At 40.3% G+C, this 144179-nt stretch overlaps 1 long non-coding RNA gene across 5 annotated transcripts; it reads right to left on the bottom strand.

Moving 5' to 3' along the window:
• Nucleotides 1-5991: 5991 nt before the first annotated feature.
• Nucleotides 5992-76670, bottom strand: LOC116440241. 5 transcript variants are annotated; one of them, XR_004238463.1, is made up of 9 exons: nucleotides 76632-76670; nucleotides 75659-75766; nucleotides 70943-71015; nucleotides 33124-33228; nucleotides 25803-25882; nucleotides 16792-16881; nucleotides 10494-14419; nucleotides 8234-8389; nucleotides 5992-7292 (listed from the first exon to the last, which is right to left on the bottom strand). It is a non-coding gene; the product is annotated as an uncharacterized LOC116440241 (long non-coding RNA). The 5 variants fall into 5 exon arrangements; XR_004238462.1 differs by having other exon boundaries at nucleotides 16792-16909; XR_004238464.1 differs by lacking the exon at nucleotides 16792-16881 and having other exon boundaries at nucleotides 14264-14419.
• Between the last annotated feature and the right edge of the window lie 67509 nt (nucleotides 76671-144179).

A 144179-nucleotide genomic window follows, 5' to 3' on the forward strand; every position in this document is an offset into this window, starting at 1 on the left:
CATAAACAGGATCAGATGTACACTAAGAGATCTGCATCTTGTAAGGTTTCACACGACCTACAGGTACTTAATACTATCTTATATTTCCTTGAAAAGCAGTAATCATGGGAAGTTTCTTCCTTGCTGCTACTGATGACATCAGCATGGCTTCAGGTTCCTTCTGCCTTGCTGCCAATTCGTGGCATGCATATTTTTGTACATCTTCCTCGTCTTCTTGAGACCACTTTGACAGCTGAAATCCCATGCAAGGGACCCCACTAACATTTGCCAATAGCTCTGCTCCAGCTGGCATTGACACTGTCAAATGACTTTGGCAAGGTGCGTGAAATATTAACATAGAATCAAAGAATTGCTATGGTTCAAAAAGACCGTGAAGGGGATTGAGTCCAACCATTAAGATGTCCAACCGACATCCCTGAGGATTGGTTTTCAGATATTCCTCCTTGTCATGGGTGGAATAGTGATCTGGAGGAAATGCTTTCTTTCATGCAAATTCAGAGCTTGCTCTTCCTTAATTTTCTCTCAGTGAACTCATTGCAGGTGAAGCCAGAAATTTTTTAGTGTATCAGCCAGAGACCTGTGCTTAGAAAGTACTGGTTGGAATTGAGATAAAGACATTCTGACACTTCTTTAAGTCAATTTCTACTGTATTTCTTGTAGGAAATGATAATAAGTTCTCCAAGAATATGAGGTCAGTTTGCCCTGCTGCTCCTCCCCTGTACTCAGGGTCTCTTTTATTATTTGTGTTGCCACACTTTGTCTCTAGACCCCAGCTGAGATCGAGTTCTCATTGTGTGAGCGACCATAGAAATGGATTGTATGTCACAATGAAAGCACAGCTTAGCAGGGGAGGACAAAAAGGGGTAGCTAAGGTAACAGAGACATGCTGAGACTTGTGTAAAGTCACCCAGTGAGCAGCAGGAAGGAGCAGCCATAGGACTGTAATTTCCAAGTCCCAATTGCACTGCAAAACTACTGACAGATGTTTCTTTTTAAAGGAAAACTCTCATCATAAAAAGAAAATGTTATTTTTGAAAATTTTCTTGCTAAAGGATCTTTAGAAATGGCAGACAGAAAAGAAACTGAGAAATCCTAGATTGATCATTTGAAGAAGAATTAGGTCTAAATCTTGAAAAAGATTTTAAATAAGACTTGGACTGCTTTTAATGATGTTTTCCTAGTTACCAGCAGATTCAGTGGAAGTTTCCTGTTGTTGCCTTACATTACATAACTTAACAAACCCAGCTCTACACTGATAGTCAGTGCATAAAAATGGTACAGAAAAAAATTGAACTCACAGTGACTTCTTCTAAACAATATTCTATCAGTTTTTTCATTAGAAACAGTATTTTCAGTTGGGCTGGGAAATGGAATTACATCGAAGAGGTTCTCACCCCATATAGTAAATTTAATTCTGTTTAACTTTCATCAATATGAGAATTTATTAGCATATAGATAAATCAGAAGTAGAAAGAAACACAAGAAGCAGTCTTGGAAAAAACTTACAGGTATGTGCTGCAAGTCCACATAATATGTTTATAATGATGTTAAGTAGACAAGAAAGTAGAAAGAACAGACACAGGAATGAGAACAGTGAAGTGGTGAACAATGTGAACGATGCTCAAGTACGTCTTTGTTGACTTTATTGACGTTGGTATTCATACCAAAGTCTGTCAGGAATATATATCCAAATATCTATATACTTTCCCAGTCATATAATTTCTTTCCCTAACTAGTCTTCCAGAACAGCTGGGAAATCTGCCCCAAGAAACAGTTCAAGTCCTGCCTATAATCTTCAAAAAGGGTATTTGACTCATTTGCAGGCAGTGTCTTTTTGAGATATCCTGGTACAGGCAGAGAAGTTTGTTTTATAACACTAAATTCTAGAGAAATTCTGTGGGATTTGAGTAAATCCATTATTCCTTACACTTTAAGCATGAAATTTAACATTATCTAAGATACAACATGTAATAAATTGTACATAATTTCTGTTGAAAAGAAAAAGACTCTTGTAGACTCAGAGTGTTCACTGAAGTGTGTTGATTGCCTTGGAAATTTCAACTAAAATTAAAATGCCTTACCTGCTGCATTTTTTTGAATTATATTTGTATTTTTTATCAATACAAGTGCAAGAAAAGTTAATAGAAAATTGCCAGCCATGAATTATGAGTTCCAAACTTGTATTCCACTGGCTGCTGTTCCACCTGTTAATAAGTAAACCAAGCAGCAATTGCCACATCATTGAGAATGACTCATTTCTGTAATGAATACCAATTAGGATATCAACATATTCAATGTTCTTATTCAATATTCTTGTTCTCTTTCAATATTGCTATATTATTGCAAACTCATTAAAGGAGTTGTGTGGTGAAAACATTTATTTTACAGAATGGAGAGAATGAAATCACAAAAATATTTCTATATCTTGAAAAAATGGTTCAATTTCCTTCAAATTAAATGGGCTGATTACAAATTTGTATCTTTCTAGTGCAATGTTAACGCTTTGATTTAATTTTTCTTATTCAGAATGCAAAAAATCCCCAACAAAACAAAACAACCCCAAAAAAACCCAACATAATTTTCCACCATATGGCAGTACTGGCTTCTGAGCAGTTCTTGTGCTAGGCACTTTACTGTCTCTTCTATTCTGCCCTGAAGATGTAACAGTTCAGCAGAACCCTGCTTCCATTTGCTCCTCTAATTTTAGTTCAGACAAACACGACAGGCAGGTAGCACTGCTGAGGGACAACAGTCTTGCTATACAAAGGCAGGGGAATATTTGATGTGAGAATTTTTTTCACTTGCCCAATTAGAGTCCTCATTAACATGTAGAACTGTTGATGAGAATAAGCTAGGATAATACACCAGCTACAAGTCTCATTTATCAAGGTGCACATTTTATAGTTTATAGTGGTCCTCCTGACTGCTGCTGAGCCCGAAATGAAGTTCTCATGTTGACAATAAAATGCTCTATACCTGCTAGGCTTTGTCTGTGCCAGATGGGTTTCGCAAAAAGTGAGTCATGAGTCATCAGTCTCATCACAGCTCTGCTTGGGACAAGATCTGGTTATAGGATGCATGTAGTTACATACCTGGCTGCAATGTCTTTTTGTTTTGGGTGCTGGCTCAGACCTTTCCTTTGGCTTTTTTAAGTTTGGTAGTTTTGTCATTGGAGAGGAAGGGTATGGCTGTTCCAGGATTTGAATTGTGAATATTTTCCCCTTTTCTGACCAACGTCTCCTTTGAACATATTCTATGTTTGCGGTCATTTTGTTTGATTGCAAACTTAGAAAAAAAAGAGAGAAAGTAACATCATCTCAGTAGTGGAACTGTTCAAATCCTGTGTATGATGCCATGCATGGAGACAAGGAGCTCAAGGCTTCAATTAATGAGTAGAACAGGCTTATCTTTAGACAGCAGCAATACCCCCTAACTAACCACCTAGCTGTCTGCTCTCCTTTGCCCCCTTGTACCCAGAGGTCCCTGGTGAGATGACTGAGCTGCTTATTATTCATTTGCTAAATGGCTTGAGATACTAAGGTAAAAGGAGACATTTTGGTGTCCTGTAGCCTACTGGGCTGTAATTCTTGTGCATTCAATAACGTAGAAAGTGCCTGGGCTACTGGGCTCCTGAGAACAGCAATGCAACCAGGATCTGACTTGAAGAAAAGCTGTTTCCTAGAGTCAGACTCTTGAAGATGAAAAGAAATTAATACTTCTGTATAAAAGTATTTGCCCCCATGAAGACTTCTAGAAAATATAAAGAGCTGAGTTTTGTTGGGTCCCTTCCCCCCTGCCGTGTAGCCCTGGGAGAGGGGCCCGGAGGGCACAGACACGGGGCTTCCCTGCCCCTGCTCAGCCTCGTTCCCATGGGTTGGTTTGTGTTCCCTGCGCGGGCAGAAGGACCCTTGGTCCCGTGACTGGAACAGTTCCTCAGCAGAGCTCTGGCCATGCGGCTGGAGAAATAAACATCTCTGAAACATCTAGCAAGAATCCGTCCATGTATATTTCTTTTCCACGGCCCTCCTTGTTTGATACATCGTGTTACAGAATCCCCACTGTAACAGGGTTTTATACCCTACAAATGCTTTTGAGGGGAGTGAGCCATTGCAGGGTCACTTACTAAATAAGTGGTAGCAAACAGGAGATCTGTACTTCATGAAGATTTTCTGACATACTGTGTGTTATGACCTGCCCCCACAAAGGTGAGAGTAACCCAGGTTCTTGGCAATGGATCCTTTGGGGCAGATTAGAGTGAAACAACACCTAATGATTGGTGCTTGTAAATATATATATTTGTGTTGGGTTTATTTTAGAACAATTTGGTTGCAATGGAAAATGTAGCCATTTTGGTTATTATTATCTATAGTAATATATCAATATGAAATCATAGAAGTATTACTTGAGAAAATGTATAAGGAAAAAAAAAGAAAGAGAAAGAAAGGATAAGAGTAGAAAGATACATAGTCACCACCCATGGATCTGTGATGAGACTTGATTGTTGCTGCTAGTTGAAATGATGTTCTTGATCTGTCTTGATCCATCAGGGGTCAGGAAAGAAGCCCCCAAAACACAGTCTGATGGGTTAAAATACACTCAGGCTGGGTGGGAACACCCAGATACTTCCCCTGTGTGTGGGGGAAGTTTTACGCTGTCTCTTGCAACAGACCTGGGATCTGCTGCAACACCTTTGGATCACGTGCAGTCCTCTGATGGCAGGCTTCAGGAATGGGTCTGGGGGTGCTTCAGGGGTCCCCGATGGTTTATGGCACCTCCTCAGCTGCCTCTCACATCAGCGCAGTTGAGCCAGTAATGCCCCATCAGACCTTCCCTGCAGGGAGAGGGGACTTTCACAACTGAGTCCTATCTCTCACACCGTGGAACCCTTGGATCATTCCAAGAATTTTGCTAGTATCCTAGCCCATAAAAGTAAATACAATTCAACTTCACAGTGACTTCCTGAAGCTTCTACAGATCTCAAAATAAATATTATATTCACATTGCAGGCAATGCTGACATATTCATGCAATGAGCACTTACTGCAGATGAGAGTTATGTACAGTTAAAGTGTGTATAAACCTCTTAAAGTGATGAAGGGTACTCAAAGCTCTCTGATAGCAAACCTGTCATCCATGGTATTGCTTCAGGAGGAACCCCTACAGAGAACCAGAAGGAGTGGGGGGTTGTGTGTTGGATAAGATGTGCATACAGAGTATTCCCTGTGATACACAGGGAATGCAGAATTATTGTGGCACTGTGAACTGCATGAAGGCCATTTATAGTGAAGAATAATAGAATCATAGAATCCATTAGGGTGGGAAAAGACCTTCAAGATCATAATCTCTAACTGTTAACCCATCACCATCGTGTTCACTGTAGAGGAGAACTGCGAGCCCAAGACTCCTGAGTGTAAAGTCAGGAAAATTCCCCCAGCAAGGCCCTGCTTGCCACACAATGAGCCAAAGAGGGCTACAAATCCAAATAGAGATGGGGAAAATAAGGGCTCTGTATGCTCCCAAATGCAAGACTCTTGGGGGACAAAGAAACCGGATCCCCTCTGGTGAGGAGGTATATCTTCAAAACAGCTCACAGTTATGCATAGACCTAATGTTTGTCTCACACAAACGGAGAACTTACAGGCCAGGAATATTTATTTATACTTATAAAAAACTTCGCATAAATCCATAATGAAAGGAAGTTTTCTTCAGGGAAATTCAAATGATTTGTGAAAAATATTGCCTAAGGCTATACTGTAAACAAATATGGATTTCACATAGATAACAGGGGTGATATATTGATGAATTCAAAATGTGAAAATGTAAAGAAGGACATAAAAATGTCTGTCCTAAATTTAATCAAACATTAATTAAAGAATCCTGTGAGGTAAGTGGTATTCCATTACATTTTTTTCCCTAAAGGAAGGAGAAAGAACTGGCTTTATTGTCAGGTAAAGCAGATGCTCCCCCCCCCCCCCCCCCCCCGCCCCCGCCCTGCCATACAGAGGCTTGACGTGTCAAAAACCAAAAATGCTGAGGTTTCTTAGCAATTTTTGCCTAAGTTATACTTGTCTGTGCAAGTGTACAAGTAGTGCTCTGCTGGATCTAGCAGTAGAAATGGATCCAGGAAACCAAGTCAGGTTATGAAGACCCTAAGCTTCCTTGTGATGCAGAGCTGGAGTTTGAATTGATCAGCATTTCTACAGAGAAGTGCTCCAGGCACTTAAAGGGTGGAGAACTTCATTTATCCTTGAGTGAAGAGTCCCTAGAAGGGCCATCACAAAGAAGAAATCATTGAATTGCTGGTTGTTTCATTTGACAAGGATAAACTATTAGGAAATCTACACTTTTACTTGACATGTAATTGAATTTTATGTTCAATCTCTAATTCAATCTAATTTTCTGCATAATAAGGATACTGTGATTAATGAAATATAAATGGTCAAATGAAAAGGCAGTTATGTTCTTCCTTTGTTCAAGGTTGGTATACGACCCAAAATACTACCAATCTGGCTGGACAGCTACAGTACAAAAATCACAACACTGATTACTTCAGAAACGTAGTTTTGCATTTAGGCTATGATCTGACCTGTTTTGATTTAGCTGAACTACCCCAGCTTGGATCTGAAGTTGTCTGCAGCATAATTCAGCTATCTGATGGCACCCCAAGTGTGTGATTAAGCTATCTGACCTTCCTGTGCTATTCTTTCTTTTTCTACTCTTGGTTAGATTAGGTTCTGTCCTAAAATCCATTCTCTCATTCCTGCTTTTGATTTCCAGTTTAGAATAATAATAATGTTATTAATAATAATAAACAATTTATTTCATTTCTTCTCACTCTGTTACTGAAAATAATCCTTGAGATGTGTTACTTCAAATAAAATTAGTCAAAGCCACTGTTCCGCCTCCTTCACTCACAGGAGCACTAAATCTGGTGTGAACCTTTTGTTAACAACTCCTCCAGGACTTAATCCTTACACTTGAGTCTTGGTTCACGCTCCTCAGTTTTTCGTTTCATCTAGTTTAACAAGTGGGTTTTTATTTTTGTTTTTATTTTTGTTTTTAAATATTCCCATTTGCAAAGTGAATTTTATTTTGGTGAAATGTGGGATTTCATCCCTGTGTCCGTGGTCCATGTACACATGCTGCTGTTTCAGCTGCAGGCATTGCTTGGCCCAGGTCAGTGAGAGGTGGCCCTTCTGCTCAAAGCATCTGCTGATGTCAGCAGTCGATCAAACAGCTGGTGTTGCTTGAAGCAGAATTTAATTCACCTTCTAGGACGACAAGAATTCTTACCTGCCATGCAAACAGATAAGGATTTACTGTTAGTACATTCTAGATACCACAGCTCTTTAGCTTTCAATTTTTTAATCAAGTAGAATTTTTAATCAAAACTAGCTAGCTGTGAGCGTGCAGTAGCAAAACTTTATCTAAAATGCAGATGATCTTTCATGCTCCCTATGTATTTTACTAATGCTTGAAAAAAGAATTAATTCTGTGTGCAGTCTGAGTCATTTTGCAATGAACAAGCTGTTATTTATATTTTAACATTTCCTGAAGAGACAGTTTCTATAGAACATCAGGAAGCAGCCATAAAATGAATATGGAAAAAAACTGGGACACAAACAAGTAGATGTTTTTTGCAATTGGCTGTGCAGAACCATTCCATAGCAAAAGGTAGGATCACATGCAGTAGAAATCGCTGGCTTTTGTGAGTTGGCAGAAAATATAATTAAAATAAAGAAGTGACATCTTATGTGACAGAACCTGAGTAGGCAGCACAGCATTTATCACCTCCTGTTCACTAGCTTTTCTTTTTTAAAATTAGTGAGATTTATCTTATATGATGCCTACTCATGGTCTTGTTGGCATGAACGAAAACAAAAAAAGAAATATAGCAATGTAAAATAACACCAGGAGTTACTGCAGCCAACAAAAAGGGACAAATTCATCCCTTATGCTGTGTAATAGAACCGAACAAGAGCGGATACAGTCTCCAAAATGCTTTACTTCCCAGGGTTATTCATGTTTGGTTTTTAGTTTTGTGCTCATAAATTCTACTTTTATCTAGGGAAAACTCTAGATCAAGCTATCTTCTACAAAATGAGAGTTGGACTGACATCTTGATTTCAGCTGTGTAAATTTGACGTTATTCTGCCAGAGTCAATGAAGTCATTCTGGGTTTATACTTTAAAGACTTTAATCAGAATACGCCAGTGAGCAGGAAGATGTGGCACCTGAAAATCAGTGGTTGGTGCTGCTGTTTTTCTGTCAGGCTGAGAATTTTGACATCTTGCTTGCTTGGTTTTCTGTGCTGAGTTTTCTGATTCAGCCAGGCTGTGGACTGAGACCAGTAATATTCTCTATTAGGAGACATGGAATCTGGGAGGTTTCTGAAAACAAAAGCAAACCAAATCAAACCAAGACAAACCTAACTTAACACAGTTTAATTTTAGAAGACTCAAACAACCAATGATTTGGAATTCTGGATGACGTGACTTTAACAAAGAAATGAAGGAGTGCTGTCATGGAAATCTGCAGATAAGAGGAACAGAGCAGGGAAGAGGGTGAATAATTTTATGCATATATTTATTAAACAAGAGCTTGTAAAAGAGCTCAAGTATATCTACATGGAGTGGGTGGAAGGACTAAGCATGATCCTTAGAATAACTATATATACAAGGTTTTAAAAACCTACTTTTAGGAAGGCAGTGAGGTGAGAGAAAAGGGTGACCAGTATTCAGATTTTAATTTTTTATGTTGTTTCTGATGAGTCACTTTCCACTACCCACACTTGAAGAATGCTTCTAAATGTACCCCTCGGGTGCATGGAAGCACACACTTAATTACAAGCCAGTGTTCATACAGTGATGCCTCCTTAGTGAATGGGATGGAGGCCAACATCCCTTCCCCTCCCACTGCCCCTAAGATGCCAGTTAACACCAAAAGTTGAGGCAACCATTACTTGCAGTCCAGAGAGACCAAAACCAGCTGTTGTCCCTTTCTCCCCTCCTGCCTGGTGCACCTACAGCATCTGACCTGCAATCATTTGGAACAAACACACCAAATCTGTCCTTGAATTTCTGTGAATTTTGTAGGGCCCTTACATGGAAAGCAATGGCTTGGGCAGTATGTGGCTTGTCATTTCTCAAGCTCTTTTTATTCCAGCAACAAATATCTGTGATGAATGTACCCAGTTTGTCTGCACACAGAGCCATGTACTGCACATCATGGTCTTTGGTTTTTCAGTAAGGATTTAGCACCACACAGACCTAGAAGAAAGGTGCATGAATGCAGCACTGCACCTTGTACAACACCTTGGTGCACATTTCACTGTGAAAAAGGAAAGGTGACAGGCTCAGGTGACAGACTCAATGCTGAGGAGTTCACTGTGTGATTTCACTCTGCACTGAGTGCAATGGGAGTTTAGGATGAATGATGACTGTTCTACTGTACAATTCCATTTCCCTGTGCTCGTTATCTCACCTGTCCTTTTTACTTATTAAGTTAGCCATCCTCAGACCATCTGTGTTTTTGTAGTAGCACCTTGCAGCCTTGGAAGTAAACCTCACAAAAGCCTAGTAAAACATCTGTGACCATTTGCTAGCTATCAAGATATTTTAGGACATTAAACACCAAGCTGTGTGGATACCATGAGGCTGTGGAATGTGCTGGACACTTATCACAAAGTTTAAGGTGGATGAATGTCCAATAAGATCTGTTGTATAGCAGTGCACTCTTTTAAGAGGTATCTCTAGCAATGACAGGACTGTTTTACATAGAGATCTATGACAAACAGTGCTGCTGCCTTCCTGCAAGTTGCCAGTCTTAAAGTCATTCACATTCATTCATGTTTTCATGATCAGGGTATTGGCAACAACAATCAATTTGACAAAAGAAAAAAAAGAAAAAGCATTGCAACTGCAAGTTACAAACTGACATGTCTCATTTAAGCAGTGTCACTTACAGCCAAATATTTAGACTCCAAATCAGGATAATGAAAAAAACATTTTCAGGAGTGTGATGGAGCTTCTGTCTAATTGACACTTGTACTTCCCTGCAGCTGAAGAGGATAAAGTTTCACAGAAGTATGAGCAGGTCAACAGCCTGAGTTCTTGCAGGCTTGACACAGTTTGTGTGGACAGTGCTTAAATCAGTTACACCTTTTAATCTTCTTGCTAAATTCTTTTGCTAATAAGGAGATAGGTGAATACATAGTTTGTCACCTAGCAACCCCAGATGAGTTCTCTGAAAAGCTTTTGAATGAATAGCTGCTGATGGATCTTAAAAATAGCTGTTTTGTTTTATTTGGTTTGTGCAAGTGAAAGGTGTGGTCCCCCATATGTGCTTGTGTGAAATGATAAGCAGGAAACTGAAGGGAGAGTGACACAGAAGAGGAAATAAAAATGGAATCGTATGGTGTAATTGGCATGCATATATATAGAAAATCTGCTTCTATTCTTTTAAGTCAGCTCTGCATAAACTTGCATGACATACCTCAAGTTCCCTGCCTATTCCATGGCATGCTATTCAAATTCTTTCCTATGGAAGAAATGGGAACATAGATACTTTGGTATGTTAAACAACTCAACCAGCCCCACCCCCCCCCCCCGCATCCCACAAAGTAGAAAAATTGGTTCAGGGATTCATTATTTGCTTACAGTAGGTTGTAAGTTTGCCAATTCTTGCCTGCACTAGACTTCACCCTTGGATTTTAGACTTAAATAGCAACTGGTAGCAATAATTGAAATTGTGTTAATGGCAGCAGCTGGATGTACAGGACAAGGCCAGCTGCAGTGGGGAGGAAGAGTGGCAGCTATGGGCAATGACACCCTTTGTATCCTGCTCCCTAAACAGTGCTGTAAGGGAGGGGGCCAGAGCCCTCTCAGCTCATCTGGTGAAGTCACACCTGGCCAGGACAGGGTCACTGTTATCCCAGAGCAGGCTGATGGCCTGCAGCAATTAAAAACCCTGTTAGTCTTTGGGGGCTGGGTTTCCTTAATACTCCCTCTACAATGACCAGCCCAATGATGCAAAGCACCTTCATGGCCACTTCAACTGACTGCCATCAATTCCTCTTCCAAAGAATTGTCTCTTGGTGACAAAACTAATTCAGTAGTTTTACAAGGCCTGCTGCCATCTTACATGTCATGGGACATTCCTATGAGAAAAGGAGCATGGTCATACTATAACCAACTTCTCTTTGTTTGGGACATTGTATCCCAACTCAACAGCTTGGCATATGGTAGTAATAAATTACAGTGAGCTCTCATTGTAAATTGGCCCTGTACTGAGGGCATAAATTTGAATGATTGCGCCCAATAAGGAACAGAGAAGTTGATTTCTTTAGAAATCCAAAGCTTCTGATTTCCCCAACCTTAAAAGCCAAGAGTATTGCAGCTGCTATTTATTTTTGTAAGTGGAGACACTTCTTTCATTCATGCAGTAATTTAAAGCACATTATTTTTGTTCAGTGTAGGCACTCGAAGAATAAAGACAGCACTACAGAATGCTTCTGAATTCTTTAAAAGCTTTCTTGGGTTTTTCTTTCAGTTTCCAGTGTTTTGTTTGCAAAATAAGAAACAAGTTGTGATGAAGCCCATATTTTGAAGCCTAAACTAGAGGACAAAAGAAATTTTTACAGAAAGTGGGAGAGAGGTCAGGTGGGTTGGTTAAAAACAAGGTGTCATGAATGTTTTTTGGCTCACTCTCTCTGAGGTTATCCATATCACAATGTAGGCCAATTTAAATTCAGTTAATGTAATAGTTGAATAAACCGGTTGTCAGTTGTGTTCAGCTTATCCTGCTGTCTGCAAAGGCCGTTCCACACACTGTCCACGTATTTATTGCAAGCTGGGTGTGTGTTGATGTTGGCTCTTACACTGCCTGTGTGAGATGTGTGTGGCTGTGCATGCACACACCCCAGGGGTCCCTGAGCACAGCGCCAGGAGCATCCATTTGACACATGAGGAAGGGCACGAGGGAGGTCAGGCAAGGCTTACTCTGGTTCCACAGCCTGGTGGCAGCCTAAGAATGCTGGAGGTTTGGGAAAAGCCATGAGATGAAACCCAGGGTCCCCTTACGGCACGTTTGCTTACCTTCAGGGCCTTGATGAAAAATGTGAATGTGACTCTCCAACCTCATTTTCACCAGAGGGAAAAAAGATTTTGGCTAGCTTGTGGCAGCTAATGGGAAGTAAAAGCTCAGCAAGGTTCAGGCAGTTTGCAAAAGGCTCTTAGCAAAATTATCAAAATAAAAGGGAACTTCCTGTAGAGGCAGAAAATGCTTACATCTAAATGTAACTCTGAAGTTACTGACTGGGTCCTTTCATGCATTAGACACTGATAGTTTCCTCTGAAAATTAAGCTGGGCATTTCTAATGTACATTTTAAGGTCTAATTAGTATCCCATAGCATGGTGTGTGCCTGGCAGTACTGAGACACTACATTTCATCTCAGAAGCTGGTAATGGACCATCTGCAACTGATTGATGGCAACAGTGAAAAATGCTAATGGGAAGCAAGTTAGTGTGGTCATTTAACCATTTCATACTGAAATATACTTATATTTCCATGTAAATGTCAAAAAAGAGCAAAGATGTAACAGTGAGAATCTAAATATTTTAAGATAGAATAATTTTGTGCTGTCTTTTGGGTCAGGAAAGAGTGATGGATCATCTTCATTCTTCTCTTGTATTGAATATTTTTAATGCCCAATTTGCTCTTAATTTTAAATATTTTTCCATATTTATGCTGTTATTATTCAGTCTTTTAACTTTAGTAAGTGCTAGATTTCAGAGTGCTTTTCTCTAATTCTGCCCTGTTATTTAAGATTCTTCTAGTTAGTTTAAGTTTTTATCCTTTTTCCCCCCCTCTAATGCTTCCAGAAGAGAACTGGACTGTCATGAGCTAACAGGTCTCTGTGTAGGCTCAGAAGTTTTATTTGACATTATTTTCCCCCTTGGTTATTTGATCAGGCTGCAATCAAACTTTCCATCAGTCTCTTGGCAGTATCTTGCCAGAGACATTGTACTGATGAAACACTGTGCTTTTGTGCGTAAGGATGTGGCTCTACAAAACTACATTTTAGGCAGGGGCTTCATCCTCCAGTTTGAAAGGACCCTCAGTAGCAGCCAGTGAAAGCATTGCCAGTGTCTTATGAAGTATGACTGATGTATGACATTTTCCTACATGAAAACCATATGTACCATCACATTTTTTCCTCCAAGCCCATCTTTGGTCACCTACTGCTTGAATAGTGAGCTGCTCAGGGTGTTGCAAAACCACACAAATTACATGTTATCATACCCATGCAGTTGGCTTGCTGTTATGCAGTGTTTTTCTGTGACATTGCCATGTATCTGACTGGCCTTGCTCATTGAGCGAGGGATGTGAAGCCCTTTTTTGGATGCAGTTTCTTGCTGTGTGCTGGGGCAATGTGCTTATGGCCCCCAAAATCCTTGCCGTGGCTGTGGTAATGGTGTAGCATTTCTGACTCTTGGCTGCCTGTCCCTTATCTTAGCTGTAGTTGGTGCTTATCATCGTCTCTCTTTCCTGTACGCTAGATAATTAGTCCCTGAAGTTTGTCTCCATGTGAAAATCCTTCAGTTGCTAATCCACCAAAAAAGCTAAGTGTATTTTTAGAAATCCTGGGCTCTTACTTGCTCCCCCAGTGGATTTAAATTTTAAAAGCTAGCTATTGTGTCCTGCAACCAGGTCCTCCTTTTCATAAAACACAATACCAACTATGCATTTTTTATCAATATAATGTGGAAATGATGTTAATCCAGTATTTTGACAGCTATACAATGATAAAACTTGTAGAAAATAAGAGCTGAGAAAATAAGGTCTGAACAACAGGCAGGAAGTTAAGCATTTAGTTTTTTGAAGCATGAAGTGCATGAAGTAATTTCAGGGATTCAGACATGAGGTCCACCTAGCCAAGTGCTCTGTCTTTAACAGCAACCAATGAAAAATAGAGAAAAAAAAAACCCCTGGGTATGTCTGCTGAACTTCCAGACACCCACGGTTTAGGCATTTTTTGAGACAGTATCTTTTCATGCCTAGTAACCTTCTGTGCACTTTTTTTTTTAATCAGAAAATGTGTCTAAAATTTTCTTTAATTTATGTAAACTTTCCTGTAGACAATACCCACACACAATGAGTTCTGAAGTTAAACCACATATCATTCAAAAAGCTAATTCCTTTTTCTTGGATCTCTGAACATTTTATTTGATGCTCCTAGTTTCCAAATTATGATTTTGTAGACCTTTATTTCATCCTTCTTTGATTTTGTTCTTCCAGGTTGAAGACTTCTGGCCTATATACTGTTTTCTTGTCCAGATGCTGTTTCTGCCTTGAGTGGTGTTACTCTTCCCTGCATCATTCTCTGTACCTTGTTCTTCTGTATGTTCATGGAAACATCCTGAAAGCATACGGATGTTATGAGGGATTGCTCCTTGAACTAAGATTCCTCATTCATACATGAAGTGCTTCCTCTCCATTCTAAGGAGTGCTTTCCCTCTCTCTTTGTGGCTGTCTTGCATTTAACATGAGTAAGTTTGAATCTTGGGATTTTCTGCCATTCATAACCATTTTTATTTTCTGTTGTGTTCATTTGTACCTATAATAGCTCTTGGCAGATTACCATGCATTTTTGATGAAGGGAATTTCCTCCCTTTTCGGTGACTTTTTCAAGCTGTTTATATGTCTGAATTTACTAGTGCCGATCCAGAGCTTAGTATTACTTTGAGTGTGTGTGTGAGCCATAATGAACAATTTTAGGCTGCAGTTAAGAATGGTCCGTTGAATCCATTCACAAGGAACAAATGTGAAATGGAAGATAGAGATACTATAAAATCACTTTGCTTCACTATGCAGGCAAAGAAGCTTATTCTTGAATTAAAAAAGAAGCTAATGGATGTACATTAGCAAACATGTAAGTGCCTAGGAGATACTGGATAAAGAATTTTAGACTTTTCTTGGCAATGTGGATTTTCTTTGTAATGAGTTGTAGGGATCACTTATCAGTATGGAGAATAAGCTAACAACAATATTTGACTTGGTTTTGGTTTTGTGGTTTGTTGTTATAGAATAATCATAACTCAGACTGGATCAAAGATAAGTTTAATGAAGCAGGGACTTCATTAGTATTTTGAATTCCGTATCTCATGACTGGATTAAAAGGACTTTAATGTTCCTTGAGGAGAAAATGTGTCGGCCCTCTATAGGACAGCCTCAGAATCCCAGCTGGACTTGATAGCATACGGCCAAGATTGTACAAAGCAGAAACAATCTTCATCCCTTCCACTGTGCCTACATCTCTGCTTCAAAAAAGTTTAATGATTCACGTATTTGTGCTTAGGTGTGAAAACCAATTTATATTTTACCCTTTTCCCCCCTGTACTTTGTAACTTCTGGGTTTGAATGGGCTTTGAATTTTCTTTTTCTTACATTTGTACAACAATAATGTGAAAGTGTTATAGGTGTATGTGTGTGTGTATGCCTGCTTTTTCTTTTGGTCGAGAGCTTAAACAGTAGAAACCATTTTGTTCTCCTTCTGTCAGGAAAGAGCTGCTGTTTTTGCTTTGCAGTCCATCCTAATTTGCACCTGTGTGCAAAAGGGACTTGAGGGAAGAAGAGAATTCCTGTGAGATTGGGTTCATTTTGCCACAGCCAACAGAGGAATAGGAAGGGTCAGAATGGGGACTGCTATTTCTAAATGATGATGTCTTTGCAAAAAGTACCCCTTCAGGACTGGTATTGACCACTGAATCCTTAGTGGCAGAAGCAGCAGCCAGTCTGGCTTCCTGGAGATCTGCTGGAGGCAATGCAGGACCAATGATGAACAATTTTCACCTTTTACAACCTGTTATCTTGCCTGAGAGCTGAAGTTGCCTACAGCTCAACCCTGCAACACCGTATCAAAGTATTGTATTCTTCAGCCCTTCCCCAGCAAATCTGGATCACGTGGCAACATAAAGCGTGTTAGATCCCAGATTGTTAGTGCAAGAGAAGATTTGTGGAGTTTCCAATAAAAACTGTAGTGATCTTGTGGAAGCCCATACAATTTACTCTGATGGACTTTCAAAAAGAAACATTGAACTACTGCATTTCATACATTTGTTTGGGTGAAGACAAGTGAACTAGATAACTGGATCACTGCAGAGAAGCTGCTTTTGTGCCAATTGACAGTTGAAATTAGGTAGAAAATTGCTCAGAGGACTGGAATTTAGTTACACAAATTTAAAATTAGAAGAACATTTTGTACTTTATGAAGGAAACATATCTGTAACATTTGGTACAAGCTAATATTAGTCAGGGTAATTAAATTCAATGTTTTTAAAGATTAATAAATGTTTTACTTCAAATAGTTTAGCAGGCACAGAACTAGGAGGAAAAAAAGTATTGCTCTGCTATGTTTTCTTCTTTCATGTGTTCTAGTATATTAATTTGCCAGGGTCAGAGAAGTGGCTGGCTGGGTGGATTCTCTTGATTTCAGGTAGTTTTCATAAGCAAATTACTGCCCTAAGGAGATAAACCACATTTTTGAAAGTCATCTAAGAATTTAAAAATAGAACTGACTGAAAAACTATTTTCAGTTTCAAGAGAAGTATTGATTTATTATTTACCTTGGAAATAACCTGGAAGATTAAAAAAAAAAAAAAAAAAAGGAAAACCTAATCCCCTCCCCCATGCTATTTGCAGAAGTTTTCATTGCAAGGCAAATTCTTGACACCTTCACCTAGAAAGAATTAAAAGAGAAGTTGTATGAAACTGTTTTCCTGAATTTCTTACCTTCCAGACTCCTGGAGAGTAGGTACACATCAAAATGCTGAGGCCAGCAGGAGTGATACCAAGCCTGCTTGGTCAGCCAAGCTCTACAGCCTGCCACGGGGAGATGGAGCTGTGACCTCTGAGATAGGGGAGGCGATTCTTGCAGTCAGTTTGGGGAAACTGGGATTTAAGAACCTTTTGGAATCTTCAATATCTGTGTCCTCTGGGCATTCAAGCAGGATCCCACAGTTGCTTGATAAAACCCTTATGCGCCTGCCTGCTCACAGCAAATCCCCAGCACAACAGTCAGCACTGCTACAGTGGAAGAAATGAGGTAACCCCCACTGGTGAGCATGTGGCCCTTGCTGCATGTGAGGTAAAACAGTTTCTCTGCTGTTTTACTTTGTTATTTTAAATCTCAGCTCTATTTTTTATTCAGTTCTTATTTTTACAAAAGCATTGTATAAATATAATATCTCTGCTATCAATGACATTTTAAAAATGCTGATAAATAGTTTAGTCTTTGTGGGACTGAAAGAACTTACACTCACTCTGTAAGGTCTTGCAGTAGCATCACTTAGGCAAAACTATCTGATTACTTGAAGAAAGGTGATATCCCATTACATGGCATCGAGTATTCCCCTCAGCCTTATGGTAACCAGCCAGGTCTCTTCTTTTACCTGGGAGCTTGTACTATGTCAATAAAAACCCAAACCAAAACACTTCATGCAGCATTTGGAGATACATGATAGCAGAACAGGCTATCCCCATGTGTTGGGTTGACCCTGAGTTGATGGACAGTCCTTAAGACCAATTACGCTTCTCACAATTTACATATTTAAACCGCACAGAAAGGCGGGACTTCCCCTTTTGGTCGGAGCTCGCCTGCTGGAAGGTGGGGGGGCTCCGAGCCTCCCGGCCCCGCTGGGCCGGGCCGGGGCCACTGCCCCTTTCCCCCTTTCTCAGCACCACGGCACGGACCCTGGGTCGCTGGGGGGGACTGTCCCAGAGCCGCAAGCAGCTAAAACCAGCCATGGACTGCTCACAGCTAAACCCATCCAGCGCGGCTTCTGGGGACAGGCGGGTCCCTCTCCTCTCCATGCGGAGCCGGCGGAGCCAGCGGGAGCCGGCAGAGCCTCCTGTCTGCAGCCAGCACACTTCGTGCTGAACTGAAGAGGACACCGTGCAGCCAGCAGCACAGAGGGAGCGAGGCTTTCCCCACCGTAAAGCCCGAACAAGAACACCCTTCAACGTGGAGGCTTCAGAGTCAGAGAGAAAGAGAAGTGAGTCACGTGGGACGGAGCTGGAAATGGCGACGGGAGAGAAGAGGGCGGTGCCGCGATTCTGGCGCGCAGCTTAAAAGAAACCTTCTTGCATGCCGTGGTAAGAAACTGTAATACCACAAACTGTTTGTCTCTTTAATCCATTTGAAGAACATGGGGGGATGGAGTATCCTCGTGTGCCTATGAAGTTTGTGAAGAATGCCTATGCCAGGCTATATAGAAGTAGTGAGAGGCTGTTAGAGACTTGTGGCGAAGAAAAGCCTCTGTGTGCAGGCCAAAATAACTTATCCTTAAAAAGATGAATAACCCCATGTGATGGCCCATGTTTTGTAGTATGAAAGAACTGTGAAATTCTTCATGGGAGAGATGTTCTACACACAGCAGACTGTTTGTTTCCGGGCGGGTCTGCTATTGGCAGTTTGGGAACCATGTGCAACTGAAGGAAAACCTTTTCTTCCTTAAGCATAAGAGAAAGACTTTTCAAGAACTGCAACACTGACTAACATCCCATGTTCTGTTATCCCTTGTGTGAGCTGGATAAAAGGAGAGAAGTGCTGGAAAAGGGGGGGGGGGGGATTTACTTTAATTTTGTTTTGTTGTTTTCTCTTTACTTTTAATTCTGTTAGTAATAAAGCTCTTTCATTGTACTGCAACTGTTTAAGGTTTGTGCCTGCTTTGCTTTTCTCCTAATTCTTATCTCACAGAAGGAAAATAAGTAAATAATGGATATTTTGAATCAAAACCACTACATTTAATTGGTGTTTCCGCCCGGTTTCGAACTCAACCCGCTACACCCCATCTCTTAAGATATTTGTAGATGCCAAGCACAAACTAACCCTCATTATACCAGATGTATGTAATAAGAAGAAAAAATTCTGCTCCATAAAATTTACTATATAAATTAGACCAGAAACAGTATGAATCTGACAATAGGCCATGCTAGATAGGATGGGGTGATTGTGGTAAGTGATTTTGAAAGCAATTTTATTAAAAGTCATGGATCTTATAATTATTTTTTCTGTTAGGTGGCTCATTTGGTTGGGTTTCTTTTTTTGTATGTTTGTTTTGGTAAAAGGGCTTATTTTTTCCCTTTCTATTTTTCATGGACAGGCAAGAGAGTGGGAGTAGACTGTGCTACAGCAGAAGTGAGCAGAGGAAAGCTCATTTGCTGGAAGCAGTAGTTACAGGGGGATCAAGTCAAGCCACAGAACTCATCCTGGCAAGCGGAACTTGTTCGCACGCAACCCAGTCTCATGAGGAAAAAGTCTTTGCATTTGGAGTATTGCATGTTGATGCCTTCTGTATTTGGACCTCTAACAGTGATAACTTCAGAAAGGAGGCAGGGAGGAGTGTGCAGCAGTCTTGTTATAAGGGCAGCTTAAGAAAACAGATTTCCCAGCCCAGAGAATCAACAAAAGAAGGGACAACAAAAGATTTGATAGGATATAGGCAGCATTACTTGGAACCAGCTCTGTTAATCATCTAGGAAGTGAAAAAGAGACACTATTTGAGATCTAAACAGCAAAATCACAAAATAGAGTAGTCATTATTTTGAACACGGGGTATGGAGAGAAAAGGTACTTGGTTAGTAAGCACCAGTCTCTTAGAAAATGTAGGAATTGTAAGTAGCAGTTCCAAAGAGATGGAAGTGCTGGCCAATTAATACCTGCAGATATAATCTCTATCCTGTATTTAAAATCAATTCACCTTCGTAGAAAATGCGTGTGGATCTTAAAAATATTTTTATGTAGGCAGTTCTGAGAGTGAGATTGAAGCTGTGTGTTCCTCAGTATATAAGGCTAATCACTAGAAGAGGTCAAAATTGATGGCTCTCTCATAATTTTGAATATTAACATTTTTATTTTAAAAGGTTTTAGAAGGATTTTAGAAAGGAATTTTGATGTAAGGAAGTTCATGCAAATTAAAAAATGACAAATATTTGATGATGAAGAATAAAAGATGTCAGATGTGAGTTTTCACAAGAAAATAGGAAATAATGCTAACAGAACTCGCTAAAATAGAGATGTTTCAAAATCAACATGCATTTCCAAAATAAGAAATTTTAATGAAGGAGAAATAGTGAAGTGAGCATGAGGCTGAAGATTTTTCAGACCTCTGAATCAAAAACTTCTTCTGGACTTGATCATATTCCTGCTGGGTTCAGTAAATTTATTTTGACATTCAGAGTCAAGGGGTGGGGGAGAAACCTGTTTGTTAAAAATTATTATTATGGAGAATCAGAAATGAGTACTCATTACTGAACTCTGGGAGAAGATTAGTCAGCAAGCAGCTGGCTTTGACCTTGGAATGCAAAGATGCAGGAATGTGTGGGAGTCAGAGAGAACTCTGTCATCACTTGACTGACATCCACCTACTCCTATAGAAGCGTTTGGGATGCACATTCTGCCTTCCTCTGGAAATCAATCTTTTGGGAAACAGTTTTCTTAGAATGCAATTTCTTAAATTGCTCTGCAGGAAGGGGATATGCTATGAGGAGCAAATGGGAAGTTTATAAGATCATTCATGTTACACAGCAGCCAAGAGACAAAAAAATACCCATGTCAGCTATTATGAGTTCGGTAAACTCCTAACAATTGACTGTGACATTGATTTTAATATGCAAATTAAGGCAAATGTGTTTAGTGTCAGGAGAGAAGAAGGAAAATGAGAATCAGTTATGATTAAAAATCCCATACTGTGGCTGGGAAGGAAAGGTATTCCACTGTCAGTGAGAGGTATGGTTGACAGAAATATGTAAAGAATGCAAAGGAAGAAACCTGTATGCTGTGCTTTGTAAAGAGGAATGAGACATGGAATGAATGCAAAAAGGAAAATTTAAGAATTATTGTCTTTAGACTAACATACAATATTGGTCTGTGAAGTAAATAAGCTTAGCATATGTATCTGTAGCCTCCTTACATTCTACAGAAATCAGTATTCAAATAAAACATATTGAAAAAAATTGTCTTAATTTTCTGGTTTATGTACTGTAACTACTCACATAAATGTTATTGGTTCCTATTAGAATTTAGATATAATTCCTATGGTGATCTGAATTTGTTATGCTCCCCTGAATGGCTGCCAAATGTGAATTGCTGTAAAGTGAAATTAAATTGGGTTGCTTTCAAATATATAAGTATATATAATATAAAAGTAGAAATATTGGAAATAATGTTCTTTCTGTGCTACTCACAGGAATTATGTTGAGGAATTTTAAGCAAATATATATAAATGTCTTTCATGACATGATAAATGAATTACATAAAGCACCTTTATAGATTTTAATTCACCTTCATTAACTTGAGTCATCGTTAGGCTTCAGCCTTCTAGAGGCAGAGCAGAGCAGAGACTCCCACATTCTGTGATGGGACAGCCCTTAATTCATAGCTGCAAAGGCTGTGCTTCCTAGCAGAAAGGCACTGAGAAAGCAGTGCCCTGTTTGCACATGGCCACTTGTATAGGTCAGGTTTGATTCCCTTCTCCATTGAAAGTCAAGGACATGGACATCACCTCCAGGTGAGAGAGAGGAGCACTTCTGTTTCCTCCTGCAGGACACTGTGACTGTGAGGCTTATTAAGTGGCCAAATACCACAACCTATTCCTCAGAAAGAACTTTGCACATTGGCCAGGTAGATGATGACTGCTATGTTAGAGTGATGATTCCAGCTAGGATATTTCCACAGATGTTTGTGGGCAATGCAAAATATATTGTACTTTTAATGAGATTTTTCTATTACCCAAAAAAAATCACTTTAACTGGTTGTAGGGCGAGAACAGAAATATTCCTTTAAAACGTTTTAAAGGCTTGAGTGCTGTACTGCTCTAGAAAAACATCACAGAGAAATTTCATGTTGGAGCTAGGATGAGGAAAATCTTTATTTAGATCTGTACATTTTGAAATATTTCTATTATTTTTTATAAAGTATCCGTGTTAGTGAAGGGCTGTTATAGAATCATGGAATGGGTAAGGTTGGAAGGTCACCTGGTCCAACCTCCTTGCTCAAGCAGGGTCATTCCAGAGCACATGGCACAGGATTGTGTTCAGACAGTTCTTGAACATCTCCAGTGAGGGATTCCATAGCCTCTCTGGGCAATCCATTCCAGTGCTCCATTAACACATTGCTGCACATTTAACATCCAGGATTTATAGCTTCCTTTGCTACATTTTATGCCACCAGTGGGACTACACATATTCTGTGGCATGCCTTTAATTAATTAGTCTTTATCCATTTGGTTTGGGGACAGACAGAGGAACTTAATATATTATTACTAACTAATGAGCAAATTCTACTTTCTGATGATTAAATTTTCAAAAGTAATTTGAAATATATATTCTAAGCTCTTCACAGAGAGACATCATCAGATGGACTTCATTAATTAGTCAGCAACATTCACTGCATAGCAAGGCTATGCAGGTGCTAGAATAAAATAACTATTATTTGAAGTTTTTTTCACATTTTTCATTGTTCCATAGGAAAATGGCCCAGGGCTTATTTTTCTCTGAGATGTTAGTTCCATTTATAACTCAAATTCCATACAAAAGGAAAATGCCTTAACTCTAATGTGTGCTAGTACTTCTGGATTGAACTATTAATCTGAATCACCCAAACTGATCTTGTCTCAAGTTAGTGTAGCTGATTAGATTGTGTGGATGTGGACTGTATCTGTGTTGGTGCAGCAAGTCATGTGCTGGTTTGCTGTAATTCCCCCCTTCCCGATACAATAAGACAGACAGTCAATTTCTCCCACGATTCCTTCTTGGAAAAGAAAAAAATGCGGCTCAGCTTATTGGAGCAAATAAAGTTGTGTGCAATCCCCTTTAGAAATCTTTGTGCCAGTTGGAGCCAGTGGTGATGCCTTTCATGGGCTCAGCTCTCTGTGTGCTATCCTGCAGTGACAAAATTACAAGCTAACTCTTGCAGTGAAGACAGACTCTCCACTTTCTGCTTCCTTTAATGTCTAAAAAAGCAAAGACTTCCCTCCTCCCTTCCTCCCTTCCTCCCTTCCTCCCTTCCTCCCTTCCTCCCTTCCTCCCTTCCTCCCTTCCTGGAGTAGGCATCAGTGCTATCTGTGCTTGGAGGAGCCCAGTGGCTGACACAGCAGAGAGGGTGAGGCAGAAAAGCAGCACAGGGTGAGGTCAGACATTTCTTTGCTGTGCTGAGGAGTAAAAAAAAAAAGAAAGGACTAAGCTTTACACTGTAAAGCATCATGCCAGATGTCTGACCACAATGGTCTGTCACCCTGGAGGACTGAGACCTCAAACCAGCACTGAGACAATGACCGAGGTTCATGTTAAAGTTTGGCCTGCTTCATTCTTTTGCAAGGATTCTATCAACACAGAATGCTTCAGGGGCATTGCTGGGGGAGTAGCCACAAGACTGGTAAAGTTCTCTCCTGGAATCTCACTTGCTGGCAGAGAACCCCTTCAGCTTACTGAATTATGAAATTCTTACTGCTGATTATTCATCTGTGCACCGATGTTAAAAGTCAAATGGTTAGGGACAGAAATGAACATGAGCAGAAACATGCTGATTAAAGAAAAAAGGTTGGAAGATGCAGGTTTTAGTCCTGTCTTTAGACTACTTATAATCAAGTAAAGTAAACAAGTTATGTCCATTGAGAATGTAAAGTCTCTACAGTTTGAAATTATTCTCTAAATTTTGCCTGATTTTCTGAGAGCAACAAAGACATCTTCATGGAGATGGCAGAGATCACACTGACAGAAAAGATTTGCCTGTGTAGCTCCAGGAGGGAAGGGTGAATGTCAGGATGAGATGTGTTTTGCAAGAATAGCTTTTAGGCCCTGAAAATGGCTGCTTCTTAAAGCAGTCATTGGAGCAACGTCAGGAGAACCAAGTCTTGAGTTGTTCTGACCTGGGACTGAGTCAGAACATTACTGCTAAATAGCTAAACACAATAATTATCACAATAGTCTCAGATTTAGCCCTTTCCCTGCAATAATGCAGAACTACATCAAAATCAAGAAACTACTTCAAAGAAATTACAAGGAGCTGCCAAAAGAAAAAAAGTATTTGTGGCATTAACATGGAGATTGCTAAAACATAATATACTGGAATGTTAGAATATATTTATTCTATTAATGGAAAAAGAAAACTTGGAAAAGAACTCCAAACAAGTCCTCAAAGTTAAAGAGCAGAGGAAGGGGAGATTACTAGGAGTTTAGAGGCCTAAAATGAACATCACATTTGAATGGAAAAAGAATATAAGTTAAATGTAAAATTAATAAGGCAGAAAAAAAAAGACTTTGGGGAACAATTTTCTAAAGACATAAAAATTAAAAATATAGTTATTTGTCAAATATATTAGAAAGCCTTCCAGAAAGACTGTGGGGACAATAGATGATCATTGTTTAATAGCAGTTCTCACAGGGCAAAAATGCAGAAAAATTAAACCAATTCTTTTCAGTGAACATCACCACCAAGGAGACATTGGAACCAGAGGGCTTTGTATTACAGGGATCAGAGTTTGAAACAGAACTTTCTCAAATGAAAGTGTCAAAAGAATAAGATTTAGAAGACATAGATAGAGTAAATACAGGCAAATTACCAGAACCAGGTGCTATTTATTTGGGAGCCCTGAGGGAACATAAATATGAAAATGGAAGCCCTCGGCTATGCTATGGAGTCTATTGATTAAATCAGTTGTGGTACTAGATGAGAGTGAAATGGCAAATAAAAATTTAACTTTTAAAAAGGATTAAAGTAGGATAGGGAATTCAGACAATATAATTTGGTGTTGTGTGAACTGTTCGAAGACATCCTAGGACTAATAGACAAAAGGGTAAGAACAGTATAAGGAGGGAGAACTGACACAACTTTTGAAGGGGATTAGTATCTTTCAAATCTATTTGGACTGTTTGATCATCACTGAATACACTGAAAAAGTGATCCAGTTGATACTCTGCTAAAAATTTTATTACAAGGTCCTTTTCTGAATTCTCTTAAAGAAATTAAGTTGTGGCAGGATGGGGAGAAGGTCCTCTGCATATTAATAACTGTTTAAAAGGTAGGAAATGTAAAGTAGGGATAAAGAGTCTTATTTCACAAGGGAGGAAGGCAACGGAATTCCTTAGGCATCTGTGCTGAGGTATTCACTGTTAAATATACTAAAAAATAGTTATACATGGTATAATTCAAGTGTGTGTGTGCCTGTATAATATATATATATGTATATTTATATCTCTATTTGAATATTTAGATGACAACATAACATGAAATTCATATTCTGTATCTACAAATAAAAGTAAAGCACTGAGGAAAACCTATTGTGTCTATACGCCCACAGTGAGATCAGCACCACATTACCATGCAAGACAGAGAGTCCAGAGTCTCTGGGGATTGTTCTCTAAAAACATTGGTTCAGTGCTCAGCACTGCTCAAAAAAAGCAGACAGAACATTAAGAAAGACTATTAGGGGGAAAGAAATACGGTGTTTACAGTTTTTCTTTTTATCATAATGTGAATAACCATCATTCATCTATATTGAGAGTACATTTGTGGAGGTCTGAGCATAATTCCTTGCATTTCTAAAAAAGTAATACAATTATAAAAACATGATAGCTCTCTCTTTTGACATATATATACACTACCTGTTATTTATATAATGTGGTAAGGACTGTTGGTTTATAGAGCAGATCCTATGCAAGGAGAGATGCCTGATATGCTTCAGGTAGCAAGGGAGAAGCTTGAGAGGACAGATATCACTGGGCAGCAGATTTCAGACACGTACCTTTTCATTCGGGGCGGAATTAGTTTTGGACCTTGCTGCTATTAGTGGGGGCTAAAAATGTAGGTGGGTCCAAATGATGTCTGCAAAACAAGTATATAGAGATATGTCAGTTGAAAGTTGTGTGTGCAGTGCCACCGCAGTGTCACTCCATTGACTGGCACTGCTGTGCTCCTGCCCCATCCAAAGCCAGATGTCCATTTGCCCCTGCTCCACTACCCTCTTGTACTGGCATTGGCATACGCTTGAGGCTGTTTCAGGTCTCTGAGATATAAAACCATTAGTCTCTTAGTTGTAGGGTTACTTTTCTGTCATCTCCTTTTGCTGGTCCGTGCCAACACCTGGATGAAGGGGTGGGCAGGACTATATTGCTGGGGAGCACAGTGGTGTTTGGGTTTATATTGGCTCAATCTGCCTTATACCTTCACCCTGAGTTGGGAGAAAGATGGGGAAGAAATTTGTCTGTTCTTATCCTTGTTGCTGAATCATTTTGCACAGGCTGTTATCCGGAGCAGAGTGGAAGGGGTCTGGTTCAGCTTGCCCGTGTTCTTAAGGCTTGTACTGGCTTGTTGGTTTGTCTTTGTTAGGTTTAGCTTCCTTGCTGAAGAGGAGGAAAGTCAGACTTTTCTCTTTTTTTTTTGAGAGACAGCTGAAAGGCTCGGAAATTAATTCTAGGCCACTGTAAATAGAGAGCCTAGAAAATTTTTCACAGAGCTCTTTTTCCTCATCTTGGTTCTTTCATCTGTGGCTAGAAGAGACAAGAGCTTGCAAGGCGCTCTCGCACTCTTGTCTAAACATAAGGCTCTACACTTCCATGTTTCCTCCCATGGCCTTGGCACAGTTAAGCATAAGATAGCACATTTTGGGTCAGAATTGGTTGGTCTTAGGAGTCATGTCTCAAAACTCTGACTTCATATCTCAGACTTTCTCTGCCCTGAGAGATCCATTCCTGCTTCCCTCATGCCTGAAGGGGACAAAACAGATCTGCACAATCCTGCTTGGGAACAGGATGTATCTCACCTAAGCTGAGCTCCAGCCTATGAAGTCATGTACCACCACGTGCCACACACAGGGGATGGTGGACCCAACCTTACTTAATTTGTGGCCCAAAATAGAGTAATCTCACAGACAACACCCAGCAGGAAGATATGATTTGTAGAAGCATTGTTGACTAGTTGGTAGTTTATGTTAAATGCATATGTAGGAAGAAACCACACACTTCACACACAGGTATATCTGCAATTAAAAAAAGAAGTGGGAATGCATGGAAGAGCTCCCTGTTCAAAACTATTCTCTCAGCTCTTCTGAGAGCCTAGGTAATTCAGAAACCCTCTTCAATTTCTAGGTTGCAAAAATAAATAAATAAATAAATAAAAGTTAATTGAAAATGGATGTCACTTAAGTATTATGATCTTCTTAGAAAGGCTGACACCTTCAAGAGGAAATACTGATGCTTTGCATGAAATATAGTGGTTTAATATCAAGTTTAGCACTCTATCTGTATTAGAGCCAAACGATTAATTTCCCAGCCTTTAGAATACCATGATTTTACATCATTAGGTGCTATTCAATGCAATAATCATCTGTTTTTCAAAAGTAGAGAGGCTTTAAACAGAATGAGGGAAGAAATGAGTATTTGCACAGGCCAGTAGGTTTGTCTGAAACCATGTACACCTATTTCTGGTCTCTTGTTTCCATAAATAATAGATTGACAGCTTCGTGGTTAGCAGAGGAAACATGGCATATGTAAATGTCAGACGAATAAATTCAAACATTCCATTTTTTTCTGTGATGAATAGTTCAGTGTCAAGTTCTTATTATTCTAAATAATACTCATAATTTAATTTTCCTGGTTCTTTAAATGAGCTTAAGGCTATTGTGACAAAAAAAAAGGGGGGAAAAAAGGAAAAGGAAAAAAAGGTGAGTCTGTTCTTACCTCCTGAGCAATTACAGTTGCTACATTTTTAACAAAAGGCTTCCTAAGTAAGACAGGGTAATTTGATGGAAATGTTTAACTGACTTGTATTATTTGGTAGAAAAACATAACTGCTTTCTATTACTTACTGTATCTTATACCAACCCCAAGTGATGGTTTTAATACAGCAATGTATTTTTTGTAACTGCTCTGTGTGGTGAGATAAGGACACTGAGCTTGACTGTTGCTCACAGAAGAACAGAGCCAGGTTATATGGTACTCTATGATGAAGGAAACCATAATAACAACATCTTGTCATCAGGCATTAGTAATCTTTGGGAAGCAGTTTTCTCCTTTTGATTTGCTACCCCCAACTGTTTTCTGGTGGATCTGTGGACTCCAAATTGAGAGTGAATGTCTGACTGAAACCAGACATGTTTTCCTTACCTTTCCTGGATTCCTTTGACGGGTGAATATTGTCTGTGTGTGATTCTGCATGGAATATGGATTTTTTTTATACCCAGTGCACTTGATTTATTTCTTCGTACTTTTTCATGCTGATTTTTAACGATTAAAGATAATTAGCTTTCTACAGAACCACCTGGAAAGCAGTGAGAGGGGTGTGGGGGCTGGTCAGGGAAGGAAAGAACATGCCTGGCAGCCAAGGGGCCAGAGTCCAGAGCTGGGCTTCTGCAGGGAGACCAGTGCAGTGGAGAGATACAATGTGCAGTCAGATCTCAGAAAGAACAGAAATTAAATTTGCTGGGGACTGAGGGACTGGGCAGTGCTTGGGGCACTTCAGAGAGTCACTGGATTTGCTGGAACCAGTCCTATCAGCAGAAATACCACACAGAGGGAGAGACTGGATTGTAAACCTTCATTTGCACTCTGAGATAGTGGCTTTAGGTTGATAATGGTTAAAAATCTGTTTGAGGAGCTCACTTAAAGGAGATGATCTACACAGCTCCTGCTCAGAACTCTATCTGACTTGGTGGTCCTTTACATACTCTCTTTGCATGCACTCGTTGCTGTTGCCAAATCCATCTCACACTTAACACACAGGTCTGATAGCTGCACCTGTCTAGTGAACACTAGAAAGGAGACATGCAAACTTATGATCTAGTTGCAATCCATCATTTTGAGTGATGTAGCATTGCAGGATCTAGGACTGCATGGAAGAATTGGGCCTGTACAAAACAAAGGCACTGTTTCAAAACCTGTTTGACAGTCACAAACTTTTGTAGGAAACCATGAACTTAGGAGTCTCCTTTTTTTGGAAATATTTGCTCTCCTTAACATTGAGAACTCATGGCATGTTCTATGAATGTCTGCAGAGAAAAGGTCTCCTGCTTTCTTCTTTGCCTCTTCATGTACCAAAACCCAGAGTTGTGGGATAGAGTTAGGATAATGATGAGATATTGCTGTGCTTGTTGTAGACCAAGAAATCAGAAGTCTCTGTCTGTGAAATTCATAAAGATGTCTAGAAAATAAAGTAATCAACTGTGGCGATCCGTTAATCCATTGCTTTTCCTATTTCACATGCTCCCCCCGCCCCCTGCCCTAGCCCTGGCCACGCCCTTGGTTTCTCCCTATTGGTTCCTGTACCCCAGCCCCGCCTAGGGACCACCCCTGGGCCCCTGACAAAATGCCCCTGAGCCCAGACCACGAGGTCTCTGTACCTATGGAGATCGTGGGGACAAGATGTGATTAAAGCCATCTCAAACCCTCATGAGAGACTCTTCTCACTTCCTTCATCATCACTGGTTGTAACGCTGCTAGCTGCCAGAGCAAGATCACGAGGCCGTCCGACATGGACTGCGGGATGCGATGGGTCGCATTGCCCTAGGAAGCCCCTCTGAGCTCTTAGGGAGCTACAGCCTGCTAAGCAAAATCTAGCATTACAACTGTCAACTTTTTATGTATACACAGAAATGTTGTACACAACAAAACTGACTGCACACCATCTGCTTTTAATTTTTGGGTAAAGCTCTTGGTACTGCCAAGCATTCCTAAAATCAGGCCCTCTGAGAGTTCACTTATAAAAGCAAATAAACCAACTTTCACTGTACAAAATTCTCTCCTGTATAAGTCATTTGTAGGCTGAAATATCTCCATGGAGCCTAAGAATGGGTCTTCTCCCTATGCATCGAAATGACCTCCACTATTACTCACAACAGAGTTTGTGATCACATCACCTTTGGCATACTGGAAGATTGCTCAGGTATACAGGCATATCATATTTCTAGTCAACTTAGTCTAGAGATTATTTTACTACTGCAGGCAGCATTTTCATCTGAGTTATATCTGTGGAGAAACATCTACAGGTACCTCTTTTTTGATGAGACCTATGTAACATATTAGTGAGCCTGAAACAGATGCAACCAAACTCAGAAAATGTTGCTTAGTGTTAAAGTAAAATATTTCCTAAGAACTTTCTAAAGGCTGGCACTGATGACCTAGAGTGGTGTTTGTCATGCTGTTTTCTGCAGTATAGATTGATTCAGCAGCAGATACTAGTTCTGCAGGAGTTGTTCAGTGTAGATTAAACACCTAAGTTGGAGAAAATTTTGAGTCTGCGGCCTCTTACGATTATGTCAAGGTTGAGTTGGTGATGGCAATAGCTGAGTGGTTTTGGCATTTTCTGTCTCTTCTTTTAAACAATACCTTTATTAAAAATAAAGTATATAACATGTAACATAAAAATAGTGTATACCATTTTTTTCTGATAATTTAAATGATGATTCTCTGAGACTGAGGTGAATATTTGGCATCTTACTAGTGAGAAGAAGGCTGCTATCAGAACATGCCTTATACTTCCTATCTTCTCTCTTTTTCTTGTATTATTTTATTCATCAGATGCATGCTTTGCATGATTCCCAAAGTCACGACTGATTTGAAGTTTGTATTGCCTCTGTCTCTGGAGTTTAAGGTCCTTGGCCTAAAGTTTGATGTATTAAGAATTTTCAAGTATAAACAAAGGCAAAAGCAAAACTGACGTAACAGTAGCTGATTAACAGAAACACCATCCTGGAGATAACTCAGAACTTCAATGTATTAAAATCTGAGAGCTTTCCAAGTGAGAGTTTAAAAACCCCTGAACACAACTTCGGTGTACAAATTAATGTAAATTAGTACAGTATTTTAATGAGGTGATAGAAAGTTGCATTAAGAAAAAATATGGTAACTCTGGAAATAACTTAATGAGGGTTGTGTAGGATATGGATATAGATATATATGAGGGTGATAGATCACAATCTGAGCATAGGAAAAAAGCATATACAACCAACAAATACCAAAGTATTATGGAACTCACTATGAATGCTATCAGTATTTGGAAATTCCATTTAGTACTCTTAGTAAATACTAAAAACTAACTTTGCCTTAGGGGTTGAGACATGAAATGGGTGAAAAGTGTCCATTATCTTCTCTGGAGAAGCTTCTGAAATGAACTATTGAAAAATTCTTAAGCATTTGTGGGGGTTTTGCTATGGAACTATGAGTAAAATGAATTAGTCCCAAGGCTTGGAAAATTTATTCTGACCTATAAAACATATTCTGATCAGATTAAAAAGAAATATTAAATAGATTTCAATACTCTATTGAGGGATGAGGAAGAAAATGGGGTTTTACCTTTTTCTGGTCTTGTACTAGATTGAAAACTGTCTTCACAAGCTAAGGGCATTAGTGGGATTGTACCAAAATGTTTACAAAGCCAACTTCTCTCTACACCCTGAACTATAACCTACATACCACTAATGTTTTATTGGAAATTTAAGGAATTGTATGAAGGCATGGCACATACACTGTTCAGATGACATTGTCCTCAACTGGACAGAAACTAGGGCTTGTTTTCCAGTACTATGGCTGTAAGAAAGTGAGCAAAACCATCCGGAGATGCTCAGAGATCACCTGTACACAGGTATTCTCAGGGGTGTTTCAAGCCTAGGCCTCTGAAAGATACTTGACCCATAACATGAAGAAACAGGTCTAAAGCTGAGAAATGTTGAGAGCTGGACTAATTTTCACCTCCTTGTTGTAATTTCACAGAGATGATGTTTCAGTGTCATGTTTGAATGATCACCCAAACTCACAGGCTATTGGCCAACAAAAAGGAGTCCTTGCACTGTTGAGCTACCGAGTTTCAAAGGTGCTGCATGAATATTTTACAAGCTGCTAGATAACTATATGTTAATAAAGCCATCAAAATGCTATCATTATTATTATTTTTGTTGTTATTTGTAGAGATTAACATGCTAATTTGTGTCAGGTGGTGCTATTAAAGAGCAGTATAACTTGCAGAAAGGTTATGTATGCCCTGATGGTTCATTTAACAGAAATGAGGTTTATTATATCCCCTAAAAATAATTCAGGTAAGAACAACATGAAGGCAAATAGAGCAGGATATAATTGCTGTGTGGAAAGTGCTCTGCAGAACAAGGGCTCACACAATGTCAGCCCTTCCAAAGGCAAACTTTATTCCTGCTGGTGATGTCTCTCAGGGAGCAGGATGGCAGCAGAGGCTGGTGAGGGGGGAGTCTCGATTGTGCTGCTTAGGTTGGAGCCTCGGGCTGGCACTGGTGTGATAAACTGCAGTGTCTCAGATCACTGCTGGGCACTGCTGTCACGTTGCTGTACAGGGTGCGGCTGCTGGGAGGGTGGAGTGGATGAAATCCTTCCATTTAATAAGCTTGTTTGACATCAGCAATTATCAGCTCACTGCTGTGTGTGAAGCATTTTCCCTGTTCCAGCAGCTGGGGTGCTGTTTTACTGCTTGCTGCAGTGTAAAGATTAGATTGCTGTCTCTAGCACTGAGATGCTGCAGGCTGAATGATAACTATGGCAGGCTGTAAGGGTGATTCCTAAAGTGCTCCCAAGAGCCTCGTTGATTTATTTATATATTTTCCCCCTCACTGCTCACCCGCAGGAGTCTTATAGCTGGTGCAGCATCAACAATCACTCCAGGTCAAGCTGCATTAGCCCGAGTGCTAACCTTCTAACAGATTCAGATTTATGAATCCAATTATGGGGCTTTACAGCCTGTTTAGCTTTGTTGTTGCTGTTATTATGGTTATTTATTCCTGTCTGAGTTTAGCTGCACTGCAGCCCATTTCAGGGTAATTAAGGAGGTTCCTATTGATAAGATTTAGGCTCAACAATATAATGACAGGGATGCAGTATAAATTTTTCCTTTTGTCCTTCCTCCATCTGACAGCTGTTGGTGTGAGCCTATGGGCCTTGCAGGTCTCAGTATCCTTACTTCTTCACAACTCTGACTGCATTATATAACTTCTTAATTTTTTTCCCCCAAATCATTCTGACACAAAAGGGTAAAGAAAGCATTTATCTGTTAACCACATAGAACATTATAAAAGAGATCTTATCAGAAACAAGATAAGAATCTCTACTTACTCTTTAAAATGCTGCAGTTTCTTTCTTCCATCCAAACTCATCATTCAATGGCTTAGGGCTGACTCATGACTTCCATATGCTTAGGACTGGCAGGAGAGACTATGTCTGTACAAAGGGCAGAGAAAGAGATAATCAGATTTGTGATGCATGCAGAAAAAGTCTGTAGCATTTAAGATCTTTACCAAAATACTCCATGAGTCCAAGCAAGTTACAGTAAGCAAATTATCTTGGAAAAAATTATAGGATATCTAATTGAATTTTCTACCATGGCTTCCATCAATCTTGTAGAGTGTTCTGGGCTTGATAACAATTAAAGCTGGTGATTAATTGTCAGACATAAAGCAGCTGAGAAAATATATATAGAGACATATTGTAGAAAATATTGCTAAGTTTTTCTTGTTTCAGCTCTGAATGTTACCAGAGAGTTCTGTGAACAATTAGCATTCAAGTCAGAGAACATCTTAAATCTGCCAGGAAAGCCATATTAAGGGAATTTAAGTAATGATGGCCTACTATTAGGGAAAAAACCAGCTGGGTTTTTTTTCAGTTTTTCATACATTTATATGGTATAAACATCCTCCTCTTCTCGGTCACCTTTTGCAGTATAAATGTTTCTAAATTACCACTCTGATGTTTTCTAACTACCTGAGATCCCTTCTTTATGCCATCATCTGCCTCTAGACTAAAATACTCTATAGCTACATAATGAAATTTATGTGTTTACTCAGCCCAAATTCATGTGAACTAGTTCAGTGAAAACTAGGACTGGGCCCAAGTTTCTCTCTGAAATTAAAAAGAGGAGGTTGAACTTGAAAGGTTGGACTTTTGCATTTTTGTCATCCTTTTTAGGTTTTGAATAAGAAAATAACAATTCCGAAGAACAAACTGGCTAAACCTTTTCTGCATTTCCTTTGATATTCATACATGACCCTGTGAATTATGAAGCATGTGATGAGAGATTATTTTCTGCTGGGATCCCTGGTAGAATCATGCAGTTTGGATATGTCAGACCACTATGCTGACTAACACAAGAGACAAGACTCAGTAGCACAGACGATCGCATATTAATGTGCCTAAGCAACTCTGGGAGTGAAGGTGATTCACCTATTGCAGTCCTGGAGAGCTGGCAGCTAGAACATAACCATCTGCTTCTTTTTGCATAGAGATACATAGAAGTTTAGAGGATTTCTTGGACAAAGCTTTTCTTTAGTCTTGTGGAATTAATCACCTAATGGATAAAACACTTGATGGATAAAAAGGCAATTTAGGAAAGGCAAAATACCACATACCATTCATTCATTCTTTGAGGGGATGTAGGGCTCATAGAAGAATTGGACTAATTTTTAGCTGTTTTGATAAATGAAACATGAGGAAATGGAATAAAAGATGGTTTGGAGGGTTTCATTAAAAAGCAGAGAAAATATTATGGGACTAATCCTTAACCCAGGTTTGTCTGGTTCTCCATAGTAATGGAAACATGACAGTATTGTTGACATAGGTGTTTGGTACTTCTCAGCATCTGTAGATTCGAGATCTTCAAGCAAAATTAACACCACTGTTTTAGTTCATCTTCCTGGTGATATAAGCTCCATTTACATAAAAGAAAAGTTCTTTCTCTTTGGTGTGATCGTAATGCAGGCTCTGGCAAGGTTGGAAGGGTTGGCTCCATGATTTCACCCTATGGATTCTCTTGTTAATGTTTATTTAGCAATACTTTCAAATTAGTAATTTTCAGCAATAGTTCTCCAAAGCAGAATAGAAACAATCTTCTCACAGTTCTCTGGGAGAACTGTTTTTACAAATGACAATCAGCTTGCAGCAATTATTTGAAAGTGTCCCTCTTTTCAGAACTGATATAGTTGTAACTGTGAGTACCATGACAATCAGCACCAGTAACAAGAAGTAACTCTAGCATGCCAGTCCTTGCACTGCAAGTCAGTTGTAAACCAAGTTTACTTCAGGTTTTTCTGATACAGTATATTGTAAGTCCACAAGAGTTCACTTTCATGTGCAACCTTGTGTTTCATTTACAATCAGTTCCCAGACCTAAAGTTCTGTTTTGTTTTGTTTGTTTTAATTTTTAATCTTGAAGCAAAATGTAAGTGAAGCATCCTTGGTAAAACACCTTAAAAAGGAAAAATTTCCTGTGAGAGCAGCTGTGAGAAGCAAAGAATGCGTTTGGGAACTAGAACCAGTTGCGTAAGATGGTTCTTCAACAAAGAATAAGTCATTATCTTCCTACTAAATCCAAATTCATCATTACTCCTTGCAAGGCATCATTTCCTTAACATACCTCTTCATTTTTAAGGCTGACATATCTTGACACGATGGCAGCTGATGATAGGATTAGGAATGATTAGTCAAGACAGTGTAACATCTGAATAAAGCTTTGACAGGGAGCCTGGACCCAGCATGCTGATATTGCACAAGCCATCTTGTTAGATACTGTGTTATGAAATACCCTTTTTGTTACATTTCTGATAAATATTATTATAAAAGACAAGCTAGGTATTATTTAGTGGTTCTTCATAGCAACCGCTCTTCGTGGGGTTTCAGCTGAAACATGCTCAAGCTGACAGTAGGGAGCCAGGACCTATTTCTGCGTGGGAAAGATCACAGTTTCGCTGTGCTGCCTTCCAGAAATAGCAGGGAAATTCGTCAAGATTTTCTGTACGTTCTCTCCTTTTCTGCTACATACAAACCCATGCAGCTTTCTGAGGATAGCAAGCTAAGCCAAAATGAACAGGGTGATGTAATGGTCTGTGATGCTGGGGTGAGGCAGGACCGACCCTGCATCTCCTGATGGCAGTGCATGGTCTGCTTGTTACATGAGAGACCTGTAAGCCTGGCCCAGTCACCATCAAGGCTAAACACCATGCCATAGGGTATCTGATGACACACAAACTCTGCCAGTTGTAAAGGATATCAAGGTGGCTGCTGTCTTATACCAGAAATGACCAAAAATAGAGTATGCTTGGTCCTGGGTACATGGCACAGGGGATGCTGAATGCAGATGTTGAAAATTCTAAAAATATGAAGATAATACCTTGATGTCTACTGTTGGAAAACATCTCCTTCCAGGATTATGTAGAATTCCACCAGGGGGATTTATAATTTAAAACATAAAAACACCTGTGTGCAGAAAATGAAGCCCATGTCAAAGATAAGCTAGAAAATATTATGCTCATGTGTGTAATACAAGATGATATTTCCGTGGGTTTATTTTCAAGTGTATTTTACTGCTTTTTTGTTGGTGTTGGATTTTGTTTGTTTGTTGGTTTTGGTTTCGTGTTTTTTTTTTCTTTTTGTAATTAGGATTAGTTAAATCATGAGGCAATGGTGTATCAGACTGGTATCAGACTGGCTTACTTATCTTAATTTCTGCTGAGATCTAATTACATACTCCCCAGCTGGACTTTGCTGAGTGAAGAATTTGCTCATATGATGTTATGTACAGGGAGTTGTGGTTAAGTGTCAAGTAGAATCTAAATCAAAGTAATCATCAGGCTTTTTTTATACCTAGTTCTCTGTGTTAGGCAGAGATTCCAATTGCAGTAAGTCTGAGAGGCTAAAGCTTGGGGACATTCTGTTGTCTGTGGACTTCCTCAAAATCTCTGTGCAGGATGGATTCCTCTCCTCCAAATGTATGTAAAAATGTGTGGAGACCTGTGGCACTGTCCCGTCACTATGTCTCCTCAATATGTACTGTGCAAGTGAATTTGAACAGGGTGAGTTTGCACCAACTAGAGGTAAAGTGAGGTTCGGAACAAGCAAACAGAAGTTCTTTTGCTTTCCCTAAACTCATGGACTTCATTAATGCAATGCAATGAGGCTGCAGGGCCTGGTCTTCTGGGAACCTCAATTTAAGTGGGAGCATCGCATGGAGATGCCACTGGAGTTGGAGCAAAAGGCAGTTTCAATGTCTGGAGCTTTGGGCATGTCTGAAGGTAATGTCAGGCTGCTTTTCTGAGGCCAGTGTTTCTCCTCCTTAATCATCATCACAGGCAGTTAAAATAGAACTGACTCCACTCTGTATTATTTTAAAAGGGGGTAAGGAAGACATCCTCAGTTGTTATCTAAACCTCGGTGGGGTGAGAATCCTATGCACTTTTGCAACATGAGCATGAGGCATCTTCATTGAGGCATTTCAGGTGCCCAGGAAATGGTACCTAATATTTTACTGCAACATCTTAGAATTTGCATTGCTTTCTAAAACATCTTTTTGTATGTTAAAAGTTATTATCAGAAGATGCAAATTTTATGTAGATTTAACAATAAAGCATATTGTAATTTATTATTTGAATTACCATAATAGCAGATGTTTTCCATGCTGTAGTGGCAGTGCAGATTTTATGTCCTTAACACATACCCATGTGGATGTAAATATTAAATCAGCTATACTGTTTTTCATATACAGCTGAGGAATCCAAAGACTAAATTTATTTAGTCACAGCTAGATTAATAATAATTAATAATAGTTCACAGCTAGATTAGTGGTCCAAACAGCAGCCATATGCAGTGCTGGGTTGTGGATTACTTTACAAAGAATAGATGAAACACAACGCATTTCTCCAACAGCTGATGAGAAATGCAGATCAACTTACTTCTAAAATATTTATCAAATATACCTGTGGATAAGGCACATTCTCAAACAACCAACTCCTTCTGTAATGATGGGATTTATGCTTCTATTTGCAGCTTGGTATTTTGGCTCTGCTAAATTTGCCCATGGTTTCATGTTGCCACCAATCATCATATTATCTGAGCAATTTCCAGACAATAACAGGCAATTATAAATTCCTGGGAACAGGAACATTTCTGGGATGTTTCATTACAAATGGGAACTAACTTTAAATAACTCCTCACTAGTCTTTTAGATAAAATTCCTAAATCCAAGGATCCTTGAGCTGCAGACTCATAGCCACTCACTAGGGGTGCTGGTTGGAGTTTCCATCCCTATTTGACTCAGTTTTTTTTTCTTTGCAGGTAGAGGTTAAATATCGGTAAAGTAGAATTCTTTAGATGCCATTTGATGTATCTTTAAAAAATATTCCAGTATAAAGATTATGAGCAAGCTTGCTGCTGGTAAGGCTAGGTTTGTCTAACTTCTCTGCAAGCTCTGTTTGTGAACAGCTGTATAGTTTCATCTTGACCTCTCAATATTTTAATTTTAGTTTCAGCATGAAATCTGGCAAGCCTAATTGGTTTTGTGTTGCAGTTGCATTAGTCTGAGAGTGCACCAAAAAGACCCCATAACTGAACTTTATGAGAATGTTATCCTGCAACAACACACAGGATCACAGAACGATCAAGTTTGGAAGAGACCTTCAAGATCACCCAGTCCAACCATCAACCTTGGCCCATTCTGGACCTTCCTCCCAGGTGGGACTTCAGTCACTTTGCCACTCAGGGGTGGATTAGGTGACACCTGGGGGCTTCCTCCACTGTGCAATGCTTGACAGATGCTGTGGGAATGGGGGACAGGGCACTGTCTCACCTGGGCGAAGTCTGACCCACCCCCTAACACACATTCCAAACACCCCAAGATGTCTCAAACCAGATTACTCTGTCCAGTCTCTGACAGCAGCTCGCAAGCCACTCTTCCCCCACCCTGTAGCACTGCTGTGCTACACCGCTGTTGTTGTGACCCAAGTGCAGGACCCAGCACATCATGTTATTGAACCTCATGCAGTTGTCCTCAGCCCATTGGTCCAGTCTGTCCACATCCCTCTGTAGAACCTTCCTACCCTCCAGCACATCAACACTCTTTCCCAGCTTGGTGTTGTCTGGGAACACACCGAGGGTGCCCTGGATCCCCTCATCCAAATCAGTGATGCAAATATTAAACAGGGCTTCCCCAGCACCAAACCCTGGGGAACACCACTTGTGACCAGCCACCAGCTGGATGTAGCTCCATTCACCACCACTCCTTGGGTTCAGCCATCCAGCCAGGTTTTTGCACAGTGAGAGTACAGCCATCCCAGCCATGAACAGCTAGTTGCTCCAGGAGAACACTGTGGGAAACAGTGTCAAAGGCTTCACTGAAGTCTAGATAGACAAGATGCACAGCTTTTCCCTCATCCACTAACTGGGTCACTTTGTCGTGGAAGGAGGTCAGGTTGGTCAAGCAGGACCTGCCTTTTGTAAACCCATGTTGGCTGGGCCTGATCATCTGATTGTCCTGCACATGACGTGTGATGTCACTCAGGATGATCTGTTTCATGACCTTCCCTGTTACTGAGGTGAAGATGACAGGCCTGTAGTTACCAGGATCATCCTTCCAACCCTTCTTGTAGGCAGGCATCACATTTCCTAACTTCCAGTCACCTGGGAGTTCTCTGGTTAACCAGGACTGCTGGTAAATGATTCAAAGTGGCTTGTCAAGCTCTTTTGCCAGCTCCCTCCTTACTCTCAGGTGCATCCCCTCTGGGCCCATTGATTTTTAAGTGTCTAATTGGCATAGAAGGTCACTAACCATTTCCTCTGGATTATGGTGAATGATGAGATATACGTAAGTAACCAAGACACTATTAAAAAACAAAAGTGTTTTCAAATGTTTGTGTTCAAGCTGGGAGTCGAAGGAAATAGGTCTCAAATGGCAAGACATTTTTTGCTACCGCTATTCTGGGGTAGAAAATAATGAAAATCAACAAACCAAACCAACTAGCAAGCAATGCCCCTGTATTGAATAAGGCTAAGGGTGCTGTCAAAGAAGAGCTGTTCAGAAATCAGAAAGGAAAGATCTACCTGGAAGAGCTGTGTTGTAAAGGAAATGTTAGCAGAACTTTCAGAACAAGTTCACACTTGTGTGTGCTTTCAAGATAGAATATAGAACAGAAATCAGCAGCACCAGAAAGTTAGTAATGCTTTCTTACCCATATTGTAGATGTGTTAAGAGACTGAGTCAGAGGTTGTTGCAAACCTGAAATTTAAGGATACTTCCTTTCTGAGAATTTTGGCTGGTTAGAAATGATCTTAAAAATAGATACAAGACATGGTTTTTTATAGAATGTTTTCAGCTGCAGGAGAAAATTTGGAATGCTTCATAAGTATGTTAAGACAAACACAAATGAAGGGGAAGATATTGGATCTCTTTGCTTTTTCAGTGCACCCAGGGGTTACACCTGCACAGTGTCTCCGGTATAACTGTGTGTATGTTAACTGCATCTTTTAAAAGTATGTCAGCAAGTATTGAACTGCTTCCCTTTGATCACCAAATCCACTAAGTTTTACCTGGCTAAGTAAGGATGTCTGCTTCCTTGACAAAGACGTTTCCTGTTTGCATGAGGCTTTTAGCCTCTTAATCTTTAGGGACTCTAGGGAGGCAAAGTAGTGTTCTGCATCAATAACCCTTCACATCAAATATCTGTCAAGAGAAGTACCTGAGGTGCTTGTTCCTGCTGCAAATATTCTTTAGTTTTTCTGTCCTTGCCTTGACTCTCAAGGTTCTTCTGTTTGCCTTCTGCTCTTCTTTGCCCAGATATAGCTGCTAGGATTGACATTTCCAAAATTATGATTCTGTAATAGGGCTTTCATGGATCGGTGTGTGAGGAGGGTGCTTGACTTTATGTTGTCCTATGATAATAGGATCAGCTTTAGTGGATGTGTGATGGAGCCAGTGAGGAGTGGTGTCCCTCAGGGGTCTCACTAGGACTGATACTGTTCAACATTTTTGTGGGTGACATGGACAGTGGGATTGAGTGCACCCTCAGCAAGTTCACTGACAACACCAAGCTGTGTGGTGCATCCTACATGCTGGAGGGAAGGAATGCCATCCAGAGGGACCTGGGCAGGCTTGAGAGATGGGCCCGTGCAAACCTCCAGATGTTCAATGAAGTGAACTGCAAGGTCCTACACCTGGTTTGCAGCAATCCCAGATACACCTATGGGCTGAGAAAAGATGTGACTGAGAGCAGCCCTGCAGAGAAAGACTCAGGGGTGATGGTTGATGAAAAACTCAACATGAGCCAGTAGTGTGCACTTGCAACCCAGAAAGCCAAACAAATCCTGGGCTACATCAAAAGAAATGTGGATAGCGGGGTGAAGAAGGCAATTTTCCCCTTCTACTCTGTGCTTGTGAGACCCTACCTGGAGCATTGTGTACAGTTCAGGTGCTCCCAATATAAGAAGGACATGGAACTGCTGGAGCAAGTCCAGAACAGGGCCACAAAGTTGATAAGGGGTCTGGAGCACCTCCCCTATGAAGACAGGCTGAGAAAGCTGGGGCTGTTTAGCCTGGAGGAGAGAAGTTCGCATTGAGACCCCATTGCAACCTTCCAGTATCTGAAGGGGGCCTACAAGGAAGCTGGAGGGCGACTCTTCATCAGGAACTGTAGTGATAGGACAGGGAGTAATGGGTACAAACTGAAAGAGGGGAAATTTAGGTTAGGTCTATGGAAGGAATTCTTCACTGTGAAGGTGGTGAGATGCTGGAACAGGTTGCCCAGGGAGGTTGTGGATGCCCCAATGCTGGCAGTGTTCATGGCCAGGTTGGATAAGGCCTTGAGCAACCTGATCTAGTGGGAGGTGTCCCTGCCCAGGGCAGGGGGGTTGGGACGAGATGATCTTTAAGGTTGCTTCCAACCCTTAGCATTCTATGATTCTGTTAATAAAAGGGCTGTATTCCTGCATGAGGTTTTTCAAGAGACAAGCTGTGTTACTTAGCAGTGCAAAGGGGAGGCACAACTGTGACCCACCACCTGTACTGAGGAACATGGTGGTAAACAGGGGCTGCTCAAAGAGCAGGAAGCTCGGGTGCAGAGTAGAAGGGTTGCTAGAGGGCCAAGAAAATCTATATTGATTCTGAAGCTCCTTCTACTGCTCTTGGACATACTTGGGTGACTTCTGAGGCAGGGAACATTAGAGGAATAAAAGAGGTCAGCCACCAAGGTACTTTGGGAGGCATTACACAGCATACGCAAAGCCCATATGTCTGAAGGAGTTTCTGAAGGCCACCTGCAGTCCTAGGAAGAAGCCAGATGCTTTCCTGTTTCTGTACAAAAGCAACCATGGTATATCTTAATGTCTTAAGATAATTACATTCTATTTACCTTTCATTTTAAGAGAAATTGCCTCCACAGTTTTATTCTCTTCTGTTCGTATGACAGCTTATGTGAATGAAGCCTTCTTCCCATTTCCCTGCCATGATGCCACCCCTTTGTACTTTATCCCCCTTTCTGTCTTGAAAGAGCACTGTTTTTTAATTCTCTGCCTGTAAAAACTGACTTTGTTCTACTTTTTGTCAACAAAAAGTAGGGTCTAACAAAGAAGTGCTGTTACTGACATGGCAAATGCAGATTATTTTTAGCTATAACAGCAACAACAACTAGGCATTCATATCTATTAAATGCTAAAGTATAAAATAAAGAAAAAATTGTTTTACTGCAATCCAGTGTAAAATTAAATTTGTTCATTTTGCTTACAACACTTTTGATGCTATCCACATCTATGAAATGATACTGGTTAGATCCACTATATCATTAGCAAAATTCCCAGTTAATTGAGGAGATCCAAGCTTTCACTTATCACTCATCCCAAACAATCGAAAAAGGAAATATAACCAAAGTGGAGAAAACAGGATTAAAATACATACATATTTTCTTTTAAATTGTAATCAAATTTAAGGATTTAGTCATGAATGGTTGAATTGGAATATCCACTTTTGTTTTATTTCCTTTAATGAGTGTTGATGCTTTTCAACTAAAATTCCAACATGGGGAATTTGTTGTTACAAAGGAAGCTTATTCAGATAGATAATTTACAATGGGATAGTTCTCAATGGAATTAACAAATAGTATAATGTCAGATGCACAGGGAAGTTATTAGAATGATAGAAAACAGTCAAAGAATTTATATACATTCCATGGATAAGAGATAAAACTAGAACATCCTTTAATTTGGTGTACTTTTTATATGTTCCAGTGATGAGAATACCTTCATTTAACAATCAGATGATGTACAATGGTTTGTATCTTTAATTTATTACTTATGCACTCCTCAATACCTTGTTCCTTACTTCATTATAAATTATTAGACAAGTAACACTAATGAAGTTAGGTATATTGATTATGTGTAGAAAGATTTCATTTTGTTTGATGAAAAATTATTTACAAGCAAAATTGTGATGAACGGGTCAGCTGTGAGCTTCATGGGCTTAGTCATAGTCCTTAGTTCTTAAAACAGTTGAAGATCACACTTTGTGGAAAAAAAATGAGTTGTTCTGCTTCTGTGTCTAAGCCTGCAATATCATCTGGGATTTAGACGCCATTTCTCCCATTTTTTTTGGCCTGGAACTGATTTCCAGCGATTTGAATTAATGTGGAGTTATTTGAAAACTTCAGTTTTACTTGAAGGGGTTTTTTTATTTCCTATTAAACAAGTAAAGGAAAGGCATTTTGTCTTTCTTTAGAGGATGATGCAAATATCTTGTGTATTTCCAGCCAGGGTAGCTTTCTTGCTAAACATCCAAGTATTCTTTTTCAGAGGCATTTAAGGGGGAAAAAGTAGCTTTAAGTTTGTGCTTCTTCTAGAACTACAGTTTAGGTGCCATCCAATTTATCTGTTCAAGAAACAGATAATAGTTCATGCTATTTTGCACTTGTTCAAGTTCATCTGTACACAATCCTGAGATGACTATTTCAGCTGAAAAAGGATGTGAAGACTTTCTGATTCAGACTTTGGGGAGAGGGCAAGGCACACATAGAGAATGTCTACAGTGGCAAAACTTACACATTCACTATCATAAACATATATATCCATTTATCCATTAAAAGTTACACACAGACACACACAAAAGGCAGTTCTATCATATTTATATTGCATACTTTCATGCAACAAATAATTTGTGTGTGCTTATTCCTTCCAGGGCTGTAGCCTTGAGTCTTTGTTGTGTATCAACCTTTCTCCATGCAAATTTACCACAAACAAGGTGTCATGACCTGGCCCTGAAGGTGAGGGTACCTCAGGTTCTTGTTAATAGGTCCCCTGGGGCAGATTAGAGTGAATTTTCAGTGTTTATATGTATATTCACTCTTGGATTTCTGAGTAGCCAGTGGCTTCTTTTGTAGTCCTTTAAGGGCAGCACCCAAAATGGGACAAACTGCCTTTTCTTTGCCAGGTGTCAGTTTACATTCTCTTGCCAGAACTGTAATTTCATCCACCTCTGCTTGTGGGTCATGCCGAATGTTATGAGCCCAGGCCATACTGGGAGGAGAAAAATTATCATTATGATTTCCTCACGAGGGGAGAGTCCCCACTAACTCTCCCTCAGCAGTAATACCCTTCAGTCAGCCACCGGGGGTCAGTGTCTTTCTCTCCACTACCCTCTCTGAGGGTCAGCTTGACCTTCTCCCAGAGAAAATCTTGCAACAGGTCCAGGTCATGCCAGAAAACCCAACAACAGCTTTGGACCACATCAATCACTCCTCCTGGGATCCTGTAATGTCCCAGCCTGTTCAATAGGTTTAGGGGAAGATAATTTGATTTACTCTGGGCAGTGCATGGGAGAAGCAACAATTCTCAGGAGATTCAGTAACAAGCTGGTCATTAACCCAGAGAGGATTAATATTCCTATTTACCTTCTCCGAGAATTGGCTTGACTTTGTCATGGAGAAAACCTTACAACAGATCTGGCTTACACCAGAAAACCTTTAAACAGGTCTGATGTGCCTAGGTCATACTGAGAGATAAAAATTATAGCAGTGGGGAGCAGTGGAGATCAGACATATCCTGGGTTGTCATGATCTTCTGCCAGAGATTTCAGCTGTGACTGAAAATCAGTCCTCCTTTTTCCAGAACTCTGGCTGTTATCCCTGTAAGAAAACCTTCTCACCACTTTTCAGAGTAATCCTCCAATTTAATGTTACAACCCACACCTGAAGGCAAAGGTAACTGAGGTTCTTGTTAGCAGATCCCTTGGGGTGGATTAGAGTGCATTGACATGAAATGACAGGTGTTTACAAATATATATATAGGGTAGGTTTATTTCAACACTGGTCTACCTTGTCAACAACCCACTTCTGTTGCAAAGCACCATGAAGTTTGACATCTGGTGATGCTGGAAGAGGTACAGGCACATAAAGAAATAACAGTCTTGCATTCTAATTAGCAGAAGCCGTGAGTGGTGAGGATAACAAGAAAAGGATGACAGAGCAACACATGTAAAGGATGCTATTGTGAGCAACTGAGTGGTTCTAAATAATTTCAGGGGCTGTGGGAAGTTTCACAGTTGACTGCTGTTTGATTGATGCTAGTGAGCATTACAGGAAAACAACCTGAAGAAACAATCCTGGAACAAATTGAAGAACAAACTAATAGAGAGGACAATTATCCTCAATGTGTGAAGGAATATTTTGTTATGCTAATGGTTCCTTGAAAAATGGCAGCACTAAATAAGCTAATGGTTGAAAAATAATGACAGATAGCAATGAATCCTCAGACTAAGTACAGAATGTAAGCAGCCCACAGCAGAATTGTGTGTCAAGTATTCAGATCTCCCCTGTGATCTAGAAAGAGAGACACCCTAAGGAAACAGTAACTGCCCATGGCAAAGTAGTTGATGAGCATTGACCAATCTGGAAAAATCTCAGTTAAACAAATCATAGAAAAATCCTGCTCAAGTACCTCCTAGTCTTTCAACCTGAGGAATTCACAGTGTAGGCAATAACAGGTGTTCTTGATCTGTTGATTTGACAGTCAACACCACGAGACTACAGAGATCACTTCTATACCAGTCCATCTGTTGAGATAAGAATTTGCGCTTCTAGTTGTGTACTGCCTCTGCCATAAGTGACTTCAGGAAATCTCAAAACACATTTTGAACCAAATTCAAATCAGAGGGTGGATTAGACCTCCCTGGAAGTCTGCAAACAAGAAAAAAAATCCTCTGCTTAACTTTCTTGTGTAATTCTAAGATTTCTTACCTGCCACCAAAGACAGTACACATTGTAATAATAATAGGCAGCGATATGGGATACACAACATAAGGTCACCCCAAGACAACATCAATAAGTAATTTTTGTGTTAAAGAATGATGCAATTCTTGTATCCAGTCCCAGCAACAAGAAAAGGCCAATGAATATATGAGAAATATGTGAAATGATGAGGAGGTATACTTACAGCTTTTTACCAGCTAGACTAGTAGTTTAATGCCTTAGAAAGCCTCAGGCAGCCTAGAGAGGTAGCACAGGCAATCCAGCATTTCAGTAGCTCTAAAAGTGGCAAAATGGTAGCTGCAAATCTAATACCAACAGCAGAAGCAAAGAGGGAGAAATATAGCTCTCAGCTTGCCTAATTTCCTGCAATTAGAAGCTTTCAAAGAAACAGAAGCACACAAATGCTCACAGAAAGAGTTGCAAAGCCAAAAGAGGGCAGGCCTTCCCCCTTGGTCCTCTCTTTTATTAGGAGAAGGGGAAAGGGGCGGACTGGGGGCGGACCCGGGGTGACCGGCCAGTCAGACACTGCTGAAGAGTTTGCGTTACATTTGGTTTTGCCGGCGCTTTGGAACAAAGGGGTTCGGCTTGGGGAGGGGGAGGGGAAGCTCGGAGCAGGCAGCAACGAAACAGGGACCTCTGTCCTAAGTAATCTACTGAATGAACAGGACTGAATGAAGCAGCAGAAGTTGCCTTTCGAATGCTGGCAATGCCTGGGGACGGTGCCTGGATCCTCACTTACGGGATCAACACAGGTTCCCTGGTTTGTCCATTGAGAGCTTTCTGGAACAGATCCAACTTTGAAAGAAGGTGATTACCATGAACAAAAAATTTTTCCAGACTGATCCAAAATCAGACAAGACTGTCATTTTGAGCTTCTTCACAGACAGGAATTATTATAAATAGAATGGCCCAAACTGCAATAAGGACAGTTCTATTTAATTTTTTTATATTAGTCTTGCAAAGCATTTAGTTCATGCCCTGATATACATTTATGGTGAAATGCTGTCTCAAGTACTCAAAAATAGTATGTAGGATGTTAAGGATGAATTACTAATGACCTTTCATTTAGTCTGGTTCAAGAAGTACTTAGATTATCATTCTTTTGTGAATGACAGGTTCATGAAAGTGTCTGACAGGTACTTCCAACCATAATTTTTATCCCATGTTTTAACATGTACGTATATATTATGCTGATAAAACTTTCATTGACTTCTATGGGAGCACTGAAATTCTGCATTTCTACTAAATCTCAGCTTCAGAGTTGCATTCATGTAGATTAAAATCTTAAACTCCCAATGACTCATTAGATGTAAGATGAAACCTTCTCAGGGGTTTTTGAGTTTTTTGGACTTATGTGCATATATGCTTATGGGGATGAGTCAAATGCTATAACTTTTGAATATTTAGAACAATCTTGCTTTTGAACTTGGGAAAATTTTGACATTGAAGTTTCATGTTATTTAAGAAAAAATACAAAAAGGAAAAGTAAATAGAAAAAAAAAAGAACATTAGAAGTGTCACACTGTGTGAAGTGCATGCATGTACCTGGAATTTTGTTATGAAGGCATTTGACAAAACCACTGTGAAAACTTCTGTCAGTGATTTTATTCTCTTCCATGCTCTTAGAGCCACACAAATTGCACTGTCACTTACAAAAATGTCATGCCTGGCATTCACCAAGTAGTATTTTATTATCTGTAGCTCAGGTAGATTTATTTATTATTCTGAAGAAGACTGGAAAAATTTTCTGTTGGAAATGCATGAGTATGGGAAAGTTTTAGTTTTTTAAACTCTAGCCATTTTGGAGTTATTGAAATTTATACAATGTACTGCTATCTTAATTAGAGTGATGTGTGTTGCTGCAATTGCTGACCTCTGCCAGACATTCACAGGTGAAACTTCTTACCAGTTCGTCACTCAAAAGACAAGTCCGCTAAGGGAAATCAATTTAATTCTACTCATCCACAAGCATCCTCCTTGGAAATGAGTACTTCCTCCTGCTTGGGAGAGATTTTAACCTTGTCTGTATTCTTTTAATCCCTCGTCAGTTTAATAGGTGCATTCCCAGGTCTGTGTGCCACATGCCAATTACTTTCTCAGCCCTTTAACTGGCAAGTAAAATACAAGCTGAGTATTTTCATTTCCCCATGAAGGAGTCTGTTTCCAGCATCACCCACCTTCTGAGAAGTCCTCCCAGCCATCTTTGGACTGGGAATCCCACTGGGTGCCTCTTCTCCCTAGTGACTACCCATCAGCAAATGTCTGAGCAAACCCAGGCACTGCTGAACCCTGAGGGAGTGTGCTGTGGAACAGGACAGGGCCTGTCAGTATGTTAGAACAGCTCTGGGATGGCTCCCAGGTGACTTCCTGAAGCTGTAGCTGATAAAGTTTTTCCATCAGGTTCCTTTCATCTTTGTGCCTGTGAATGGCTCTACTCCTGCTAATGTTAATGGTCCTGCTTTTTCTGATAAAGAAAATTCTGTCATTTCTCCCACTGTTGCTCTTTGTCTTTCCACTTCTTCTGAAATCTGTAGCGGTTTATACTCTTTCCTAGATTTTTTTTCATCTTTTTCATATTTTTTCATCCTGGAAAATTTATGCTTAGATTCTCAGCTGTTCTTCTCTTTCTCCATGTTGTAGTGCCTGCTGCTGAATAAAAAAAGTATCCCTGTTGATTTTCTGGCTCCATTTCTTCTCACCCCTTCCCTGAGTACCTGTTGCTTCTTTCCAGGATTTCATGCCCACGGAATGTTCAGAGACTGAATAGAGAGCATTTAGTGACTCACATGCTGCTATGTAAGGCAGCAGATGCTGGTGTAAGATGTCAGCAAAAGTGACTGAATGCTATAACTTGTTTGGTCACCTCAGGCAAGTCATCTCTCTTCTTTGTTTCATCTCTAAAATGGCTTTAATAATATCTAATGCCTTTTTGATTTATGGATGGAAAACGATGCACAATCCAGCTGTATATTACTATTATTGTTGTTGTTATTATTACTATTATTATTTCTGCCGTCTAATTTTTCCCTTTAGCTCCTTCCAGTTAAATTAATGTGTATGTCAACATCCTAAAAGTACATGCAAATTTACCAATAAAGAGCATCTTGTTCTTATGAGGTCCATCTTTCACAATACAAATCTAAAAGGTTAAAGGAATAGCTACCTTTGTGATACTTTCCTTTTAAGGTACATAGTTAATATTCAGATGCCAGCTGTTAGTCAGCCAAACTTTTATTCTGAGAATCCTTTTTGTGAGGAGTTAGGAAACAACAAAACACATACTGGATATTTGGAATAATGATGCCAACTGGATTCTTTCTCCTATAGTGAGTGGTAGGTTATTTCTCTTTCTAATCCAATGAGATTGAGAGCTGTACCTGATATGAACGACTGAGATACAGACCCAACTGAGTAATGTTTATCAAGAAAAATGTGATCCTCTTTCATGTCAGTGTCAGACACTGAACTGCACTGAAGAATTCAGGATGTAACTCATACAGCAGAGTTGATTCACTAAGCAATGGTTTCAATATACTGAGGATTGGTATTTTTTTTTAAGAAACTTGTATGGCAAAACCACTAAAAGCAGGTTAGAAGTTGCTTAATGGAGTCCTGATTTTCTTTCATTTTTATTTATCCCTGCTCTCCCAAACAGCACCATTTGTACTCCTGATTTCTGGCTGGATATATGGGAACATAGAGTGAGGTAAAAAAAAAACCCAGGCATTTCTGAACAATTAAGGTGGAATTTAGGTCAAGCCCATAATTTAAAAAAAAAAAAAAAAAGGATTAAACCACTTAGGCTTTGGCGAGCTTTTAGCCTCAGAAGAACCTGCAGTTTTGATCCTGACCATGCATCTCATCCCCTGACTTACATGTGAGCCACAGGTGAGACTTGCAAACTCTCAAGTCCTTTGAGTGCCCTTTGAGTGACCCAACCTTGTGACTCCCCCCCAGACAATTCAAGGTCACCACAGTGCCATACACCATGCCACACTCATGTCCCAGGGATAAAGTCTATCTGCCTGCTAGTTTCAGAGCATGAGCACCCAAGGAGGGGGAGGTGTGGGTTATGGTCCTTGCTGCTCACGATGCACTCAGCTAAGGAGTTAGACTCCCTCTTGGTCTCCTGGTTTGATGAATCTTGCATTCTTGGATGCACATCTTCAAAGAAGCTTTCAAAGTTAGTTTCTGTCTGGATTTCCTCTACAGGAGTTGTGTATTTGAATGCCCTTAACCAAAGACTAACTGGACCTCTGTTTCATGTACACCAGGTGAGTGGTTCAACTAGTGGGTCACTATCCAGCAGGAAGGGAGTCTCCATCACTTTTGGAAGTCTCCTGAAATGGGCATCTAAAGCACTTCAGCTCACACCACGGTTTTCAGCTATCATCGGACTCTCACATAAGCATGTCATATCTACATACAAACATCTATCATCTACCAAGAGATGGAAAGATTTTTATAGAATTTTGACGCAAGCCACTGTATCTGGGAGAGGACCAGTGCTGCACCTCCCCAAGTGTCCGCAGCAGATCCAAAGACCTCTGGAGTCCCAATCCACGGCTGGCAACCCTCAGGAGGGGCTGTAGAGCCAGCACGCAAACACCCACAAACCCAGGAGTGATGACGAGCCCGAACCCAAGTGGCTATGTCACCCAAGTGGCTATGTCACCCAAGTGGCTATGTCACCCAAGTCGCTATGTCCAAGCATGCACACCAAAGATGAAGAGACAGAGAGGGGTCTTTTGTATGGGTTCTGAAGGGTTTATTCCAGCAGAGGGTCCAGGGACAAAAGACATTAGCAAGGGAGGGTCCAGGAGTTTTATAGGGGTGCAATTAACCAATCCAGTGTGGGCAAAGGGGAGGAGAGAATACAAGCAGACCAACCAGAGACAAGATGGGAGGGAGCAGGGAGGGAGGACCAATGGGGGGTGGTATCGAAAACCAGAGAACTTTCTAGAACTATACTTATTCAACAGGGAAATACATATTCAAAGCGTCGTACATAGAACGGGGTGGGGAAACGATGAACCAATTGTAACTAAGTAATCAACACAAGGGTCTGTGGGTGCTCACCTTAACCACCACGGGAGATACCAAACTGAGCCAGCCCACCATGAGTTTAATGCTGCAGTTCGGCCCTGTGGCAACTCAGGCAACTCGGGCAGCAGCAGCCACCACTGCAACAGAATTTATGTTTGGATTTTGGTCTGAATCCTGGTTTAATTTTAAGGTATTTTTTCCTATTCACTGGAATATAGTTAGATGTCCCGTTTATTTCTTCACAATGCACTCCTCCTGGATTTGTTATCCTGAAAGAATGAGTTAAGACACTGCACATCATTCTGCCTAAATAACTCCTTTGTATTTGGTTCTTTAATCTGGACAACTGAGAATATGTCTTTAAAGCAGTTTGTTACAAACCACTTCAAATCTACATCCCACATAGTTCATTAAATGCTGAGTGATGAACACATCACACATTTATCCAAAATGACCTCTCTAATTAGCAGCTGTTAAAGAGCTGTCTGATCTCCTCCAGTTATCTGGACGTACAACAGCACGTGCCTGTGGTCTCAGGTCTTGTTAGTTCTGTTTCAAACAATTTCTTCAGTCATCAGTAAAGTCAGCAGGAATTAAGGCAGCTCAGCATTTTGAAAGATCATGCTACTTCTGTAGGTGCTCAGATGTGCCACGCATCCATGTTTGACCCAAATTCTAGGATGAAAGTCCTGATAGCCACGGCTCTCCACCCCAGCATATACCATTAGGAGTACGGCAGAGCTTGTCAGTGCTTGTGAAGCTCCCCTTTGGATTGTTTATGACTTTGGGCAGCTCTCCACCTGCCCATATGAATGATAGTGCAGTAACACAGCCATGAACATTTATGGTACAAATGATAAATCCAATTAAAAAGGAGACAGTGAAAGCCCCATGCCATGGCAATGCTCCACGTGAAAGAGGCATGTACAATATGTTACTGAAAGAAACTGTGGAATGAAATTAGGAGACCTATGAATGTATTTTTGAGGCTTTTTCCTTTGTCCATTGACTGCCACTTTAGATCAAGGTTACGAAATCTATACAAGGCAGATACTGAAACTTCTCTATAATAATCCATGATTGTTTTGGTTTTCCATGGCAGTATACTGATAGGCGGCATATTTATAATCTCAGAAGCAGGCACTAATTCGGTATCTCACATCCTCTCTGTTTAGCAGTGTTTACTTTAAACCCATGGTTAAGTTCAACTGAATGCACTGGTTGAGAACTCAGCATCTGTCAGAAAGATGTTACTGGGTCTAGCTGGACTTTCCATCTGACCCAGAACATCCATTCATTTATTCTCAAGTACGTTTCTAAATCAGGAAAATGCACTGTATTTTATAAAGACCATATGGAGCCATTATTAATGTCCCATAATTCTTATTTATTAAATACCAGCAAAAGTATTCAATAGCTGCTTTGCTTAGAAGAAACACTTCTATTAATTTTTTTTTTATTTTTCTTTTTTTTCTATAGAATTTTGCATCAAGTGGTCTTTTACAGACTGTGTTGTTGAAGGCAGATGAAATGATGAATCCTGCAAATCAGGCATACCAAATTTGCTGCCTCTGGATCTCTTCCATTTGTTCATGTTTTTGCTTAATCTGTGAACAATATTCTGATGTGAGGTGCTGCATGTGTTTTGCGTGTAGGTAGCGGCTGGATAACAATTACAGGAGGGCAGCTCACCAACCCAATTGGCAAGTGCTAAATTGAATAGGATATTCAAAAGCAGGAATAGAAATATTTTGGTTCAAAGTTTAAGTTATTGAAGTATACCATTTGGCACCAAAAGGTTTTTTTAAATCATTTTTCTTACTCTGCAGTCATGAATCATTCCAGCAGTGGGTATATGCATTAGTGATTCCAGCCACAAACTGCTGAAATTTGATGTTGGCTGATGCAAAAATGTAGCTATTACAGTGATTTGACATCTAGCTCCACACCTTGAGTAGACACCACTACCCCATTTAAAACTAATTCCTCAGGAGTGACATCTCATGCACAGGGATTATGAGTCATTAAATAATCATTTGGTAACACAGTGCATCCCTTGCCTCTGGAAGTGCTGTTCAGCACGCTGCCTACTCAATTAATCAACCTTAAAATAATAGTTTCCACTCTTCTAAATTACACTTCCCTTCTTAAGTTTGTAGAAAGGGATCATTTAACTAGAACATGATTTTAAAGGTAGAAATGAGCCTGGGCAATGTAACTGGGGTTCAGATGTGAACTCTGTCAAAGCGCTGAATGATTGGATCTGGTGCCAAATGCTCCTTTATGGCTGACTTCAACTGCTCTGCTGGTGCAAGTCAGAAGGAAAATCATCAGATGGAGCTCCCTGATGACCTGTCCTTCAGAAGGAAACCTGTGGAGCATGGAAATGTCTTGTGGGGAGCTTCAGCTACCCTCACTTGTTTTAGTGGCCTTTTGGGGCTCTGAGCATCAGGGAGCATTCCAGTGCAGTTGGGGTATCCCTGATTGATGACCACTTCTGGACTAGACTGTGCTTGTCCATGAAGGAGGAGAAGTATTTACTTACCACATGTTGGGGTTCCTCGTCCCTGGCGTGGGGTCCAGGGGGAGGGGACCCTGGAGTAGAGGCACGTCCTATGGGGTTTCCCTACTGCCTGGTCAATCCCATTCCCCGTTGGTTGTTTTGTGTTCCCCTGCACGGGGAGGGCCCTCTGGTCCCATGATTGTGGAGTTCCTCAGCAGATCCCGGCCATGCAGCTGGAGAATAAAGATCTCTGAAACTTCTATCAAGAATCAGTCCCTATTGCTTTCCACGGGCCTTGCTGTCTATACGTGTTGCAGGAGACCCCACCGCAACATTCACATACGATTGTCCCTTTGCCTTTATGGTGGGACTTTTTTTTCCCCCTGAATTTATCTGTTTAAAAGTAGTTATCTGTTGTCTATGCTTACTCTATAGTCAAGGAAAGAGATAGAAGGGTTGAGTAGTCTTCTGGGGACACTTATCTTTGTTTCCAGTGACAATAGAGAAAACTGGAGGAGCCAACTACTTTAGGCTATCTTCTGCCAATTAAGATAGGAAAGATAAACCCCACTGTAATATACAAATCATATTCCATCTGCTCATTGGCATTTTGTTCTTCCAGTGAAACAGGGCAGAATTTTGACAGAACATTTTTCATGAGATGTTTAATTTGTCCTGTACCAGTTGTAATCTATTGTCAGAGAGGGACACCATGATCAGCTCTGACCTCCCTTAGAGGAAGGATGTGGGACTTTACTGGGTGAATTTGTTCAAGTATTAGACTGCATCTTTTAGAAAAGCTACCCCAACTGGATTTAAAGGTATGAATAATATGGAGCTGGTATTTTTGCCTGAATGGCTGGAGTCTCAGCTTCCAGCTGTAGTATCTTTCCAAATCTTTGTCAGCTGGTTGGATATCCCTCCATCATTGACTTGTTTTCCCTTATAGATGCTTTGACTGAATTCAGCTCAGGTCTTAGCCCTTTTTTGATAAGCTTAATCAATTCAGGTCTTTGAATCATTCATTTTAGGATTTGTTTTCCAATCCTTTTATATTTATCATGGTTCTAGTCTGATTCCTTGTCAAAATGTGGATACTGTCACTGGACTGTATCCTGTGCCAATTTTGCAGATGATAGAATTTCCCCAGTCTGTTATCCCTCTTGGCTACAACATTTTACTGTAGCTCATACTCAACAGATTATCCACTGTGGTTTGCAAATCGATTTCAGAATTATCATTTTCTAAGACTAAGTTTGCTATTCTATAAGGATGACATCTGGCTTCTTGTCCTGTTTCTGCATTAAACCATTTTAAATTGCACAGATTTTGCCTTCACCTTTTTTTTTTTTTTTTGCCAGCTTCTTGCACATAATGTATTCCCTGCTTCATTTGAAATTCCTGTGGTATCTGTACACCCACAAGCTTTATCAGTAACACTTTCATACTGAGTCATCAATAAAAACATTACATGGCATGAGGACACAGATTCTGGGAAAGCCAAACCGGGACACTGCAACTTAGTAGATCCTTGGCTTACAATCCAAATCCTACCTTTTAACTATTTCTGTAATTCCAGACATGTGGTTTATGAAACAGAAGTGTCTGTTTGAAAAACACAAAGTTCCCACTTTGAAGTTGTACCAGCTTCTCTTTGCATCCAGTTAGTTGTTCATGATACATGACTCATGAGGCACTCCTTTGTCAAAGGGACACTGAGATACTTCAAAGAAGCTTTGACCTGCAGTGGCTGGATGTGAGGGACAAATACCTGGCTGTGTGCAGGTTACAGGTGTGAAGTTTGCAGCCCTTCTCCTTGCCATTGCTTGGGATGCTGTCTGCATAATATAATTTACTGGGTATATCCAGATGAAAATACAGCATTTTTTTCACAGACAACACCGGCTAAGTACTTTTTTGTTATTGATCAAAGACTACTATGAAATAACCCTGAGCATCTTTTGAACTTTGCTGCAGTGTCCTGGTGACAAAGCACAATTGGGGTCTTACAGCCTCTAAATAATCACACAGGGAAACTGTGTTTAAAGATACACCTCTCTTACAGACACTGTGTTCACATTTAAAAGGTCACAAATCTCAGAGGTTTTGAGATTTGGGTGCTGTTTGGGGCTTGATTAATTAATGTGCACATTCCTGCAGCATAAAAATCAAACCAGTTTTTACTGTATGAATGGTAGGGATAAAACATTCAATTCACAGAAAGACTGACATCAATTCATTTCCTTATTAGTGACATGGTAGAAGGTCAGAGGGCTAGTGATGTATGTTTCCATTGTCAGTTTTTGCTGTAATAAAGACAGATAGTCATACTGTTGTGCTAAAAAACGGCTGGTATTGGAAATTGTTACGAGGAACACTTTGTGTTAAGGTGCTTTGATTTTTTTAATTGTGAGAAGACATGTCTCTGAAAAATTATAGAAATTCCTCATTATCCAGAAAAAGGAGAAACTTTGCAGTCTCCAGTATCTTAGATTTAATCTCTCTGTTTAAAGTTCCCTACTGGTGACATTTATTTTTCTCTGTTTTAACACATGCTTTCTTTCACGAACACTATCTTCCCATCAGGAATCAAAGCAAATCCAGATGGCTCAAGAACAGATGGCTTATGGTTTAAGAAGCATGGGTCAAATTCAGCCATGCAGTGTACCAAGTTCACAGGAGCGCTCTTCTTACATCTAGAGATTTGGAGAAGCTGAATAATGATTTTTCCCTGCTTTGCTATTGTCAGGCTGTGAAAGTCAGCATGTATGAGTGAAACCAGAAGGTGCTATAGGAGGGAAAGTTCTACATGCTTCACTCAAGGAAAAGAATGAACTTCTCATATGGTAACAAGGCACAATGTAGCAGTTGCAAAGCCAGATATCTGAGAAGTATTTCAACAATCTACTTTGCTCTGAAATTTGAACGAGACTCCTGGAAGAAGTCTGATAATCAGTGCTGGAGACAGCCAAGGTGTTTCCAGGGAAGAAGAGAAATGGAGATCTAGCAACCTCATTATTCAACATGACATGTACATTGTGCCAGTAAAGCACTTTGTTTTGGAATACATGTAAGGATAGAGTCCACTCAGTATTTTTTTTATCAGTAAATCCCCACTGCAATACAGTCAGGAGTGTTATCCCTATAATTTAGGTGAACAAAGAAACAGAGAGAATTAAAGCAATCTAGTCTTTCAAGACCATGCAATACAGCAGTACATGGAAAAGAAACTGTTTACCATATTTTTTAATCCTCAATAGCTTTTGCAGAAAGGGATAGTTTTGAGAAGGGAGCTTGATGGATAGGAAGATTCAAAGGTAGTCTTACTGACTTAAACTTTGTGAATATTTGGCTTCTCTCCTTTCAAAGACTTTCTCTTCCCTATGTTTTGGATTCTTCTCAGCACTCCAGGAGTGGTCTCACCAGTGCTGAATAGAGGGGAAGGATCACCTCCCTTAACTTTGCCTGATGATGCCTAGGGCACTATTAGCCTTTCTTGCAACAAGGCTCATTGCTCATGTTCTCCTTGGTCTCTGCCAGGACATCCCAGGTCCTTTTCTGCCAAGCTGCTTTCCAGGTGGCCCCAGGACTTTGCTCTTCCCCTGGTTTAACTTAATGAGGTTCCTGTCAGCCCATTTCTCCTGGATGCTGAGGTCCCTCTGCATGGCAGCACCACCCTGTAGAGGATCAGCCACCCCTCCCAGTTTTGGGTAATCAGCAGACTTGCTGAGTGTACACACTCCCCACTCTGCTTCATCATCCAGATCCTTAACAAAGATGGTAAATAGGGTTGAATTCAGTATTGACCCTTGGGGCGTAACTAGCACTGCTCCTTACAGGCCATCATCTAGACTTCATGCCACCCTGTTGTGTTTGTTTTGCCTGTATTTCTTTTCGTACTTGCCTATAAACTTTACACTGACAAGAAAGACTTAAGAAGGGAAAAGGGGTGAGGAAAAAAAATCAGCATCTCCCACAGAGAAATTAAACATGATAATCTTATTCTCTATCGCATTATGTTTGTTATCTGCTAGACATTGCTTAATACCTCCATTTGGTCCTTGCCTTGTCTCTCCCTTTCCAGGCCTGGAGTTGACAAAAAGACCTAGGTGGAGGAATACTACCTCCAGGAAATCCTCAGAGATCAGCATAGGCAAGCATAAATCAGGAGAACCTTTAACACACTGTATTTTAGAGTAAGGGCCAGTCTAGCCCATCCCAATACTAAAGATATAATTGGGATAACTTAGTTGCATCAGGATCTCATCTGAGCTTGAGGACCAAACCTCTGCTGTTAGTTCTTACACACAACCACTGCCTTGGTACAGCCTCTTATCTGGCTGAACTTTGCAAAACCATCCTATCTGGTAGGAAATGCAGGGTATAATTTTAAGCCTCTAATGGTTTGGTTTCGGAAATCTTGCTCCTACTGTATATGCAATCAACACACCTGTGACTACCTGCTGTCATCCTAAGTGTGCCTTTTTCTCCTAAATACATAACCATAACAAATTTACATCTGCTGCAGAAATGCTTAAAGCTGACATGACCTGGATTTATGGGAGCAGAGCCAGCAGAGCAACATGAGAAATGTGTTCTGCCCAGCTCTAGTTAATATTCTCAATCTCCCAAGATTTCTGAATGTCATCCCAAGTATAAATTAGACCACTGAGAGGGTTACATATCCCTGTATTTTTCTCCCTGCCTCTCTGCCAGTCATTTTCAGCAAGCAAAATCAAATCTTTCCAGGTAAAGAGTTGTAACAGATTACATCCACTTTGCAAAACTTACTATAAAAGATATATAGCAATGTAACATAAAAAGTCCAGTGATGGCATCATCCAAAACCTCTCCAAAACTTTTAGTACAAACTGATTTTAAAATAATCCTTTTGTCTTTGCAGAATTTGAAACCTTTTTCAAGGAAAGACTCTTCTAATGGGATAATTTGACATTTTGGATGCACAAGCCATGTAGTTTTCCTCATAAATTGAATTGAAATGTTCCTTGTATGATAAGTCTACATTGAAAGAGTATGTGTGGTACAGGGTTACCCAAACCAGCTCTAAACAAATTAGTCTGGGCACCAGCTGCTGTGTAACTCAGCCAAGAAGTCCATCAAGGCTAATGAGATCTGCTGAGAGGCAGCCAGCATTAACTTATGTAAAGTGTCCTGTTGCCATGGCATTCTCTTATTCCTAATTTGATAATTTTACTATTCTGGTGATTTTCAGCAGCTAAGTATCTGTAGCATATACTTGGAATATTGTTTACGTGTATGTAGGCTTTGGAACTAAATAATTCAGAATCAAATTTAACTCTAGTCTGTGTATTTACGTATATGGGGTATAATGAACAGAATCTATTTCATATTAACAGCCATTTATCTCAGCGAAGCTAATTGCACTTCATGTGAAGGGAAGTATGGAACCTGAACTTACCTATCAGAATATTATTGAAGATAATGTGGAACTATCTGGCAAACTCACAGCTTCCATAAATACACTTCCTAATATATTTTCCAATGAGAGGCTATGAATATTTTGGTAGGGGAAAGGTGAAGTAAAGCCCTTCTCATTCTAAGATTTAGTCTGGCAGGAAATTGAGAATACTATGCCATACATGACTTACATAAAGACGTGTGTTTTATGCTGTACATACACCTTGGACATTGTAAAAAGGCAAGTTTTCCACTGGGTGTTCTTGGGTACTTGGTGAGAATATAGTAAGTGTGCTGCAGACCTCCCAGGCTATTTTTTGGGCTTCTCTGTGGCTTGGTGTATCATATCTATCCTAGCTTTTTATCCCAATTGAATGGCAAAAGCTACATCTGCACCAAAGCAGAAATGTCTTTTTTGAGCTTCAGCTAAAAGTGGTAAAATCAAGGTGGTCCTATAACCTGTGAAGGTCCCAAGTGAAAGTCATTTAGTTGAAACTTAGTGCAGACTCATACATACAGAAATAACATTTTTTAAAAGAAGAGCCTTTTAACTACGAATATTCTACAATAATTTTCTTGGTATTTGATTTCTCTGAATTTAAAGCTATTGGCAAATGTTTTGTGGACCAGCAGGAAGGAAGCATATGTATGGAAAACAAATTGTCCTGAAGCTGGTCTGTTCTATAGATTCTTATTGAGTATATAGATCTAACCTACAGATTCTCATAGAAAATGTAATTGAACATAGAAATGACTAAAAAAAGGGACATTTTTGTAATATTCTTCCCTCTTACAGACACTCATAAGGAAAAAAAACCCCCACCTTCTGTAACGAAATACATATTCTTCTCAGTAATAGGAAAGGAAGAGTTAGGCCATGAGAAATATTTAGTTATTTCTTATGCACTGAGATATTACAGTGACTATTGTCCATCAGGAGCCCCACTAGATATAACTGCAGAGTTAAAGACAGACAGACTTCTCTCCCAGATTAGTAAACCCCCCACAACTGCTAAATGTTTGGCCTTATGAAAAAATCTAAAGCTGTATGGGTGTTACATGCAGAAACATAAAACTCCATGACTTCTCTGCCTCCAAACAAAAAAATCTACTTATACTTAAAGGAAAAACCCCATTGCCATGCATTTGAAATTGAGTGCTGAAAATCACTAGTCTTTTGGAAAATGCAATTATGTGCATCAAAAGTGTGTGTGGGTGTAAGAGCTTGAGAGACAGAGCCACATGGCATGGCTGTTTGCAAGTCCTCCAAGCTTTTTCCATTTGAATTCTTTTACATCCCAGAAACTGTTCTCCAGAAAAAGTGGCACCTCCTCTTGGCATTTCCAATTTGACACATTAAAAACATAACCAAAATTTCAAATTTTTGCACAATATTCAAAGGATGAGAGTTACATTAGCTTTTTATCCAGGACAATCTGAATAAAAACTTACTGCACAGTAGCTTTTTAAACTTTGTCGCAATAAACTCCAGTGAAATAACAGAATTCTCTTTTTGAACTCAAGCAATTTATGTGTTATGAAGTGGTGAGAATAGATTAATAATTTTTGAGAAAGGGACCATAATAACCAGTTATTCAGCTGTGTGAACTCTCAAATACCACAAGCTGCAGAACACACCCATGCAGTCCTTTGTCAGGTCATGTAGCACAAAGTTAAGCTAAAGCATACTTCTCAAAAAGGTGTATTCTAATAGGTTGAAGATTTTGAGTGTGAAAAATGCCAAACAGTCCTTTGTAAAGTCTTCCAATGCTGGATTATGGTCTCCTTTCCCCCATTAAAGATTACTGCAATGGAATTCCTATTATGCTCGTTGTTCCCTGGGATAAGAATACCTCATCGAGTCAGGAAAAATCAAACTATTTCTCACACTTGCATAAGCAGTTCTTCAATTCTGTGCAATTTTATGACTACTCATGGTATGATAGTGTTTGGCACATCATAAATATCCAGAGATTATTTCCAAGGTGCATCCAGCCCTTGCACACAGAATGGCACCACAGGCTAAGCTGGCTTCACTGAATGAATGGAGGTAACACGAGCAGCACTATGGCACAAGCTTTGTCCAGGATTTCCCACTACTGGGAACACATCCTGGGGCTCTGTGGCATCGCTCTGCTGGATGCCAGCCCAGACACAAGCCTGTGCCTCTTTATCTCACCACTGTTGCAGCACATGCTGCTTGGGTGATGGCGAAGGGGTGAGGGGTCAGGACAAAAGTCAGTGGTGACACAGAGGTTCAGAGCACAGACAGTGAATGAGCTCTCTTGCCCTGGGAGCTTTGCTGACTGCCTGTGCCAGTGTAGCTGTAATAACCAGCACCACTGGCTGGAGGGAGAGCTGGGAAGTGACCAGTTTCTTCTCTCTTGTTCCTCTTGTCTGCTTGCCACTGCTTACTTAGCTTTCTTCTGGTGGGGAAAAATCATGGACTGGTGAATGGGCTCTCTCTTACTGGGGTGTCTGGAGAGCTGACTGCTCAAGTGGGCACTGGGATGTGATGCTGGTAGTGCTACTCTTTAGGCTGGACTTTGAGCCACTTGAGATGTTAAATCTCATGAAAATTGGAGGTGCTCTTGCTCTTGTGTTTAAGACTGATTTTTACCCTACCCTGGTGCCCACCACTAAGGCATACCTGCCTAACCCTAAACATGCTGCATGCCACAATCACATTTTATTTTGTCTCTTGTGGCAAAATAAGGTAGTGTCATGATCTGTAGCAGAAAGATCTGTGCCTTTTGCACAAGTAGATTTTTATTTCTACATTGCATTGAAGGAAAATTAGGTTCACTGTGTTGGTTATATTAACTGTTGTGAATGTAAGGAATGTTTTATGGGAATTTAATAATTAAACAGATTTCAAGGGCCTGTCAACAAGACTTCAGCTCCATAGAGGAGCCACTTGAACAGAGAGTGCTCGCAAATATACGATGAAGTTGAGAGATGAGAACATGGTTGAAATTACTGTACATTAAAACAAAGTAGTCAATAAAAATGCAAACACTCTGAAGTGTTTTAATAAGATTACACTAAATCACCCTCAAACAGCATTCAGCAACACATGTCACAGGGATTCAGAGCTGCTTATCCAAACTCTTCTGTTCCTCACCTTCTCTGCAAGAATGCTAAATCTTTGCAAAGGATTCAGATTTGCCACTCTCTAACTCCTTCTGTATGTTCTTTTAGATTACACTGAAGAAGTCTTGTATATTTAGGCCTTATTGACATGAAGCTTGACCTGAAGTCATTTTGAATCATCTGCCATCTATGGAGCTGGATGCATGTTTGGCCCCATGGGAGTCATTAACATGCTGAATGTGGGCTACATAGCTAAGTCACTGTGCATTGAATTAAATGCACGCCACCTTCTTGTCAAGGAATTAAATACGTATTGCATAGATAACCATGGGATTTTTATTTTGGGTGGGAATTTAAACAAAATATTTTGCATTTTGAACAGTTGCCAAACTCTTCCTCAGCTCAAAACAGTGTAAGCTTTTTGGCTTTGCTTATAGACTCTTTGGCAGCAGGGTTTGGTTTTTTAATTTCTTTTTTTCACTGAAGGCAAAAATCTGATCAATTTATGATCTTTAACAACAAGAAGCTATGAACAGAAGTTTCCTTCAATTTCTCTAGCAACACTGCTAGGTGGCAAAATGTACATGTACAAATATTTCCCATTCATTTCTGCTTTAAGCATTAATTGTCTAATAGTGCAGCACAAATGTGGACAGCAGTTTTGTCAGAAACATTCTCACCATTTCTTCCTTTCTTTCTTTATTTGCTGGGGACTTTTGTTAGCACCTAGAGGTGAGTTGCTCCAACATATCGAGCACCAGCAGTCGTGCCGAGCAGAGCGATGAGTCAGGCCAGCCCTGAAAGGTTCCTGCAGGGTGACCATACCTGCTCACAGCCACCACTGCTAAGAGCAGAAAATGAGCTACAAAATGCACAGGACAGGTTTTCATGCCAGCCTGTGTAGGGTTTTGTCACCTGTCTCAGCCTTTAGGGCAGTATTTCTCAAACTAATAGCTAAAAATTGTTCTGCAAAGGCATAAAGCATTTTAAGTGCTTCACCCCCACTTTTACTCCCATGCTCTCCAGAAGGAGGCAAACATTAAGTAGGGAAAATCAGAAATAACCAATTCAAATAACCAACCTCCAGCATTTCAGCTGTTAAATGATCAAGAGTGTTGTTATAAAAGATGAACACTGGTCTTTTATAGAATTTTTGTTCCTTTAGAAGAAACTAATGGTCTTTGGGGTTTAAAGAAGTTTAAATTGTATTTTCTGGGGAGTGTATCTCTAAAACAAGAATTTGTTAACCTCTTTTTACTAAATATTTTTGAAATATCTCAGAAGTATCCTATAAAATCCATTGTCCCTCAACAAGTTTCTGACGGCACCTGGTGCACTGATCACATTACTGCATTTCAGGTGAAGCTACAGCCCATTCAGTCTGACCTCAGTTGCCAGATCAGTCACACACTCTAAAGACTTAGCAGAGCTCCTCTTTTGCTGATGTAGCTTTTCAAGATCATATTTGTCATGATCAATGAAACACCAATTTTTTTCTCCATCAGCTTTCCCAAGAAGCCAAAATCTCCCTGCTCCCTCTTTGAATGGTGCTTCAGGTTGCGCATAATTCAAGTATTTATACTTTCAGCACTTACAACATTCAGAGCTTCTGTTGCAATGGGTATGAGTCATGTATCTCAAAATCTTTTTCTGGGACTCTAGCCAAACAAGAAGATCTTTATTTTTCTTCTTGCCTTCCTTTTTTTTTTTTCTTGTGCCTCTGTAAAAAGATAAGTCACTATCTGAAAGGAAAATATCTTAAGCTTGAAACTTTGCCCTCAGGTGAAGCTGTTCCACTGTTGAAAAGTCTTGTGGTTTTAAATGTTTAAATAATAGATTAACTGAAGGCCTGCATGTTTCTTAGAAGCAGAATGAAAAAATTGGGTTATTTGGGGTGATTCTGGAAGTTACAGAGCCTGAAATTCCTCACAAACAGAGAGGATGAGGAGAGAGGAATGGGGGCAGGTAAGGACAGTGCTCCATCATAACAGAGCAGTTCACTTCACTTGCATGCTGTTGAGAGACAATATCTGAAAAAAAATAGGAAATTCCAATTTTGTTTTGGAATAGTATGTCTGAAAACCAGAAGTTATTATACATCTCATATTGCAAACAAATATAAAGGTGATTTCCCTGCAGCCATGATAATAAAGGCTCTTAAAAATATCAGTTACTCAGAGGAGACAATCTGACGCAGTGAAAGGCAGAAGATTAATCAGAATTGCTATGCAAAACACATTTCACACCTAGTAATCCTGATTTTTTTTAATACAAGTTCTTATGTCCATCACCATATTATAATGGGAAGCCAGGTGAAAGGGGAACTTTCACATTTGCAAATAACAAGTAGGTCTTCCCCATACTGCTTCATAAAAAAATGTTTTTCTTTTCTATTCTTTGTTTCTCTATTTATGTTGTGTAGCTAATGGTACATTTGAAAACAAGATGAGAAGCCAAGCTTTCAACCCTTTAAGAGCATGTTTAGGTGTTAATAACATTCAGACTTTGTTTAACAGTACATAGAGAAAGGTACAGATAGAAATGATGATGGACAAATTAATGTATTCCCATTAGGAATTGAGGAGATCTAGGCTGGATATATATCTTGTGTCTGGTGGGTTCAGACTTTTTGAAGGCAATCAGAACTCTATTTAAACTTCAACACAAGAAAGCTTGGGGTGTTAGCAGAGTGAAATGTTTACTGACATTGACATACAGAAGTGGATTTTTTCTTCAGTTCTCACGCTACATCTAAAATTGGGAAAGGATCTAGTTTAGGTTATTCTTGTCAACATGGTATTATTAAAACCTTGAATCTCGGAATAAATTTTGAAAGCATTACCCATTATACTTGATAATTTGCCAGATAAGGAGCTGTGTGTTTCAGTATTTGAATTAAGTTCAACAAACATATAAAGTGTTAATATATCCTATACTTACAAAAGATAGACTGCCACTAAAAATAAAATGGGTATGATAAAGCAATTTTGTAATTACAGAAAACTGCTACAGATACTGTTCTACTGAAATATATCACTTCACTGTGAGGCTTCACTTCTATTAATTTTTCCTTTCCATACTGTAGGTACACAGCTTCTCTAGCACTGATAGATGACACCCGGGCAAAGACTGAGTTCCAGAAGGTCTCTGCAGCAATGCAGTGTGGTGATAAACACAGTTGTAACAAATGTGAAAGAGCTGCTCAGGAAAGCAGCACTTTGCAGATCCTGATTTTGATTCAGATACATGCAGCTAATAGTAAATGGGCATCAGTCTCAGCATGCCAATAAGTCAGGTGCAGTTTGAGCAAAGGTCACAGTCTGGCTGCAAGGCAGATGTACGTGAGCCATAAAATGTGCATGTGGCTAAAAGGCAAAATTCAAACTAGTCCAGTTTCCAAAGAGATGAGATCTAACTGCATACAGAGGTTTGGAGGAAGAAGAGATGTCAACTAGGGAAACAACTGATCTGCTGTTGTTAGCTGTACTCCTTTTCCAAAGTCGAGGTGTCTCCTTCAAAATTGTGGGGCAAGTGTCAACAAAAAACCCCATCACCATATTATCCCAGCACAACACCACAGTGTATTTTTCCCAAGTTTTCTTCAGAGAAATGGCTGAAGCAGCTTCCCTGGGAAGTAACTAAAAAACTGATGAAGTGGAATTTGAATTTTATTGTCTACCTTGAAAGGAAAATGGAACAGCATGTGACAGGTATGCATTTTTTACTTTAATCATACTGGGAGATGCCTTGTTCTGACGTTGATATGAGTAGGGAAAAAATGTGATTTTTTTTTTTTTTAATAGAAAGGATGCCTATTTTGGCCTCTTTTTCCTTTTAAGTTCTAGTTGCCAGCTCTGGGAATTCAAGCAGGGAATCAGAATGGGGCTCAGTCTATCCTCACAAGTACAAGGTTGTGCCATTCAGGTTGTCTCCTTGTTACACAGGGGCAAGTCTTACTCTCAATGATAAGAAAAGAGTTTCACAGAAAATATAACATCAAACTGCTATGAGTAATCAGATTAATCAGTGCTGGAGGCACTCAGTGGCAACTCAAAGAAAAGAAAGTGTTTTACATGGAGAGGCTTTTCACGAAAGTGCACACATTCCTTTTTATCTGCATGTTTATGGATGGAGTCATGTATTCATAATGCCATGCCAGATGTAGGGAAAAAAATATTCATTTTGTTAGTTGTATCTGGCCCAGAGCAAGGAGGATAGAAGTGGAGGAATGGAAGTTAGAATAACTGTAGTGTGTCTGCTGCTTCCCAGACAAAGTTACCTGTAAATTAGGTAACTGACATGTCACACTTACATCTTACCCAGCAATGACTTACTCCTTCATCCTCTGTTGACTTCAAAAACCCTATAATTAGCTCAATTCTCAAATATACTTCCCCTGATTCTATTGTTGCTTTCTCATGCTGGACTCTCCCAAAACACCCTGTGCCAGTTTGAACAAATTTGGAGGAAAATATCCTCTGATAGAAGGCAGGTTACAACCATCCTTTCCCCATCAGGTTCGGGAAAAAAGAAATTTTTTTCCTTGGAGGAAAGTGAAAGAGATAAAACTATTTATTTAACAATCACACAGGAAAAGGATAATAATGCTAAATAATAAAACCTCTCACTGTGGAGAGAAAACCTGGGAAAATTTCAGAGTCCTTCTGTAGGTAGCCTCTCCCCTCCTCCTTGGAGCTGGGACAGGATAGGCCTTCCTCCCGGGCCTTGATGAAAAAAAATCCTCCCGATGTGTTCTGATATTGAAACAGTCCAGAAAAAGCAGATGGAAAAAATCGAAGTCCCAGGAAAACAAAGTTCAAGTCTCCAGAGGGGAAAAAACCTGAAAAACTGGCTGAAAGCTGGCTGAAAAAAACAAGCAGGGTGCTTCCCTCCTCTCTTGCTCGCTGCTGCAGCTGAACGCAGAGGAGTCGGTGTGTCCTTGAAACACTGCTTTGAAAGTTCTCTGGGTTTTTTTTCTCTCCCCCCTCTCAGGCTCAGTTTAAAGGCATAGAAAGGCAGAAAATTAATTTCTGGGCATAGAGCAGAGATAGGGGATACACATCATAAAGTCACCCCAAGACACACCCATCACAACTATATACCTTAAAGGAAATCTGTCTCAGAAAACCTCCAAGAAGATATTAATCATGTCATAGCCAGGATAGAAATAATTACAGGTCAAATAAGTAAATTTAGACACAGTATTGTTGCAGGTAGTGGTCCAAGGTGTCTGTAGCTCGTTACAGTCATCAAATAAAAACTGATGCCTATATGGGGCTAAATTCTTGCTGTTTTACCACCAACAGAATTTTCTGAACTGCTGTATTATGAACACTTGCATAGTTATTTATAAATATAAATTGCTATGAACTCTCAGTTCCTTTGCTCTGGTTCCTACTGGAATTACTCTCTGAATAAATGAAGTCTTCATATGTTGGGGAAAGCAGTTTTGGTAAAACTGATGCTGTAAAGGTATGTGACTTCAAACTGACTATCTGAACAAAAAAGTTTATGTGAAAATACAGGCCTAGGATAGACTCAAGTGTTTTGATAGACTTCAATTTCAGAGTAGAGTTAGTAAGCACCTTTGTGCTGTACTTTACTGAGAGGATAAACCTATGATCTTCTACTCGGGTTGTACCAAATTGTTCAACTCAGTTTGCAAAGATAAAGATGTGACGTTTGTTTTTACACTGAGGTGTGAAACATGGTTTAAGATGCTGATGGATGCATGACTACTGTTCTCTAGAAATCCACAATCACTTCAGACTTCTAGTGTTGTGTGTTCAGAATACATATAATAGTTGTTATTTAAGAAAGTGCTAGAAATTTAGGCATGGATTTCCTAAAGTAATGTTATCCTGAAGGTGCTGACAGGGAGACTTGATATACTGAGTTGGTAGGTAACAATAACCAGAAAGAGAGCTCCTCCCAGGTAGAGTAGGCTCAAATTACATCACTGGAAACAAGGGGAAGGATATGGGTCTTGCCTTTAAACTCAGGAAACTATCTCATAGTGTGAGCACCTAAGATACAGCAACTGATTCCCTCTGACAATAAGATTTGCAATATAAATACAATTCATACCAGCATTTGCAGTTTTCCTCCATTTATATATACCTGCTGTCTTGAAACACTGAGTATTGCTGTGAATTTATCATCTGATTGCAGAGGTTCATTCCTAACTCCTACAAAACTGAGAACTAAATGTGCTAAAGGATTCAAATTCTTCAAACAATCTTCTGTTTCACGTATTTTCTTTACATTCCCACAGAGGAGTAACATATTTTTATTATTGTACAGTGTGCAAAAAAATGTGTGTGTGTGCATGCAGAGGTATATGAAAACACGTGAAGAGGTATCAGGAGAACAGAGCCCCAAAACTGGACTGAGCCTAAACTCTCTCCTCTAAATCTATTGAATTGTTGAAAAACTCCTGAGAGGATGTGCCACCACCCAAGAGTTGTGCCTCATTTGAATGTTTCTCTTGAAATTTCATCTCTGCTCAGGGTGGAGATGGGGAAGAAGAGGCAGCCACAGAAAATAGCTGTCTGAATGATGGGATGTTAATGCCTTTCAAGCTGTGGCTTCTAAGTATGGAACAATTTTATTTCAAAAGTAGAACATTCTGATGACATAGATAATTACCATGCCCCACAGAGAGCTTTCAAGCTGGTTCTGAAAATAAGCACCAAATACTTTTAGTTCACTAGTGAATCACAAGTATTCAATCTCACTTTAGGACTTTATCTATCATGTCTGCCTGATGACTGGACTAAGAGATAACTAACTCAGGAGTAGCTCACTGGTTTTGATAGCTGTCTGTTTTAATCCTCACTTAGGGCTCAGATGTATGGTTTAGTTCAGCATAACAGGCTGCCCTGCATCACGAGTGCCCTGTTTACACTTTTGGTCAACAGGAATTAAAAATGCCATGAAATTCATTTCACCATCTTTCACCACTACATTTCTCTCTACCAGGTTCTTTTCAAATCTGAATGTAAATCAACAGTCCAAGAGCTAGATCCCATAAAGTATTTATCCAATGCATGCTAGCAGAGGTTTTTTTTAGTGTTCAGCTCTCAGAGTAGCATCCAGAGCCTTAAATTTTTGTTCTCTCTACAGTTTATGATGGAATTCAACCACTGGACTTTTGAAAAGCATCTGTGTTGAAGATGGAACTGTCTGTGCTAGACTGGCACTTCTGTTTTCTTGTGATATTAGTTAGGCATTCAGATAATGACAGAACAAAAGCATCTTGGATGCTTTACCTCTTTCTCATTATAAGGGAAAAGTCATAATGCAATGCCAGCTTCTTACAAGATGCATTGGATTGCCAGATTGACGGTGCTTTAGTAAAATAAAAAATCAAACCCATCACATGAAGAGAACAGATGTAATTTCTAGGTTAAATGTTCAAAATATTCAAAATGTATATAGGAAGCTGGGACTTAACCTTTGAGTTTCTGTCTAGGGGAAACAACAGAAAAATAATCTCTTCCACCTGAAGCAGACCTTACTACCTCAGGTGAAGACTTCCTTTAACAGAGTGCATGCACATGCAAGATTCCAGTTCTATATGAAAATTCCTGATCTCTGGAAAGGAGGCAGATGCATAAAGTGACTGTTCAAATTTAAAAGAATCACAGAGTATATATGACTAAAAGATGAACAAACTGTAGCTCATTTTTCTGAAGCAATGCTTTTAGCTGAATTAGTCATGAATTGTTGTAATATGAAGTGAGGAACAAACAAGCACAGATCATCCCAATGTATGGAAGTAAAATGTAAAGTGCAACCAAGCAAGGTTTACATCTGGTATGGTCTGGTCAAATTTCTTTGATAATAAGTGCCTAATCTCCTACTGAGCATACCCAGAAATACATGTCTATAATTTACCATAGACTTAATGCAAGTTCTGGAAACACCCATGTGTCAGTGTGCTTGGGTAAATGCTGACTGCTCCTGACCCTATGCAGATTCTTTAGTGCATGAGAAACAGAGAAACAGACAAGCATTTTATGCTTACTTGCTCGTGGAAATGAGGGAGATGCTGTTTTCTTTTTTTAATCAATATACAAAAGAAAGCAGACATTCTGTCACCTTATCACCTCTGATTCTGTAGAGAACAATAAATGAAAAAAGATTTCAAATAAACAGACATCAGTTGTTGGTATGAGTCATCCTGATGAATAATGGTGATAATGAGAATGGTATATTGTGTATCTAACATGAAATCTCTATTTCTAGAGAAATCTAGAATAAAATTCAAATCTAGTTTGTTATTCTGCTTTTTAATTATTTTTATCTTCTCTTTGTTTATGATGGGCTTACAATGGCTGTATCATAAATTTCCTTTGTGTACCTGTTATAGAAAAGGTGTACAGGAGGTAAAATTTTAGATAAAATTCAGTACTTTAAAGTTCCAGTACTCCTAATGCAAAACCATCTTAAGCAGTTGCAAACTTTCCCTGGTTTTTGTGAGCTTTCAACACATCCAGTATAGATTTCTATTTAAATAATGCTTTTTTTCCCATTTAAAAATTGAATGGAAAAAACATTGTGCAAAAGGTCTTTGTGCTGGAGTAGTAAATAAGAGGACTTCCTAAGCAAAAAAATAGGTTCCTTTCTTTTCTGAAAACTCTATTCTTGCTATGAAAGTGATTACCTGACAAAAATAGTAGTAGAAGACAATATCAGAGATGAATTCTGCTACCTATCATGTAGTTTGGTTTACTCTAGTCTGTTTTGATACAGGCAGTTTAGACAGAAAAAGACTTATAAAGACAGGATTGTAGACGCTCACGTGTAAACATGCACTGCATTCTTTCCCCTTCCTCTTCCTCTTCAAGTGCCAAGTTGGTAATATCTCTCCAGACCTGTTCAGGAGTAAAAGGAAGACATAACTGCAGTTTAAAAAGAAATTGGTTCAAATGCTAGTGGTTATCTAGTTATGTCTTTTGGCTTAAGTGGTTGCCAGTGAAGTAAGTTTTTTCTTTCCCAAGGCAAGATTACAATCTCCAAAAGCATTTGTGGGGGCCATTAAAATTACTCTGGCTTGACATAATAGCATCTCAGAAGAGATTGTGATTAGTCAATAACACAATAAAAAAGATTGGACATAAAGAAGTGTTCTAATTTCACCTGTTATTTACAGGAGGAAAAGGAAGAAATCAAAGATGTTTAGGGAAGGGTTTCATTTTTTGCAAATTAGGATTGTTATACCAAAATTCTTGCGGTATAAAATAGAAAACATCAGTGGTTGTTAGTTGTCACAATAGTAAATTTATACACAAGAGAAACAGGAAAAGAAAAAAATAAATTGGTTAATAACCGTATCACTTTGAAATTCTCCTGACCCAAAGATAGTGATGTGTAAAATCATTTGTTGCTATAGTAAATGTCAGTTTGGTACTAGTAAGCATTTAATCAGCTTTCTGCTTGATACATTTAATCTGACTTCAGTGTTTTACTTGAGAAACTAATACATTACGTGGTTAAGTGACTGATGATGAATTCAGGAGAGCACAAGTGCCAGTCACAAAGAATCAGGTCTTTTTAGTGCCCACATTAGCTTGACTGCCATGAATAATCCTCTGTCTAGCAGAAGAAGTTAAGTAAAGCCATTAACTATCCTCAGCAGCTATGGATAACCTCCAGCAAACCACCAAAACCAATAAACACAGGTGGTATACTTCGATATGTTTGGTCTAATATAGAACTTTCTCATATTTTCTAGACTTACTCATTTATGGAAGCAAACTAAGTTCTCTCTAAGTTCTCTTCTAATTCAGAACTGTGTGTCTTACTGCCTCCTTTTCTGTTTCCTAATTTCAGACTGCATTATTCACCAGTCATGCCTGGACATCTCTTCCCCATATCATCAGAGGACATGGCACAGCCTGGAAGAAGAGTGGCTCCCTCCATGGTCAAAGTGGCACAAAAGAGCTGGTTGGCATGAGCTCAAACAGATCCAATATGTGCCACCCCTATTTTAGAAGTGGATTCACCAGGAGAGTGGTGATGTGACCCAAGGTCACCATAGAAAATGGTGCTGGAGCCAGCAGCAGAGTGGAATTTCCTCGCTGTCATCTCTGTGCTGTCCTCTCATGTCACCAATTGGTCAGGTCGTCCAGACCTGCAACCTGGCAGTGTCCCTTGCACTAAATAAATAAAATGCAAGCAAAACCGTGACAGTGGCAAAGCCAAACACTCCAAAGTGATGAGATGCCACAACTAAGGTGGCCTTTGCCTGCAGAATTAGATATCTTATGTGCACATAAGTGTGCCATCCACTCATCTATCCTCACATCTATCCACACATATGTATGCTTATATTTATGCTGTAGTTCTGTCTTCAATTACAATGTACCATATAATTTTTGACAGCATTCCTTAATTATAGAATTATTACAAAGCCATATGGTGGAAACAGAACACAACTCATCCCTGTGGCCTCATGTCTACTTAACAGGGGTCACTCCAGTGCTGGAAGGTTATCTACTGCTACCTTGCTTAAAAGGCACTTAATTACTCTTAACAGGGTGTAAAGGAATGGGTGAATTAAGTTCTTTTCTTTTTTTAAAGACATCAATCTCTGACTGCATTGTCGTAGTTACAGCTGGGGAGTTTGAGAAATGTACTAGTGAAATATATTACTCAGATGTGTGATTATGATTCATCTGGGAGCTTGGAAAAGAAAAGATGCACAAGTTCTTCCTCAGACCCATCAATTCTTCCTTTATTACTTTATTTGAAAGAAAACTTGGACAACCCAAAAAATAATTTGATTTTATGATAGCCATAGGAAGAATAAAAGATGTTCTTTTATACCTACCCATGGCAGAACTACAGGCTAAAGATCAATTTGAAACAATGGTTTTCCTCACTTCATTTGCTAACCATTTCAAAGGCATTACATTCCCATTTCTTTCAGGCAATCATAGATTCTGGGGCTGGAAAATTTGTTCTCCTACTAAAGCAAGATACTCTTAACATCTTTTGTCTGGCAGTATCTAGTTATCAAGTACTCCAAGAAAGTTAAAAAAGGATTGTGCAATTGATAAACAATCCACCCTTGAGGGTATCAAAAGATTTTTCCCTGGCTTGTGGGATGGCACATCAAGGCGGCAATACTAGTGTTTTGTTTCCTCCTTAGTAAGAGAGTTCTGGATGTTTCCATGATGAATAAACACATCAGTTCCTCTTTAAAATATTTTTAAACCCTCAAAATATTCTAAACGCATCCTTCATAGATGTTGTCATAGCTGACACATGAAAAGTATCCCTGGGCTATCCAATGTTGTAAATAGTTTTTTCCTCCTCTTCTCCCCAGTCTTAGCTAGTTTCTGACTCAGACTCCAGCCATGCACTTTCCCACGCGCAGGCATGACCTGGGACTTGACTACATGAAGCTCTTGTTCCTAGTTTGTAGATTTTACCTATTAACTGTGGGCTCCTCTGCACTCTTGACAGCAGGTCCCATTCCAAAGTGTCAGTGCCTCTAGGGCAGGGGTAGTGAATAGTGCAATGAGTAGGCAGTCTGCTTAAAGGTTCTTTTCAGGGCAAAATCACTGCTGGTAAAAAATACCTGTTTAAAACCAAAATATATCACCCCTATTTTTAAGGTGCCTGTCCACCCTTTGCATGGGGATTTTGCAAAGACCAGCATCCTCTGTGTGTTCCCACAGGGTCTCTGTCTTCCAGCTTGTCTCCTTGCCACAGCTTTTGATCTACTCTGGATATTCCTAAGTGATTCACCAACATTTAATGGGGATTAGGATGTTTTTAATTGTTTATAATTGTTTTGACCTTCTGCCTCAGCTGAGATCCTGGAATTGTGCCATTGCACTCCTTCAAGCAGGAGTGGTGGATTAGGGCAAAGCAGTTTGTAGAAAGAGGTAATTTTTTTTTATTGGCCCAATTACTGTGGATGGAGAAAATAGTTATCTTGCAGAAATGCAAAACCTTGTGCAGGTCTGAAATGAAAACTTCAATCTTCAAAGATAAGTGCATGTAGAGAGCAATTACTCTGAACTTAATTTCTTTATGTTAACAAGTTAAATTAACAAAAAGAAAAGGCAGCTGGTGGTTGTGAAATGGAGACAGTGTCTTAGCAGAGGGAGGGGTGATAAATTGTTAGCTCAAAAATTTTCATCTACTTCATGAGGTTGTTCCAGGAGCACAGTGGCCTCGTAGAGGAGATGACTATCAATAACCATTTGACTAAGATTCACCATGCCAAATACACAGTAGGACTTATGTCTGAGAATGCTACAAAAACCTGGAAAATTATTTCCTTTAACTAACCACTCCAAAACTATGAGCTAAAACAAGAAACAGGCTAAAATGAAGTGCTTCTGAAGTTTCCCTAACCATTTTACAAGACTCCAAAATGCTATAAAAATAACCAAGACAGGTACTGAGCACAGGAACCAACACAACAGCAGCTGCCCCAGTCTCTACCTGATAAAGAACCATTCAAACATCTTCAGCCAATGAAAAATCTGCTAATCAAAGGTGAACTGTCTGCTCCAAAAGCCAAAATGTCTTCCTACAGGTACAACCACATAAAATGCTGGTGTATGGGGAATTAGAATTACTTTGTTGACTCTTCTCCTCACATTTCTGTAACAAGCCAGAAGTTAAGTCTAGTACTCATTCTCATAAGGCAATTTCAAGAAGAAGACAAGGAAACATGTTGAGTCTGAAGTCTCAAGACAAAATCCTCTCCCTGGCTGCTCTATCAACTACTTACAGAAGAGAGCCAGAAGAGAAATAACAAGCCAGCCATCATTATAATTTTTTCCTGTCTCAGAAAGAATGTCTGTCCTAAATCACAAGTAGTGCAAACGTGCAATTAGATGACCCTATGACTAATAAAGTCAAGGAAGACTGTACAGAAAGTAACATTTTCTCTCCAGTGAACCAGTTAGTGACCATAACTTCCTACCCTCTGTAGTACTGTCATATCCACCAGGAATGTCCCCAGCCCGTCCACCATGTTCCACACTCTGACAGCATCCTGCTTTGTCCTCAGTATGGCCCCAAAATGAGTATCAGCTTTCAGTGCTCCAGCCCATGCAAAACAAATGTAATCTAGTCCATCCTCACCCCATGTAGCTTCATTTCTGTCAATTTTCTTCAAAAAATGAGCACAATACAAGCATAAAGATAATTTTATTACATCTTGACTTTATCAGGATCTACCTCAAAAAAAAATTAATTGGGAAAAGGTAAAGGAAAATAAAAAGAGATCCAAATCTTTTTATTACCAAGGCTGTGCTCTATCTCATATATGAAATCTTTATCATTTGCACTGAAAACATAAATATCATCATTGATTTTTATTAAATTCAAGAAAAATTGCCCCTCCATCAAACTCTCTTGAATATAACTCCACTGAAATCACCTTAGATAATGATGAATATCAAACTACAATTTACGAGTTGTGGTAAGACCCTCACTGATAAATATGCTTGTCTGAAGAAAATCAGCCACTGCTCAGTTTTTCAAACCTTACCTCATTTGCTGCAAAAAGATCACTCATGGACATCACTTTAATTATTTAGAAGTCCTTTCCTGGACAGGAGTACTCCTTGGGCAGGTGGTTGGCTGTGAGTTAAAAGAACTGAAAATAATGTCAAGTGCTATTGTTACCAGCATAATTTGGGACCTATATAGTCAATCATTAACAATTTACAAGGTCCTAAGTCAAAAGAAAGCAGAACTTCCTCCTTTCATATAGCTGCAGCCTCACTAACTTCAGCCCCAGGAAGTTACCCAAATACTCAGCAGGTACCACTGTATTTGAACAGCAAACACTGAGTTTGACAAGACGTTTTCTCACAACCAAATCATCCTTGGATCCTTTACAAGGCATTTCTGCCGCCCATCCACTGTGCCACATTCCATCCCAGACACAACAGCCAACACTGAACGACTGTGATGCACCTGGATGAGCTCATGTAGTCAACAAAGGACGGAAACTTCCATCTTCCAGTGGGGGATAATTCTCTCAGTGCAGACAAACCACCCCTGAGATTTTTGGTGTTATCCACAGAGACAAAATGAAACACCAAAACAGGAGAACAGGTACTAGAAATTCTCTCTCACAAGTACTAAGAGTTTAAATTATCTTTTAAAACCTGGTTTTATTCAACACATTCCACTCCAACATAATCACTCTAATCTTGATGAGGGATAAATATATTTCTCACTTTTGTCCAGAGTACTAAATAAGCTTTTTGTCTCCACAGGTACTTACAACATTTTTTTTTTCTTTTTGTTTCAGACAATCTAATGGGTTAATTTCATCTTTGTGCCGATTTGGTCAAATTTAGAAATATATCCTCTGAGAGAAGGCAAAACCACCCCTCCTCCACCAGGTTCAGGAAAAATAAATTTTTCTCGAAGGAAAGTGAAAGAGATAAAAATTATTTCTTTAACAAACACACAGGAAAAGGATAATAATGCTAAATAATAAAACCCCTCACCCTGCTGAGAGAAACCTGGGAAAATTTCAGAGTCCTTCTGTAGATCTCTCTCCCCTCCTTGGAGCTGGGATGGGGTGGTGGGCCCACCTCCAGGGCCAAGGACTTGGTGGAAAGTCCTCCCAATGTATTCTGAAGTTGAAACAGTCCAGCAGAGAGAAAAGGAAAAAAACTAAGTCCCAGGAAAACAAAAGTTCAACTTTCCGAAGGAAAAACAGCTGAGGAAAAAAAACCTGCCGAAATCTGGCTGGAAAGAAAAGCAAGCCGAGTGCTTCCCTTCCCTCCCGCTCTCCTGCCACAGCTGAAAAAAAACCCGTCGCTATCTCTGTGTGACCTTGAACAAGCTGCAAACTGCTTTGAAAAAGTTTTGCTCATTTTTTCCTTCCCCCTCTCAGGCTCAGTTTAAAGGCATAGAAAAGTACAAAAATTAATTTCTGGGCATAGGGCAGCCATATGGGATACACATCATAAAGTCACCCCAAGACAATCTTCCACAACTGCTGTTTCTATTTCAGACCTGAAGGGGGGCTGTGTGTCCAATCACTTCTTTGTTGATTCCAGCTTTAACAGACTAGTCTAATGAAACATTTCACTTTTCCCCACAGACTTTGATTTAGTTCTGCTGTTAGAACATCATGGTTATGCTACTTCTGCAATACTCACACACAAAAATATTGTGAGATCTCTGTATCCATGATATTCTTACATTTCAGCTCCATGGCTGTCACGCAGACTGAAGTTCTAAACTGAACTATTTATGGAATTATTGCTGGACTTGTGGGCTCCTGTGATCCCTGCCTGTTTTATTTGGGTTTAGCATACATAGGAATTTAAATGTTTCATAGGCAGGTCTTTGCCTGGGGTAGTGCTGCACAGCCCTTGGGCCACAGTGTGGCTCTGACAGCTGACAGTGGCACCTGGTTTCAGGCTGGGAATCTCTGCCCCCAGAGCAGCCTGTGAAGCCAAACTCACCCAGTGCCTTCTGGAACCAGCAGCTGTCAGAAACACGTTCATTGCAGAAGCAGTGAGAACATAATCACATCCAATATCTATTTAGCGTTTTCCTAAGTAACAAACACTATGCTTGTATGAAGCTGGTAAAACTGTTATTATCTCTGAAATGGGAAAACCAAGGCATAACGCAGCCAGAAGCTTAAAAAAAAAGAGCATGAAATTTTTATCCAAATAGCTTGGTTTTCAGAGATAATAGTCACTCAAACCTCCCACGGAATTTGTTTTTAAGATGCGGAAGTCAGAATGAGCTGCAGGTGCTCAACACCTCTGAAGATCAGGCCAGTCCTCATGGGTGACTAACTGGGAGGGGGAAGTGTTTGAGATGGGGTGGCAGGTTGCATCTTGCTGAGGCTCATGATTTTACCAATGTGGGCCAGGTACACATGACATTTCAGTAACAGCCTGTTGAATGTATTGCTTCTCATCCCAGTGTTAATTTGTAGGATCACATTGTCTCTCAAAGCAAGATTTTATTTTCCTAAAGAGTTCTGAACACAAGCCTAGTTAAATCAGTTAACATACTGTTCTCTGTACACACAAGAGAGCTGAATATCCTTATTTTTTCTAATTACATAAAACCAGTGTTCAGGAACTATAGAGCCACGTGGTCCATGGAATACTGCTTAGGAAGGGCACACATCCTGCCAGTGATGAGGGAAACAGCAGCCTGACCTAGTGCAGGCTCATGACTCCCTATGACTTGTGTCCATTTTCCTGGGGCCACTGACCCTTACCCCCTTCTTCCGTGTGGACTGGTACCAACATTACATTCCAGAGAAGGAAAATGCTTACACTGTTTAACAGAAAATAGCCAAGAAAACTATGAGGCAGGTCTGTGTCTGTTATCTCTGCTGCCTGGCAGTGAGGGATCTCCACCAGACAGCCTAGTCCTAGGAGTGAGCAAGATAAGTGCAGGGCTTTTTCCAGTTTGTCACTTGGATCCAACCAAGTTTTGTGGCTTGGAGTGTATAAAGCAAATTTGATGTGCTGTGTGTAGCTTTTGATGGATTTGTTTTTTGTTTTGTTAATTTGACTGTCAAGGTTTTCAATAGCATCAACAGCAGTAATTTAGCTTCTGTTACCTGTTGTGGGTGGCTTATGCAATGTTAAATTATTTCTTTCCTGCAAAGCATCCAACTGCCAAGATCATAAGAATTACACAAATTAAATAACTAAATGAGAGGCTTTTCAAGGACTCAAAGAAAATTCAGGGCTTTAGTATTGCTCAGAAAAGAGCAGAATGACAGGAATAAAGCTATTAGGATATGATTTCCTTTCAAAGCAAATTCCATGCAAATACTACCTCCATCTAGAAGTGTGTACGTGCCTCCACCAAGGTCATGGCACTCTGTTGCTAAGCTTCATGTATATGAGACGAAAAAGAGAACACCTCCTTTAAAAAACCATCCCCAGTCCAGGAGACATTATCAGCTCTGCTGTACACAGAGAAATCAAATGATTTGTCCAGCAACAGGACCTGACCTCTGCCTCAGGTGTCATTGTGTCTCCTTTTTCTTCCATGTGCTCTTCCTTCTCATGCACAACCTCTTCTTCCTTTACAAGGAAGACTCTAACCAGAAGTCAAACCTGAGCCCTTTTTCATTGCAGGACTGCCAGCAACTTAGACTTTTTCTGAAGTTTTGAATTTTCAAACAATAATTATGCCACTCTTCATTTGACATTGCTGCTTCATTAAAAGGATGCAGAATCAATGCAATTTGTGGTGATTCCAGCTCTGGGCTCTCTGAGGGTTTGTAAATTAACTGTAGTTTTTTCAACACTGCTGTAGCCCTCTGTCCAGTTCTGCTGGCCAGTCAAGGGTATCCAACATGTTTTAGCTGAAGCCACTGTTCCTTAACAGATCTTTACATGCTGGGACGTGGTAGGATTTGGAGTGAGAAATGAAACTGTAAACAAATCCCACTGTTCCCAGATGGCATGGCTTAAGACTGTCATCTCCATCTTGTCAAATCTCATTTACTTATTTTAGCTTAATGTACAGAAAATACATGATTAAGATTTTCACATTTATGGAAATAAGGGAAATTTAGTGTTTGGAAAAATTAAACCACTCTTTATTAAACACATGAAAGATCCAGTAGTAACTGTAACAACAGAGATGGGGTGAATTACCTCACTAGAAATGAAGAGATAATTCAGTAAAAGGGCACATGTAGTAGAGAAGAAACCTACCACTAAAAGACAGCCAGATATAAGACATGGTGTCCTGATGGCACTCTTTATGGGCCTCAGCTATTAACCACGCAATAGAATGGGGAAAATTACTTTTCTGCAAAATTGTAAATCAGTTTTGTGCCATCAGATGAAATATTACGTGATATTCTGAATTAGTCTTTAAAGTGACCCGTCTCAGATATACTCATATCAGGGGTAATAGTAGAGCTCTGTGTCAGGTGATACACATTCAAGGAAAATAACTGATAATGACGATGATCACTTCAATAAACATATGGTTAAATCATACACAGATATATGCCAGTCTAGATGTAGCTTGACAGTAAAATCAGCTATTGTGCAGGGTGTGAAGAACATAAAAAATATTTTAAAAATTACTAACTTTACAAAGTGCTGACAAATAAGAGGAGAAAAAGTATGGGCACAGCGTATCTGTCGCACAGGTCACCATTTATTGCTGTATCTTTTAATGGAGTATTTGGAAATATAACTGCAGCTTGTAAAGGAACTGAGCACAGAAAAAAGTTCTTTCTTTCTTGCTCACCTTGATTTAAGCAGTGTTAGGGTCAGTCCTCTTACCAGTGCTGAAACACAAACATGCTGTTGAGGAGGGAGGAAAGCCAATTTCTCCCTCCAGTTTGCTCAGGGTGTCAGGTATGGGGTTTATGTCCCAGAGCATTCAAGTGGTGAGGATAAGGTAGCATCTTGTTTCAATTCATCTTCCCAGAGTGGCACTTCTCAAGCACTTTGGAAGTGTAACCCACTTTTGGCTCGTGCCTATTCACCATTTTTGCTGGCAGCTGCTCATCTCCAAGGCAAGGCAGTGGGAATTGGCTGGAATTACTGGCTGCTAGTACTGACACCCGTTTGCTCACTCTGGTTAAGCTGAGCTGCTGCTGGCACTTAGAGGTAGTTAGCAGCTATCCAACTAGTTGAAACACTTGCAGCCCAGAAATAAAAAATCTGTTCATGCTAAGAATGGAACTGCAACCAGCTTAGGAGGAAACTGTATTGCCACAGATATATCTCATCTAGCACTTCTTGAGCTATTTCAGCCTGTATGTAGTTACTCATCCAGGGCAGTCCTGGAACTGAGGTGTAGCCATGGTGTTACTGACCTTCAAGAGACTTCCTGGATCATTTGCTCTTATGGAGAACTATGTGGAGAAGTTACATGCAGAAACAGAAGTGGTTCTTCTGCTATCACTGGAAGGTTGCTCTAGTACCTTTGTCATTAGAATCCTATTGCTGATTTCCAGTGGTTTGTTCTTGTGCCAATGCTCAAAGTTACTATTTTTGTGTGTGTGTGTTTGTTTTAGAGGCTTTTTTCATTTCTGTGGGCCCCCACTCTCCTCTGCCATACCTATTTATAAACAACAATTACATGCCCTATCCACTTTCATTTTTCTGCCATAAATAAATGAAGTCTTTCTGTCATATTGTCCTGATTTTCCATACTTCTGAACATACTTGCATTGTTAGATATCTGCAGCTTTTTCTGGGGCTCATCTGGCCAGAACTTGATATGGACTCCTAGAGGAGAGCTCTACCTTTTAGAGCAGTCTTGATATTTTCCTGTTTCCACTGGAAACACCATGTGTATTGTGCCCTGAGGTGGATTTTCAGTCTTTGTTGGTTGGTGAAGCAAAATTATTGGTGATCAAGTGGTACATCCAGGACCCTGCCTGTCACCTCCCATTTGAGAATCCAGAGATACATGTAAGCTGTACAAGTAAGATTTCTGGCAGTGGATGAGGAGTCATCTTGCACTAGGAGCTGCACAAAAGGAGAAAAAAATCCAACTAGTTTACCATCTATAAACCTCATTATTGCAAACTCTGCTTTTCCATATTTTGGAAATGGAAAAATGGGTAACAAAAAACCTGGACTTGATTCTTTTGGCTAGATGAAGTATTTTTCCTCTTAACATGATCTTTTTTAGTTAGAGTCTTGCTCTGTGTTTGTTTCTTAAAGCCAAATACAGTTTTATAAAATGACTGTGTCCTTAAAATTTGAGCCACAGTTGATATAATTTTTTATTTGAATGGATAACTCAGACCCTATTCTGTATTGTATGAAGGCAGCTTGTGTTTTTTGCTCACAAAACTCGTAAGCGATTGCTAAGTCACTTCACTTCTGTATGCAAAATCATAGTCAACAGCACTCAAGAGTAAAAGACTGTATGATTAGGAAACTGTGGTGTTGGATTTGATGAAGTCTCAAAAAGATGTCACCTACAAAATATGTCTTTGAAGCATTCTGTCCAGCAGCAATGAATTGTGCTGTGGTAGGCAACACGCTGCCTGCAGGTTGAGGGAGGGGATCCTTCCCCTCTGCTCAGCACTGGTGAGGCCACACCTGGAGTGCTGTGTCCATCTCTGGGCTTCCCAGTGCAAAACAGACATGGACATGATGGACAGCATCTCGTGAAGGGACACAAAGATGGCGCATCTCTTCTACAGCTAAAGGCTGAGAGCTGAGTTTGGCCCAGACGAGGCTCAGGGGGTATCTCTATGGATAAGAGCCTGGAGGGAGGGTGCGGAGAAGATGGAACCAGGCTCTTTTCCATGGGGACCTTAGGCAGGACAGAGCCAATGGGCACAAACTGAAACACAGGAGGAGAGTTTTCTGCACATCAGAAAACACTCACTGTGAGCATGACCGAGCCCTGGCACAGGCTGTCCAGGGACATTGTGGGGTGTCCATCCTTGGAGATATTCAAAAGTCATCTGGCTGTGGTCTTGGGAAACTGGTTATAGGTGGTCCTGCTTGAGCTTGGGGATTGGATCAGGTGATCTTCAGTGCTTCCTTATAACCTCAACCCCCCCATGATTCAGAGATTCTGTGATTTTATTATTTAGTTTTTATGCAAAACCACCCTCTTTGAAGGAAATATAGTAACCAAATTTGGGTTATGTGGAATACCTCCTTAAAAAAAAAGTCATCTAAAACTAAAAAGAAATACTTGAAGTAAGGAATATTTGAATTAAAAGTTGTTGTCCTTAAGCAATAAAATTTTTTGTAGGAATGTCTATAGAGACATTGCATCAAATATTCCAGTCCAAATTTTTTGCACCTTGCTTATGCTAAGAAATACAGCATGTTCCCTTCCTCATGAAAATTATTTTCTGTTTAAAATCTGTTTAAGTCATATATTGAATTTCCCCATTTGGGTAGTTAGATGGGTAGCAAGAAGATGGAGAGGGAGTGATGGGCTAGAGATGCAAAATACACATTAAATGGTTTTTGCTCTGTTTTCATATTCTGATAGATGCTTGAAAGCTGTGGTATTAGCTGTATGTGGAAAAAGATACATTTTGGAAACAGTTACAGATTAGGGGAATATTTTTTCATGTTCATAAATTAGACTCCTAAGGAGAACACGGAAGTGGCAAATTTGCATGTCCATAGCTGACTGATGAGAAAAGCATAACTGTCTACTAAGTGCAGCTGTTGATACAGAAGATAAATGCAATGCAAGGAATTTGAGAACCTAAGCAGAGAGAAATTGTAGATATTAGTCAGAAACCCTCTCTGTTTTAAGTTAGCTAAACTACTCTAGTACAAAACTGTAGCTAAAATTACCCTCAAGTAACAGAATAGCAGAGAAATTGTAAAACTTGGATAACAATAGTCACAAGTTTATGGAAGCCAAAAGAATTGTTGCAAGCACACCATGAATAAACTATGGTTTGGAAATTGAATTGGAAAAGCTGAAATCCAGGAACCAGCAAAATTTTGCTGTTGTGAAAATATGTGCAACTAAGAAAAAAATCTGCTGGTCCTCCTCTTGCAGTGTTGATGATGGAGATCCCCTCATTTCCACTCTTCCATCCGAGGTGCTGTCAACTGCCAACTTCTCTTAGGAAAAGATATTTGCAGCCCTCTGTTAGAGTGCTTGAATTACTGATGATTGTTTGTTTATAACATATTAATCAAAATCCAGACCGTATTGTCATATTCACAGTTTTGATAGACACCCTTCAGGTATATAAGAAGTTCAGTTTTGTCCAAGGGAAAGAAAGGGAGGCCTGTAATTCAGGTCATTTTAGAAGATAGCTAAATGACAATACACATGAGCAGCAGGAGTGACTTTCTTAGCTGTCTAGTAATGGAGCTAGTCTGAGAAATCCAAATGCTGTGGGCCCCTTCCTATTGCAAAATCTCTGCTAGGCTGTTTTGTTACATGAAAACAAAGCTCTACAGGAGGCAAGAATGCTTTTACATCCCAACACTATAGCGGTTTTTAGCTAACATACCTTATTCTAAAAAAACCTTTAAAAGCTTGTCTCTCTCCAAATCTCTAGAGATGCAGAATTTCAAACTACCATTCAGGCTACACCAGAAGTGATGATCAGTGACTATCATTCCTAGCAATAACATGCCAGCCCAACCATTGGAGAGGGCTTTTTAGGACCTACTGGTGTCTCATAAATATGTTTGGAAAATAGACAGTTTAAAAACCAATTATGTAAGTACTTTTCATACAAATATATATATGTCATGCTCTGCTTCTAAGTAAAAAGGAGACTTGCATAGAAAGAGATCTCTGGTCATCAGCTTTTGCTCTTCATATTTACAAAACCAGCCACAAACATTGAAATTGTTTCATGTGAAGATGAAGCTTAAGTACAAAAGAAGGCAGGCATCAAAAAACATCAAAACAAACATATGCATGATATTTCCCTGGGTGGTGGGTGTCAAAAGCTGCTGAAAATTAAATTCTTGCTTGATAGAAAGCCTGTGGTCTTCAAGGAGATGTTGTCCCTTAGCCTGATTGTCCTGCAAAAATTAATGTTTTCATTTAATGTGATGGATCTATTTTCATCATCAGTCTAATGCCTCAAATTTCTTTTTTCCTTTCTTTCTTTCTTTCTCTCTCTTTTTTAAGCATAAATGTAATAAAATTCTGATTTCCTTCACAAAATGCAGAAGATATTCTTGCAACCCTGAGCCTGCATAGCTGGCCAAAAAATGCCACAGAAGATGCTTCATTTAGAAAAGGACTTGGAAGAAAGCTGGCTCAATTACCCAGCGTACCTGCATAATAGAGCCCAAAAGAGGGAAGCACCTTCTCCAGATAAAATAGATATAAGCATAGATGAGATAGTATTCCTTTGAGGAGTATTTTATGTATTTCACAGGAAGAGAGTATATTGTCTAATGTTTTTACTTCAGGCTTTACACTTTGGTTTATGAAGCACATTGAATCATTATTCCTTGGGGGAAAGTTTGCTTTAGTTCCTCACTTGTGGCAATTCAATGAAATCACTTTGAGCAAAAGGTGAACATTTGTTAGCAATGCAGAAGAACTTACGTGGCACTTCTCTATGATGGCATTTACACCTCCCAAATCCTCCTTGTTACACCAGTTGCTGGCACGTAAAATGAAGCTCCACCTGCTGCATCTGGATTCATGTCTAACTTCCTGGAACAGAATGGATTTCCAGAAATGTGACTGACAAATGAAGCATAAACTATGTTCTATTACTCATCCTGCACTATAATGGGAGTATTTAAAGTTCTTTCTTGGCCCATGTCTGCTTGAGTCACTCAGATGAATAAATGGCTTTGTCAAGACATACCTGACTGGGAAAGGCAGCAGTAGTGTAAAACTACGTGAACACAGGAACAGATGCAGCTGGATGCAACAGCTTATAAACTCCGTAAGTTGTATTACCAGGGTGATAATATAAATAAATGTAACATGATTATGCTTTTTAAGCTAAGCAGAATCCCAACCTAGCTTTAGTCAATTAGCTAGAGATGGCTGCTTATAGGAGGGCTGAAATTCTGCTTTCTTACTTCAGCCATACAGTTGGGCAAAGATGTGTAGACACAAGGGGAAGCAGTTAAAATTTGGCATGAAGATGTTCTTGAAACTTGAGGGCAGAGATGTGTGAGATGGAAACAGTCAAATTGGTTTTGGAGGAAGCAGTCAGTGTAGGATGGGGAGGTGAGTGTCTGGGGAACTGCAGAAGGGCAAATTGCAGTAATCAAAATGGGAGCTGATTCAGAGGGCCCTGGGCGTTTCTGTTTTGATATAGTGGAAACCACACAGAACTTCATCAGGAAAGGAAAAGAACAAGGTTAGGAAACAGCTGGATTTATGGCAGAATGAGAGCGGCGTTTAGTCAGGAATGAGGTGATACTGTCATCACATTGGAAATATTGTCTACAGGAGAGTGGCAGGTGGCAAAACAGAGCCTGGTTTCATGGCCATTAAGCTCAGAGATTTTGGACGCAAGCTGACATGTTGGTTCAAGTCTGATAAAAGGAGCTCCAGATTAAAGGAGCTGATTTATGAGTACTCACCAGAGGGGTATAGAAAATTATAGTAAAGGATATGAAAATACACTTGTGTGTCTGTGTTCTGTGTCACAAACAACCCAAGAGAATGCCCTAATCCCTGGCCTGCCCCTTGTAAAGAGTTTGTGTAAGACTGAAATTTCATTTCACCTGCACATAGCATGGTTTGGGGTCCTCTCCTTGCTGAAGAACACAATATACCATCATATTTTGATCAAAACAAATGCATTTTATATTTCTGGAATGGGTCAAATCCTTTGCAGAGAAGTGAACAAAAATAAAGGTTATGCAATGCTAATCTGTTTTACAAAGAGTGTTTACAATCTCAAGAAAGTAAGAAAAGAACATCCTGTTTTACATCTTCCAAGCACACTCCTGGTAACAGACTGTGAGCTCAGACACCATATTAATATTGAAAGAGGTAATGATTTTAGCTTATTCAATATCAAAGGCTAACTGAAATAGAATATCACTTTCATTCTTTATTGGTTTTACTTGTATCCATCTTTCAATTAAAAAGGCACAAATGAAAATGCACAAAGTGTTCTCTATGCTCCTACGCTTTTATGATAATGCAGGTATATGCCTAGATGTGTACATCTGCAACTGAATTTGACCTTATTTAAAATAAAGCAGAGAATTTCAAATTGTCACTTATTTACTGTGTCTCTGAAACAGCTATTTCCTAGTTCCAAGCATTTGCAATGTAACCACATGTCCACATTTATACCCAAATAGCAATGGGAATTTTTTAGAATTTATAGCACTCCTACAAAACACTTTCATTTTGGTGAATTTGGCTTGTTTTGGATATAAAAGGGATCCCTCAAAAACCACTAAACCCATTTGGGACAGCTCTGTTTAGATTCCTGCGTGCTTTACCAAAGGACTCAGTTCATCTGGAGTGTGGCACAGCATTGTACCCACAAAAAAAGCAAAGACCTGGTCACAAATACCATGCAAGGCAGTGATGATGAACAAACAACTCTCCCATCTACCCATGGCCCATCTGCCACGGGAGCCATGTTCACATTCGTAGGGTTGAGGATTGTCTTTGACCCAAGCAGACACATGGCATGACCCACTATGCTGTGATATGTTCATTAGGATCCAGTGCATTGTGAACTAGAGGGATGCACAAAAACCCCTGCTGCCCTTCTGATGGGACCAGCACTCTGCCCAGAAGAACTCCCCTCACGAAGATACTGCACTCTGTATTAGCGCTGGCTGTCTTCTGCACTGACCTTCACACACCATGGGAGCACAAATTCTGAAGGGTATAAAGCAATTAAAATGTGCTGTCTGCTCCTTACAGAATGAGAGGAAGGAAACTCATCAGGTTACAAAGAGCCCAAAAAAAGACACGCATCTGCTGGTGTCGTTGTCAGCTCATGGGATGAGCAGCTGGAAGATTCCCAGCTCATAGTTTGGATTACTAAAACAGGGGGATCAGCCCAGGGGCATTCATGCAATAGAAAGCTGAAGGAGATGCCTGCATTACTATAAGGAAAATTCTAATTGCGTTTATGCTCATCATTTTTACAATAATGCAAATAGGAGATAAAATAAGAAGAGGCCTCATGGATGCTTCTTGAATAAGAACAAAGAGGTTGATGGAATTAGATCAGGAGTCAGTATAGCCCAGAATATTACCATCTGGTGATCAAAAAGAGTATGGTCCTAAAATGAACTTAGGACAATGGCATTTATGGGGAAAAGGACATACACTGTATGGATGTATAATGAAATTGTAATTAGGAAGGACAATTGTAATTGAGGCCCAAGGACAATGTAATCTACATTATTGTAATGTGAATTATAATTGGCATAAAGACACAAAACAGGGACATGCAAAGTGCATTCTGCAGACTATTTTCAAAATAGAATGTGCTATATATTAACAACTGTTATGTGTAGGTGTGCCAACCTTAGAAAGGCTTAGGAATGCTTTTTAATTTCTTTTCTTAAAAATCACAGAATCACAGAATCACATAATAGTTAGAGCTAGAATGGACCTCTGGAGATCATCCAGTCCAACCCCCTGCCAAGGTAGGGTCACTTGGAGCAGGTGACACAGGAATGTGTCCAGGTGGGTTTTGGATGTCTCCGCAGAGGGAGACTCCACAGCCTCCCTGGGCAGCCTGTTCCAGTGCTCCCCCACCCTCAATGTAAAGAAGCTCTTCCTCATGTTGAGGTGGAACTTCTTGTGTTTTACTTTGTGACCATTACTCTTTGAAGTATGCAAAAATGTTCTGGTTTGTTGAAATTAAAACCTTTACAAATATGTATCTGTTATGAAAAAATTTTTATAGTTTGAGGATAGAATTTTCACTGAAGACAGCTGATATCCTAATAATATCCAGTGCATGTTTCAAGCAAGTTTATCAGAGACCTACATTCAATCTTCCACTCTTGCATTGCAATCTCATTTCTTTTTCCATCTGCTGCTCATGAAAACTCTATTTTTCATATTTATGGAGAGAAATAATTCTGATACCTTGTCATTTTCAAAAAATACAGAATTTTTTATTTCTATGCAAACTTAAAATACTTGGAAGCAACATTAATTTGTTGTTAGCAATGCATGAACAACATTAAAAAAGAAGCAATTAGTAGCTGTATATCTCTTCCTAATTAAAAAACATCAGAAAATTTTCAGAAATACATGATTGTTCACTGCTTACAACTTGAAAACAGTTCTGGTTGTTTGTGGTGTAACTGCTGATAACAACAAAGGAAAATTCACTGATGCCTCAGGTACAAATGATTTCCAGGAAGGACACAGCTTTTTCCACTGTACATTACAATGTCTTCCAAATACTAATTGCAGATTAGGACTGTGAAAGTGCTTGATCTTCAGTTGTTTAGCCATTTCTAACTTTTATTAGGGTATGAAATAAATTATGGAAATGGTTTAGGGAGAGAAAACTATCCACAACATGAGTATGTTAAGTCTACATTGTAGATATGAATTAAAAAACCAAATATCTTCAGATCTTTGTATAGGAAATGAAGAAAGGGATACAGGTATCCTATTGTAACTAGAAAACTGGTGGGTTTCAGGGTTTTCCATTCAGAAGACACAAATGAACGTTCACAGCTAGTCATACTTCTGAGCAAGACAACTTGGAGAGAGACAGATTGTGGCCACTGCTAAGCAGAAGTGTAGAAGAAGCCTCAGAGACGCTGGTGTAAGTTGTGTCTTTCTTGGTATGGCTTATTATTGATGCTCCTGTGCTGCACCATCCCACACACGGGTCTCTGTTTCTGTTCATCAGCTCCTCTGAGCTCCCTGTTGACTTCAAGGTACATAACCAGGGGGTTTTAGTCCCTCCTGCTGCACACAAATTCTGTGCACACTCCAGGCAGGACCAAGCCCCTCTCTGAACAAGCTCTGGTTTGACGTGGCTGCCAACAGCTATTTCTACATTACTGTTTTCCAACCAGTTTTGATGGTTGTTGTGGTTCTATCATGAAAGTTTCTCAAGCTTGATTACAAAACTATCATTTGATGGAGTCAAAAGGGCAGCAAAAATCAAAATGTAAATCCTGTATGCTTTTCTTCCAACCACAAAACCTGTCCTGCTACCACGGAAGAGAAGTTGGTTTGTAATCTGTTCCTAATAAACCCATGTTGACTGTTGTTTATCTCCTTGATAGTTCCTCCTTGTTTACAAGCAAATTGATTGATGAATTGTGCCACCATGTATCTGGAATTGACATTAATTTTATTTGTCTGTGAAACTTTTCATTCCTCTTTTTTTTTTTTCCTGGTTTAGAACTAAGTCCTAATTTTTTCTTTTCTATGGACATGTAATACCTGATCTGCTCTCCTATGGATTTCTAAAAGCAGAATGAATTACAGTAAGGGTATCACAGACTCAACCTTCCAGCTTAACTTTTAAATGTCAAGACAACTCTCAATATAAACTCAATTCTTTCAAAAGAAATTCAGTACTTGTGTAGTTTTCATTCCTCAGTTCATCTGATTGGAACATAATCCATGTACAGCTAAACTGACCAATTTTGAATAACTTTCCTTTTCCCATTCTTTTGTTGAACAGCCCTCCTTTCTTGCCCTACAAAACAACCAAAAAGAAAGTAAGAGCTTAGGAGAGTTTGTTCAGTACAGCATGATTTTTGCCTTAACAATAGAGGGGAACTACAGCTACAATGCAATGTCTTCATCCTGTAAAAGATCCCAAGTAATTGGATTCTTTTATCGAAAGCAAATTGACCCTCCACTGTAGTATTTCTGGGTAAATAATTTCCATGCAGCAAAAAGAGTCAATTAGGTTGAAGTAACTGTCATGGTTTAGCATAGTTTGGGTTTTTAGTTAAGGAGGGTTCCATCAGCCACGGAAGTGATTCTTTGTAAAGAGGTGCTTACAGCTTCCTCTAGATGCAATAGAACCAATCAACTGGCTAGTTTGAATATTGGCAACTTTTTAAAGCCACTTAAGAAGCTTGACACGCCTCTGTGATCCACATTTAAGAATGAACAAACCCCAGGAAAACTCTCTCTTTCTTCTGGCTTTTGGACAGGCAACTGGGGACTGGAGCTGGGCCCTGCTCGGCGCGGCCTGGCCGGGTCAGCCGCGGTGGGGCTTGGCTGAGATCTCAGCCGCTTCTGCTCGCTGGACACCCGGCACAGCGCCCTCAGTGCAGGCCAGGCTGGCCAGAAGACAGCCACCCTGGAGCCCCCGCATCCCTGTTCCACCCGCAGCCCTGCTCCGTGCAGGTGGCCCCATGGCTCGGCCAGCCCCTCCCAGTGCAGCCGCTGAAATAAAATGCTACACCAAAATGAGCTCCGGCTGTCACCCGGAAGAAATTAGGTGACCAACAGCAAAAGGCGAATTCCAGCTGCAAGGCCTGGGTGAGATTAACTCTCATAGTGCTGTAAGATTCACCAGAACAGATGAAGCCTGCAGAGGAAGAGGAAAGGTAAAGGAATGTGAAGAAAACACCATAAAGACGCCAAAGTCAGTGAAGAAGGAAGAGCTGAAACCCCGAGAGAGGAGAAAGAGGAGATGCTTCAAACCTAGAAGCTGAAATTCTGTTGTAAAGCTATGGTGATGGACTGTGATACATCAGAGTACCTGTTGTAATTTCATGAAGCATGGGGGGTGGAGCATTCAAACTGCAATGGTGAGCAAAAGTACCTGTGCTGAAACAAGCAAATAAGCAACTGTTGAAGTAGCTGTGATTTGATGAGAAGTTTGAACAGAGATGAAAATGATGAAGACCCTTGCTCCCAGGGAAGAACAAGACCTCTATTCCTAGAGATGAAGATGCTCCCAGAGATAGGTGAAGAGAACCTTTGCTTCTGAACAGCTCAACCTTAAAATGGTACCCCATTAGCTCAAGATTGGACCCTCAAAAGCAGTTGTGGGGAAAACTGTAAGTCGAGGGAAGGGACTTTCACATGCGAGCAGAGAACCAACCTGGGCAGCTGTCTCGCTGTGACACTGAAGCCATGAGAGGTCTGTGTCTTGTGGAGATATCTCCATAGCATGAGCAAGAGAGACTCCTCTCCCTAAGTGAACTGAAAAAGATTATTATAGAGGTGGTAAACTGACTGGAAAAAATCTCAAGGGTTGTCTTTTTACGTTGTCAGTAGGAGAAGGGAGAAAGGTGGGGGGAGGAGAAGTGTTCTGAAGGTTTAGTCTGACTTTTTTTCTTTCTTTTAGGTCTGTTAATAAACTTCTTTATATTAAGTTTTATGCCTGCTTTGCTTTCTCCTAATTCTTATCTCACAGAAGGAAAATAAGTAAGTAATGGATATTTCGAACCAAACCAGTACACTTAATTGGTGTTTCTGCCAAACCACTACAGTAACACTTTCCCACAAGCGTATAAAATGGCAGTGCTCTGTTGCATGCTGTTGACAAATTAAAAGACACCCACAGGTTCTCTGCATATAAAGTTAACATACAATATTGAACTGCTGGGAGAAATTGTGTCTTTTCAACTACACACTGCCACTTCAGCAGTGTTTGTTCAAAAGTCATTACTAACCTTTGGCATCTCATCTGGGCTACTGAACACTTGCCACTAGGGCTCCATTAATATCTGAGCAAGGGTACAATGTAAAAAATTCAAGGAATCACAACTATGAAATGGAAAAGCCAGCCAAAATCTATGGTAGTCCTCAGCAAAATCAGTAGAATATTTCAGAAATGTATGAAAAATACTGTGTTTATTGCTATGCTGCAAGGAGTAATTTTATGCTGCTATCTTACAGTCAAATTAATCCTTACACCAACATAATTTCCACCTGTGTTTTTACCTTCTATCTTAACCTTCCCTTTGACAAGGTGTTTTGCTTGTCAAGAGAGAGATGGGATAGAGGAATCAAATTTGTTATAACAGAAAAAGTCAGCGTTTTTCTTGATGGAGGATTGATCTGTACAAACAGAGATGTCTACACTGTAGGCCACTAACCTGATCTCACTGTATATGTCTCCCATTAGAGTCAGTGGAAAAAATGAGCAATTCTCCTGCAGGGTCCAGACAAGGCATTTCAGATCCCCTTCCTTTGGTTAGGAGGGATGAGACCTGCAGCATGCCTGTTACCCTCCATAGACCAAGAAGAAGTGCAGCCAGCTAGCTCAAAGGTAAATGCTCACAGGGTAGATATTTCTGTTAAGAGGAATAAACACTTCCATAAGTGTGACAATTATCTTCTGACCATTTACGAACAAGAGGGAAATATTCCTGAAAAAGCATCTGGAATAGGTGCCAAGCTCTAGAATGCTCAAAGTAAATCATACTGCTAAAAAGGTGGCTTGTTTTGTTTTTCGCCTACATTTCCTTGCTTGCTCACCTTGGATAGCTCACCCTTTCTCATTCAGGCCGAATCACTGAGAGATTTCCCTGGTCAGTTCACATTAAGCATGATGGTGATTTTGTGACAACTCAGCTTCCCTAGGCTGCATAAAGTGCTTTTTTTTGTTGTACTGCCACAAGTGCTCCCTGAGTCCTGGCTCAGGGAGCTGTGGGGAGAGAAGAGCCTCAGCAAAGTGACTGTGGCCCTGATGCCATGAAGATTTTTTGCCTTTTCTTTTATACCCCTGTTATACCTTTTTACAACTTCTGTATTCTTAGTGCTTTTTGCCTACATTCTTGGACTTGTTTGTTCAGCTAAGAGACTAAACACTTTAGAAGCTTCATAGCTAGGGATCAGTGTGCCCCAGACCCCAAGGTCCTCTCCAGAACACATTCTGTAAAACCAAGATACAACCATCCAGGGTAAGGTTCCTTGGGGAGGGGAGCTCACTTGAGCCTCTCATTGGGGAATCTTTGATAGATATGCTGATTAGTAAAACCTATAATGTTATACCCAATCTTTGGGGGCAGACTTGGCAGGGTGCATCTCGATGCATATGACCTGGACATGTGCACCTAAGGATCCTTAAAATAAATACCAAGGTAAAATCCCTTTTCCCCTTCTAACCATGTACGACTCTTGATTTTAAGACCAGGAAAGGCATCAGCCCTTCCCACAAAGAGAGGTAGCCCAGAGACAGTAAGGCAGAGCTGACAGTAGCAGGAAAGGGAGAGCAGTCACTGCCAGCCCCTGAGTGACATTTAACCATGGGGGTCAAGTCCCTGAGGTGAGAAGTCAGAAATTCAGGTGTGTTGCTCCCAGTAGGAAAGTTAATCTGGTATTGCTTCCTTGCTGCCCCAGGGTTGCAGTTACTCTATTTCCTAGGGGCATTTTGAGTTTTTTCTTCTGTGTCCATTAATCTCCTTTCACATTTTGAGGCTGTAGCCCTACAGGTGAAGAAGAGGCTAGATGCACATCCATCAGGTCTAGATTTTGATTGAAAGTAATGATAAATACATATAGTAAATTAAAGGCTTGTATCCTGAACCTGTCATTAAATAGAATCCTATAAGCTATATCCGTGTTTTCCCCTGGGTCTACATCAGAAAAGCTGGCCTTGTGGTTTACCTCCCAGTTCCTGGGGTCAAGGCCAGGAAAGTATGTATTTATGAATTAGAGTTATCCCCTCTCCTCAAGTTCTAACCACATTTGTTACCTGTTTTAAATAGGGAAAGATTATTACTTCATTTCTATCTAGCTGAAGACACTCAGGAGATGCAACGCACTGCAGTAGCACTTACAGCTTCAGATAGCCATGGAAACAGGAGGCTGGAAGCAGGCTAGAAATGTGCCAGAGTAACAGCCAAGGTTCTCTGATTTCTCTTTCTGTGCTTGCTTTCTTGCTTAGTGGGTTCAGGAACAGATTCTGGCTGGATCTTAATGCTTTAAGAATTGTGCATTTATGAAGAGAGAAAAAAGTGCTAAAAATATACACATAAAATCTGTACTCCATCTAATGAAAAAAATTATGGCAACTTCCTTTACTAATAATAAGAAAGATCCCAGATCTCCTTTTTATGTGAATTATTGGTGTTTATGCAATTTGATGATGTTTAGACATTATAGTACGATAAACAGTTCATTGGTTAAAATATTGTTGGTATTACCTGGGATATATCTACATGTGTCACTGCAAGCTCCATCTCCCTTTCACATGAGCAACATGCAGCTGTGTTTTTATACATGCAACATTCTCAACAACAGCATTCTGATTTTCAGTGATGATTTTTTCTTTTTCTCAATTTTACTTTTAGTATTTTAACTTTCTTTTCAGAGTCAGCATTGACTTAGCATTTAATATCTGATGTTTGTTCCAATAATCCTTGTCATATAGAATCACATATTTACTTAAAAATGAATAAAAGTCTTATAAATTCTTGTCTATAATTTTTTTTTTTTAAATCATCTTGAAAATTTTTTATCATGATAAAAACAGGCTATGTAGATTGTTACTCTAAGTCCTGGAAATTTGAATAAAAATTTGAATAATAGGAAAAGAAAGTACAACTTCACCTCAACATTTTTTTTACAAACTCCAGAATCTGTATAAATGTATTTTCTGGCCTCAGATCTAAAATGACTCAAAGGCCATGTTTTTCATGAGGCTCTGGTTCTACAGTGATGGCTTTGGCTCCTTCTGCTTTTCACCCTTTTTTTTAATGTAGTGCAAGCCTGTGTGCACCTGAGGTCTACAATGCATCCACAGAGTGATAAATGAGAAAAGTGCAGCAAGAACAGGCATCTCAGCAAACTTAAATCTTTCAGAGGTGGAAATCCCCATATGACAAGGAACATTAGGTGATACAGAGTGGGTCTGCCTTTGTTTGCTTCCCAGGGATGCAACGGTGGCATAGAAAAAGGACAGGCTTATGCACATTTCCCCCGAGACATACACTGATAGAAAGCTATTAAATTAGTTCTAGCCCAAGACATAAGGAGGAAGCGAGCCTAATTCTGTGTTTAAAGCTCTGGTGATATTTTTCCAGGGCTGAGAACATAAAGCTTTTTTTTTAAGTTTACTCAGAAACTTCTGAGAAGTTGCAAATATTGGCTGATATTTCTTGAATATATAGAGTATATTTCCATGCAGTTTGTTCTTGAAGGGAGTGCAAATCCTCTATGGATTAGCTATGGAGAAAAAACGACAGTGAGGTTTTGAACTATTTGTCCATTGTTTCTGAAGTATTCATCTCCTTCAGTGCCTAGGCCAATTCTTCTGCCATGGCTGCAGATATAAATCTCCACTGTCATTGGAGCTAGACTGGTGAATAAAAGCAGCAAGTAGTGAGAAGAAATAAAGCCTGTCCACTGGAGATGAAATTGAGTCTTTTTCTTTCTCCTTATTTGGTATTTGTAATCTCAATTCTTAAATTCAGTGTAACAGAGAACATTACAGAAGGGTCAAGAAAAGATATTTTATGATCTTCAAATGATAAGTAATGAAATAGAGAAAATTACACCCAGAAAAGAGACCCTCAAGCTGGAACAGGCAGGTCTTTCTCTTTCCAGTAGTCATCTCATTTCTTGACTTGGACATCAATTTATAAAATTCATAGCAGCATTTTAGTACAGATTTTAAGATTGTTTTAAAAAAAATTAAAGTGTATAGGAAACTGTAAAAGTAGAAGCACTTTCCCAACATAAAAAGGAGAGACCTTGTAAGATTTCTAGCTGCGTGTAGATGTCTCTATGCTGAGTTCTTCTCCATGGAGAGAAGCCAGGGCTGGTGGTGCTGGGAGGCCTTGTGGAAAGCACGACAGAGGAAAAAGGGCACGCACTCCCTGTGAGTCAGCTCATCTTCCTGATCTAAATGTCCTCTTGCTACAGTCACACTGTTTAATTTTTCATTACTCATAGCAAGAGACATCTGAGATTGTCAAGAGAAATTTTAAAAAACCCCCAGATTTTCAAATTAAAAAACCATATAAACTTAAAAAATATTAGGAATAGCAGCAGTCTATTAATAATGTAGAAAGAGAATGGTTATTTTACAGATGAATTCCAGATCTCTCTGAGAGAGTAAATGTTACCCACTGTATATCTTCATTGCTCAAGCCATAAAATCAGGATAATTTCGTAACACTTCAGACAATAAATATTAGTCTTTTCCTCAGGAAATGTTGAGTAGCGCTCTGAAAATAATAAAGGCAGTTAAAAGAAAGTCACATAACCCAAGCAAGCTGTGCTTAACTTCACCATGTTGTCTCTGGAGGTTCTGTCACAACCAGTCTTCTTTGCCTTATCAGTACCTTTTCTGCTTAGATAAGGAGCTTTTTGGGTTGAGTGTCTTCTTGTCATTCCCACCTGGTCACACAAAGCTGCAATGTAGATACTGGCTCAGGTGGTAACAGAAAGCCCTGCTGAGACTCCAGCAGAGGGGCTTTGCCTGTTCCAGAGCCAGCCATGGGCTCGGTGCTGGGCAGTGGTTTTCTCTAGTCAGGCAATCCTGGAGATACAGGAGCTGACATCTCCAGGCAAACACCATTTGTCACAAGTTGAGGAGTACCAGAAATGCATTACAGAGTTTATGCACTGGTTAATTATGAAAGAGGCTATGTACAGACCTGAGCAAGATGTGCAAAAATTATAGCATTTGGTAACAGATGGTCACTTGAAAGATTTATAAAGCCTCCCCCAGCCTTGAGAAGAGAAGTTGAAATACACTTAGTTGGTTTGGATGGCAAAAAATTCATGGTCCCAGCAGGTTAGGGCTTCAGTTTCTGGGAAGAGGGCTGTCACATACTTGTCCCTACTAGAACATAGTACTGAGTTGTAGCAAAGTTAATGTGTCATATACCTTGTGTCATCCTTCTTGATTTTATCTGGCTCTTTTTAATCTGTCCTCTCCCGTGCCTACTACAATTTATCTCTACTCTCCAGGGAATTGCTTTATGTTCCCTCCAGGTCCTATGTAGGGTGTCCCTCTGCACTTTCTGTCTGCATCTCCAGAAATGTTCCTGCAGATGACGAATTGCCTTAGTTGTATGAAGGGGCAGAAAGAGAGGTTAGGGAATATGACCTAGAAGTGTGATTCTCTGTCCCAGATCTGACCTGTCTCCCTGGCATCCAGTTTGGGATTTTCCACTGCCAATCCAAGCACAGTATTTTGAGAGAAAATTTATCTCTCTTCCTAACTCCTCTCCATTCCTGCTCTCTCTCTTGCTTTTGACAATTTCATTACCCTGCCTGTCAATTATTCTTGTTATTCGGTGTTACCTGAAGTCTCTCTCAGTTGTCACATCAAGATTATGCAAGACTCTTCCACACATTTTGTCAAAGATACTGCCTTGTCCAGGATTTAAGCTGTCACCTCACATCTCGAGCTAAAGCAGCCTTTCTAACTCTCATCCATTCAGAATCATTTTGTACGTCCAATTTTCCCAACCTGCCGTATTAACAATAGCAACCTTGTCTTTGTAAATCCTCATTAACCCTCCAGAGTACCAATATCTGCTTTCTTCTCAGGGTCTCCTTCCGTGATCTATCATTTCCCATCCTTTATACAGATAAACACTCTTCTTTGGCCTGAATACCAACCTCCCACCAGCCTTTCATATTTTATAAAAAAATTAGTTTATTTTTTTTTCCTATTCTAGTGCTTGGAAAAGACTACCTGGCAAAAGTACTTTGTTATTTCCCTTCAGATCCTACTTCAACATCTTCCTTGGCTGCAAAACCTACAAAAACTGACAAATACACTGCTTCTGTGCTTGTACCACTGCAATGTTGATTAATATTATCTCCTGAAGTCCTTCTGCACCTCTATGGATCTGCATTCCTTTGGGCTCTCAAATTGTAGATCCAGTGGGCTAGGAATTAGGGCTTTATTCTGTGTTTGTCTGGTATTGCAATGTGTGCTCAGAAAGTAATTGACCCTTGTGTCAGCATCTTATCAATGCAATTCCAAAAAGGGCACTTCCAATCCATGCCCCATCTTCAGGGTTTTTTGTTGAAATTAATAGCTGAGCGAGACAACTACTAAAGCAAGAATTGAAAGTGGAGTTCTGTAGTGCTGCCTCATATTATGTTAAAGAACAAAAGACATGTTATTCAATTAATTTTCCTACTGTGAAGTAAGATAGGTACACCTAGGCCAGCACTAGAAATTAATTCTCCAATCGGTCTTAAAAGCTTCCAACAATACCACTTACCCAAATAAGGATATTCTACAATATGGTGCTGAACTATTGTCCCTTCATTTCTATTAATATCAAGTTTGAGTCTCTGTTTCTGCAAAATTAAGCCAACAGCAACTTTTCCTGTCTCTTTCAATTGGCAAAACAATTCATTTTACTGTGGTTTCTGCAAAGGGTTTTTAAAATATATTTTAAAATGGTCTTTGTTCTCACTAGAAACAATAAGATTTTTTTCAGTCTTGCTTTATAGGTTAAATTCTGCAGTTCTCTAGTCTTTTTTGTTTTTTTCTTCTCTGCTATGTTACTCTTTCACTAAACTTGCTGTTCAGAGTAGAACCTGGTGGTTTGTTACTGACCTAACCAGTATCAAGTAAATAAGTAAATGAAAACAACTACTTCCTGTAATAACTTGTATATTAATACATCTGGGAATGTCATTAGCCATTTTTAAAGCAGGATCATGTTGCTGATTTATATTCAGCTCATGATACACAATGCCCCCAGGACCTTTTCTGGCCGAGTTGCTGCTTCACCAGTTATTCCTCATTTTGTATTTGTGCATTTGATTTCTCCTTGCTAAGTGTATCACTTTGCACTTGTCTTTATTGAATTTCATCTTATTGATTTCAGGCCCTTCAATTTATCAAGATCATTTTGAATTCTGATCCTGTCCTTTGATGTGCCCACAACCCCTGCTAGCTTGGTAGCATGCTCAGCTTTTATAAGCATACAGTGTATTTTATCATCCAGATCATCACTGAAAATATTTCATAGACTCATATTCAGGTCGGACCCCACTGGAAATGCCCTCCTATATTGACAGTGAAATATCCACTCTTTCAGAAGGGCTTTTCAGTTAGTCTTGCACCCATTTTAAACCACTATTTTCTTGATCATATTTTCCAATATTCTTAAGAAAATATTGCCTGAGATGTTCAGGGAAAAAAATAACTGGCAATATCCATTTGCATGTGAAGCAAAGTTTCAGAAAAAAACCCAAACTTCCCAATTTAAATGGAATTAATTAGGGGGAAAAAAAAAGGAAAGGTCAGAAATTATCAGAAGCTGTACTCTGTTGCAGCCTGTTGGGAAGATTGAAAGAGTAATTAAGCTATCAGACAGATTAGCTGACAAAAGCATTAAAAATTTAAAGAAGTTATAGTGAAATTAATGCATTTCTGAGATTCCATGCAAAATCCAGCTTTGTGGAAGGGATAACAGAAAATGTCCAGCTTCTTGATTAGATGTTAAATAGAAAGAATCCAGGCATTAATCTAAGTGAGCTTTAAGAGTTATAAATAAATATTTTGTCAGTAAAACTAAGCACTTCTGAAAACATACATAGTCACATTACAATGCATGAGCTTTTAAAGGGGGATGAAGAGTTAAGTAAAGATGAGTAGAAGGAAACTCCTTGACATTTTGTGGAGCCACAGAAATGGCCACAAGAAAACCCTCAAGCAGATTCACAGAAAATAGTTCTGTCAGAGCCTGGTAGGTCACCCAGAGCATCCCCTGCCTCAGGGCAGGATCTCCATCTAAACCTGTTCTGAGAGATGTTAGTCTGACCTCTTCCCAAAACCCTCCTGTGCTGGGGTCTCTTTGGGATCTGCCAGCAGTCAACTGCTCTGTTTCACCAACTGTAAAGTTATAGAGTTTTTCCTGAGGAACAAAAACCCCTTTCCTTTCTCTAATTTCAGCCCACTACTTTCAGTCCCAGTCCCAGCAGACAAGAAAAGCAATTTGGGCTGGATGCAGCTGCCAGCCTCTACAGTAGCTGTCAGCACTGTGCCTTTCACCAGCATGCTGTCAGGAGTGCTGAGTGTGGAGTGGGGATGAAACACATCATCATGAAGGCACAAAGCTCTGCAGATTGGTGAAAAACACTACAGAAGCTCCTATTCTGGATCACCTCAGACCCAACAACTGAAGCAAATTTGATGACATGGGAACAAAATCTCCTTTATTCTGGTCAAAATGAGAGACACTACAGTACAGGGGTAGACAGCTTTTCTTCATGTGGGACATTATGCTGTGGTGAAATCTCATTTTTTAATGTCTTATCATTGATCCTTCTGCCTGTTATTTCACCATGGCAACATTTTGGTCCCATTACTGAGTATACAATTAAGATTTCAGATTTCTAATTTCAGGCTGCATATGTACTGATGGATACGAAGCACCCACGCCTGAGATGTATTATGTTTGCTACACAGGCAGATCTTCTGCAGCAGAAATGTATGCTTGCTTTTTCACCAATTACACTGCCATAGTAATGTTTTCCTCAAACCACGGATCTGCCAGAAGTGGAAGGCAGTGAGGCAACGAGAGAGTAGGGGTAGCAGCAGAGAGGCAGCTGGGGCAGGAGGGAAGGTGTGGATAAGGGTAGGGGTAAGTTAGAATGGTGAACAAGGAGAGGAGAGTGGGAGTAGGTCCTGAGAGTGCAGAGCAGAGATGGAGCAAGTCAAAAGAGTGGGACATGAGATGGAGTCTACTGAGAACTCAGGAGGATGGAAAGGAGATGATGTGGGCAAGGTAAGAAAAGCCTCCATGCAGGTGTTCAAGAAAAGGTGGCATGTGATCAGAAGCAGGATTAGGAGACTGGGGAGAGGAGAAACAGAGGGAGCAAACATTTTGAGTGGAGGGAGGCTATCAAGGTAATGGAATAGACTAGGGAAGTAAAGAGTGACAACTTTCTCCTCCCAGATGTAAGCAGAAATTAAATGTTACCAGTATCTGGGTAGCCAGAATCTGACTAGGCATCTGTGTTTTCAACCTGAGATAATTGGAGAAGATTGTGACAGGCTTCCTCAAAATTACTATACCTATGAAATACTACGCTTTGCAATTTAAAAATCAGCCACACATCTTGAGGGACAAGCATTATCCTGAGCATTTGTAAGGTACAAGGTTGGCAATAAGACTGTTTGCATAGAAAGCATTTCCTCTCTGCTTGAATTCTCCTTTATCTTACAAAAAAAATAAAAGTAAAATGTAATAAAATGTATCAGAATGCGTGAAACGTAATCACATAGCTTCTTATTTGTATTCAGCAACCAAATCCTTCTGAGGGAGCAGTTATTAAGTGCACAGAATCCCATAATGCTCTTTAAATACCATGAGCAGGAGCAGCGAAGCACAGGGGAAGTAAAAATGCTGTCTCATGGCTCTCTCTTATCAAGCCAGTGCCCAGTGCACATTGTGGTTGTGGTGTTTGAATTATGCCTGCTGATCCTTGGTGCTCATGGGGAAGACAAGCAGGTGCCAGTCAGTTCTAGGAGAAGTCTGGTTTGTCAGTAGTGTGGCCACTTTCAAACAACCCTTTGGAAAGCAGGTTAGTTCAGTCTCACCATGATGGGATCACTGATTGATAGGTAAGGTTGTAGATAGAAAAAGGAAGATGGGGAAGAAGAAAAACCAGGGAAAAAAAGAGCAGCACTCCCCCCTTTTTTCTTGTTTTCAATACCAAAACTCAGGTTCCTTTATCCAGACAGGAGGGAAACATAGGACCTTTGGGGTCAGTGATGTCCATGACTTCCTACCTGACTTCCACTTAGGGGGGTTTTACTCTGAGGTTCACCCTTTGCCACTTGCCATGGCCATCTATTTTACCATGAACCCTTGTGATGCCATCTCATTTCCATGAGACGGCCTAGTCCTTGGTCCCTCACAGGCTTATGGCCCACTTGACTCAGCAAGAAACATCAAGGCTCTGCCTCTGTGCTGGGGGTGAGGAGCCAGCAGCTCTCCAGCTGTTATTTGGGCCCAAGAATCTGCACTGTGCTTGGGAGGACAGGGGACCAGGACATGTTCTGGGGCACTGGCATGGTCACCACTGCCTTGGCCACTTTTCTCTTGAGCTGAAGCCAAAGAACCACAACGAATGTGCTCTTGCCTGCGGCAATCCCCAGGGTGGGCAGGAGGCCAAGCCCCAACCCGAGGGTGCTGGTGGACCCCTGCATCTCTCTAAAGTGCAAGGGCCTCTGAACAGTTGCTGAGGGACACACGAGGCTAGGGCACAGTTCCCACCCCGGAAAGGCTGCCTGTGCCTTAAGAAGCAGCAGAGGGGTCTTTGCTAGCTGCCTCTCATGTTTCTGCTTCGTGGCAGGGAAGGATCAAGGGCAGGCAGAAGCACCGGAATAATCCCTAGTGCAGCATGAGGGGGCTGGGTTGTGGCTCCTCATATGTGCTCTGCGTAAGAAGCTGACAGCTGTCTGCTTTGATAAAGCTGAATTTCATAAAGGAGCCATCTTTCTCCAGGTTTCTGCCCTGTATATGAAAGTGTCAACAGAAGCTAAGAATCTTTTGCCTTCCAGACATAAGAAATACTAGGGCTCCCATGTTTATATGCTTTTAAAAAGCTGATATCAATGCCTAAAAGAAAGCTGAAATCCATGGAAATTACTGCCCTGAATATCGAGTCCCCATATCCTAGTAAACTCAAGAGGCATACAAGAGCTTCTTTTAAGGGGAGCAGGGAAAATCCAAACAAACAAGCAAGCTCATAGACTGCCTAGATGTGAATTGTATTTTCTTTCTTCTCCTTGATTTTGTGAAAACCTGCTTGCACTTGAGAAGAGGAATAATCTATCTTCAGCTGCCCTATTTACACGACAAGAGTATGACCAAGAAATCAATGCACTTAGCAGAAGAGAAAGGTACCTCGTAGTAACTAGGTCATAAACACTCTATCCCTCTTTTGCCTTGAAGCCCTGCTCTTCTCTTTTTTATTTTGTGTTTCACTACAAATATACATTGCTCTTTCAAAAGCTCCATTGCCAAACTTCTCCCTAATGTAAGCTTTTCTTTTCTGAGCACTGGTGCATTGATTATTACAGGATATATGGTATGTAATATCCATCAGAGAATGAGAGAAACACAATATCCAGGCCTTGTCTTGCAATATCCCCTCCTGCAAATAATGCAAATAAAATATAATTTTTATTATTTATGTTGAACATTAAATCAAGTATCAGATAACCCTTATCCATGACATATTATTGATATTTTATTGATGAATGTGATAGATATTTTAAAGGGTTGAACACACATTTTACTGATGCAAACTAAGATAATGTGGATGAGGAGAAAGGCACCTTGACCTGAAAAAGAACAAGCCACCTTGCAATTCTCCCAGTTTTTCTGTCTCCCAAGAGGTTTTGCAACCCCAGCGCTAAGCAGTAGGTGGGTCTCAATTCCGATCACTGTGATGTTTTTGCTCCCCCAACCCCACCATGATCCTTCCTTGTTGTGTAACTGCCATTACTGGAGGTCCCATGAAGTTCTCCATGGGCAGTGAGACATGTAAACAAAAATGCTCAAGTTATTCCATGTTTTGATTATTCCAGTCATCTCAAGCAAGGGTAGTAGTAAATAGTGTGATAATTAAATTCTCAGAAAGTAGTAAGTCAAACACTGCTACAGAAGATTGCCATGGCCTCAAAATGTGGCAGTGGTGAGATCAGAGATTTAAATAGCGCTTCCAGAATGTTACAAAATGAAATTCGTTTTTGCAACAGGAATGCTAATGGGTCTGAGCAAATGTAATCACGAACAAGGACAGTCAGTGCAAGGGGAGACAAACTTTGCAGAAGTAATGACAAAGGAGAAGTTAAAGTTAATGGGCAGCTAATGAGATAGGAATCAGCAACAAGGCTGAGCTGAATTGACATGCACTGCTCTTTTGCCCACATAAACTCTTGGTAATTCCAACAGTAATTCCAACTTTCCTCAGAGGCATGACTTGGATGGCAGGAACAGCACTCTGGGTAGAGTTACAGGATGTTGTAGTTCTTAACAGCTGTCTTGGTTTTTGAGACAAAACGTCAGGAGGAAACACTCTGGAATGAGTGTTCCTCCCCTTTTCCTCCATCAATGAGACAAATGGATCACAAGAAGTGGAAGCAGGAAAAATAAACCAAACTGTTTATTAACACACCAACAAAAAAGGGTAGAATAGGATAAAAAAAACCCCTCGAAATACTACACATTCCCAGAGGAGAACAGACACGTGGGCTCAGACCAGCCAGGGCCACCCTGCGGGCCCACTGGTGTTACAGCAGGGATTACTGTAACACGCATATATCAAACCAGGAGTCCCGTGGAAAAGAAGTATATATGGACAGATTCGTGGTAGATGTTTCAGAGAGATGTTTATTTCTCCAGCCGCATGGCCAGGGCTGTACTCAGGAACTCCGCAGTCACGGGACCCAAGGGTCCTTGGCCACACCGGGGAACCCAAACCAACCAATGGGGGATGAGACTGACCAGGGGCAGGGAGACCCCGTGTCTCCCCCCCAGGGCCCATCTCCCAGGGCTCCATGGCAGGGGGGGAGACCCCAACATCTCACCTGTTTTATTTTAATAAAAGGAGAATGAAAACAACTGGATAAACATAACAAGAACAGTTTCAAGACAAAACAAGCCCCCCTCCTGAGTCTTTAAATGTCCAAACAGATTCTGTGGAACATCTTAGGGCTGACAGAAGGGAGACAGAACTCTCCAGGCATGCTTTGTGGGGAAACTGAGGCAGGAGAGGGTTTAATTTCTTCCCTCCCCCTTTTCATCCCCAACTTGGCATTGGAGAGGAATTGTAGGGAAATGGAATTGTATAGGGAAGCCATGGGGTGAAAAATGGATTAGGAATAAACTGGGGATAGGGTAAACTTAGGAAGGGGTTCATATTGGGTATAGGGTAAAAGGGGGAAGTAGGCTGTGGGTAGGGAAATTGCTGGGATGGATATTGTTTATAATTTTGTGCATAACAGCTGCCTTTGACTGGAATACCTCCAGGCCCAGTAACATTTGCTGCTTGTAAACCCTTCTTTCCTTGCACTATATCAAATTGTACAACTTCCCCATCTCCTACACTTTGCAGGTAATTTTTAGGGTTATTCCTTTTAATGGCAGTTCTGTGGATGAATAAATCTTCCCCTGTATCATCTCGTGTTATAAATCCATAGTTGTTTTTTACATTGTACCATTTCACAGTTCCTGTGATTTTCGTTGCTATAACTTCTCCTATCACGTGCTTGCGTGTTCGTCGTGGGTGCTGGTCTCGCGTGGCCGCCGCCTTGCTGACTCCGACGTCTCGGCCGGGCCCCCGTGTTGCGGCTGCTCCACGCACTCCGAGCGGTGCTGCTCCAGCGCGTCTGGGCTCTGCGTGGCCCCGCGTTGCCATCGCCGCTGGCTCTGTGCCCTGTGAGCGGTTCCGCTCCGTCAACTCCACGCTGCCTTGAGTGCGGCCCCGTTTTGGCTCGGCGTTGCGCTGTGCGGCTTCTCGTGTCGCTGTGGAAACCGCCGCTTCTCCCTCCGCAGGGCTCTCCGAGCCGTGTGCTCAGAGCAGCCTGCCACGCCGATGCCCGGTTCCTGGCTGCTCGTGGCCCACGACACCCGCGGCGCCTGCGGCATCGCTCCCTCAATCGCGGTTGCGTGGCTGGGGACCCCGAGACAGGGATGGGGTCCGCGATAAGGCGCGCGCTCCCGAGGGGGCCGGGCGCATCCAGCACAGGCACCTCCGCCGGCATGGCTGCAGTCATGTGCCACAGGGATGGCGGCTGCGCGGCCTCGGCCACGGGATAAGTATGATCTTCTGCTTTAGGGGTAATGGGACCATACAAATGCTCTTCAAGAGCTTCCCTGATTATAAGGTATGCACGGAAAGCTTCTCTTTGATCCCTTACTTTATCCCAGATCTCGTCCCAGAAGAGATCTGTGTCCCCTCACAAGATCCAGGAGGTTCGATATCAAAAAGTAAGTCTCGAATATAGAGAACCTTTCGAAAAGCCAGATAAAGAAATGTTCTGGATCTCCCGGTTGCATTACTTTTTTGTTTTGTTGTTCAACGATTCCTTTTACTTCTAGATACATTTTTTTCTGGGGCTCAGAGAGCCCCATTGCCCATGATTCTTCCATAGTCCAGAGAGAATATCCAAACCAAGATGAGAAGAGAGAGGTCTAGAGTGGTTTTTTACTCACGAATTTCCTCAGGGATCGGTGTCTTGCCCGCATTCCTCCACCAGTTGTTACAGCAGGGATTACTGTAACACGCATATATCAAACCAGGAGTCCCGTGGAAAAAAAGTATATGTGGACAGATTCGTGGTGGATGTTTCAGAGAGATGTTTATTTCTCCAGCCGCATGGCCGGGGCTGTACTCAGGAACTCCGCAGTCACGGGACCCAAGGGTCCTTGGCCACACTGGGGAACACAAACCAACCAATGGGGGATGAGGCTGACCAGGGGCAGGGAAACCCCGTGTCTTCCCCCCAGGGCCCATCTCCCAGGGCTCCATGGCAGGGGGGGAGACCCCAACACACTGGGGCCACCCCCGCAGGCTCCCCGGACCAGCGAGGAGGGAAGGGAGGAAGTGAGGCAAGGGGAAGGAAAAGGAAAAAAGAACAAGAAAAAAAACTCAACAGATCCTTTTCCCAGCTAGCTGGAACACAAAGGAAACCCAAAAAGCAGCACAGTGCTCCCAGCGCACTCCCTCCCAAGCCCTGCTCAGACCCTGGAGCCGTTGGGCCGAACCATTCAACGCCCCGTCGGGTCTGTGGCTCCGGCCCCATCTTAAAGGCAGAGCATCCTTTGGCATTGAGCAGATGGTTAAGGAATAAAGCGGCTTCATAACATCACCCCAGGACAACAGCACAGCCCAACCATTGCCAAAGTCAAGATTTATGGGTGGGCATGAGGAGGACTGACAGGTTTTGCAGCTGTGAGCTGGCAGAAGGGGGTTTTACCCCTCGCATGCCAACACAACAAAGCCCAGAGGTCAACGCTGAAACCCCTCTGGAAGGCAGCACTCAGTGCCCAACACACAATGAAAATGGGGTAGAGCTCCTCACCCAAAAGGGGCTGTATCTTCCTGTCACTGTTAAGCAGGCATACAGGTGAAGGCAAAGAAGAAAGAGAGGGGACTCTCTGTATGTGTTCCACGCAGGTTTATTAGGGTGAAATGACAGAGACGAAGAGGCCAATCGGTGGGAGGGTCCAGGGATCTTATACTGGGTACAGAATAGGTGGGGAAAGGGATCTCGGCCAATGGGATGGAGGCAAGTAGGTGGGGTTGACAGCAAGGGAACCAATGGGAACAACACATAGGAGGGACTTAGGGAAGGAGCCAATGGGGTGTTGAGGAACAAGAACTTTCTAGAACTGATACATATTAAACAAGGAATATGAATATACAGAAGTTCATACATAAAACAGGGAGGGGAAAACATTAACCAATTGGGAGAAAACATGTAAAAAGCAGAACAAAGGAATCATGGGTTCTCACCATGACTGCGAGTTACGTGCTAAACTTGGGTTGCTGACCACCACAGTTGGTTGTCTGAGTTTTTCTCAGGAGACAGAGTGGCTGGAGCCACTTGCACCACCACAGAGTAGAAAGTCACTATTTCCTCAGGTTGGATACAGAGTGACCATCACAACAGATGGCAGATGGGTGTATAAGAAGTCAGTAAGCCTGTGAGGAGACCTGTTGGTTCTGGGGAGTATGGAGGGGATCAGTGAGTGTGCAGCATGAAAGGGAGGACAAAGAGATTGATGTGGTGGTTCTGACTGTTAGTCCTGATGACATGCTGCTGTATTGTGGCTTTTTTGTTTGTTTATTCTAAAAAACAAAGAATAATAATTAAGAAATGCAGAACTGCTGCCTGGCTCAAAAGGTTGCTTTTACCCAAGCTACAGATTCTAAAGGAAAAAGCCTTTCTCCAGTTTTGGTGGAGAGAATGTATTTCTGCATAAAAGTTCCCAGGTATGGAAAGAAACAGACACATGTACACACACACTTTTTGAGATTGGTATACTTTATGATTAAGTGCAGGCAAGCTGTTCTTCTTATTTTCACAGTGGAGGCTATAAATGAGAGTCCTGCAGTTCAGTGAGGGAAACTGTATTTTAAAGTTTCATGTGCGAAAGATCTGAGGTATTTTGACACCCACTTCTAGTAAAACCTTTTCTTTTTTTTTTTTTTAAAGGGAAAAATATTTGTTGTTGCTCAATTCATCCCACTTGACAGGAGTTTGTATAAACCCACACAAAACAATTTTTTTCCTGGTTTATGCCATTAATGGAAAAATTCCACCGAAAGAGGTGAAGTAAATTTTGTGGCTAAAAATAATAAAGTAAATTCAGACATGATCGATTTTAAAGAGTACTGCAATTATAAGATATTTAATTATGGATTGTTTTGAGAAAATGTATTGTCTACAGTAATTCTGCCAGTTGCATTTCTGACATGGGTTTTTTTGGAACACTTATGCCGTGTGGTATGTTGGCTTAATAAGAAGTGTTTATGTGCCAGTGCTGAAAACAAGGAAATTATCAAAAGTGAGGCTAGATAGAAGGTAATTTCTCTGCATCTAATGCTTCCTGAAGTTTTCTGTCCAACTCTCCAGAACTTTATCTTGATTTCTCCACCAACTTAAGCAACAGCTGCATAACAGCATTCCTGGATCAAATGAAGCACGTTGAGAAAACTGACTGAGGACAGATGAAATCTTATATCTGCGAAGATCGGAGAGGAGACCAGGAAAGTGAGTCTATAGAATTCTTCATCTTGTCTGCTGTAGGAGGTGGATTTGCGGAATTGTCATTGTTTAGGCAAGACTTTTTCACTCTATCAGTGTTATGGTGTCCATTTTCTCCTCCTGCGTATTTGAATCAGTACACTCCTGCAATCAAAGAAAAAGGTGGATTTAATTTACACCAGTTATGAAGCCCTTGGATGTGTCCTACAGAGATCAGCAGCCCAACGCCTAGGAAGTTATAGACCCCATGTCTATCTCGAAGCATGTCTTTGATATTCAGCAGAAGCTTTTAACCCACTGACATAATGCATTTGTCAGAGCATTAAATCTGTGTTAAAAGGAAACTCTTTCATACCAAAGCTGTCAGCACTGTCATTTCAGTTGCCTTTAATGACAAAAATATGCAATGTGAGGCCAACCCTATTTTAATTTCATAAGTGCTGACTCTGAAAAGTCACTATTCTCTGGCCTTTTTTTAGAGTGTTTTCTCCCATAACAACTACAGTTTGGTTAAGAGTATAAATTATCACTTGCTTAAAGTTGCAAATTACAAGTTATGTACTCCCCAAGCCTGCTTTGCCTAGAACACTTCCAGATTAAAAAAAAATCCTCATTTCTTCTATAGCTGTTGGAGGGGACACAGGGAAAGAAGAATGTTCCTTCCATCACAGATTTCGATGTCTGGTAAATCCTTTCACATCCAGATATTATAAACTGTATCATAATACATTGATCTTAATTCTTGGTGGGTTTTCACACTGGAAACTGTTTTCCTTTGGGTTTTGGTCTTATTTGGTTTTGGTCTTAATGATTTTTCAGGTAGGGTTTTTTCATTAATTTTAATAAAATACAACATTATGGCAGGAGATAGAGAAATTCACTGCAACATCCGTGCCAGTCACAATATCTCTCTCCTCAGCCCCATGGTGAATCTGATACCCTTGAATGTGGGCCAGGAATGAGACAGGAAGGGCAAATGGCTCTCCAGTTGTCTGACTGCAGGTCTGTCCTGCAGAAAGTCTGCACAAAGTGGGACTTCAGAGTGATAACCAAATAAATTACATCATTGTGTATATCTTGTAATTTATAGTTCAATGGCATTGAAAATGTTGCTTTTTAGCTACTAGTAAGAAGTCAGACTTAACCACTCAGTGAATTTGACTGTGGACTAAAAGTGCCAAGGAATACTCAGATAATACAGTGACTTACTACAGCTACTAAAAAGAAGATAAAACATGTAAGTAAAGTTCATTGAGGGAATATTCTCTTTAAGAAACATATGTACATTACAAATACCTTTTAAAGATGTTATCAATTCTAGTAAAATACCTGAAAGGCAGAAAGTAGCTCTGTGAGAAAATGGTGAAGTTGTTCTCTGCATAAGGCAACACTCAGTTCCTGGTAGACTACAGAAAGGGTGTGTACACTTGGCAATCCTGACTAACCATAGAAGTGGGCAGCTGTTCAGCATAGTAGCCACAGACCTCTGTCAGCAGAAATACCCAAAACTTTAACAGTCTTCTAAGCATAGCATACAGAAGTGGAAACCACCTGGCATAGAGCACACAGCTGTATGATATTATTATATATAATTATTATTATATCATTATTAGTAACAAAACACAGCTGCTGGCTGATGTAGAGCCAGCCTTTCAGAGCCATCTAGTTTTCTGGAGGACTTTAGTTAAAGAGAACCAAAGCTGTTCTGGCTGTCAGCAGAGTGACCGTTTTCTTCCAGTTGTTGTAAGTCTGTGCCAGAAAAGTAATCACCTAGAAATTCCAGCACTGACTTTAAAAGCCTGTGAAGTGCCTCCTCTTTTCTCCCCCAACAAACGAGTCTTTGTTTCTTTGTATTGTCATTTCTATTAACAGGTGTTTAAAGTTAGATATGCACTTCCCCCCCCAAAAAATACCCCAACAACAACAACAAGACATTTTGAAGCAGTACTTAGCATTTTCTGTCATTATGTGCTGCTTTCTATACAGCCTCCATGCAGTTCCCATAGTCTGCCAGCCTAGGAAGGGTGACACTTCTAAGGTTCAATCCTTCAAGAGGGGGATGCTACTGAATTGCCAAGACTTAAAACTTTCCAGAATCTAGCTTATAACTTCCTTGGACTAACAGGTTTCTGCAACTGCTCCTCAAGCTTTTCACGCTGTTACAGTATGTTTTTCGTGAATTTCAATATTACTTTCAGTACAGCTCAAACTTAATCCATCTTGAATTGGAAGCAAGTGTATGATTAATTCATTGAATGATTTCACTGCATTATAATGAAAGCTGTTCATTAGTCCAATATTTGCAGATGAGAATGCACTTGGCACAAGCAAATTATTTTACTTAAACCTTGCACAGGTACCAGTTAATTTGTGGCCATAATGTGCTTTTGCTTCATTTACAAAAGATAAACAAGGCAAAAAAGTCCTTTCGCAAATATTGGAGTGTTCTGACTTCATTAATATATCCTCAAGTGCATTTTTAAACTGTTTAACCAACAGTTGCATCTTTAATTTTTCTCTGGTGCTTTCACATTGGACAATGTGTCCCATCTTAAAAGCAAGTAATTACATGCCACAGCATCCAAACTAAACAAATGAAGTTTCAAGTACCAGATCTGGGATTAGTTAATCCATTTCCCCTATCTTGTATCCACACACTTCCTGTGCCTGTGAAAACATACTGTCCAAGTGACTGAGAACATAAGAATCTGTTCTGGTTTGAGACAAATTAAGGGAAACACTCTGGGAGGAACGTCCTCTCCAAAGAAGGGAGGTTTCAGCCATCCCTTCCCCACCAGGTTCGGAAAGAAAATGCCCCAGAGGAAAGTGAAAAATGAAAAAAAGTTATTTATTTAACAGACACAATGCATGCAGGCACGGGAAAAGAATAATGCTAAATAAAAAACCTTCTGCTGTGGAGAGAACCTGGGTAGATTTCAGAGTCCTTTTTGGGTGTGGCTTTCTCCTTTCCGGAGCTGGGGTTTGACTTGGGCCCTTCTGGGCCGAGGTGTAAGGTCTCCTGGCCGATGTTCTGGTGTTGTTGAACAGTCTAGAAGAGAAGAAGAAGAAGAAGAAGAAGAAGAAGAATCCACAGTCCCAGGGCTCTGTACTTAGCTAACGAACAAGAAACTAGTTAAAAACCAAAAAGGAATGTAACTCTCTTCCCTGGTGCAGAAGTGGAGCAGCTGGGCAGAAGAAGCCAGCGAGTTTATCTCTGTTTTTGAACACAGCACCGAAGGAATTCCACCAACTCCCCCCCACTCTCTCTTAAAGGTCTGCCTACAGAAAAGGCACAGGATTCATGTCTGGGCATGGAGCAGGTGATAGGGGATACACACCATAAAGTCACCTCAAGACATCTTCTCACAGACAAAAGAACTCAGAAAAACATTTCAGGATCTGAGAATTTAATTCAGTTAGCGCTTTTAATCTTTACCTTATTGCAACAGTAAGAACTACCTCATAAGTAAGTTGTTAAAACAAAATGTCCCTTTTAGACTTTATTTTCTCCACACTCTTATCAGTTGACAGTGATCAATAGATAACCTTTCCACAGCAGGGCTGAGGACTACAGATATTATTCCTGATGCCCGTTGTTAAGACATTTCTTGTGTCAGTGACTGACAGCAGCATGGTCTTGATCGGAAGAACAAAGAAGACCACAGTGCTCTAAGCTGCCCTGGAAAGCTGGTTTCTTCCATGTGCCCCACTGCTCCTGCCCCAGAGGAGTATGTGTATGTGTCACTCAGTGCAACCAGCAGGTTAGTTTTCTATTTACAGCAGTTCTCAAAGCCTCTTGAGAGAATTAACTGAAGTCCTGCAAGACATCCCAGATTCAGGCTTCACTGCTTTTCTCCTTTCCAATCTGAAGTTGGGGCTTGCTTTCTGACCTCCAAAGAGATTTAGGCATATACGTGTCTACATCCCACCAGAAAATGAGACTGAGGCATCAGTGTCACCATGGCCACCGGATACTGACACATAACTTGCGACAGAGGGAGTCTTTTATGCCATATTTCTTTCACATCTCAATGAACTGTTAATTATTCCTTGCAGTTCAGAGAACAGAGTTCACAAAATCATCTGACAAAGTGTTTTTGAGAAAAGGCACACGTCATAGGGTTATGGACCATCTCTGCTAACGAATGGCCGAGTGGCTCTTGAGTTTCCCTTGAAGAGATCAAATTACATATTCTTGGCTGAAATGGGAATCAGAAGATTTCTTCAGTTGAGGGAGACGGTACAGCATGTTTTAGTTTTCTCATTATAATATAGATTTATGTATCTTCACAGGCACAGGAGTGACAGAATGAAGAACCAAAGCAAGTAAAACTGCTTTTTAGCATAAAGTACAAATTTGCTTAATTGGATGCTCTGTAGATATAGGGATTTTAGGGCTTTTGGAGGAAAGTAGTTTGACTGCATGTGAGGATTTTCCATGGTTTCATTAAATAAATCACTATTTCTTTAAGATCAGTGGAGGTGAGTGGGAAGCATTAGACATTACTACCAGAACAGTCAGACTTCATTCAATTTTATTGTGACACAACCCACCTTTTGCATAATGGCAAGGTGTAAGGTAGCTGCAGTAGTTGATTAATGGTGCCACACTCTACAAGCTCCAGCTTGGCCAGTTCTTGGCTTTCATTCTGGAGTTGCAACATACTGATGAAAATGGCTACATAAAATCTCCAAGCAAGCTAATTTTCACAGTAGGTTGAAACGCTTACGCAAGTAAAAAGCATATTGACCCTCATGCCTGTCCCTTCCACTGTAACTGCTGCAGTTCAAGAGTTTGATGAACTGCGAAGCTTTTGCTTTGATTTCCTTAACAGTCTCTAGAAAAGGCAGAACAGTAGAACAATTTATCAGCTGTACCTGTGAGAGAAGAGGAACCATGGACACTTCATCATATTGGAAGATATTAAGTGGTGAGGGAAACAGGTGTTTCAATTTGGATGATAAACTTTTTATACTTAGGTCTATCATTTATTGCTGTATTTGTAAGTCATCTGCCACCCAGGAGTTTAGAATCTGATTTGCCTCTAGGCAGGCATTTTTCAGCCTGTTCTGTCTGAAGGGCTTCCTTCCTAGGAGAAACCCTTGTCATTTAATAGGACATGGGAAGGGTGTCAAAATGTTATATATTCATTCATAGACTGGAAAAAAGTTAATATCAAAAAATGAGGTCACTTTTCATGTGCTGCTGGTGAAGGATAGACAAATTTTAGGCATGTCTGCAATGTGTGTTGGTTTGGTTTTTTTCCCTGTTACATGAAGTATTACCAGCCACTGGACCACAGGTGGAAAAACACTACCCTGGTGACACCAAGCTACATACTGGTTATAGGAATAGAAATTATGGCAAACTAACAGAGCAAATGGAGGAAAAGGGCAAATAAATAGTTTTATTACTGCATTTCTCTTTCCTTTCTGGTTGCAGTCAAGTATTGGGTTGAGACAGAGTGCTGGTTCATCACCAAAGTCCAGCCTGGGCTGGAAGAAATTGCCAAAATTAGGAGTTGTGAAATACTCCAAAAGGTAATTGACAGTACTGTGTTCCAGAGTAAATGGATGTTGAATTTACATCTTCAAGCTTATATTTCACCTGAGTTTTATCTGGGATACAGTGAAAGAACATTGCACTTGACTCTGTTCAGAAGTTCTGTTTTGCTGCTATAACAGCTAGGACCATCATTTATTTACTTTTAATAAAAGATAAAATTTCTGAGAAAATATCAAAACATGATGTATTGCCTATCAGTATTTTGCAGGATCTGAAACTTAGTAAATCCATTTAAATGTGAAGAACAGCTGTAAAATTTTGCCTCTTTCATATACAAATGAAAAGGTTAAGAGGCTGAATCCAGCACGGTCCAAGTCTCTAGCCTCTTTTAATTTCTTTTAGATTTCTGTAGAAATGTCTCCACTAATATGGATTTTCTTTCTTTCTTTCTCTTTCTTTCTTTCTTTTAATCTTTCTTTCTTTCTTTTAATCTTTCTTTTAATCTTCCTTCCTTCCTTCCTTCCTTCCTTCCTTCCTTCCTTCCTTCCTTCCTTCCTTCCTTCCTTCCTTCCTTCCTTCCTTCCTTCCTTCCTTCCTTCCTTCCTTCCTTCCTTCCTTCCTTCCTTCCTTCCTTCCTTCCTTCCTTCCTTCCTTCCTTCCTTCCTTCCTTCCTTCCTTCCTTCCTTCCTTCCTTCCTTCCTTCCTTCCTTCCTTCCTTCCTTCCTTCCTTCCTTCCTTCCTTCCTTCCTTCCTTCCTTCCTTCCTTCCTTCCTTCCTTCCTTCCTTCCTTCCTTCCTTCCTTCCTTCCTTCCTTCCTTCCTTCCTTCCTTCCTTCCTTCCTTCCTTCCTTCCTTCCTTCCTTCCTTCCTTCCTTCCTTCCTTCCTTCCTTCCTTCCTTCCTTCCTTCCTTCCTTCCTTCCTTCCTTCCTTCCTTCCTTCCTTCCTTCCTTCCTTCCTTCCTTCCTTCCTTCCTTCCTTCCTTCCTTCCTTCCTTCCTTCCTTCCTTCCTTCCTTCCTTCCTTCCTTCCTTCCTTCCTTCCTTCCTTCCTTCCTTCCTTCCTTCCTTCCTTCCTTCCTTCCTTCCTTCCTTCCTTCCTTCCTTCCTTCCTTCCTTCCTTCCTTCCTTCCTTCCTTCCTTCCTTCCTTCCTTCCTTCCTCCCTCCCTCCCTCCCTCCCTCCCTCCCTCCCTCCCTCCCTCCCTCCCTCCCTCCCTTCCTTCCTTCCTTCCGAATTCCTTCCTTCCGAATTCCTTCCTTCCGAATTCCTTCCTTCCTTCCGAATTCCTTCCTTCCTTCCTTCCGAATTCCTTTCTTCCTTCCTTCCGAATTCCTTCCTTCCGAATTCCTTCCTTCCTTCCTTCCTTCCTTCCTTCCGAATTCCTTCCTTCCTTCCTTCCTTCCTTCCTTCCTTCCTTCCTTCCTTCCTTCCTTCCTTCCTTCCTTCCTTCCGAATTCCTTCCTTCCTTCCTTCCTTCCTTCCTTCCTTCCTTCCTTCCTTCCTTCCTTCCTTCCTTCCTTCCTTCCTTCCTTCCTTCCTTCCTTCCTTCCTTCCTTCCTTCCTTCCTTCCTTCCTTCCTTCCTTCCTTCCTTCCTTCCTTCCTTCCTTCCTTCCTTCCTTCCTTCCTTCCTTCCTTCCTTCCTTCCTTCCTTCCTTCCTTCCTTCCTTCCTTCCAAATTCCTTCCTTCCTTCCTTCCTTCCTTCCTTCCTTCCTTCCTTCCTTCCTTCCTTCCTTCCTTCCTTCCTTCCTTCCTTCCTTCCTTCCTTCCTTCCTTCCTTCCTTCCGAATTCCTTCCGAATTCCTTCCGAATTCCTTCCGAATTCCTTCCTTCCGAATTCCTTCCTTCCGAATTCCTTCCTTCCTTCCGAATTCCTTCCTTCCTTCCTTCCGAATTCCTTCCTTCCGAATTCCTTCCTTCCGAATTCCTTCCGAATTCCTTCCGAATTCCTTCCGAATTCCTTCCTTCCGAATTCCTTCCTTCCGAATTCCTTCCTTCCTTCCGAATTCCTTCCTTCCTTCCGAATTCCTTCCTTCCGAATTCCTTCCTTCCTTCCTTCCGAATTCCTTCCTTCCGAATTCCTTCCTTCCGAATTCCTTCCTTCCGAATTCCTTCCTTCCTTCCTTCCGAATTCCTTCCTTCCGAATTCCTTCCTTCCTTCCTTCCTTCCTTCCGAATTCCTTCCGAATTCCTTCCGAATTCCTTCCTTCCTTCCTTCCTTCCTTCCGAATTCCTTCCGAATTCCTTCCGAATTCCTTCCGAATTCCTTCCGAATTCCTTCCTTCCTTCCTTCCTTCCTTCCGAATTCCTTCCTTCCTTCCTTCCGAATTCCTTCCGAATTCCTTCCGAATTCCTTCCTTCCTTCCGAATTCCTTCCGAATTCCTTCCGAATTCCTTCCTTCCTTCCTTCCTTCCTTCCGAATTCCTTCCGAATTCCTTCCGAATTCCTTCCGAATTCCTTCCGAATTCCTTCCGAATTCCTTCCTTCCTTCCGAATTCCTTCCTTCCGAATTCCTTCCTTCCTTCCGAATTCCTTCCTTCCTTCCTTCCGAATTCCTTCCTTCCGAATTCCTTCCTTCCAAATTCCTTCCTTCCAAATTCCTTCCTTCCTTCCTTCCTTCCTTCCTTCCTTCCTTCCTTCCTTCCCATCTTCAACCTCAGACCAGGCTGTATTGATATTTTTCACGAGGCTTATTTTCTCAGGTTACAGGTCAGATTTTTTTCATAGTAAGTAATAAAGTTCACATGACAGCTGTCTCTGAAACAGACTGAAAGAGGGCATGTTTAGGTTGGATATGAGGAAGAAAGTCTTTACTGTAGGGGTGGTGAGGCACTGGAACAGGTCGCCCAGAGAAGCTGTGGATGCTCAAGTTCCAGAAGTGTTCAGGGCCAGGTTGATAGGGCCCTGAGCAAGCTGGTCTAATGGGGAAGGTGCCCTCACACATGGCAGGTGGGTTGGAACTAAATGGTCTGTGAGGTCCCTTCCAATCCAAACCGTTCTATGATTCTGTCAAATCTTTTGCTCTCCAGCATGTCTCCATCCAAACGCACTTCAGAGAGAAATCAAATAAGCAGAAGGGGTATGGATAACAAAACAGGCTCTCAGTTGGCAAGCAGCTGAACAGGACTGCAGTGTTCTCAGTTTTCCCTTCTCCAGACTGCTCATTAATATTGGAAGTTGGTATCTGTATGTACCTATACAAATGGATCAGATATGCAGGGCTGGCAGGGCTCTGACCAAAAGAATATTACTTGCACGGAGGAACGTGGCTAATGAAGGTTGTGCCTACACAGCTGCAGAGGGTGTGGCTGCCCTGGCCCTACAACTGCTGCTTCTACAGACACTGAAACCATGGGGTGGCTTGGCTGAGCAGCTGTCAGGTGCTGTGCTGCTCCTGGACAAGCCCAGTGGGAGAGGGAAGAAGGTGGAGGAGGTGGACTGCTCCTCATCTTCATTTCTGTTCTTCTGGGCCTGTCCAAGAAAAATGGCTGTTAAGGAAGATTGAAGAAGCAGCACTTTGCAAAATAAAAGTATGAACACATTCCTTTTCAAAGTATTAGCACTGTATGATTTACTGACCATCCATTCTGGAAATTTTAATAAGCTTTTTCTACCAACCTTTATACTTTCTTAAGAGCAAGAGAGGGAAGATAAATCAAGGAGCTGGAAATACTCCTTGAGTGTCTTTTATGGATGTCGTTTTCCTTGTAACCAGATTCTGTAATGAACTACCAAGCAGATCATAAATGTGTCATGTAAAAATCTTCCACATCTATTAATTTAATTCAAATTAAATTAGCAAGGATGATTTTTGAATTCTGAGAGCCATATAGTACTGTGACCAAAACTACAGTCTTTCTGCACTAGAGTCAGCATTCTCCTGGAATTAAATTGAAAATGAAAAGGCATTTTAGGCAAAAGGAAGCAAAGAAAATATCTTAAAAGGTTTTCTCTTGCTCGTCTTTTTATGAACAGAGGAAATGAAATTACTAAGAAACTCAGACTTTATCAGTTACTATTAAAGTCAGAAAGCAAGGAAATATTATATGTACAGGGTATTGGAAAGTATCATTGTTGAAACCATTTAGTGAACTGATGAAAAGAAGTATTTTCTGAGTATATCTAAACCAATCCTTTTTTTGAAATTCACAACCCTAATAATTTCCAAGAAGTATGAGGTCTCTATAAAAGGGGCTTTAAACTTCAGGGTAAGTTTTGCTTTTTCTCATATCTTTATGCCAGATACAGAAAAATTACCAATTTCTTCCTTCCCCATTCTGAACTAGGGGTTGTGCTTGTTCATTGAGGTCCTGCTCTGCACAGTCCTGTCTCTATTTCTGAGAGGGGATGGTCGCTGGCCAAGAAACAAAGTTCAGTGGGGTGACCCAGCCTCAGTCATCCGTTCACACAGCTTTAGACTGTCCTATTACAGAGGAGAAAATTGGCCTATCTTCCTAACTCAAAGTGCAATTCCTTTTTTGTCAGGTTGAAGTGACAAATTTGGAGTATTGCACCTCCCTTAATATTTAATATCACTTTCTATTTTTGTAAGTATTTTCATTTCAAAGGACACACGTGAAATGAAGGATGTGATGCAAGGCCTAAATGATTCATGGGAAATGATGCAAGTCAGGGCTTTTCCATTTCATTTCCATTTTATGAAATTCTTAAAAAAATTAATAGTAATAAATAGATTCAGGAATAGTTGTGGGGAGGTACTTGTTACTTGGTACTTGCAGGGATGGGGAATAAACGACAGAAGAACAATAGAAAGGTGAATAAAAGCATTTTGATTCTTAAAATCAGATTTCTTCTTGCTGTCTCAAGGTGGATATGCAGAGACAAGTCATTAAAAAAGGTTCATTTGCTGCAAATGAAAGCTGCAAAAATCTCAGCCCATATAAACATATGTGCCTTTTCAGAACACAGAAAAAATCCTGGCTTCTCTAAAGTCCGTGGCATTAGTCCATCTTCCATCTCTGAAACTAGGAATTTGCTCATGATTCTATTCACATAGTGCGCGGAGACCCCATTTTGATTGCATGCATGAGTTAGTTATCTGTACTTAATGTTTCATGGCAAGGAGCAGTAATTTACCTTTTTTTTGTGTGTGTACTTAAATGGCACACTTATAACTGGGGTTTTTGTGTGTGTGTGATAAGTTGATTTCACTGCTCTGTGATTCTGGGAAAGGGAGGGTTACTAGGTGGGACTAGCAAGGAAAGGGGTTTGTCCTGCTTTGAAAGTTAAAATGTGAGGTAAAAAGAGGAAAATAAATCATTGTTTTACTGCTGCTGTAATGATGGAGTGCCTGGGTCTCATGTTTTGCCTTGAAGAGTTCAGTGAAGCTGAACTTCACCTCAGTGAAATGTAGATGTTGCTAAAAGTGTATGGATTGCTTATTTTATGTGGAAAGACTATCGATAACAGGTAGGTGATGGGGAGTCTGGATACCATAGGTGTAATTTACGTGATTTGGCAAAAGCCTTATGTTAGAAATGATCACCATGAACATCATTTTAATCCTTCAGTCCCTTCTGGCTCAAGGGAAGTCCTTTACCTTTTCTTGCTCACGACAGTTAATCTGACCCCATTCCATTCCTGTTATCCTTTTTCCTTGGAAAAAGTAGTGATTTTTTATATGACATTGAACCTTTTTTCTATAACTTTTGCCCTAAAAAATCAGTAATGGCTCTACATCGCTCTTCACACCGTTAGGGTTCTGCAAGCATGTGCCATTTGTGACTACCTTATGTGAATGTGGTATGACGACAGCAAAAATTGAATCTCATCCCAGCCTATACTAATAGAAGAGCTGCTGCTTTTTCTTCCCCCTAATTGTGGTAGTCTGTAAAAGGTTTTGCTAGAAAAGGAAAGCTTTTAAACACTTCATAAAATCCAGGGCTCTACTTCTCTAGCACCACAAACTCGGCTCCCTGTCTTCCAGACAACTCATGCATCAACAACCCACTTTGCTCTTTTTCTATGTCTCTGGTCACACACAGGCAGTTTGACCTGGTCAGGATGTTCAATCACGCTGTATAACGAAAATATCTAAAACAGTAGTGGGCATAATCCATTAACAGTCATGAAGACAAGGGTAGTGTACAAGCCTTCTGCATCACCTAATTCATCAGAAATTACTAATAGTCAGAATCTGGGAGAAGGTGAGGAAGCAGAATAGTGAAATTATTTAAATACCATCTTAACTGCTTGTTGTTTCTTCACTCATGAGATCCCTCAGTAGGTTGGATAAAGGTGAAAAATTTTTCTTTGGGAATGTTAGATTCCTGATGAAATTCACCCATGAGATACCACCTAGTGCGTAACATTCCTCGGTGATTTGGCTAATGTGTAGGCAATTTGTATGCCTAGACACATTAAAAAGAAAAATTAATCTGTTTAGTTCCTGGATTTACTGCACTTGCTCTAGGTGTTTTCCATTCTCATGATGCTTAATGTAGTAGGATTACTTTTGAAATAGGAATAATACTCTAGTTGTCTTTAAAGTTGTTAAGCAACATTTCTCCTAACACAATATCTGGCTGTTTTCCTCAAACCAAGCAGTGAAAAAGAAATCTGCCCAGGTGCTAAGTCCTGAGCAGAGTCCAGTTTTGTAAGCCTGTGAAGCCCTTGGACTCACTCAAGAGTGCTCCCTAAGGCAGGTTGTTTTCTTGTGTTAAAACAACACCACAGTGGAGTTCCTTTGTTCTGTGGTACAGCCTTGGTGTCTTTCAGTTGTCTGAACATAATGGCAAGGTTTTTCTGGATAGCTGAGAGCATGGAGTTCATGTTTGTTCAGGATTCAACAAACATTTTTTCTGTTTAAAAAGCTGACAGGTACAAGGTCTTGGAAACAGCCTCATAGCCAGCCTGAGTGCAGGTTATGGCTGTCTATATAGAAAAGCACACCTAAGGACTATCAAGGTTTTGTACAAAAATACAAGTTCTTAAAGCTTTGGCATAAGGTTTTCCTACTGACTGAGACTATTATCTGTTATGAGGGAGAAATACGTGAGAATGGGTAATAGAGTGTGATTCAGATTCTTGAAATTAGTGTCTTCTGGATTTTAGTACTACAGCATGTATTCAAGCCAGTGCTCTCAGTATTCAGTGATGGGTATTCTTTGTTTTGACCCCTCCACGATCCTGTAGGATCAGGTCAGGTTGGAAAGGGCCACAGTGGATCATCTGGTCCAACCTCTGTGCTTGAACAGGGTCATCCCAGAGCACATGGCACAGGATTGTGTCCAGACAGTTCTGGAATATCTTCAGCGAGGGAGACTCCACACCCTCTTTGGACAATCTGTGCCAGTGCAGGGAAGTTCTTCCCCATGTTCAGGTGAAACTTCCTGTGCATCAGTTTCTTCCTCTTGTCCTACTGCTCAGCACCACCAAGAAGAGCCTGGATCCATCTTCTTGACATCCTTCCTTCAGATGCTTACAGACATTGGTGAAGTCCCTTCTCAGTTGTCTCTTCTCAAGACTGAAGAGGCCCAGCTCCCTCAGCCTTTCATTGTAAGAGAGATGCTGCAGTTGTCTAATCATCCTTCTTGCCCTGCACTGGACCTGCTACATCTCTCTTGTCCTGAGGAGCCCAGAACTGGACACAGCACTCCAAACACACCTCATTGGGGCTGAGTAGCAGGGCAGGATCCCCTCCCTGACCTGCTGGCAGTGCTGTCCCTAATGCACCCCAGGATTCATTGGTGTTCCTGGCCCCAGGGCACTGCTGGCTCGTGGAGAGCTCATTGTCCACCAGGAGCCCCAGGTCCCTCTCCTCAGAGCTGCTTTCCAGCAGGTCGGCCCCCAGCCTGTGCTGGTGCCTGGGGTTGTTCTTGCCCAGGTGCAGGACCCTGCATTTGCCCTGGCTGAGTTTCAGAGCGTTCCTCTGCCCATCTCTCCAGCCTGTCAAAGCCCTTCTGAAGGGCTGCACAGCTCTTGGGGGTATCGGCCACTCCTCCCAGCTTTGTGCCATCAGTGAACTCGCTGAGGAGGCCTCTGCCCCTTCCTCCAAGTTGTTGATGAATAAGTTAAAGACCACTGGCCCAGTGTTGAACCCCAGTGGATACCACTGGTGACAGACCTCTACTGTGCCACTGTTTATGAGCCTCTGGGATCTGTCATTCAGCCAGTTCTCAATCGACTTCACTGTCCAGTCATCCAGTCCACGCTTCCTGAGTTTGCATATGAGGATACTGTGAGAGACAGAATGAGTTTCTGAAGTTTAATTTGGCACTTTGGGGAGTGTGTGCATGAGAAAAATATTTTGATCTGTTTTAAAGCTGTGGCCTGATGATTTCAGTGGTTGTTCTGTAAAAAATACTTCATAAGCATTTACTTTTCACCATTTCATTCACAGAGGTATGCATACAGTTATTACAGCCTCTTCCTCCATATAAGTCTTCTTTCTTTCAAATGGAAGTGTCTTCTGTTTTGTAGGGTCTTTTGTTTGTTTGTTTGCCTGTCATCAACTCTGCTTTAGGGAAACTTTTCATTGTAGTGAAGCCACAGAATGACATCCTGCCCAGGAAAGGAATGTAGTCCAGCCCTTGTGAAATGTGAACACCACTTCTACTATACCTGGTTATAGCTAGGAAGATGCAAACTACACACATCTTTGAAGACGTGGGTGCCACTAGCAGCACACAGGGACATAATGTCCAGATTTTTCCTTCAATTCCTTTCCCCATAACATTCTATTTTGATTTTGACTCCTGCTGCCTATCAGACTGATCTTTTCATCAAGCTGACTGTGATGATTCCTTCTTCTCTCCCTGGACTTGTCAGTGATCATTTAGAGTTCATAATTTTCTCAGGTACATCACACTCATCAACAGAGAATTTTACTAACCATTTTATTGCTTACCAATGCAGTCTTGCTTAATTCTTCAAAGCCAGATTTAGTTTTTATTATCCTGCCTATTTTTATAACACCAGCAAACATTTGTCTATTCACCAGCTGCCTGTGCTTTCAGATCTCTCAGGATGATATGCAAAGCATTGATCTTACTGCATATCACCATAGCATTGCACCTGTGACTTTGCCCACTGTATGGCTGACCACTAGTCCTATTCTTCTTTCACTAAACTCTAATCAGTTATTAGTAAATGTCAAATTAGCTTCTTAAGAACCTTTGTTGAGGAACCTTGACAAAAGCTCTTTAAAAATACAAGGATGTATCTTGACAATATTATATCTCTTTCACAGTCACTGATTCCTCCAAAGAGATTTGACAGGTTTGTGCAGCATGAGTTCTCTTCTCAAAGCCTTGCAGGCTCTTCTGCCATAAAGAACATTTTTTCCATGCTTACTCTAGCTCTTTCCTTTATTGCAGAGCCTACTGATTTGCCCAGGACAGCTGTCAGAGACGCTGTACAAGTACAAATAACAAGTTGTAGTGGTTTGGTTCAAAATACTCATTACTTACTTACTTACCTTCTGTGAGATATGAATTAGGAGAAAGCAAAGCAGGCACAAAACTTAAAAGAATATAAAGAAGTTTATTAACAGACCTAAAAGAAGGGGAAAAAAATCAGACCACACCTTCAGAACACTTCTCCTCCCCCCACCTTCCTCCCTTCTCCCACTGACAATGTAAAAAGACAACCCTTGAGATGTTCAGTCAGTTTACCACTTCTATAATAACCTTGTTCAGTTCACTTAGGGAGAGGAGTCTCTCTTGCTCATGCTATGGAGACATCTCCACAAGAAGTTCTCTCATGGCTTCAGTATCACAGCGAGACAGCTGCCCAGGTTGGTTCTCTGCTCGCATGTGAGAGTCTCTTCCCCTGACTTACAGTTTTTTCCACAACTGCTTTCGAGGGTCTAGTATTAAGCTACTGAGGTACCATTTTAAGGTTGAGCTGTTCAAAAACAAAAGGTTCTCTTCACCCATCTCTGGGAGCATCTTCATCTCTAGGAATAGAGGCCCTCCCCCTTCCCTGGGAGAAAAAGGGTCCTCATCATTTTCATCTCTAGGACTATCTCTGGGAGCATCTCTAGGAACAGAGGTCTTTCTCCTGATTTGAAGCAAGAGTCCTCATCACTTCCATCTCTCCCTGTTCAAACTTCTCATCAAATTACAGCTGCTTCAGCATCTGCTTATTTCAGCACAGGTACTTTTGCTCACAAACACAGTTTGAACGCTCCAAGCCCCCATGCTTTCATGAAATTACAGCGGGTACTCTGATGTCTCGTAGTCTATCACCACCATAGCTTTACAACAGAATTTCAGCTTCTAAGCATCTCCTCTTTCTCCTCCCTCAGGGTTTCAGCTCTTCTTTCTTTGCTTAATGTCTGCAGGCTTCATCTGTTCTGGAAGAAACTTACAGCACTAAAAGGGTTAATCTCACCCAGGCCTTGCAGCTGGAATTTGCTTATCGCTGTTGGTCACATGAGCTTTGCTGGGCAGTAGGGAAGCTCCAGCTGAATCTTTGGCCACACTGAAAAAGGGGGGAGGGGGGGTGTAGAGCTGGGCCGTGCCGTCTGCACATAACAGGGCTTTGGGGGACCATGGATGGAACAGGGCCGCACGGCTCCAGGATGGCTGTGGCCCGGCCCAGCCCAGGCCGAGCAGGGCCCGGCCCAGTTACCTGTCCCAAGGCCAGAAGCAAGAGAGAGCTTTCCCGGGGTTTGTCCATTCTTAGATGTGGACCACAGAGGCGTGTCAGCTTTTTAAAGTGGCTTAAAAAATTTTCAGTATTCGAACTAGCCAGTTGATAGGTTCTGTTTGGTCATAGAGGAAGCTGTAAGCACCTCTTTGCAAGAAAATCAGTTCCGCAGCTATGCTAACCCATGACACAAGTACAGCAGTAGTAGTATTTTTCAGCCATGGATTTTAAAGCATTTCTGAAGCTGTGCAGAAAATAACTGGCAGAGGTCAAAGCAAGGCTCACTTTTTCTCTGTCTTGATCCCATGCTTTGTTGTGCTGTGGCTGAAGTGGGACATTCCCATCCCTTCAGAGCTACTACTGTGGGTTATGGTAGTATTTCCAGGGAAAAGACAGGAGTTCTCTGCTCTGGTACCTGCTCTGACAACAGTGCCTACAGCTATTTTGATTTTCTTTTAGATACTTGCAGAGTCACAGAACAGCTGAGGTGAGAGGGGACCTCTAGACATCATTTGGTCCAGCCAAGAAGGCCCACCTGGAACTGGTTTCTCAGGACTTTGTCCAGGCAGCTTTTGAGTATCTCCAAAGATGGTGACTCCATAAAGCTCTTACTAGTTTTCCTGCAAGTCACACATCTCCCTGGTAGAACAATATGCAGCAGAGCTTCCCCTCCCATAAAGTATGGGGTTTGCCCAGGCATGGATTTCATTTGTGACTTGCTGCTAGTTCCTGTTGTTTCTGCTATCTAACTTCAAGAAAAAACAAGCTTAATTGCTTGATATGTTTGTCCTGAATGTGTCTTCCCACTACCAGGGGTGTTGGTGTTTCACTCACTTATCATCATAAGTAATATATGAGTGATAAAGTGATACATGAGGGTGACATGAAAGTTTTATAGGAATTTTGGGACAGCATGTTACCAAAAGCAGAAAGCTGCAAATAGACCTTACCAAATGAATGCCAGTAAATCTTCTACTACCATTATGTTTTATATTCAGGATATGTCAAAATTCACAGTAAGACTGGAAATACTGTGCAATTTTAAAATGTTTTGCTGATATTTCTCATGCCTCATTTATTGCCTGGCTTACCTGCCAGGAGTTCAAATGTACAAAATCCAAGAAGGAGAGAAGAAATGGGTTTTAGAATATCTTCAATAAAACAATGAAAATTCGTTTTCCATAGGCTTCAGTGATTTGGGACCTGGAAAACCTAGAAGCAAGATATTGTATGTATCATTAGAAATGAAGGAACTTTCATTTATTTCTCCTACCTCTATGCTAACCAGAAGAAAAAATTGTTACTGAAATTTCAGGTGATTGACAGAGGACATATTTCTGCCCTAAAATCTAGTGTTGAAGGTCTTTCCTATAAAAAGGTCCTTCCTATACCTTGTTTAGATATCTCTTCTGACTTTGCATATTTAAAACTGAAATTATTAACTCAACTTTTTGTTTTCCAGTTACTTCATTTTTTTTCACAGTTTTTAATCTGTGCTATTGGTACAAGGAACAGCTTTCATAATTTTTTTAGTTGTTTTGATTTTCAGAACATGGAAAGAAAGTCAAATATCCAGAACCTTTGATGAGAGAGGAGAGGAGAAAGAGAGAAAGAAAGAGAGAAAGAAAGAGAGAAAGAGAGAGCAAGCTGTCTACATCAATACACACCTTTATACATTCACACACAAGTGCACCAGACTAATTGCAATTAAAAACTAAAAGAAGTAATTTTTGTTTCATTTTCCCCTCAGGTATGGAGCTGGAAAAATCAATTCTTTGCAGGGATGGCTGCTTAGGAGCCTTCCTAGGGCTCAGCAGCCCCACAGCAAGGGCTTGCCACTTTCCCAGTCAAGATGACCTGGGCACAGGGCTGAGATAGAACACAGAGGATCAAGGGACACATCCAAGAGGAGAAGTCTGTTGAGTGGAAACCTGCCATGCCCCTGTGAGATCAGGTTCTTGCCCTCCAGACTCAGCTTGCCCTGGAAAACTGCTTAGAATGGAGTCCTGATCAATGAGTCCTCCTATGCCATATTTATGAAATTTCTGACAGATATCCGTGTTTTGACTACTAAATCTGTTGGATCACATGCATAACTTCAGTAATTTAGAATTCATCTGTTTACTTTGCTAGTTCTGCATGGCCTTACCCCTGCAGCAGCTTTTATCCATTGTTTGTCAAAGGCACCATCACTTCTGCTTCTGCTTCAGAAACTGAAGTGGGCTGTTCTTCGGTATGGACCTGAGAGATTTGGGTTTCCAACCCAGGAGCTCTTTTACATCATCAAACAAGAAAAGATGTGGAGGTAGCTGATGGGAAGTCTAGATGACAAAACATAAGAGAGAAATGAAAGGAAAAAGAACCAAATATACCCACAAGCAGGGAGTACGCAAATTCCAGGTTTCATCAGGAAAGTTTGTTAAGGAACAGATTTAGACCCCACAGAAGGCAACAGAAAGACCCCTGCAGAATTCTGTGGGCCTTGGGTCAGGTTTTAAATCCTGAAATGCTCAGTATCTTGTCGGGTCCCTCATCATACCAAAATGTACTAAAAAATCTATCAGAAGAATGGAAAATACTTCAAAGGAAATATGCACAGAACCCCATAGGGAAAAGTGTGTTATAAATGTGAATTCTCAATTTGATTTACTCCCCTCTTTGATAGTAGAAATATCCTGTAGCTGAAAACAGCTGTGAGCATACTCAAATAGGGAAAAAACACCAGTAGTGGTCTCCTTGTCCTTGGGCTGCTAGTATGAAAAGCATCAAGGATTTCTGCGAGTCATATAGGTTTGGAATTCACTATCTTTGTGCATAAAATGGAGAAAAAAAGCCATTGTGTTGGTTTGCTCTTCTTTCCCCTTAAGAAAACAGTATTTAGATTTATCAGGTCCAATTTAGAAGGTTAAGTATCCACTAGATAGGAAGGAAAAGCTGTAATGTAGAGATAGATTTCAGAGGTCAGTTTCCTCTACCTTGGGACTTTATTAAAGGACACGTGCATGCATGATCTTCTAGTTCATTTGCATTGTTTGGACATGTTCTCATGTTTTTAATAAAGGCTGTGGTGTTCCTTACTAGCTGTGCACAGGAAGGTTTGAGGCACACAGCAAGTTACACACAAAGCACACTGTGTGGAGTATGATAGAAGAGACTCTTGCCCTCATATAAACAAATGGGAAAACTTACCAGAAAATCAGAAAAACAATGCACTGTAATGAACAGATATCCATCTTTAACATTTTTACAAATAAATGCTACAAAAATGGGACAATCTTGTGTCAAACAGTACACACTTTACCACAGGAAACACTTTGAATGAAGGTATCACAGAGAAAACATCTCTCTTCTTTGGGAAGGCCATTCTGTAAGAAAGACATTTAAGGCATGTGTGCATTTAGCAAGATGAGAATGGGAGGGAATGTGCATGCTGTTTGTGGACCCATGAGAGAAAAGGGTGAATAAATTCTGTGCGGGAATTAGGATTCTGCGGATTTTACATTTTATGTGCTCAGAGATAACCATTATTGCAAAATCTGATAGACATTGGAAGTCTATAATCTGTCATAATATGTCTGGTCTGTGTGAAGTCTCATGTTTATCTATAGACAACTGTCATGTGTGCTACTAAGTAACAGCAATTTTAAAAAGAATTAAATTTAGGAGTATTTCTGAAAGATAACTATACCCTCCAGTTATTCAAAACTGTCAAATGACTTTTAGTTGCTGCTAGAATACATGGTAGCATTAGTGAATCACCTCTGTAACTCCTCATTTCCTCAAAAAACATAATATATGAGTCTTATGAAAGTTATTGACTATTTTAGAGGGCAAAGTATCAATTCTGTCAGTAAGAAAGATATTCCATTTCAAATTTTCATGACTCACCCAAGATCTTTCTTCACTTCTCTAAATAAAAAGAATTATTAAGATTTCACGGCAGAGTTATGCAAGACAAAACATGTTGGAAATAGCTGACATTGTTGGGAGGGATGATATGTGGTGAACACTGCTATCAGTCGATCAAAGCCTCTGCAACATTTCTGGGATACCAGAGGTCCTCTCGAAGAGTTCATGTATGTAATTCAAGTAAACTGTTGAGGCTTTCTATTGAAAACCTCCATACAAAAGGCAGAAAAAGGAGGGATAAGGCAAATATAAGCAATAATCTTGCTGATCAAGAAGATCCTCGCCCTTGTGAATAGCCAAATGCTGTTGGGACACAGAGAACTAAGACCAATGACAATAAACATGAAATAAAACAATACGAGCCACTTGAAATGAAAAAGGAGATGAAGACTGAACAGCTGCCTACCTTTATCTCCACAGGTCTCAGAAGGGTCAGCAAGATCAAAATTTTCAGACAAATGGTAGGAACTTTGTAACTAGATTGGTGACTCTCTGCTGTGCTGCATCACAGGCTTCCTGTACACAGAAGGCACAAAGGAATGTTTGTTTCTGAAACAGGCCTGGCCAGAAGGACAGACACATGCACATATATATGTCTATATATACATATAGAACCATATGGATAATATGTATAACATCTGTGTGTATATAGCCTGCCACAGCCTGGGCAACCTGACTACAGTGAGAGAAATCAAAAGGTTGTTTTCAGAATTGCTTGCTCCTTGGAAATTGGAACATATGAAATTAGTTTGTTATCATTACCAAGGTTTCAGATCCATCCTTCAAAATCGAAACCAAATTGTTTTGAATGACGGCTTTGGCACAGCCCTTGCCGAGAACATGTATTTTGTGAATCCATTGCTGATGTTCAGTTGCACCCCAAGTTGCTCATCTCCACAGAGTGCTTGCCCCGTGGTCGGTATCTCCTTCTTCTTATAAAATCTCCTTTTTCACCTTTCCATAGTGGGTATTTGAGGCCTTTTGGGTTTCATCAACCACTCATTGATACCATAGGAGACTAATAATCTTGTTCAAGTACTTTGCAGTGGACAAGAATTTTTCTTCCTTTGATAGAGCCTTTAGCCTCAATTTTCAAAGTTGATGGTGTGACTTTTTTTCAAAGTAAGCAAACGAGTTAGAATCATATTCTTTTTCCTGGTCAAACTGGAAACAAGTAAGAACTTAAAAAAATCTTTTAAGAAACTCAGCTCAGTTGTCAAGATTTGCGACATTTGGCTTGACAAAGCAAGAGTCTTCACTCGTCCTCAGATTTTTCATATGAAGTGCTCTAACCTAACCCTCCAGTGGCTGCAGAGGTATGAAATGGCTTATTCACTCTGTGTCTTCAAAGTATTTGTACTTCAGAGAAGACAAGAAAAGCCTCCATGTAAGTAATTTGTGGGAGGATAATTAAAACCATGGTTCTTTCCTTCTATGAAAATATTGTCAGGCATCAATATTTTTAAACAAAAGTTATGTGTAAATAGTCACAGCACTGAATTAAGTCATGGGTACATATTGCAAACCAAATGGGATGGGGACGATTCTGCAAACCTAGTATCTAGCTCTGAAAACCTTTCCAATTTCCTAGATAAGAAGTAGAGCATTCAGTGAAGAGTGCAGCCATTTTAAAAGTAGGATTTAATGCATAACTTTCAAGCAATCGTTTTTCTTTTAACTGTATCTTAAATATTCAAAGGCATTTTCTCTGCAGAGCAGCTTTTAAAAGGATTGGTATGCCAGACACACTTCATGTTGTCCTTATCTTTATTTAAACAAATCAGCTTGGTGCTCTGAAGTATCAAACTAAAATCTTCTGAGCTGAGCAATGTCACAAAAAGAGCTGTTTGTACCAAGCACAACAGAAAACATAGCCCACTAGTAAATATATTAAACTACGAAGTGCAAATTTTTGGCTAAGAGGCTCTACATCTAGAAATGTTTTGTCCAAAATGGTTGAGTTTATTTAATAGTAACTAAAATAATAAATCCTGTAAAGAAAATCAATTTGATAATATCCTCATGTTTGAAAGGAAAAAAAAGATACACACATTTTCAATATAATTAGATCTTTGTCAGCTCTATGGTCATTAATTAATAAGCCATATATTGACATGATGATGAGTCATAGAATGACTTCTGGAGCACTTGGCAACACCCTGAAACTCTATTGAGCCAAACAGGGAATTATCTAGGCTTTTTTGGTTAAAACCTTAAGGAAAAAAAATTTAAAATGTAGTGATAAATACTGTAAGTAGATTGGAGAGCTTAATCTCAAATATTATCTAAAAAATCCTCACCATTTCAATGTAAATTTACAATAATTAATTTTCAAATTGCACTTTATGTTTTATAGGCATTAAAAAGCACTTCCAAAACTTCTTTTGATTATCATACCATCAATAGAGAATAGCACAATTAACAGCATCTGACACAGAATATCTTGACTTCCAGATTTTGTGTTCCACAGTAACTAAAGCGCATGGATTTTGATCCAGAGCTTGCTATTAGTGGAAAAACTCCCATTGGTTTTAATGGATTTTGTAACTACTTCATAGCAACGCTGGTCCCTCCTTTTGTTAAAACTGAATCAAAATGATGCTTGTGATTTCCAATCAGTAGCACTGATTGAATGACATATTCCTATGTGTGAGGAATACTGGATCACACATCTGGGAGTTCAGACCCACATCTGCTTCCTAGGGAGAAGGAAAAAGAGAAGAATAAAAAGCAAGGGAAGGCAAAGTGGGTTGGCTGAATGTACAATTAAATGCTTGCTTTGGGATAGTGATTATAGATATCAGGTGTGCAGATTGGTGATATAGAGATACACTATTGTCATAATAAGCATAGAGGACCATAAAATATAAGTTGGTTCTCTGTATCTGGTACTCTGCAAGACAGCAGAGTTGAAAGTCTTTTGTTGGTCCTGTAGCTTCAGTGAGAGTGGACTAAATACATGAAAATGTATTTGAACTTTACCTACTTGAACTTAACAACCGGTATTTCACCTATATGTACCTTTACAGCTTTTCTAGATAGAACTGATGAGCTGGATCTGGAAAGTGCACTTTAGACCACACAGCATGCAAACTCGTCAGGGACCTAGCCTGTCAGGTAGTTTTGGGCATTTAAAGAAAGAAAAATATACAGTGAGAGTAAAGCTGCCCAGGTGTTACTGCAAATGATACGATGAATCAGTAAACCAAAATGGTACATGAAAATCTTTGATGATGGCAATGAATCCACCACAAAAAGCCTTGGATTGTCCTTCAGTGATTTTTCATTAAGCCCTGGTGCATCTGCCTTTTTCTCCAATTGTAAAAATCAGATAAAAAATGGATATTCCTTTATGTACTCTGGAAAGTATGGTTCATAGCTGTTGTATAAGGAGCAAATTATTGTAACTAAATTACTCTGTTTAAGCAAATGTCAGCAGCTATCATGCTAGAAGATTCTCTGGAAGTGCTGCATGAGTTCTTTAATGCTTTCTAGGAAAGAGAGAATTATGTAAGACACAGAACAATAAAAACACCATAATTAGTTTTGTTTCAGATTCAAACATTAATGTGGTTTACTAAATTTCAACAAAAATAGGGCCCTTGCTGTGTTATGTTATGAACGGATAATTGGCAAGCAACAATTTGAAAGAGTTTGGTAGGATTCAAAAAAGGACTCATTTTTTCAATTCCTAATGCAGGAAAAATGGAAACACAATATGGAATGATCAAACCTGCATATGAACTGTGTAGCAGTTAAATCTTCTAAAGGAAGATTTTAAGTCTTGGCCCAGGACTGCAGCCATGAGGCTGTCCTCATTCTTGGAACTGAGAAATGAAATGATGCAAAATTGACTCTTTAAAGTGGTTGTGGCTTTTTTTAAATTATTTTTTTTAAATTTTCATTGAATTCTTATCCTTCTTTGATAATAAAAATAGTAATGTGGAGCTTGGAAAAAAACCCTAATATTTTGACATCAATAAATTAAAAGAAAAAAGATTTTCAAAATTCAACAGTGAGGTTAAAATCAAGAAGCATATTAGAAGTAATTCTTTGGACAGTTTCAGGCATACTTATTTGCCTTTAAGTATGGGCATTTAAATTACTATAATTAGAAGGCTGGGTGGGGAAAAAGCAGTTTAATTTTCATACAAACAAAGAAAACTTTCAGAATTATTTCATTCCCATGTAGTGTCAGGAATACCTTAATGTGGTTAGGATGCTAGAAGTAGAAGATACAGTCTTGTTTCCACAGAGGCCAGCATGTGATTTTCCTATTGGCTCCAAAGGCAGCAGCACTGAGCCGTAGATTAATGCAGAAGACAAAGCAAAGCAAGATGCTTCTTTACTAAAACAAAATGTTTGTTTCGTGCCAATGCCAAGGCTGATGCCAATGCCGCTACTATATTGATCTAAACTTAGTTATATCCCCTACAGCCTGATTAAAATTTAACTTAAAAATTAAACAGCACAAAGGCAAATTCTTCCAACACAGAAGAGTCTATATATTCATCACAGATGGTCTTACTTCTTTGAGTGTTGACTACTTGAAAATACTTTTGTACTCTCTGCTATGGCCATGCTCCCCCCAGCAAAAAACAACAAATCCACAACAATATAATCCAAGAACCCACCTTTCTTTGCATTACATTCTTCTTGGTGATGACTGATTTTCCTTGGGACTCTGTTTTTCTGTACTGCCCAGCATGTAGCATGAGCCAAAAAACTTCAACATTGAAGCTGACTGTAGATCAGTGGATTTATGGATGCAAAACCTGCAGCAATCTATCAAAAGAATTTCCTTTCCTGAGGTCCTAGTCATTAAAGCCATGACATTTAGTGCAATGCTCTGAGTCAGAGTTAGCTGTCATGCCTCAAACTAGAAAAACTAATGACTAGTCAGAGAAAGTCTTTGATATATCTGCATGTTCCCCTTTATAGACCAGGTAAGAGCTGCAAAATAAGGCAGACCTAGCACCATGTAGTTTATATTCTAAACTAAACTTCACCAAAAGTTTTATTTTTCTTCTAGGGAGACAAGGCACACATGTAGCAAGACTTCTGTACTTGATTGTTGCTGTTGCAGTTGATGTTTGACACAAGTTGCCATCTGCAACCCCGAGTTTGTTTCTGTCCCCATGTACTGCTGTTGCAAACCCCGTTTTCTCAACTTCTTAATAAATAGCACCCCTCATATAACAGAGACCTTTGTACACAACACATGTTGGTGATCAAAAGAGATGATCCCCACAGTAGTCACTTTGCGTATTACCATGGACATGACCTCCGTGTATTCTGGTACTGAAGGTGTTTTTCACCTAGACTTCAGTAGAGCCTTGGGCACCATTTCTGACAGCATTCTCCTTAAAAACTGTCTGTTCACAGCTTGGACAGGTGTGCTCTTGGCTGCATAAAAAACTGGCTGGATGGCTGGGCCCAGAGATTGTTAAGGAATGGACTAAAATCGAGCTGGCAGCCATCACCAGTGATGTTTCCCAGGACTCAATGTTGGGGCTAGTCCTGTTTAATATCTTTATCAACAATCTGGGTGAGGTGATCAAGGGCACCCTCAGGCAGTTTGCAGAGAACCCCACACTGGATGAGAGTGTCAACCTGCTGAAGGGTAGGAAGGGTCTACAGAGGGTTCTGGACAGGCTGGATCAATGGACTAAGGCCAAATGTGTGGGGTTCAAAAAGGCCAAGTGCTGGGTCCTGCACCTGGGTCACAACAACCCCTTGAGCTGTCAAGGCTGGGACAGTGACTGAAAATCTGCCCTGCTGGAAAGGACCTAGTAGTTCTGGCTGACAGTGGCTGAACATGAGCCGGCTGTGCCCAGATGGCCAAGAAAGCCAATGGCATCCTGGCCTGGATTAGCGATAATGTGGCCAGCAGGACCAGGGCAGTGACTGTCCCCCTGTACTCAGCACTGGTGAGGCCACATCTCAAATCCAGTGTCCAGTTTAAGGCCTCTCACAACAAGAAAGACATTGAGGGGCTGGAGCAAGTCCAGAGAAAGACAATGGAGCTGGAAAGGGTCTGGAGCACAAGTCTGATGAGGAGCAGCTGAGGGACCTGTGGGTGTTTAGACTGGATAAAAGAGGGCTCAGGGAAGACCTTATCACTCTCTACAACTCCCTGGAAGGCAGCTGTAGCCAGGTGGGGGTCAGTCTCTTCTCCCAAATAACAAGAGACAGAATGAGAAGAAATGGTCTGAAGTTGCACCAGAGAAGGTTTAGATTGGATATTAGGAAAAAAATTTTCACAAAAAAGATTGTCAAGCATTGGAACAAGTGGTTGGGGAAGTGGTTGAGTCACCACCCCTGAAGATATTTAAAAGACATGTAGATGTGACACTCATGAACATGGTTTTGTGGTGGACTTGAAAGGGCTGTGTTAATGGTTAAACTCGGTTATCTGAGGCATCTTTTCCAACCTAAATGATTCCATGTTTTGGCCTTTTTTTAGGACTTCTGTCTCCTTTAAGTGCTGTCTCACACATGTGCCTGATCATATCTAAAGTGCCTAGGTATTAAAAAATAGTCTTTCCAGGAAGTTTTTTAAAGTCAGTTTGACTTCCCTTTTACGTTATTATGAACTTTAATAAGAGGTTTCCATAGTGTTCTCTTAAATGGCTTCCAGTTTCCTCAAAACTAATGCTGCATTTACTGCCAAGAAAAGCAGACTCATCTTTGCCAAATTTTAATACTTTGGATTAAGAGAAGATCCCACTGTTTTCTCTACCTCTTTTGAAATGTCTGCAGTCCCCAAATCACTTTTAAAATGAAAAAAAAACCCTGCATGAAGCATTTTATTTCATTATTGACATAAAGGATAATAGTAGGGAATGGTTGGAGAAATAAAATCTGTGTTTAAATCTCCTTTAAAGATACCACACACAAGCATCAGAGCTCTTCTGTATGTTACAATGGGGTATGGTTCAACAGCAGCATATTGTTTTCTGCACAGCTGAAAGATTTTATAACATATTTACTTTCTGACTTACCCAATGCATATTGTCAGAGGGAATTAAGGGCACTGTTAAATAACAGCTTTAACTTAAGATCACTAACGCAGTAACCTACCTCAGTAACTCGATTGTATGTCTCATTTACACTTACCCATTTTCACTTATTCATTAAGTGAACTTAGCTCTCACTTACTCATTACATTCACTTATTTTCAGCATGATTTCACTGACTTAATTTCTAATGTTTGTGTCCTGGCTCTCTTGGCAGCTCAAGATGGTGGTTCAGAAAGGGCCTATGCTCATCTTAAAAACATTCCCTCTCCCTAAATTCAACATTGCGGTTCTTTTAGTCAATACCTAAATGATTTTAAATCCCCTCCTTGATCTTTGTGCTGTTTCTTTTATAGACTCCTAACTTTTAATTTTTTTTCCCCTCAGGAGTTGTAAAGAGTAGCTGACTCCTCTCTGCTTTGTTTATTCTTAGTGTCATTGCATGTGGGCTATATGTCAGCCAAAGAAATACTTTCAAGGTACCCTAAACAGCCCTAAAATAAATGTTTTGCTGTAAAAGCAATTTGCAAACTCCATTTCATCTCATTAGATTTGTGCCTACATTAAATCAAAGTACAGATCAAATTAAAATCTAGAAATACTCGTGCTTCCAAATCTGTATATACACAGTAAACACATAGGAGAGTTAATATCTTAGGTTTCAGATACATTTTGTGAATCTCAATCTACAGCCAGACACCAGACTTTAAGCAAGCATGAGGAAAGTTGGACTATGTACAAGAATCCCAAAGATTTTGCTAAAGAACAGCAAGTTTCTCTCAGTGAATTTGTAACACTCTCCATGACAAAGACCAAGAGCTTAGTGAGACTTTTGACTCATGTTCAGCTGTCAGCCAGACCTTTGCCTTGAGCTCACTTTTATTTGAGGGGACTGGCAAGATTTAGTAAGCTGTGCACAATACTCCACATTTTCTTCCATCAGTCCTTTCATGCCGTGCACTCACCAAGAGCTGGCTGCCTCCTGTGACTGCCAATATCCCAGGGAGGCTGGTATTGGCAGAAAACTCTTCAATGGGACAGAAAGTTTTATTTGAGTTGAAGGAGGGCTCACAGCATGGTTCCCTCTTGTTTCTGCAGCCACACTGCACCTCATTACCATTTTTTCAACACTATCCTTTCTGGTTGATGGCCAAGGGGGAAAGCTGCTTTTGCAAATGACATTAGCTTGAGGATGGCTATTTTTCTTGGGAATTCAGAATGTATTGATGACAGAGTCCTCTCTGCTGATTTTCTTACACAAGAAATAAGACATATTGCTCTGGTTTCTGAACAAGACAAAATTAAGCAGCTTAACTGCCAATAGCTTCAGAATGTAATCTCTCGGTTAATTTACACAAATATGATGTTGTTGACCAAGGATGAAATATCAAATACTCATGAATAGTCATGATGCTGCTGTTTAAATGGTGTACATATTTCTATAGGATCATATGTCACTAAACATTAAGGTTTAGTTAGCCCTTTTTTTTTTTTTTTTTGACAATTCCTAGGATCAGTACTCAGAGAAGATTTTTGTCTCCTGACTTTGCTTACTGATAAGGCCTTGCTTACCACACACTAATTTTTGCCTATTGAGGTCACACTTCTTGTGTTTATGTTCAGCACAGGGTTTGGACTGTATCAGTTGCCTTTTTTTATGACTAAATTAATCTCTCCACCTTCAGCACTGGATTACTAGCAAAACAATTTGAACAACTTTAGCTGGCTTCTGTTAGCTTGGATAACTTTGAACACAACCCTTGCAGATTATGTGAACTGGTAAGTATGAAACAATTTTTTTTCAAGCAGCCTTTTGACATTGCTGAATAAGAAATGAGATTTTATTATTCCAACTGGAATGGATAAGGTCACTCAGCCATTACTCTTTCCCAGAGTAATTTGAGGCCTTTCTTAAAGAAGGAGAAAAAAGAAGTTTGATCCAAACTATTATGAAGTTGCTGGTACTGGTGCCCTATTTTACTGATTCACAGAAGAGATAATCTTCCTTTTACCTCTTTCCCTAGTTAAGGTTAGATCTCAAATGAAAATTTCCTATAATTTCTGGTAAAATTATTTTTTCCTGTTTTATTTATTGTAACGTTAGGTCTTGCCAGGAGGACAGTATATGACAGGTCACATGTACTGAGGTACACTTCAGTGATGACAGAAGTAAAATGTCAAGAGGAAATGGGATAATGAACATTTTTGTCCAAGAAGTTGCCCAGTCCAGATCCAGTTTTGGGTCTCCAGACCTTCTACTTGTCACAAGTCCTGCTTGGTACTGACAGTGCTGGAAGTTGCTTTTACAACCAGACCAATATCCCATCTTCAGCAGTACTTTCTCAGCACAGTCATTTTATGACATCCTAATTCAGCATTTCTCCTTAGAGTCATCTCCGACATTTAAATGCACCCTTTACAGAAAGTGAAGCTGCCTGTTTTGTCTCTTACTTATTTCCTTCTTATTTTTTTGAAGTGGCCACAATAATGGGGAGAATAGAGATTGTTTCGCTATCCACCTTGTTCTGAGTGAAAATGGAAGTGTTGATTTAGCAAGTGTACTCCCACATGGTTGGGGTCTGGGCTTTTTTCTCTGTAAACCACAAGAAACCCTTGAGAATGACTGAGGTATTTTTGTGAATAATCCCTTGCATTGTGTGGCCAGGGTGACCAGAGGCCAGAAGAGCTCAGGGGAGGCCACTCTCCATTGGAATTTGATCCCTTCATTGTTCTGTCAAAGCTGGAGTATTTTGACCTCCAGGGCACATTATAAATCTGTTACTCATTCAGACTTCTGCTCTGAAGCATTCACTATGGAAAGAGTAGTGGACTCTGTGTGGTTCTAATGAAATTATTCAGCCTTCTTTAATTTTTCATACATGTGCATAAAGCACATCACATGAAAGCATTTATACCCTGGCAATACTATACAAGTAAATTCTGAAGATGTGAAAGTTGAAAATGGGTTTGATTTTATCCCCATTTGCACAATTCAGTGCAACACAGCTGGGTACACAGTTTAAAGACACTTAATTAGCATATAGGGTGGCACTGCTAGCTTTTGCTGCAAGGGATGCTTTCCTACTATTCTTTCTGTATTGAGAGGCTTTCTGTGATTATATGGTAGACTGGGAAAGCACAGCTCCAGGCACTGTTCAAAAGACTCTGTCTGAAAGTTTTATGCTCCTTTTGTTTGTTATGCCTTGAAAAAAATGGGTTACTCATGCAGCTGTTCACACTTGGGTAACAAGCCAAGGGGCAACTTGCAGCTCCTCATACAGGGAGTGGAGAGGGCAGATTTCTGCCCATGAAAGGTGGAGCTGCAAGTGCAGTATGTCAGTAAACCCTACCAGCTGCTTCATGGCACTGGGGACAGAGGGAGAAAGGATGTGATGGAGGATCAGCAGTTAGAAGTGAGGCAGTGTCAAAATGTCCTGTAAACATAACACAAGGTGTTAAATAAAAGTGGATTTCTTTTTTTTTGATGTGTAATCATATCTACAGCATCCCATTCACTAGGTATTTGATCAGGTCAGAATGTAGACTTGTATTTCTAACTGGCTTAAGTCATGATGACATATAAGTTTCCAGTCTGCAATTTTGAGTTTATGTTTCAGCACTTGCCTCCCTTGCACTTTTTTCTTCCCCTGCCTCCCTGTTTCTCATAAGCACACACACACAGATGAAGAGCTAGAAGCTCTGTGAATTCAACAGTTTTTTTCTCTATGGATTCTTATGCTTGTTGTTATTAACTTAGAAAAGCATCTGTGTTAAAATTCGTGCTGGTTTGTTCCATTTTGTGCTAGTAAAGGTGCTAATGAAACTGACACTGAATGTTGAAAGGAAGAATTCATTCTGTTGTACTGTAGCAAGTAGTTAAAGGCCACCTGTGGGCTTACCACAGCTGGAGTGAGTATAAAACACTATTAAAATTAATGCTTTATATAATTCATGAAAGCTAACTCTGTGACATCTGACAGATTCACCTGGTTATAGGCCAGCTCTGCCATATTTCCTGTTACTGACCTTAGCCCATAGCGTCCCACTGAAGATGACAGAGGCAATTCTTAGATGAAGGTATTGCTGAAGCAGGCAAAACCCCATCTGTACCTGTAGTGACAAAATCAAATTTTTAGGGACACAGTATGCTGAGGCTATTCATGCATTTTGCAGATTCATGGAATAATTTAAATTTTATAAATGAAGCAATTAATAGTTACTGCACTGACTTTGCAGTCAGTGGATCACTTCAGCAAACACATTTTGTAACAGTAGGAGTTCATAGAAGGCATTATCAGGAAACCAACCAGCGAGGAGTTTGAATAGTCTAATCTTGAGGTGACAAAACCATGAATAACCATTTTAGGCTCTGGATCAGATACAACTGGCTGCAGAATGATGATATTCTTTAAGTGTGACCAACAGGATTTGGATTGAACCCAGGAAATAAACCAAAACCCTAGGCAAATTACTATTAAAATACAGACAACATCAAAGGCAAGAGCAAGGAAATAAAAAGATTGAAATAAATGTTTTGGTGCCAGGATAATTTATTTTCATTTTATCAACCTTTGCACATGAGAAGATTTTTTAATTTCTAGGAGTGCACATTATACAGCCATATCAATACAGCAACCCACATTTTCCTGTTCCACTGATCTTTCCTTCTGTCAGTTGAACAATTAGATGTTTCTCCACTACTGAGTCCACGTTTGCTTTTGTTGTTTGGTTTTTTTTTTTTATTCTTCTATTTCCTTCCACTCAAAAGCCCTCTTGACATTAGGAGAAAGGAGATAGAGGTGTTCTTCTTCTCCTCCCATGTAAGTTAGAAAGCAACCAGAAGACTAGAAAGATAAAATTTCTTTGGCTGTTACCGAGGCACAAAAATAAGTGACTTCATTAAAAATTTTTGTCTAGAGAGAAATACAGATGGTTAAAAGAGAGTTGCCTGTTAGTATAACAGTTCTCCCAAAAGACACTTGGGATAGTGTCCCTTAAAGTCAATCACACCATATAATCCTAATACCAAGCAAATACAGTCTAAACAGATCAGCCCAAAATTTGAAGGCCCAACTCTTCCATACATCCCTGGAAAATTTCCCCTGACACAGAGCCCCATAAGGGTACCTAGAACTGAGATTCATCCAAAGCTGATGAAAAATTCCTCTATGCTGAAACCAGAGTGGGCAAAAACAGGAGAATGAAGTTTGACAGAACTTCAAATGACCAAAGTAGCCACAAAGTCAGAAACAGGAAATAGCAACCTTATTGTATGAAAAAATCAATTTAAGGAGCGTGAGACACACTTGGATACCGAAATTAAAAGTATAGTGTGTAATCACTGTTAAGCCCATTTTTATGCTTTAAAGAAATCTAAGGCTGTGACCAGATGGATTTTTCATATTCACTAATTATTAGCTGCAACTTTTAAAGAAAACAGTTCAAACGATTACAGACTGGGTGACTAGGGACTGCATGTCTGTAGAAAGGAATTACAGGTTTTGAGTAGCTGCTTTTGTGTACCATCCCAGGGGTTTCTCCAGTCCTCTCATCACCTCTCATCAGCAGGCAGGTAGCACCATTAGGGTGTTTTGTGGGAAAGGTTTGATCTTGGCACACAGAATTCCAGGCCAAGGGCTGGGGATGGTGTGGTGCTTCTCTGGATCAGCTGCTGAGGAGCCCTTAGGGAGACTGAAACATGTCAAGTTGCTGGCATCCTATTCCTCCCTCTTTCCACACTATCTGGGCCCTGTCCTCTGATTTTATCGTAACATCTCTTGAAAACATGAACCACCTTAAGTCCCCGTTCCATTCCTGCCCCACAAGTGAGACTCAGATAGTCATGTAATCCTTTAACTGCCACCGTGAAAGAAATAATTCATCACATTAACACATTTTCAGTTTAAGCAGTGCAGTAAGCTGCAACACTCTCTCTTCTGAATAAAGGCAGCTTAGTTATGCATTAAAAGGTTCTCACATTTCAGGCTCCAGCTTTCTTACACATCCACACAGAAGAACCTAATTAAGGGCTCTGTACAAAAGTAATGAATAATTTCTCATTAAGTTAGGGGAAGTGCAGTATCAGTTATAATTGGGAAAATCCACATGCAGACATCTCCAGTTTCTACCTATTATAAAAGATGCCAACTTCAAAGATTTTGCTACAAAACCACCTATTTTGTATCTCCACTTAAATACACACTGGGGGTTTTGCTAAATTCTAACTGTCAGAACAAAGGGTCAAAGCTTAGTGCACATGCATAAATATGTTACTCTAATATCTTTTTTTTTTTTTTTTTGTATGCAGCTACATTCTTCTGTTTGTCTCACATCTGCCACTCAACAAAACTAATAAATAAGTGTCAAATCAAGACAGGGAATCCCCTTTCTTCACACTGCTGCCAGTATGCCCTAATTTAACTTCTTCTTTCTCTAGTGAAGAAATAGGAAGACTCTTTTATTGATTTTCTGTTGAATTTATTTGAACAAAGGAAATAGGCTGACTTCATTAGCATGTGTTTACTGATATCAGAGTTAAGTTCTGGAAACTGTCATCCATATCATCCCTGAAGTCCATTTCCTAAATGAATTTTAGTTTTGGATGTGTCTGAATAAATAGAGATTAAACCCCTTCAATTCTTTTCCATGGTAGGCAATTGGCAGAATGCAGGAGAAGACAAACTCCTTATCCTGTTAAGAGTCTAAGCCCCCCAAAAGTAAAACAAGGTCTTGGAACCCACTGTCTAACAGGAAGTCCCATGGATTGCAAATTTGGCAAGCACTTCATGGTAAATCAGATTAGTTAAATCTCCACAGTGAACTATGCTGTGTAACTTTCTGTGACTTGCCAACAAAAGACGTTTCTGTGACTAAACACTGATTTGACAGGAAGTTAGACAAATCCACTCCAACAATTATCTTTAGCATTCCAAGCAAAATGGGAGCATTTAGAGAAAAAGTAAAAAAACCCCACAAAACCTCCACAATTGCACACGTCTCCAATGAGATGCAGAACTTTACCATAAGTGACCTGGTACAATGTAGCTTTTAGTATTTTACAGAAGTGAAGCTGAGCACAAAGGGTGGAGCTCAGAGGGACAGTACTCTGACCACCACCATCTCTCAGTGCCCATCATGCAACCCTGTCTTTTCTTTGGGCAGCCAGGCCTTATATTTACTGGACAATACTTCCAAAATACTCTGCTCCTTGGAAGTTACAGTACAAATAGGTTTTTACAACTCTTGTGGTTTAACCCCAGCTGGCAACTAAGCCACTGGAGTTAACTTACACAGCCATTCACTCACTCTCTCCAGTGAGATGGGGGAGAGAATCAGAAAGGTAAAATTGAGAAAACTCGTTGGTTGAGATAGAGTCTAACAGGTAAGAAAAAAGCTGCTCACACAAGCAAACAGAAACAGGAAAGTCATTCAGCACTGGCCATTAGCAGACAGGCTGAGCCATGCCCAAGAAAGCTGGCCTCCATCCTGTGTAACAGCTACTTGTGAAGGCAAGTGCCATAACTCCAAATGTCCCCCTTCCTTCTCCTCCCAGCTCGTTTGCTGAACACGACATCTTATGGTGTGGGATACCCCTGTGGTCAGTTGAGGTCAGCTGCCCTGACTGTGTCCCCTCCAAACACCTTGTGCACCCCCAGCCTGCTCACTGGGGGGTGGGGTGAGAAGCAGAAAGGGCCTGGAGGCTGTGTGAGCACCGCTTAGCAATAGCTAAAATATTTGGGTGTTATAACACTCTTTCCATCACACATCCAAAACACAGTCCCTTACCAGCTACTGTGAAGAAAATTAACTCTATCCTAGCACAAATTAGCTTACCAATGTAATTGTTCCTTTACCCTGCTTTGATGATGCTAAAGAAAAATATATTTCATGTCAGGCTTTCTTCTCAGCAAACACCTAGATATATCCT

This window comes from Corvus moneduloides, chromosome 2 (assembly GCF_009650955.1).
Source record: "Corvus moneduloides isolate bCorMon1 chromosome 2, bCorMon1.pri, whole genome shotgun sequence".
In the NCBI taxonomy this organism is placed as follows: domain Eukaryota; kingdom Metazoa; phylum Chordata; class Aves; order Passeriformes; family Corvidae; genus Corvus; species Corvus moneduloides.